We start from the raw sequence: 144,179 nt of genomic DNA, 5'->3' as shown, positions 1-144,179 counted from the left end.
CAAAACGCGGGGATGAGAAAACTCACGCCGACGAGACGAGCCAATTGGTCGAAAAGGGTTTGGTTGTGGGCCCGGATAAGGAACCGACCGTGACCATAATATCAATTAATGCATTCCAACAAAGACCTCATTCGAGTCTCACCATCTAGGGATCATAAAGACGTAAGTGTCCTAGTTTTCCCCAGCGGAGTCGCCAATCCGTGGACATCGGCCCACCTGCGAGCCCACTTCGATCCGTGGACATGCAGCGGTCTCTTGAAAGCCACGCTCGGCGGCGTAAAAATACTTTCGACCAGATCGTTTTAGATCGGTTGGTTTCGTCTCGGTAAGGGTCTCGAAACGATTTAGAGATGCTCGGAGTCGCCACCAAGCATTTATGGGATGCGTGGAACCCTTTCGAATCCACTTTATACCTCGGTCAAACGAAGCACAAAGCAGGGTTTGACATAGGTACTAAAGATAAGGAATCGTCCCTCTTTAGCATCCTATCTCTAGAATGACTCTCGTACGCCCTGGATAAGGTCGTCCACTATCCAAAGTTTCTGAGTAAGAGGTGAAGGTACGTATTGGGAAGCCCTTTAATCAGACACCCAATCCCGCCCGCGGTAGCGGCCTCTACTGATCGATCTTGTTTGGTTGAATGCAAAAGTTGATTAAACGGTTTAAATGCATGAATACACATCCAATAATTTAAACCTAACATGTGAGAGCTTTCTAAGTCAGTTGATTTAATCCAAGTATCAAGTATAAGATGTCGAGTTGGATTAATGGTTGATTTGTATGCAAGACGGAAATTAAACATCCATTTACCGTATTAGGTTTATGGTGTATAACGTGATCCATTTGTCTTAGTAAAGCATTTTGCAAATGTGATGTTGAATGAGCAAATAGTCATCTGATCCGTCCTATATCCGGGCTAACCGGAGTCGGGATCGTCCTAGACTAATGCTGGAAAGGGAACAGGCCCTGCACCAGGCGGCCACATGAGGCGCGAGCCTGTTGGCAGTGCAAGGGGGTCTCCCTTTGTCTTGAAAATAAGAAAGGAGGGGCCTATTTAGGCGCGGGTCAACCAACGGTTGTATGCCGTGTTCTGTTCTTTTGAAAAACGTATTGAAAAATGGGTATTTGACCCGAGTTGGTTTGAAAGGGTCGTTTAGACCGTATTTGTTGATTTGAAGAACGGGACTTGAATAATCATCATTATTTTGATGAGATTCGGTGTCGGGTTCGACTTGACATGAATAGTTTTGAAAATGATTATGAACTAATTGTTTTAAGTTCATTTGAATATAATTAGTCGATACTCATCATCGTACCCGGGTTAAAATCCGGCATGGTTTGTAGGACCAAGGATGACTTTGTGTTGATGACTAATATGTTTATTTCGAAAATGTAAAGATATGATGAAAGGCTTTAAAATACCTCCCAAAATGTAAAGAAATAAATAAAAAGGCTTTAAACACATTTTAAATGTCATTAACCAAATATTATCACCGAAACACAGATTTAACCATCATGGTATGCGGAACCAAGGGTGAAAAATGTTTTATGGTTAAAACAAATAAAATAAAATAAAAAAGGGTTTGAAAATATTTGAAATGGTAAAAACCGATTACAAATATGAAAATGGATTAAAGGGGAAAGACGAGAACAAATACGGTTGGGTTCTGACTTGGGCACCCCATTGAGGCGCGAGCCTATGTGCACAATAAGGGGCTTCTGCCTCAGGCCAAAACTTAGTTTTGGCTCGTCTATCCCATGTTTTGGATCGTATTATGCATGTTTTAGCATGTTATAGTCACGAAACAAATAAAAACATGATAAAAGAAGGAGTTTTACACCCTCATACTTACATGTTTGGTTATGGCGAGTGACCGACGTAAGTGTAACAACTCGTTTGGTCGGAAAAAACTCGGTTTAAAACCGTTTTGGTAAGTAAAAAGAGTGTTTTAAGATTAGTGACGGTGTAGTGGTCGAAGTGGTCGGTCAAGTGATTTAATGCACGATGACGGTACCAAACAACGTGTAAGGCTTGTATTTACGATCGGTAGGTCGTAAATACGCGTCGGATTGTGACTTAAGAAGTCGACTCGAGAATTTTAAGGGAGAAAAGAGGGGGCAGACACTCGCGTAAGTTCTCAAATGGGGTCATTTGAGGGGTATTTATAGGAGAATGAGTGGTTGTGTGAGTTTTGAGCGACGTGGCCACCTGGGCTGCTCAAAGAGGCGCGAGCCACGTCGCGCTTCTTCGAGTTGTCCTGTCACTTTCACACAAGAGCAATCATGATTTGTTCTATCCTAGAATTTGTAGTCACATGTTTAGTACTTGACCATTCATGAATCCGGGAAATCTTAGTATAGAAGGCTTTGAATGTTCGTTTTTGGTGGTTGACTCGGTTTGACTCGTTGTTGGAGTCGGGATTTGAATTTTTGAGTTGGTTTTTGGTCAGGTGTCGGTTTTGACTCTAGTTAGTGTCATTGCGACCCCGTCGTCGTGCATTAAACACTCCAGGTACTTTTGAAAAGTTTTGAAATGTTTTATTTTCTAAATCGTTTTAAGTTTTCCGACGTAATGTTGTACACAAACTGTCGATCAAACGGCGCGATTCCAAAGCATGTTATAGTCCGATAATCATCGGGTGTTTGTTGGAGTCTCAGCAGATACTGGGTATCTACAGGAGGTGATTATTATGTTTGGTTGTGAGGGAGTATAAGGTGTGGATATATGAGGTGTTCGCTGGAAGTTGGGTACTGATGTTATGGCTACATTTGCCGGAGGGGTGATAATTATGTGTATGAGAGGATATGTTATGAAAGGCACCAGAGTTAAGTCCGGATGAGAGGTATTCATTGTCAAGTGGTAACTTACGAGATCATGATTGGCTAGTTAGATTCAATTATGGGTCCATGAGATGTGTAAAACTTTATGTGAGGTCCTGGCCTCATGAGTAATGTTGGCGTGATAGTTACGAGTCGTTATATGGGTGTTCCGCGTCATATGTTATACTTATATGTGTATGTATGATATCTGTAAGTAATGGTGTGAGGTTCCGGCCTCAAGAGTCATGGTATGGATAATTTTAATAAGGTTGGTATTTGTGATCCCGTATAATATGTTGCGTCGTGATCTGGTAGAGTAGTTTTAAGAAAGTCTTGTGGTCAAGGAAGTTGTGCTGAGTCAGTGTTATGAGATTGTAAAAGTTGTGATGGCTATCGATGTGGTTGTTGTGTACTGTGCACGGTAATTCGTGTTGTGGTACGAGTATTTTCGTGTTGTTATAGATCGTTGTTTGTTTACTGCTATTTCTTGTCAGTGTGGGTCGGGGCATATAGACCGTTGTGTTGTTTCCTGATGTTTCTTACCAGTGTCGGTATGGGTATGTTCCTATTGGTTTGTATAGAGGATGATATGAAAGAGAGTTGGGTATGGTTCTATTGTTGTCATGGTAAAGTAATATTCTGTTAATGGGACAACGTTGTGAGAGGTTGTTGGAGTACTTTTGATCTTGTTTTAGATGAGGCATTGGTGGACATAGTTGTGGCAAGAGAATTATAGAGCATATGTGATATTGAACTGGAACTACATGTGGTTTAACACCTTTTCTTGGGACAGTGAGTATGGAGTTTTGGGACTTAGCATCATGTCAAGTTAAGAGTGAGTTTTATGGTAATAAAGGAGATGAACTTGAGAATCTAATGTAAGTATGTGTAACACTTGAGGATTGTGAGATAAGATTGTGGAGATGAGTGTATATGTATATAGAAGTATGTCGTGTTGTGGTAATGTAGAAGAGATGGAGTAGTGGTTATACTAAGGATTCTTTGATATATGTTATGGGAGTACAGATTAATTGGAGGCACGAGAACTGTTAGAGAAAGAGAGTCCTAGACATAGAAATGGTTGTAGGTGTTGAGGTTATAGTGGGTTATCGTTGTCATGCGGTAGTAATGAGGATTATGGGAGGCATAGCAAAGGACCTAGTATTAGTGAGTTACGATGACGTAACAAGAGAGTTTGATGTTCATACAGGTTGGTGTAGTTAGTGTTAGGTGTCCATGTTTTATAGGTTGAGTTGGAACTTCGGGGACGAAGTTCTTTTTAAGGGGGGAAGACTGTAATACTACGGATTTTATAGGCTGGTACTCGACCGAGTATGGCCTACTCGGTCGAGTAGTGTGTGTCGTGTAGTCTGTTTGGCTACTGCCGAGGAACACTCGGCCGAGTAAAATGAATACTCGACCGAGTAGAAGAGACTCGGCCGAGTATACTTTATACTCGACCGAGTATCCGGTCTGGCGTGTAATATTTCAGCGGTTTGATGCGGGAGTGTTTAGGGATTATTTAATTGGCAAAGCACTTTATAAACATCATTTTCACAACCCTAACCACTTTTACAATATCCTAATCACTCCCAAATCTTCCACTGTGTGTGTAATCATCGTAGATTTTGCATTCAATCGCTCATTCCACCGTCGGAGAAGACTTCGTAGAGGAGCCATTCTAGTTGCCTGATTCTCCATATTGCTGTTGTTGCTAAGGTAGGGTTTCCCTACTCAGTTACTGTTAATTGATTTAAGATTGTGTTCGTGTTGTAATTGTTATTATCTGCAGATCATCGGAGTATGGGTGTGTGGTGACGGTGGTGATGTGGTTGTGTTGTGACGGTGGTGGTGATGTGACAGCTGTGATGCTGTGGTACTGTGATGTGTGTGTTGTTTGTGGTGGAGTCACTTGCGGGAGTGGCTTCACACCCTAGTTCGCCCTCCGTGGAACCCGTCATGGGAGGGGATGTGCACATTAAGGGACATGGATTATCGCTCGTTGATGAGCTAGACTTGGTGGGGATGGGCAGCGGTGCCCCACCGGCGGAGTGGATTACCTGTTGCGATGGGTAATCCGGCAGGGCTACACACTTCGGTGTGTAGTCAGTTACTGTGGAGGATGATCAGCCGGTTACATTATTTGTTTGTCTTATCTTGATTGAACGGTACTGACCCCGTTGTTGTTTTGTAAAACCTGCGGTGATCCATTCGGGGATGGTGAGCAAATTGTGACAGGTAATGCAGATGTTTAGCTATGGGACAGTCATGGGGAGTCATCACTCGAGTCTAGCTTCCGCCGTCAAGAGACTTAGCTTGCATTCTTTGTAGTTGTTAGACCTTTCACAGTTATACTTTGGTTTGGTTTTGGAAACATGTAATCACTAACTCTTTATACTTTAACAAAGGTTGTTTGGAATTGGTAACTTTGATATACTAACCTCGGGAAACCAAGATGGTAACAGTCTTTCATGCTAGGGTGGTACTTGGTAAGGTACCTTGGTATGAGGGGGTGTTACAAGTAAAGGCCGTTACCGCGGGCGAGATTGGGTGTCTGATTAAAGGGCTTCCCAATACGTATCTTCACCTCTTACTCAGAAACTTTGGATAGTGGACGACCTTATCCTGGGCGTACGATAGTCATTCTAGAGATATGATGCTAAAGAGGGACGATTCCTTATCTTTAGTACCTATGTCAAACCCTGCTTTGTGCTTCGTTTGACCAAGGTATAAAGTGGATTCGAACGGGTTCCAAGCATCTCACTAATGCTTGGTGGCGACTCAGAACATCTCTAATCGTTTCGAGACCCTTGCCGAGGCGAAACTAACCGATCTAAAACGATCTGGTCGAAAGCATTTTTTCGCCGCCGAGCGTGTCTTTCAAAAGACCGCTATACATCCGACAGATCGGCTCGGCGTGTAGGTGGCCATGTCCACACTAACCACTTTTTGACAGAAGCAAGCATATCTACATCATTCCCAATGAGTAATATGTCGTCCACATATAAAAGTAAGAAAACAACTTTACTCCCATTAAACTTCATATATAAACATGGTTCCTCAACACTTCGAGAAAAACCATTCTGTTTAATAACATGATCAAATCGGTGATTCCAACTCCTTGACGCTTGCTTAAGACCATAAATGGATCTCTTTGGTTTGCATACTTTGTTAGGATTTTTAGGATCCACAAAACCTTCAGGTTGTGTCATATACACTTCCTCTTCCAGAAACCCGTTCATGAAGGCGGTCTTGACATCCATTTGCCATATCTCATAATCATGAAATGCAGCAATCGCTAACATTATCCGAACAGATCTAAGCATAGCAGCTGGTGCAAAAGTTTCATCATAGTGTAAACCATGAACTTGGGTAAAACCTTTTGCCACCAATCTAGCTTTGTAGACATCCTTATGTCCATCCATGCCGATTTTAATCTTAAATATCCACTTACATTGAAGAGGTCGAACATCTTTAGGTAAGTCAACCAGGTCCCATACCTGATTATCGTACATGGAATCTATTTCAGTTTGCATGGCCTCGAGCCATAGCTCAGAGTCAGAACTAGTAATAGCTGCTTTGTAGGTTTTAGGTTCATCACTTTCTAAAAGTAAAACCTCATAGTCACCATCTTCCTCGATAATACCAAGGTATCTATCAGGTTGGCGACTAACCCTATCTGACCTCCTAGGTTCATAAGGAACAATAACTGAGTTAGACGTAGAAGGAACATCTTCATGTACTGTCACATCAGTTTGTGGCTCTTAAACTTCAGCAAGTTCAAATTTTCTCCCACTCTGTCTTCTAGAAATGAACACCTTTTCTAGAAAGACAGCTTCACGAACCACAAACACTTTATTCTTATTACTATTTTACAAGTAATATCAACAAGTTTTCTTAGGGTAGCCTACAAAAATACATTTGTCAGAACGAGGTGCATGCTTATCGTCAGACTTGCTCTTGACATAAGCATCACAACCCCATACTTTCATGTATCGCAAATTCGGGACCTTCCCTTTCCATATCTCATATGGAGTTTTGTCAGTTGCTTTAGTGGGACTTTGATTAAGTGAGTGTATAACAGATAAAATGGCAAACCCCCAAAATGACTTAGGTAACTCAGTTTGACTCATCATTAATCGGACCATATCTAATAAAGTTCGATTCCTCCTTTCTGCCACACCATTCAACTGTGGTGTGCCAGGAGGAGTTAACTGAGATACAATACCACAGTCTTTAAGGTGATCTCTAAAGTCATTGCTTAAATATTCCCCACCATGATCTGATCATAATGTTTTAATCTTCTTATTTAATTTGTTTTCTACTTCATTCTGAAACTCTTTGAAATTGTCAAAAGCTTCACTTTTATACCTCATTAAGTAGACATACCCATATCAACTCATGTCATCGGTGAAAGTAATAAAATAGTCATAATTGCCTCTAGCAGTGATAGTCATTGGACCACATACATCGGTGTGTATTGAACCCAACAACTCACTAGCTCGAGATCCTTTTCCTAGAAAAGGTGCATAAATCATCTTGCCAAGAAGACAAGATTCGCATATGCCAAATGATTCGAAATCAAAAGGTTTAATTATACCAGTCGACACTAGTCTTTTAATGTGTTTCTCGTTGATATGTCCTAATCGATAATGCCATAAATAAGATTGATCGAGATCACCTGTTTTGAGTCTTTTATTATCTAAATGATAAACATCATTGCAAGTGTCCAGAATATAAATACCATTGATTGATATAGCTTGGCTATATATAATCCCATTAAGGGAAAAAGTATAACACTTGTCTTTGATTACAAAAGTAAAACCTTCCGTGTCTAACACAGATAATGATATTATATTCCGAGACAACGTTGGTACAAAATAACAATTATTTAGAAACAACTGCAATCCCGAAGCTAAATTAAGTACATAAGTTCCTACTTAAACGATGGCTACTTTAGATCTGTTACCCATTCGGAGATCAACATAACCCTTGTTTAGGTTCTTTAAGCTTTTTAGGCCCTGCAAGTGATTACACAAGTGACGACCACAACCATTATCTAATACCCAAGTTGTATTTGAAGCGTAATTTATGTTTATCATAAAGATTCGGTTGAGAAATTACATGTTGGCATTACAATGCCAGCTTTGATGTCATCCAAGTATTTGGAGCAATTACGCCTCCAATGTCCCTTGTTATTACAATAATTACAAGTATCTTTAAGAGGATTACCCTTCTTAGGCTTAGGCTTGGTAGAGTTATTCGCAAAAGCCTTACCCTTGCCCTCTACCTGTACGGGCTTCTTACCTGCATTCCTCTTAAACATCTTCTTTCCCTTCACAAAATTTGATCAATCAACTCCATTAATCATGACTGATAGAGGTATGCATCACATTCTTGCTTTTAATTCTTGTTTTTGATCAATTTAGAACCGAAAAATTAGGGTTTCCCCACCCCTTTATGTCGAAAATTTAAGGGTTTTGCCCTTAATGAATTTGCTTGATAAAATTGAGATTAGAAATGGATAATTGGCAATTTTAGGAACATAACCATGTATTCTTTTTGAATTTTCGTCAAGTATTGAGCATTTGAGCGAAATTGAGACGGTTTCTCAGCTGTTTCGAAAATTGCTTCGAAAATGCCTTTAGAATTGTCCATTTTTTTATGAAATTTGGTTTTATGGAACCCTTGTGTAATGGGTGAACTTCTTACCATGTCATATTTTTGATTTGTGACAACTTTTTCAAGGCACGTTTCTAGGGCAAAATTGTTATTATAGCGAAATGCTGCCGAAATTTCGACTAAAACACGTGACTAGGCTTGAACTTAGACTTGACTTGACCCAATTTACCACATGAGTTGTCGGGTTTCGAAATAAATGGCCAAGGATGGCGAGAAAAGGCCACTTTTAGGGCTTGAAAATGCTTGAAACGACCTCATCAAGGCTTGCCGTAACTCGACACGGCCTAATTCGCTTTAATTTTGCCGGTGACATTCCCTCTACGTTGGGGAGGGCTACCATGGACGTGGACGTAGACTTCGACCCTTCTCTCGCTCTTGTAGGGGGGTGAGAAAGAGGAGGTGGTTGAGGAAGAGTTTGAGGAGGTCCCGAGGCGGGCCAATGTGGGACGTGGTGGTCGCCAGTTAGTAGGGGGACCCGAGTGGGCCGAGAAATGGGATGGTAGACATCTCAATTGAGCGGAAGAGAGCTACCTGTCCTACAGGACGGCGAGGAGTCTGGTAAATTTCGAGCTTGCCATTTCTTATTTACCTTCCTTACTCGTTTATCGTTTCATTTCTCACTTGCCTTCGCGCTAAAGATAGCATTGTTTCGAATTGATACAGGATGTCGGGAACATGAGGTCCTTTTCTGACTACACGATGATGATGGACGCCTTCGAGAGACTGTCCGAGGAGGAGAAGGCCATCATCGAGTTGGGAGCCTTCGGAGCTTTGGTGGGAGCGTGGAGGGCGATCAGGGAAAGGAAGATTCGGGCTAACCTTTGCCTGATTCGAGCTTTCCTTGATCGGTAATGGGACACGACCTCGACTTTCCATATGCCGGAGAGGTCGGGGTCACTCTGGAGGACTACGACATGATCTTTGGTCTGCCATGCGGAGAGGAGGCGTTGGTGTAGCCGTTGACGGCCATGAGGGTGGACTCAGCCGAGGCAAGGATGTTGATCGGCTGGAACCTGGCAGAGGGTGCTGCCAGCGTTCCCGAGTTGGTGCCGAGTTTTTACGTCAGGGACTACTTTGCGGGTAGGACCCCGGCGATGGTGATGATGGATGGGAGGAAGGTGCCTCCTCCTCCTTGTACTGCCGAGTAGAGGGCTCGTCTGTGGCTGTGGTGGTTCTTGCCTTTGATTTACCTTGGAGACAAGGGGGAGAGGCTGTCAACGAAGCTTCTTCCCTTTCTGTCTGACTTAAGTAGCTTAGGTCGGTGGGACTGGGTTACTCCTGGCTTTGCGGTCCTCACTCGCTACATGAGAGCCATGGTACGTCCTCAGCTGATGGAGAAGGGGACTTCTCCTGCTACTGTCGGTATTGGACTCTTGTTGGGGGTACGAACCTTATTTTGCATTATGAAATATCATTATTTCTTCATTTATTTCCATTTCTATTGAATTATGAAGGATCATTATTTTGGGCTTCCTTCGTTTGGGCAATTTGAATTGCCAACTCCTCACCTTGGGTAACAATGCCTTGAAGAACGTTGTCCCTTTTTTGGGTCTCCTCTAGAACTTGTTTAAAGAAGTTTTGTTGATCCCCCATCATTTTGAGGACCATACTTTGAATGTAAAATTCATGCCCAATTTCTTCTTGTGGGTGTGTGTGAAAGTGGTTGTATTGTGGCATTTGAAATTCATTGTGAAGTGGATATTAGGAGGTGGTTGTTGTGGATAATGGATGTGGGGATTTTGGTGGGAAAAGTTGGGGTAGTAGTTAGGATTTTCATTGTATGAGTTGTAAGGTAGGTTTGTGTTGACTTGCTCTTCAAACTCCCCATGCCCATAGTCATACTTAAAAGATCCACCACATACTCCATATGTGAAGTCTTGAGCCATCATAGCAAAGACAAGGAAACAACTACAACCAAGGAAACTACAGAAAAATGGTAAGAACGACCTTGAGAAACAAGTTCCTCAAGTTTAAAGCAAAATTAAAATAGACAAAGAAACAAGAACTTAATCACATAACACCGTCCCCGGCAACGACGCCATTTTGATGAGAGTGTCGTTGGGGCTCTCAATCAAACACATTTATATTATCAACAAATAACTAGTTAGTGGTTAAGTCGAGGTCGATCCACGGGATGGTGTGCTTTGGGTTCTAAGTCTATCTATCTCAATTTATGCTAGTGTCACAATTGATTTGGGTTTGTAGTTGTGTTCTAAACTAATTCAAGCAACAAAGTAAAACAAGTAAGTAAAGGTGTAGACAAATAATAAAGGATGCTAGGATGTCATGGGATCATAGGGGATTCATGGGAGTTGATCATACAAACATGTTCTCAATTAGATGCAAGGGCTTATTGTTGTGATGGGATCGAGTTTGTGTATAAGCTTACAATCCCTAAGAGGGTTTGGGTCCCGGAGCCGAATCGATTAGATTGTACAACACCTACAAGTCGACTTAGTCCTTCCTATTCAACTATATGCATGGTCTAATGAGGCTCGAGTTGGTGTATAAGCTTACAAGCCCCATTGAAAAGATAAGTGATGGGTAGAAAATACAAGGATTCATAGGCTCGCATTTCATCAAACATAACATGTGCATAAGTTAAAATCACAACAAGCAAGCAAATTAATTATGGAGACATATTAGATTAAGCATAGATCAATCCTCATGTTGGTTTCCCTTAATTTCCCATTAATCCTAGCTAAAGAACTACTCACTCATTATCATAGGAAACATGTCATTAATGGTGTCAATCATCACAACAAGTATAAACATGATAAGAAAATGAGGAAATAAACAATAAAGAGTAAAGAATAAAGAGATTATACCAAACTTAAGATGAATAAATGGAAAGGAAACAATAATAGAAGAGAACTTGATTGATTGATGAAGAGTTGTCAATTCTCCAATAATAACCTAATAATCTTCAATTACCCAATAATAATAAACTTGAACAATAATTAAGGAAAGATTAATATGGAATGGTTGAGATTTATCTATTCTAATCTACTCCTAATCTAATCTAAGAGGATTTTCTATTATGGGAACCTCCCCTCTTGATTATTACAAATGAAGTATATATAGTAGTATATCATTAGGTTAAGCAAGGGTGGATTAGTAAATAACAATGCTAAGTTTTAAATAGAGAATTGAAAGTCTCGAGGGAGATGCCGTATCACGTAGCTACTCCCACTACGATCCGCTCGGATCGTCTTGAAGCACATGATGTGACTCATATGTGACCACATTTAGTCCCCGAATTAACCTCGTTCCTATGCTTTATAGTGCATAATTGGGTCATTTACTATCTTTAGTTTCCCATTGTGCATATTCTTTTAGGTTTTGTTTCCTTGGTAGGAAAGGAGTGCAAACCTAGCATTAACATGGCGAAATGGAGCTAAATTGAACACGTATAATGACCAAGCATCAAAGAGAAGGCAATACTAGAAGGCCTATGTAGATAATAAAGTGAAATGGGCAATGACGAAAGGATCCTCGCGGATTATGAAGGAAGAAAAGAAGAAAAGCAGTCTGTCGTGGGATCCGAGCGGATCACAGACGATTCGAGCGTCTCCATCCACCACCATCCGAGCGTCCCGCAGCCAAGATGCTCGTCTTGAAGCAAGAGGATCCTAGCGTCTCACGGACAATCCGCTCGGATCACAGCCCAGAGAGCCCGTGTCAATTCTCAAGACGCACAGATCATGGCGAGACTAGCAAAACGGAGATGCTCATTTCCTTCAAGAGGAGCACTTCCTCAACTTTTCTTAAGGACTTAATAGTCATTTAAGCCCGCTCTTAGTAACCCTAATCCATGTACCTAATCTTTATTATAAATACCCCGTTGTACTACTTGGATTAGCATGCTATCTTAATACTCTCTTAATACTTTCTTAATCATTCCTTAATCTTGTAATCAACTCTTAATTTCGTCTTAATACAAATCTCAATACTTAATCTTTTCTTAATTTCTCTATTGTTCTTCATTTATTTTGGGTAATTAGAAGATTATTTGGGTTTATTTGGAGGATTGAGAACCTTCCATCAATCATCAAGTACTTCTATTATTCTTTGCTTTATTATTTGGAATCATCTTCATAGGTATAGTTCTCTCTTAACCTTGTTTAATTATTGTTAATCACATCATTTATTCATCATGTTTTGCCTTGCTAGTATGATTGACAACCTTGTTAGCATGTTAAAATTGATAATGAGTGAGTAGTTTCCTTAACTAGGGTTAATGGGGAATTAGGGGAAACCAACAAAGGGATTGATTCATGATTAATCTAATATGTTTTCATAATTAATTTGCTTGCTTGTTGTGATTTCAACTTATGTACATGTTATGTTTGATGAAATGCGAGCCTATGAATCCTTGCATTTTGTACCCATCACTTATCTTTTCAATGAGACTTGTAAGCTTATACACCAACTCGAGTCTCATTAGACCATGCATATAGTTGGATAGGAAGGACTAAGTCGACTTGTAGGTGTTGTACAATCTAATCGATATGGCTCCGGGACCCAAACCTTCTTAAGGATTGTAAGCTTATACACCAACTCGATCCCATCACAACAATAAGTGCTTGCATATAGTAGAGAACATGTTTTTATGATCAACTCCCATGAATCCCCTATGAACCCATGACACCCTAGTGCTTTTAATCAATTGTTTACATCCCATTTTAATCATCTTGCTTGTTTTATTTCCTTGCTTTTATATTGTTGATTAGTTTAGTTGACCTCTTATCTCAACCCAAATTGTGACACCCTTAGACACAACCATTTGGAATTGAAAATCCTACATCAATACCCGTCCCTTGGGATCCGACCTTTACTTGCTTCTTAACTAAGAGTAGTTTGTGAAGTTATAAATATTGTTTTGGTTAGGTAACTTTTGACGACGCGTTTATACCGCGACCAAAAATGGTGTCGTTGCCGGGGACTGTGTTAACTTGATTTGATTTTCATTAATTATTTTTAGTTCTGTCTTTCTTTACCTTGAGGGAGAGCATTTCCTCAATGTACTTCTCACCTTTTTCTCTTAGTAAATTTTGCAAGATGGATATTATAGATTGTTTAGTTGAGGACCACTTGAGTATCCCTTTCTTCAAAGACCCTTTGCAAGCATTGGAAGCCTTAGAAGCAAGTGAGGCCAAAAATAAGCATTGGAAATTAAAAGTAGATCTCCTTGAGGCCGCTCTAGCCAACAAAGAACTTACTTATAAGCAATCCGTATTGATACATGACATTATTGGGGGAGCATCCCAATCCATTGAAGAAGAACAAGCAACCGAAGATCATACCATACAAGCCAAGGAGCTAGATGAATTTGTCATGGAATTTGAGTATAATGAGGTTGATGAGCTTGAAGAACAAGTCATATATGCCATGAGAATGGAATGTCTAATGGAGATGGAGCATGTCCTTAGCGAATCCTCAATGGAAGAAAGTGAGGTACAAATTCCAACTCTAAAACCTCTTCCCCCAAATTTGAAATATGCTTACCTTGATGAATCTAAAACTAAACCCGTGATTGTTAATGACAAACTCGATGAGAATCAATTGGAAAGTTTGCTTAATGTGTTAAAACAACATGAAAAGGCTATAGGTTATAATCTAGATGATCTTAAGGGGATAAGTCCCAATTTTTGCAAGCATAGAATTCATCTAGAAGAGGACCATAGGCCTACCATCCAATCCCAAAGAATATTAAACCCCCACATGCAAGAAGTTGTAAAAGCGGAGGTTATGAAATTACTTGATGCGGGAATCGTATATCCTATATCGGATTCTTTGTGGGTTAGCCCCGTTCAAGTGGTACCTAAGAAAGGAGGTACCACGGTGGTAACAAATGATAAGAATGAGCTAATACCCACAAGGAAGATCACCGGTTGGCGTATGTGTATTGACTATCGTAAATTAAATTCCGCAACAAGAAAGGATCATTTCCCCCTACCATTCATTGACCAAATGCTTGAGAGGTTAGCCTCTAACAAAGTCTTTTGCTACCTTGACGGGTATTCGGGATTCTTCCAAATCCCAATACACCCGGATGACCAACATAAGACCACCTTCACATGCCCTTATGGTACTTTTGCATTAAGGAGAATGCCTTTTGGCTTATGTAATGCCCCGCTACTTTTCAAAGATGCATGATGAGTGTCTTCTCCGATTATCTAGAAACCATAATGGAAGTTTTTATGGATGATTTTAGCGTTTATGGGAAAGACTTTGACTCTTGCTTGCATAACCTTTCTCTTGTATTGCAAAAATGTGAAGATGTTAGTCTTGTTTTGAATTGGGAAAAGTGTCACTTTATGGTCAATGAAGGTATTGTTTTGGGTCATTTAATCTCGAAAAAGGGCATTGAAGTTGACAAAGTCAAGGTTGAGGTGATAGAGAAACTCCCACCTCCCCTGAATGTTAGAGGGGTGAGAAGCTTTCTCGGTCACACGGGTTTCTATAGCCGTTTCATAAAAGATTTCTCAAAAATCGCAAAACCCCTCACTCAACTTTTGCTTAAAGATGCCCAATTCCAATTCACTGATGAGTGTGTTGAAGCCTTTAATAGAATTAAGGAAGCACTAATCTCGGCACCAATCATCCAACCACCAAATTGGGAACCACTATTTGAGATCATGTGCGATGCGAGTAACTACGCCGTTGGAGCGGTTCTTGGCCAACGGGTAGGAAGGGTTTGCATGCTATCTATTACATAAGCAAGACTCTTGATTCCACCCAAGTAAACTATGATACTACCGAGAAGGAACTCCTTGCCATTGTCTATGCATTAGACAAATTCCGTTCCTATTTGCTTGGATCAAAAGTGATTGTTTTCTCGGATCACCGTGCTCTTCGACATCTCTTGATAAAGAAAGAGGCAAAACCAAGGTTGTTTAGATGGATTTTGCTACTCCAAGAATTTGATTTAAAAATAAGAGATAAGAGGGGGGCCGAGAATGTGGTAGCAGATCACTTGTCAAGAATTCGATTTCATGATGATGAGGGAGAGACACCAATCAATGACTCTTTCCTCGATGATATTTTGATGGCCATTCCTTCACAACTTGAGAAACACACCACACCGTGGTTCGCTGACTATGCTAATTATATTTTTGTAGGAGTTCTCCCTCCGAATTTGAACTATAACCAAAGGAAGAGATTCTTGTTTGAAGTAAAGAGATACTGTTGGGATGATCCCAATCTTTACAAGGAATGTAGTGATGGACTTTACCGAAGATGCATACCTCAATGGGAAGTTCAAGGTGTTTTAGAAGGATGTCATTCATCACCTTACGGTGGACACCATGGAGCACGAAGAACTATTGCTAAAGACCTCCAATCGGGCTTCTTTTGGCCTACCATGTTTGAAGATGTTAGAGAATTTATTCTCCATTGTGACCCTTGTCAAAGAACCGAAACATTTCTTGGAGGAATGAGATGCCACAACGAGGAATATTGGAGGTAGAAATTTTCGATGTTTGGGGAAATGACTACCAAGGGCCATTTGTGTCATCTAAGGGAAATAAGTAGATTCTTGTAGCCGTTGATTACGTGTCAAAGTGGGTAGAAGCAATTGCTACTCCAACCGATGATGCCAAGACGGTTACCAAACTCCTCAAGAAAGTTATCTTTCCAAGGTTCGGAGTCCCTAGAGCAATCATAAGTGATGAGGGGACACATTTCCATGAAAAGAAACTCACATCCCTTTTGGCAAAGTATGGTGTTCAACATAGAACCGGCTTGGGATACCATCCTCAAACAAGCGGTCAAGTTGACGTTTCAAATAGAGAGATCAAACAAATCCTTGAGAAGGTTGTCAACAAGACTCGTAAGGATTGGAGTATGAAGCTTGATGATACTCATTGGGCTTATAGGACGGCCTATAAGACTCCCATAGAAGCCTTCCCTTACAAGCTAGTCTATGGAAAAGCATGTCATTTGCCAATTAAGCTAGAATACAAAGCTTTTTGGGCAATAAAAGCTCTCAACCTTGATCTCAAGCTAGGTGGCCAAAAGAGGATAATGCAAATCCAAGAGTTGGAGGAGTTCCGACTACAATCCTATGAGAATGCCAAGATCTACAAGGAAAGGACAAAGTTGCTTCATGATAAGAGAATCAAGCAAAAGACCTTGCACAAGGGAGACAAAGTCCTTCTATTTAACTCCCGATATCGACTCTTTCTCGAGAAGTTGAATTCTAGATGAATGGGTCCCTATGTGATCACCGAGGTAGGAAAATATGGAGACTTTGAGATAAAGTCGGAAGATGGAAACAAATTCAAAGTCAATGGCCAAAGGTTAAAACCGTATTATGAAGGAGCATTTATTGGAGAAGTCGAGGTCATCCACCTCGGGCCTCCCCCTCTATGAGAAGATCATCAAAGAGAGAGTTTGGTGGAGTCCTCTCTAAACCACCATTTGTAAATATACTAACTCTTCTCACTTGTATTTGTAACTTTATTGCATTTTCATAAGAAGCATGATTCTTGACATGAGAGTAGGTGAGGGAGGGTCACTAACCCTTTTTTATGAATGAAGGATTTAGAAATTAAAGTGTGGGGAAGCACTCTCATCAATTGAGGAAGAAGAAGACCAAAAACGAAGAGATTCCCACGGGCAGACCTGAGCCCGTGAGAAAAACAGGCAACCCGAGCGTCGCAGTAAGAACCCGCTCGTCTTGGGCATGTATCCGATCGTCCTTGATACTATCTGCTCGTCTTGGGGTACCTGGAAGTTGGAGAACCTGCACTGACTATGTATCCGAGCATCTCCAGAGGAATACTCCCGTCTCTCCAGAAAGACGCTCGTCTCAATTATAATCCGCGCATCCTGGCTACTTCAAAATCTAGGATTTCACTCTGACTATGGATCCGAGTGTCCCGTGAGCGATCCGCTCGTCTTCTGAAGCTCTGATCCGAGTGTCCCGTGCTCGATCCGCTCATCTCCCTGCCATCCTGCTCTTCTATTTTCTTGACAATTAAAACTCCTCCCCACCACACATTTCATGACACCTCATCCTTCCTTCCTCTATAAAACATAAAATCCCCTCACATATAACCCACAACACATCAAAATCATCCACTTATCTCTCTAATTCAAAAACCACCAAAACCTAGGGCTTTCAAAAAGGACCCCAAATTACCAAGATTATCCTCATCTTCAAAGCCAAATTCAATATCTATTTCAAGATGAAACCAACAAGGTCCTTACCTAGAGAAAGGAGGAGAGCTAGAGTGATTGGAAGTTCCTCAACTTCCCACCTCAACACTCTAAGAAGGGAAAATGAAGAAGTTGTAGATCTCTCAAGACTCAATGAATTATCAAATATTGAATTTGTTAATGATGTCCAAAGGCTTGTCCTTCATCGTTTACTCGGTAAAAACATTCTTCCCACTAAATTTGTTTGTCATGACACCTTGAGAAAACTTGGCATCTATGATCAAACCGAGGCACTATTTGAGCTATTTGGTCTTTCTTCTATGTTCAATATGCATGATCTCACCTATAGGCCTTTGGTTCTTGAGTTTTTGAGCTTCCTAAAGATCTCCACTTTAAAAATTACAATTTGTGTGCAATTCCGTCTTGAGAATGAAACCCGGATGATGACATTAGTGGAATTTGCAAGTGTGCTAGGTCTCAATGTTTCGCCTACCCGAACATCTAGACCCTGAAACTACTCTATAGCACCTCTTTGGCGAGCTTTAACCGGTCACGATTTTACTTACATCAAAGAATGCTTGGCCTCATACATTCAAGACCCCTTCATTCGATACACCTACCGGTTTCTAACAAGCACTCTTCTAGCCCGCCGCGATCCCGCGGTCGTCAATGAACTTGATCTTGTTTTCATGGAGTCCTACCTTAGGATACAAGGGAGGAGTGATTACCACTTCAATGCACCCCTAGTACTTCTCGAGAAATGGGCCAAGTTTAGAAATGGGGACGATGATGGCATGATACATATTGCTAATGGAGGATCGATGAAATGTTACTTCTACAACAACATCATTGGATAGCCTTTGAGGGCTTTGCAAAAAGGATAAAATGGGTCATCAAGGGGAGCACCTCTATATACCTTCCCATGGAAGGATTGACAAGGATTTCACCTAGAAGAGGACCCCTCTCTCAAGTACCATCCTACCTAATCCCGACAAATGCAAACCGGGCTAACCGAAACCAACATCCTACTCCACCTCCACAACAAGAAACCCAAGCAAATGACAATGAGAAAGTTTTAATCCCACCATACCTCTTCCAATACCAACCTTACAACCACCTTAATCCCTTCATCCTCCCTAGGGATGATTTCGTAACAGGTATACTTCAAGACATGCATCTACGGCAATATGAGGCCAATGTGGATAACTACTATGCTTTGTATCCTCAATTCCACTGATTGGCCCGGCAAGGACACATTAGTGAGGAGGGAATGCTTCCCTCTTGGGCCCAAATGAATATCCTTTTTCCGGGTTCGGAAAACGCCAATGGTGGAGCGCATGGTCAAGAAGATGAAGAGGGTGAAAAATCGAGTGGTGGTGAGATGGTGGAGTTAAATAGTGAGGGGGATGAGTTCATGGACTTTCATGAGAGTGATGCATCAAGAGAACCTTGGGATAGTGACTTCGGAGGGGATGATGACAACCTTTGAGGAATACTTCATGACCTATATGGAGCGGGCACGAGGAACCATCAAGGCCAAAGTGAAGTTTTTCTTATTCCCCCTCATTTCTTTTTCATGACAAGATTTTCATGCTTTGTTAACTTGTTTCATAGTTTATTGTTCCTTTTTTGTGGTGTCCTTGTAAAAGTGAAAGACTATTATTTCACCTTGGCAACATTAAGGTGCTAAACTAATTGTTCCCAACATGAAAATCCAAAATGACAATTTTAGTTTCATGCATAACATTCTTGTGCATGAACTTTCCCATTTTTGACATTAGCAATAGTGTCTCATTTGGTTTGGGGAAGTTCAAGCATATGCATTGGGAGTTAATTCAAATTATGCTCTCCAACCAAACAAAAATTATAGGGTAGTTTTGCATCACTTGTGTATATGTCATATAGTTTGCATTTAGTGTAGAAATCATGCATTTTCATATATCTTGCATAATTTCCTATCGTATTGGTCATTGAGGACAATGCCCAAACTAGTGTGGGGATGGCAAATTCTAACATGACTTATAAAACAAAAATGATAAAAATTGAAAAGTTTTGAAAAATACAAAAACATGTCTTTTTATTTCCTAATCATAAAAACCATAAAAATTTGAAAAATGCAAAAACCCAAAAACATGTTCATTTCCTTTATAGTGTAGTCTTTTGTATATATTGTGTTTGTCTATCCTTTTTAACATTGATCGACTACGCCACATCCGAGACATGAGGATATTGAAGACTGCATGGTATGATATTTCTAATCTCCCTTTTCCTCTTTATGTTAATGACTATGTGGCTTTATTTTGATTAATGCGGTATAAACAATGTCATTATAGGATTGCATTTAGATTATTTGGCATACTAGTTGGTAGAAGCATATGCATTAGGTTGTATAAATGTTAGTTGCATCATGGTATATAGTTGCATTTAGGAAAATTTTGTGAAAACATCTATTTGGGAAGCTTGACAAGTGTATATAAAGCCCTTGTAGATACTTTTTCTTCTTAAGACTTTGTTTGTTAGAATACTTGTAAAACACCCTAGAATGTGTCATGCTAGTATCCTTTGACCCATGGATTAAGGCCTAGTCAAGAGTACCTTGTGGTGTGATAACTCCTTGACTACCGTTTAATCCAAGGTGACCCTTGAAGCCATGCAACCATCATCCATATTCTACCACATTTTGTCATCAAAGAAAATGGGCACAAAAATTGTTCAAAATTTGAGTTCATGAATTCAAATGAAAAGTCAAAAAGTTTGCAGTTGCATCAAAAGAAAAGAGGAGTAACAAAAATGAAAACTCCTATGCTTCGAAAATAAGCGCCCTCACTACAAATGGGGTAGCTTTGAAAATGTTCAAAAAGAAAAATGCAAGAAAAAGTTGAAATTGTCAAGTGTTGAAATTGCCAAACATCAAAGAAATGGCAAAGAAATGTTCTCAAAAAGTCAAATGCCACAAATTGGGGGGAAAACAACAACAAAATGCAAACTCCCATATGAAACTCAAATATTATTGATCCCTTTTCCATCGTATCCACTTTTGTGCATGGTAGAGTGGGGACGACCCTTCTTCTTGTCTAGGCAAGAAGGGGAATTACGCGATCCTCCAGTGTTTCTAATACCATAGGGAGTCTACTCTTGACGAAAGCATTTAACGATTGAGGACAAAGGTACCCTAGTTTGACACAACTTGGAAGTGATTTATTGGTATTCTTCTAGGCTTAGTAGTTTGAATAAACCATATCTATAATGGAATGTGTACCCTTAGATTGCTTCCCTTGTAGATAATTTCCGCCACTTAGATGAGGAAAGTGGCTATTTATTTTTGTAGATGCATCCATTACTTGATTTGTGTGCTTTAATGCTTGGATGTGTCGCCATTTTGGCAAGCCCCATCTTGCCTTGCAAGAAGGCATCCTACCTCATGGTTGTCTTGTTGTGAGTTGAATGGGCGGAGTGAAACCCGCTAATTGTCTCACATCGGCTATATTAGTAGCTTAGTTTGAATAAGGGTCCTAGTTTTTGTCACCTCTTTACTCGGGACGAGCAAAGGTTCTGTTTGGGGATGTTTGATGTGACTCATATTTGAGCACATTTAGCCCCTGAATTAACCTCGTTCCTATGCTTTATAGTGCATAATTGGCTCATTTACTATCTTTAGTTTCCCATTTTGCATATTCTTTGAGGTTTTGTTTCCTTGGTAGGAAAGGAGTGCAAACCTAGCATTTACATGGCGAAATGGAGCTAAATTGATCACATCTAATGACCAAGCATCAAAGAGAAGACAATACTAGAAGGCCTATGTAGATAATAAAGTGAAATGGGCAATGACGAAAGGATCCTTGCATCTCCAGAATGATCCTCGCGGATTATGAAGGAAGAAAAGAAGTCTGGCGTGGGATCCGAGCGGATCACAGACGATCCGAACATCTCCATCCACCACCATCCAAGCGTCCCGCAGCCATGACGCTCGTCTTGCAGCAAGAGGATCCGAGCATCTCACAGACAATCCGCTCGGATCACAGCCCAGAGAGCCCGTGTCAATTCCCAAGACGCACGGATCATGGCGAGACTAGCAAAACGGAGATGCTCATTTTCTTCGAGAGGAGCACTTCCTCAACTTTTCTTGAGGACTTAATAGTCATTTAAGCCCTTAGTAACCCTAATCCTTGTACCTAATCTTTAGTATAAATACCCCATTGTACTACTTGGATTAGCATGCTATCTTAATACTCTCTTAATACTTTCTTAATCATTCCTTAATCTTGTAATCAACTCTTAATCTAGTCTTAATACAAATCTCAATACTTAGTCTTTCCTTAATTTCTCTATTGTTCTTCATTTATTTTGGGTAATTAGAAGATTATTTGGGTTTATTTGGAGGATTGACAACCTTACGTCAATCATCAAGTACTTCTATTTTTCTTTGCTTTATTATTTGGAATCATCTTCATAGGTATAATTCTCTCTTAATGTTGTTTAATTATTGTTAATCACATCATTTATTCATCATGTTTTGCCTTGCTAGTATGATTGACAACCTTGTTAGCATGTTAAAATTGATAATAAGTGAGTAGTTTCCTTAACTAGGGTTAATGGGGAATTAGTGGAAACCAACATGGGGATTGATTCATGCTTAATCTAATATGTTTTCATAATTAATTTGCTTGCTTGTTGTGATTTCAACTTATGCACATGTTATGTTTGATGAAATGCGAGCCTATGAATCCTTGCATTTTTTACCCATCACTTATCTTTTCAATGAGACTTGTAAGCTTATAAACCAACTCGAGTCTCATTAAACCATACATATAGTTGGATAGGAAGGACCAAGTCGACTTGTAGGTATTGTACAACCTAATCGATTCGCCTCCGGGACCCAAACCTTCTTAGGGACTGTAAGCTTATACACCAACTCGATCCCATCACAACAATAAGTGCTTGCATCTAGTACAGACCATTAATTTTCGTGGTAATTATTTTGGAGTTTTAGTATTTATTTCGTAATATAAAGTATTGACGCAGTTTCTGCGATTATAGCGATTCTGTTCGGTTTTAATTATGTTAAAAATACTAAATAAAATTGTAAATTTACAATATTTTAGTATATGGCAGAGACATGTAGTATTAGGTTCTGTATAAATTTGTAGGTCTTCAATCATTATTTTCGATTAATGGTGTATTTTACAAGTTTGATGAAAACCATTGTTAAATCTGTCAAATATGTTCGTCTGTTTGTAAAAATCATATCACTTGTTTCTATTTCGAATTTGCAAAAGTGTAAAGCATAAACTCCTGTTATTTTAAAGTGTGGAGTCTGCATAAAAAAATTCATAATATTTAGAGTTACGGTTTGGTCAGAATAAATTATTTGTGAACAGCTCGCCTGTAAAACGCGTTTCTGACTTCTCTCAAAGATTCATTTTTAAAAGATATTTTGCTTTTGATACAGTAGCTAATCTTTTTCTCAATGAATATTTATCATGTTTAATTATGTTTAAAATTATGCCTTGCCTTAAAATGTTTTCTAAAAGTGGATTTATGAACTGAAACATTATGGGTGACGTTTTCTGACAGTTTTTAGAAATGAATTTTTAGACCCCTGATACTTTCTTAATTTAAAGTTTGTTAAAAGATGAAAGTTGTAGCCAAAAGCTACCGGAAACCTTGAAAATTGGTCTTGCATCACTTCGATTTTTCTGTAATTACTTATGAATTTTACAATACTGGTGTTCAGTTTTATAAACAAATGTAGAGCTCCGTCTCATTTAAGCCTAAGTAATAAGTCTTTACTAAAGTACCTTAAGTCAAAGGATGGTCTTTAAAGTTTAATTTCAGTAACTTAATTTATTTAACGTCCTTCAATAAATTTTATACTTTTGGTTTTAAGTTTAAGTTTTCTAATTCGAAGAAAATAAAAGTGTAGTTCACTTACGAACCATTTGAATAATATACTATATCACTTGGGATATTTTTAAGTTTGGAGTAATGAAAGTAAAGGCATTGAATAATAAACTAAGGCATACGGTTTTACTAAAACAGCTATATGGTTGGGTATCCTGCGGGCGGTACAGATCGTCGTAGAGTCATGTACATGTACTTAGACTAGGACTTCGCACTGCGTGGTAAGTCGTGTCCTATTATAGTTTGTTGTCTAGTTAGTGAGCTTGGAGTTGGTCATCTTAGCGTGACACTGGGTTCCCGAAACTAGTAAAGATGCTGCGGTGTCAAAAGTATAGCTAAAGTAGATATCTAGCCTGAACTAAATTGTTTCCATTCTATCTTTTGAATATTTTGCTTTTAAGCATGCAGCACGTTGGTTTTAACGTGATTTGGTAATCATATTTTGTTACTTATGTTTTATAACATTTCAATTTACTTTGATATATTATTTGCATCTGTAACATTTATATCATGTGATATGGCTGGGAGAACGTCGAGTTACTCCCCACTGATTGTGGCTGTTATGTTTATAACATGACAGGTATTAGCTTTGCTGGGGATTTCTGTGTGAGCTAGCGAGTAGTTTGCAGATCCTACTCTGTTTTCTGCTTTCTTTTATGGTTTTTAGTTTTAACACTTTTGAGGAATTTTATTTTCGCCCTTTTTAATAAAAGTGGCATTTGTTTAGACTTAACCATTTAATTTTATCCTTGAGAATTTTATACATTCTCAATTTATAACAGCTAGAACTTTTATCTTTGTGTATTTAATCCCATTCGACAGTGTTTCCGCCACTATTTTGCACTAGATTTTATAGGGGATTACAGTTGGTATCAGAGGACGCTCACACATTGATCTTTAGGAAAATGCCTTATAAATGATTTGACTAAATAAATGATCTAGTGAGAGATGGGTAGAAACCATAAGGACTTGAATGTTAGTTTATGTGTTCCTGCAAAATCAATGACTAGCATTGAATCTATGTTTTGTTTTTATTTTCTCCGACAAAGAAGATGAAAGAAGGTGGATGTGCACGTTGTGTTTTTCCGGACCAGAATGCGATCATTATGGTGATATTGAACTCGCTCAACAACCTAGCTAACCCTTGGAGAACTTGATGCCACAAGGAAGAGACAATGGTTGTTCCAGCCCAGATTCAGTTTTGCTCAAGCTACAGACCAGTTGGCCAAGAGAGGACTCAAGTTCCATAATGGTGCAGTACACCCAGAGTAATTACACTGTGGATCCGTCAGATGGAGCAACCCAAGACTGGTGTGTTTGTTTTCTCTACAAGGTGATGGAGTGATCCAACGAGCCATATTGCGTACTCTGGATGCCTGAAGATTCCTTCTCTGATCTCAGACTTTATTAGTCTGCGATCATCATTCTTATTCCTTCAATCTTTTTCAGTCTTAGCTGATTCCTATGTCCTTATTATAAATTTTCATCTCCTATTTTGATGAATTAATCCTTCTTTGTGATTCCTCTACATTGGTATCTATTCTCTTGAGATTCATTGGTTAAACTGACTCTTTCTTGGAGAAATGTGACGGAAGTTAAGTAGGTTTGAGGTCTAGTGAAGCATTGTTACTTATGGTTTGAGGATAGTGAGTTTTACCCTTAATGTCTATCTTGTAAGAACTGTTATTTCTTGAGGATTAACTTGAATGGTGAGTAGTGGATTATGGAGTTAGAATTTTGGCGTAGTTAATGGTTTCGGATTATAGCTAATTTGCATATTTTGGTCTAGATGTGATAAAGGTTTTTATAGTAACCATGTATCATTATTGGTTGACCTAGATTAATCTCAGTTTTGATTCTTATAGATTTAGATTGTTGAGTTCTGATGTAAGGTTGTAGCCTTGGAACTTTTGGTTGTGTGACTTAACTTTATTTGGGTTGTTTAGTGTTAACCTCGAGAGTAAGGAGTGTCTTAGCCCAACTGCAGTTTGGATTGATTATATTGATTTGAAGAATTATGAACCCGGAGTTGGGAATTATGTATACGTATCATATCTTAATGTCTTAACCCTAGTACATGTATTTCTCTGAAGAATATTTTGGTCTGTATTACCTTAAAGGAAATTGTTGTTTGATGACCTTATATGACCGAAATTGTTGTTTGGTTGAGTTCTTAACCCCTAACTGTTGTCGTGTTAGGATTGGGAATTTAATGAACTGCTAAGAGACCTTTATATTCATTTGATGGACTTCTAAGAGAGCTTTATCTTCGTTAGATTCTACTTGTGGATGTTAGAGGCATTGTTGCTTTCAGTTCAGAGGAATTCTCATCAGAGCTTTATTAGACGATGTTTTCTGTTTGGTGTTTCGAGGAGTCTTATAGATTTGATAACTTGAGGAATTTAGTTAGTCGGTTGGATGTTGAAGTACTTGATGGACTTTTACCATGATGTTTTGAGAGGATGAGCAGTCATGTAAGGATTTGAGATGAAAGTTGTGTTAATCGATAATTTTGGAGCATGTAGACTAGGAAGTTTGACAATTCTGAGCTTGACAACTTAGTTGCCTGAGTTTAATAACCTTGGTGTTGTTTTCGATGGAAATAGAAAAAGCTTGGGTTCTATAGAGGAGTCGTACCAAAAATCTTGAGATCTTTAACCTCTTCTGTAATCCTTGAGATAGCTTTGTATAGCTCTTGAATCTCTCATTCCCACTTCTTCACCTGAGCATCTGTTACTACCTTAACCTTGGCTTAAGTTTGAAAACTTTTACCTTTAGTCTTTTTCCTCGAATATTTCTTTCTATACAAGGTTTGACTCCAAAGTTTTGATTATCTTGAAAATTTATGATTTTAAAGTGTTAAACTTCTATTTTCGTTTTACTCTTAGTTAGTATCTAAATTTTGTCTTGTCTTGAAATGTTTTTAAAACTCGTTTGAAAGTATTTCGGAATTGTTTCCAAAATTTTTGTTTGGATGCTTCTAAAACTTTCAAAAGTTATGTTGTATTTACGAATTCGATTTGTAAAAAGGTTTTAAGTAAAATTTGCACTCCCTCTTTTGAATCTCGAGATGTTTATCCCCTTTCATAATCCTTGAGAGAGTTATATATGACTCTTAAATCCTTCTCTCCCTTGCTTTAGTTTAAAAACTTTTGTCTTGATTTACCGTTGACCTTTTTCCTCGGATATTTCCATTTTATACAAGAGTTTCGGCTTTTACAAAGTTTGGTTCTCGGATATTTTAATTTTGAGTTATGATTTAAAAACTTTAATTTCATATTTAGTGTTACTCTGGATTAGTGTCTAAACTTGGTTTTGTTTCAAATGTCTTAAAACACGTTTGGAAATATACCGGAATTGTTTCAAATAAAGTTATTTAATGCAAAAAAAAAAAAACACTCAAATGTTATGTTGTATATACACATTTGATTTCTCGTTAACCTTTTTCTTTGAGAAATTCCATTTTACACAAAATATTTTGACTTCTATAAAATATTTTGAATATCTTGGAAATTTTGAATTATGACTAGCTTCAAAGTTTTGAACTTCTCTTTCTCTTTTAGTTTTGGGTTATCATTTAAATTTGGTTTTGTTTCGAAATAACTTGAAATTCGATTGAAAATACTTCCGAATTTTGGTTTTCAATACTTTGGTGCCTTTATAAACTTTCAAAGTGGTGTTGTATTATCAAAATTTGATTTGTTCAAAGGTTTTAAGTAAAATTGGCACATTTACTTTTGAATTTCGACATTGGTGGATGCTAGGACTTGTCATTAAAGACGTCTAATGACCGGTTCAGTACTTGCTGATGCATGGGTGTAAGATTTGATTTTTCCAATGTTGACTTACCCTTATCTTGGACGACAGAATCCTGGTTCGCGACAGTATTCCCTCGTTCCATGAGATGAGACAAGTGATTTTTAATAGTTCAATTTTGAAAACTGGTTTAAAAATTGTAAGACCTCAACGATGATTTCTCGAATTTAAGTGTTAACTGAAATGATTTAGAAAAAAAAAAATTGTTGTTCTTTAAATTTTGTTTTCTACTTTTAAGTTTCGAGGACGAAACTCTTTTTTTTAGTGGGGGAGGTTGTAACACCCGCCTTTTTTGTATTTTATTTTCGTAACCATATTTTATTTTCGATTACGATTTGATTTGTATGACTCGGAATTTACCTGCGAGCCATTTCCTTTCTTTCTCTGAATTCTTAAGTTTTCTTATGTCTCGAATATTCCTTTGTTTCGAGAGTTATTATATTTCTAATCTTTGGAGCTTCATTATATTTATTCATTTATTCATATTTTAAGTCTACTCTGAGTTAATACATTGGACTTCGGAAATTATTTCTATTGAACCCCATTTTTAATGGGTGATTTTCTTGCATAATGTTGTGAGATAAAATAATTCCCACCATATGGTTACTTGAAAAATAATTCTCACCATATAGTTAAGGTAGGATTGGATAACCCAATGTAAAAGGATCGGAAAGAACATATACTTGGATTTTCTATAAGTATTGTCTTGCAAGAAAATTATTCCCTATATATTGCTACTTTAATTTTTATTTATTTTTTAATTTTAAGAAGACATATTTAGGTATATATTATAATTATTTGACATATAATATTATATAATAATAAATTTTAAATTATAATTATGATAGAAGAATTTAAAATATTTTATTTTATTTGAGTATATTAATATTAGTTTAAAAACAACTTTTTCATAGATTTATTTTGTGTGCCCGATATATCTTTTCATCATTTTCTTTTTGCAACCGTTAGCTTTTTTTTTTTTTTTGCAATAAGCCAAACATTTTTTATTTTTTTACAATTCACACTTGATGTATGGCTTATTGCAAAAAAAAAAGATGAATTATAACTCGGACATGTACTACCTTCGATGTTAAATTTTAATCAGACTATTTCGGACACAAAATATAAATAAAGCTATGAAAAAAGTACGAGTATTTTTTTACGTAATATTAATACACATAAATAAAAAAACATTTTTAAATTCTTTTATCATAATTGTAATTAGAAATTAAAGTAGCAATATGTAGGGAATAATTTTGTTTACAAGACAATACTTACGGAAAATTCAATTTTATTGTTTTTTCCATTCCTTAGCTTTGGATTATCCTATCCTAGCTTAACTATATGGTGAGAATTATGTTTTAAGTAGCTATATGATGAGAATTAATTTATCTCTTAGCATTATGTAAGGAAATCACCCATTTTTAATCTTATCCTACCTTTTATTTTTTATTTTTTTCAAGTCTTAAATTTTGAGAAGATAATTGTGTTTAACCATCTATTTTTAACTTGTTATTAGTGAGCTTTTTAAGGATTTAGTTGTTACATCTTTTAATTTTTCAATCCCTCTTAAACTCTTTATTTTTAGGTTATTATCATCTCTCTTTTCTTTAACAAAATAATAAGAGAAACAAATTCCTTCACGCTCGGAACCTGCCGTCACATATGAACCTCATCTCCGTGGTTTCATCTCATTTCACGCTAATAATTTACGTACGTGCTTGCCTTCTTGCTTCTTTATTTTCGCTTTACAAATTATTCTACGTACGTGCTTGCCTTCTAGCTTCTTTATTTGGATCGGCCTTCTCTCATCATCCGTTCATCCTATTCTAAGGGTAAATTGATTACTCTTATCTTTCTTATCCTAGTTTTTATCTAGATTAATGATTCATATGTTTTACACATATGTAATTTATGTTTTTAAAGGTTTGTAGAGGAGATATTGAAGGCTAGCATATGTGGATTCAGATTCGGAACAAGGTAACTACGACGTTACTCGGTATTGCATTGATTAATTGTTGTAGTTGTATGTATTATTGCTTTTTTGTGGTTTTATAAAGATTTATTGATACATATGATTTTCGAAACCTTTACTTTCTGATCTCTTGATATCCATAATTTATTTTGAATATGTATAAATTTTATTTTGTCAATAGGAATTTATTTTGGTTGATTTGCAAGTTTTATGATTAAACCGATTAATATGATATAAAGATGGTATAAATTCGTTTTTATGATTTCCAGGAGGTTTAAATTATTTTTCTGGGTTAAATGATAGATTTTAAAATACCATTAATTTTCGTGGTAATTATTTTGGAGTTTTAGTATTTATTTCGTAATTTAAAGTATTGACGCAGTTTCTGCGATTATAGCGATTCTGTTCGGTTTTAATTATGTTAAAAATACTAAATAAAATTGTAAATTTACAATATTTTAGTATATGGCAGATACATGTAGTATTAGGTTGTGTATAAATTTGTAGGTCTTCAATCATTATTTTCGATTAATGGTGTATTTTACAAGTTTAATGAAAACCATTGTTAAATCTGTCAAATATGTTCGTCTGTTTGTAAAAATCATATCACTTGTTTCTATTTCGAATTTGCAAAAGTGTAAAGAATAAACTCCTATTATTCTAAAGTGTGGAGTCTGCATAAAAAATTTCATAATATTTAGAGTTACGGTTTGGTCAGAATAAATTATTTGTGAACAGCTCGCCTGTAAAACGCGTTTCTGACTTCTCTCAAAGATTCATTTTTAAAAGATATTTTGCTTTTGATACAGTAGCTAATCTTTTTCTCAATGAATATTTATCATGTTTAATTATGTTTAAAATTATGCCTTGCCTTAAAATGTTTTCTAAAAGTGGATTTATGAACTGAAACATTATGGGTGACGTTTTCTGACAGGTTTTAGAAATGAATTTTTAGACCCCTGATACTTTCCTAATTTAAAGTTTGTTAAAAGATGAAAGTTGTAGCCAAAAGCTACTGGAAACCATGAAAATTGGCCTTGCATCACTTCGATTTTTCTGTAATTAATTATGAATTTTACAATACTGGTGTTCAGTTTTATAAACAAATGTAAAGCTCCGTCTCATTTAAGCCTAAGTAATAAGTCTTTACTAAAGTACCTTAAGTCAAAGGATGGTCTTTAAAGTTTAATTTCAGTAACTTAATTTATTTAACGTCCTTAAATAAATTTTATACTTTTAGTTTTAAGTTTAAGTTTTCTAATTCGAAGAAAATAAAAGTGTAGTTCCCTTACGAACCATTTGAATAATATACTATATCACTTGGGATATTTTTAAGTTTGGAGTAATGAAAGTAAAGGCAATGAATAATAAACTAAGGCATACGGTTTTACTAAAACAGCTATATGGTTGGGTATCCTGCGGGCGGTACAGATCGTCATAGAGTCATGTACATGTACTTAGACTAGGACTTCGCACTGCGTGGTAAGTCGTGTCCTATTATAGTTTGTTGTCTAGTTAGTGAGCTTGGAGTTGGTCATCTTAGCGTGACATTGGGTTCCCGAAACTAGTAAAGATGCTGCGGTGTCAAAAGTATAGCTAAAGTAGATATCTAGCCTGAACTAAATTATTTCCATTCTATCTTTTGAATATTTTGCTTTTAAGCATGCAGCACGTTGGTTTTAACGTGATTTGGTAATCATATTTTGTTACTTATGTTTTATAACATTTCAATTTACTTTGATATATTATTTGCATCTGTAACATTTATATCATGTGATATGGCTGGGAGAACGTCGAGTTACTCCCCATCGATTGTGGTCGTTATGTTTATAACATGACATGTATTAGCTTTCTTTGGGATTTGTGTGAGCTAGCGAGTAGTTTGCAGATCCTACTGTTTTTCTCGCTTTCTTTTATGGTTTTTAGTTTTAACACTTTTGAGGAATTTTATTTTCGCCCTTTTTAATAAAAGTGGCATTTGTTTAGACTTAACCATTTAATTTTATCCTTGAGAATTTTATACATTCTCAATTTATAACAGCTAGAACTTTTATCTTTGTGTATTTAATCCCATTCGACAGTGTTTCCGCCACTGTTTTGCACTAGATTTTATAGGGGATTACAGTAAATCATTTTGCCACTAGCCTAGCTTTGTAGACATCATCATGTCCTTCTATGCCATTCTTGACCTTGAAAATCCATTTGCATTGAAGAGGTCTTGCCCCTTATGGCAAATCCACCAAGTTCCAAACTTGGTTTTCATGCATAGAATCCATCTCGGACTTCATGGCTTCAAGCCATAAGGAGGAATTTGGACTAGAGATTGCGGCCTTGTAGGTGGCGGGCTCGTCACTTTCTAAAAGCAACACATCGAGTGTTCCATCTTCTTCTATGAGTCCCACATATCGATCGGGATGGCGAATAACTCGGCCCGTTCTTCTAAGTGGAGGAGGGACAACCGCGTTAGACGACGAAGGAACATCTTCAGGCGTCTCTGATGTGACCATAATTAGCGCATATTTAGTCCCCTAATTGAGCCTATTTTGCATACTATTATAGCATTTCATGGCCATTTTATCCGTCAAAACCTTCCTTTTTGCTTTTCTATCGAATTTCATATGTTTTGTAGAAAAGGAGATAATAAGGCGGAAATTCCCGTCTTTCGTGCATATTTGGAAGCTTATTAATGATATTAGATGGACTAGTATGAAGAGGAGGCAAGAATGATGACCAATGATGTAGGAATAAAGAGTATAAAGAAGGGTCATAAGGTTTAAAGCAAGGAGGAAAAGCAAGGAAGGCATTGCATGAAGAAATCGCTCGAAACGCAAACCAAGGGTTGCTCATTTGGCTCTGAAAATATGCTAGATGGAACGGCGTCGAAAAAACAAGCGATCTAGGCTTTTGAATCACTCCAATAGGAGTCCGGATGAGAAAATGACGTCCGTTTTACAATCCGAGCTCAAACAAAGAAGCTGTACAAGAATCCGCGCGTCCCGCGCTGAAGACGCTCGGATTGCCCAATCCGCTCGGATTGCTCTGAATCCGCTCGGATTCTCCCACTACAATCCGAGCGTCTTGCTCTTGAATCCGCTCGGATTCCACCGCAAGAATCCGGCCGTCCCGACTCCAATCCGCTCGGATTTCTTTCCAAATGATTTTCGTGTTCTTCAAGCTCCGAGAAAGACGCCCTTCCTCTGAAAAATCCCGGAGGCTCCTTGCTCAACTTAAAAAGTGTAATTACTAGTTTAGCCCTTAGTTAACCCTAATGCATCCTCCCTAATTTCCACTATAAATACCCCATTTGTAATAATCAAACAATCAAGTTTTCATGAGGTGGAATCAATCTTTCCTTAGATTAGATTAGTAGTAGATTAGAATAGATTATCATTTAATCTTTCCACAAAATATACATTAATCTTTCCTTTAATCATTGTTCAAGTTTATTATTGAGGAATTCAAGTTTATTATTGGGTAATTAGAAGATTATTGGGTTTATTGGGAGATTGACAACCTTCCATCAATCATCAAGTTCTTCTATTATTCTTGCTTTGTTATTGGAATCATTAGTAGGTATAATCTCTTAATCTCTTTTTAATTATTGCTAATTACTTTTATTTGTTCATCATGTTTCACTTTGTTAGTATGATTGACAACCTTGCTAGCATGTTCAATATGATGATAAGTGAGTAGTCTCTTAGCTAGGGTTAATGGGTGATTAGGGGAAACCAACATGGGGAATGATTCATGCTTAAATTAATATGCTTTCATGTTTTATTTGCTTGCTTGTTTTGATCTCAACTCATGCACATGTTATGTTTGATGAAATGCTAAGCCTATGAATCCTTGCATTTACTATCATCTCCTATCTTTTCAATGAGACTTGTAAGACATAACCCAACTCGAGTCTCATTAGACCATGCATGTTGTTGAGTAGGGAAGATTAAGTCGACTTGTAGGTGTTGTACAATCTAATCGATTCGGCTCCGGGACCCAAACTTTCCTAGGATTGTAAGATATAACCCAACTCAATCCATCACAACAATAATTGCCTGCTTATAATTTGAGAACATGTTTGTATGATCTTATCCCATGATTCCCCTATAATCCCACGACACCCTAGTGCTTTTTAATCAATTGTTTACATCTTTCCTTTTGTTGCTTGTTTATTGCCTTTATTAGCTTAGAATCATCAACCCATTATAATTGTGACAACCCCAAGCATAACCATAATTAGATTGAATAATTTGAGTAACCACCGTCCCATGGATCGACCTCGACTTACCACTAGCTAGTTGTTTGTTGAGTTTTATAAATGAGTTTGATTGGATGAGCGACGACATCACCCCATCAGTCTCTAACTCGGTTTGTGGCTCTTGAACTTCATCAAGTTCAAAATTTCTCCCACTTTGTCTCTTAGAAATAAATTCTCTTTCTAAGAAGACAGCCTCGCAAGACACAAACACTTTGTTTTCTTGAGGTTTGTAGAAGTAGTATCCTCGAGAGGTCGAGGGGTAACCTACAAAAATGCATTTTTCGGATCTTGGGGCAAGCTTTTTGTCGGTCTTTGCCTTGACGTAAGCATCACATCCCCAAATCTTCATATAGGATATATTGGGAACCCTTCTCGTCCACATCTCATATGGAGTCTTTTCGGTTGTCTTTGTGGGACTATTATTCAAAGATCTAATTGCGGTTTGAATCGCAAACGAGTTTGGTAGCTCGGTTTGACTCATCATTGATCGAACCATATCAAGTAGGGTTTGATTTCTCGTTTCGGCAACACCATTGAGTTGTGATGTTCCGAGTGGAGAAAGTTGTGATATAATACCACAACCTTCCAAGTGTGAATCGAATTCAAGGCTAAGATATTCTCCACCACGATCGGATCGTAGTGCTTTTATCTTTTTGTTCAATTGGTTCTCTACTTCATTTTGAAATTCCTTGAATTTCTCAAAAGCTTCACTCTTATGTTTCATTAAATAGACATACCCATGTCTACTCAAGTCGTCGGTGAAGGTTATGAAGTAGTCATAATTTCCTCGAGCGGTGATACTCATTGGTCCACACACATCGGTATGTATGAGTCCCAATAGTTCACTAGCTCGTGTTCCTTTACCGCTAAAAGGATTACGAGTCATCTTGCCAAGAAGGCAATATTCGCATGTTCCATATGATTGATAATCAAATGGTGTAATCACATTAGTTGAAATTAATCTTTTGATGCGATTCTCGTTTATGTGACCTAATCGACAATGCCAAATGAACGATTCATTTGGATCACTTGATTTGAGTTTCTCTGATTGAATGTTGTAGATGTCAATAGTCGGATTCGAGGTTTCTAAAATGTAAATGCCATTAATGGAAGGAGTTTGGCCTATAACTAAGTCGTTCCTTGAAATAGTACAACGATTGTTTTTAATGACAAAACAAAAATCGTCCATGTCCAACATAGCGATTGAAATAATGTTTTTAGAAAGTGTAGGCACATAAAAACAATTATGTAAATACAACTCAAATCCATTAGGCAAAGTTAATACATAAGTTCCTTTGGATTCGGCCGCTACTCGAGCTCCATTTCCAAGGCGTAGATCCACATCTCCTTTGCTAAGCCTCTTCACGTCTCTTAACCCCTGTAAATGATTACAAAGGTGAGAACCACAACCGGTATCCAGTACCCATGTCGTAGTGGAAGTATAATTTACATCAATAACATAAATTTCCTTAGGAATTTTACCTTTTGGAACTATGATTCCTTCCCTTATATTTCGCAAATATACGGGACAATTCCTAAGCCAATGTCCCATGCCATAGCCATAATGGCACTCATCTTCAACTTGCTTGAAGTTTTACCCTTTCTTTCCCTTCTTCTTGAACTTTTTGCCCTTGGAAGCAAGAACTTGATTGCTTGGGCTCCCACTAGTTTTGGCATCTTTCTCTTCCAAAGACAAAGATCCTATAGATTTTATGAGGCGGTCTTCCTGAGACCGGCTCACAAGAGATCTTGTAGTAGTAGGAGGTTTAGAAGAAGTGATGAAGTTTATGTTTCCATCCGAACCTATCCCAAAATGAAGTTCTTTAGTAGTGTCGAAATCATTGTTGAAGCAAACGTCGTCAAAAACATTGTGGCAAGACTCAATAGTTGTCAGTGTAGTAGCGTTTGATGGATTCATTGTAATGAACTACAAGTATGGAGGAAAAGGAAATATTAACATTTGTCTTTTTAGTCATACTTGTAAATGAAATTTAAACAAGATATGAGCATTTATATAGTGACCTCTACCCAACTATTATAAATGATTCCAAGATCCAAATTCATATTAACTTGGGCACGGTAGGGCCGATTCATCCCTTATCAATATAACTCGGTGGATTAACTCTTTAATCAATTCTACTTTTAGAACTCTTGGTCGATAAAATTACATTAATATTTATCTTTAGCCCGGAACACATGCGACTACGGTCACGAATACTTCCGTTGAGCTCAATCCAAATTTCGAATAAATGTGTTCATGATCCAAATCCACATTAACTTGGGCACGGTAGGGCCGATTCATCCCTTATCAACATGAATTCGGTGGATAGACATTTATCACTCACTTCCCCTACGTAACAAGGTTTGTACCCCGGTAGGGCCGAGCGCACTCCCTCATGAAATAGGTTTTCATGGTTTCTAATTTTTGGTAAGGCTAAATCTCAATTGTTTATTTTAGCGAGAGGTCATGTCAATTTATTATCTATCACGTTTTAAGTGAACTAAAGCGGTGAACTATGATAATTGTAATTGACACGGTCGATAAACTCGATTTAAAATGCATGTTTAGTTATGGCGATTTAGCGATGTATGCAACATATAAATGAAATGCAAAGCATAAAAATAAAATCCTAGTATGGCCTTCCTAAAATAGTAAATCTAATAAACTATTACAAATTCGGAAACCAACTCCTTTGGTCCCTTGAACTTCAGTCTTGGCATGCATTTCAAGGCAACACTTTCTTTAATGGATCGCCTTCTTGAGTGGCACCGTCTTCAAGGAACTCCGGAATAATTAAATTACAAAATGAATTACATAATTTCCTATTATACATTTGTAATTAAAATAAAATGAATCTATTAAATTACAAAACGGTGATACGAGATCATAATAATTACAACCGAATCGATATTCCCATACATTTCGGGTAATACCAATTTAAAACTAAAGCCATACAAAGTAAAATTACATAATTCAAAATTACATAAAATTAAAATATGACAATCATATATAAAATGCAGCATTATAATATGTATGAACATGCCCAATTTTATGCTAAATCGCCTTTTAGAGCCAATATCGTATATTAATCGGTTTTTACGGATTTGCGTGATTTAACTTATTAAAATCACAAAAATTACATAAATTCATATTTATGTACAAGTTAATTACCCTAACCATCTTAGGACTCAAAATTAGTCTCCACTAACATTTTGACAATAATTAACCTAGATATTTTAATATTGTTCATAAATGGACTTAAAATTAAAAGATTATGCTATAAACTTCAAATTAAATCATAAAAATTTCAAATAATTTCAAAATTTGAAATTTAAACTCATGAACATTCGGGAAAAATACCATTATACTCATAATATTCAAAACTTAGGTTAAAAATTTTGAAAATTTATCGAGAAAAACAATGTTGCGGTTTATCGGATTTAACAATTATGATCCTAAAAATATGAGAAAAATTATATTCATCAACTTTTCACTTTTAGATCTGAAATATATGATAAAATGCAACATGTGACATTTTTCCTTAGTCATGAAGTATGTTTTAGCATATTTGCTAATTCAAGTCACTCTTTATGTGATTTTTCATCAAAAATTCATAAGTCATGCATAAAGACTTCATTATAGCCAAATATTTTACACACAACTTGTAAAATTTCATGTGACAACATACTAAATTTCCATGACCAGATTCGAAATATAACTCATATTAACCTATTTACCCATTTAAATACGATTTTAACTTGAAAAATCCATAATTCGAGCAATACAACTCGTTTTATTATGAAAATTTACAGGCCATCAGCATATAATATATGTGAAAACATATCCCAAAACCACTGAAAAAATCAAAGTTTAGCTATTTTTCGTCGAAAAATGACATTTTTATCATAAAATCACATTTTAATGCCAATATTATATAAAATGAACAATAAAATCCATAAATAAACCAAAATATCCTAAAAATCACTTAGGACCACAAACTTTTAACATGCAAGGTTATTTTTAGGTTTATCTTCATAAAACCAAATTAATTAGTTTTGTATGTTAATCATATAACTCAGAAAAACTATAAACCGATTTGCATGCAAACAACCTAAGGCTCATGATACCGCTTGTTAGAAAATATTAATCTAATTAATTTAAATATTCATATATGTGACATATTAATTTAGTCATAAAATTAAAACTAGATCTTATGCATGCAAACTTGAATAAGATAAGAGAAGAAATCGTCTTTCTTACTTTGGGTTTTCGGAATAAAGGGCACAAATGAGTTCCCCTTCTCACTTGTTCTTGAGCTTCCTTATAATGGATGAACAAGGATCCAAAATAGAATCCCTCCCAAAAGTGAATACCCAAGGTGTAACTCTTAATAATTAATAATACAATGAACTAGTAATATTATTAATCTTGCTAAAAATTGACCCACAATATTATATTACTCTCTTGTTTATTCGGCCAAGAGAAGGGAAGGATTTTGGAGATTTTATTTCTCTAATATTTCATAAGATGTAGAGAGAATTAGTGATGATTTCTTACACTAGAAATTATCATATGAAGTAGTGAATAATAGAGAAAAACTCTATGTTTTTCTCTTAGAAAAACCGGTGGAGAGGAGGTGTGGTGAGCCAATGCATGGTACTCATTTTCTTCCCAAGAAAGTAGGCTTGCATGGCTACAATTAGGTAGCTAATTATTTTGTTCTCCACTTAAAATAATTAACACAATTTTAAACCTAATACTCCCCTCATTTTTCGGCACTTATAAAATGGGAGGTCCATTTTATATTTGTCATTTGTCAATTGTCACATGTTACAAGTCATGTGTAATTGTAATGTATTTTTAACATATTAAAAATCAACGTATTAATAAAAATACGTCATGTACAAAATCGACTTTTTTTTTTTGGTGAAAATGTGAATATAATATATAAATATCAAGGAATATACAAAAAATACACAACTGATCACGGTTCAAGCCCCTTCAAAGACAAAAAAAACACAAACATATAACAAACTAAGCCTGATGTCCCTGAATCAAAGCAAGCCAATCTAAATTCACATTGGCTCCTCCTAGCTTAGCTGTTACTCTTCTGCTGACTTCTTCCCCAATTCTCCTGGCTACCACTTCAGGGCGCAACAAACAAGAGTTTAATCTTGCATTGTTTCGTTGGAACCAAACATGGTAATGGTAAGCAGTTAGGCAAGCAGCTCTTGCCTTCCAAAGGACTGATTTCTGATACACCATAGCTAGCTGTATCGTATATCGAGAATGGTCCTCCAAACCATTGGCTTAGCTGAGCTTTAATTCTGCAACTGTAAACACACTCAGAGAACACATGATGTACAGTCTCAGTTTGGGACTCACACATCACACATAAATCATCATCACAGCAACCATACTTGAACAATTTTTCCTTGACATTCATCCCATTATCCATCATCAACCAAGTAACAATGGAATGCTTAGGGACATTCCAATTGTTCCAAACCACAGGTGACCAGTCTGCTATATTCTGTTCAGAGCACAACCAGTCATATACACTTCTAATAGTATATCCCTTAGGATGGTGATCCCAGCTGCCATTCACAAACCCTTCCTTTAACTTCTCTTTCACTTTGCAGATGCTCTTCCAAACCAATCTTTGTCGGCAGGAGGGGAGTAGTCCTGCCAGTTCTGATCTTTAATGTATATAGCATTGATCCATTTGATCCACAGTCTATCAGCCTTTGAGTGTATCCAGTTGACAAGTTTCCCAACAGTGGCAATGTTCCAAATGCCTGCTTTTTTTATCCCTAAACCACCTTCCTTTTTTGAAGTAGTCACTGTGTCCCAAGCTACCAAAGGAACCCTATGGAAATCAGGGCTGCCATCCCATAGGAAATTCCTACATATAGCTTCAATACGTTTAATGACACTTTGAGGAATTACAAACATTTGAGCCCAGTAGTTATATAATGTATTGAGAACAGAATTGATTAAGGTGATCCTGCCAGCATAAGATAGCTTCTTTGCTCCCAAACCTCTTATCCTAGAGACCATTTTTTCAGTAAGAGATGCAATCCTTCTTGGATATCTTACCAGGTTGTATAGGCACCCCTAAGTACCTAAACGGCATGACCCCCTCCTTAAAACCAGTCACTGATTTAATACCTTCCTTGATCTCCTCTTGCATCCCATTAAAGAAAATCTCAGATTTAGTATTGTTCATAGTGAGACCAGATGCATTAGAAAAAGAAGTATAAGCTTTCATCAGCAGCATGATAGAAGGAGGGTCTCCTTTACAAAACATCAGCAGGTCATCTGCGAACATCAGATGGGTGAGTTTGAGAGGCTTGCAGTTTGGATGATAATGGAATGGCCATCTTGTAGTGGCAAATTTGATGATCCCAGTGAGGTAATCCATACATATAGTGAACAAGAGAGGAGATATGGGGTCACCCTGTCTTAGACCCCTCTGACCCTTAAAATATCCAAAAAGATTTCCATTGAGGGACAATGTATAAGCAGGTGTACTGACACACCTCATCACCAGTTGTACAAAGTGTGCAGGAAATTGTAAACCATTCAGCATTTGTTCCACATACTCCCATTCAACAGTATCATAGGCCTTCTGAAGATCAATTTTGAACAAACATCTTGGGGAGACACTTTTCCTTGCATACATGTGAACAATATCCTGACAAATTAGAACATTCTCAATAATGGATCTACCTTTGATAAAAGCTCCTTGGTTTTCATGTATAATATCAGGAAGGACCAAGGCTAGCCTGTTGCATAGAAGTTTGGAGATGACCTTGTAAATCAGGTTACAACAAGCAATAGGTCTAAAGTGTTTAACAGTGGTTGGTCTTTCACATTTTGGAATGAGAGTTATATTTGTAGCATTTATCTGAGACAGCAACTGACCATTCCTAAAGAACTCCTTAACAGCATAGCACATATCAGGTCCAGTAGTATCCCAGGTGTCTTTAAAGAAACCACTGGTGTAGCCATCAGGTCCAGGGGCCTTGTCCTTTGGAATGGCAAAGACAACTTGTTTGATTTCCTCATCTGTCACTGGTGTCATTAAAAGAGTTGAATGAGCTTCAGTGCATAAAGGACCCTGCATTAGAACATCTTGCCTCACAGCCTCAGTAGACTTCTTGCTGCCAAGTAAATCAGTATAATAATCTATGAAAGCTTGTTGTATTGTCACTCTATCAGTACAGACTTGACCCTGCATATTTTCAATTTGGATTATTTTATTCTGCAAACATCTCTTCTTAATGGCATTGTGAAAATATGCAGAATTGGAGTCTCCTTCCTCTAACCATTTGGATTTGGCCTTTTGTTGCAGAAAACTGTCCCTGGCAGTTGTCAAAAATCTAACATTAGCAGCAATGTTTATCTCTTGAGCAATCAGATCAGAATTGGTAATATCCTCTCTGAGCTGCACCTGGATCCTTTCTAACTCATGACAAGCCTGACTAGTCTTGTTTTCAATGTCAGAATAACAGTCCTTGTTCAGGTCTTTGAGTACCCTTTTCAAATTCTTCAAACGTTTGGCTACTCTGAACATCATAGTCCCCTCTATATGCACAGGCCATTCTTGTTGAACTTTGGCCAGAAAATCAGGAGCTGAACTCCACATATTGAAGTACTTGAAACTGGCATTCTTTCTCCCTCCCATCTTTCAATTGCTGACTACACAAGGGTTATGATCAAGAAGGCCCTCTGGATGGAAATGAGATGCCATCTCAGGGAAAGTATTCATCCAATCATGATTAACCATAAACCTATCCAATCTACTGAACTTCCTATGAGCAGCATCCTGTTTATTTGTCCAAGTAAAATAAGCTCCAGTAGCATGAATGTCAGTCATGCCACAGGTGGTAATGCAGTCAATAAAATCATCCATATCCTCCTGCTTAGTATTACCCCCCATTCTTTCATCAGGAGAGATAACTGTATTGAAATCTCCTGCCATAACCCATGGACCATTTGACACAGCTGCAATTCTTTCCATTTTAGCCCAGAGATCTTTCCTATCCACACCCTCATTATAAGTATAGATCATACTCAAAAAGAAAGATTTCTGAGTACTTTTAATAATCACCTTCACATGAATAAACTGAGGGTCATACTGCAGAACCCATACATCAAAAATGCTAGGTTGCCAAAGTAACCAGACTCTACCAAAACGGTTTATCAATTATAAATCACAACGTCTTGTATTTATAATAAATTATTCATTCAGATTCAATTCTTTCGTAAACAATAATTTTATCTAAGTAATAAGACAATTTGATTACTTAGACCGTATCTTATTTAATCGAATTACAATAAGACATGTCAATTATACTCACAAAATCGTCCGTCAATTTTAAGCAATTTAATTAACCCGTATCGACATACGATCAATTAAATAATCAATTAAGAGTGTCACCCTTTAGGTATGACCTAAGGGGATCAACTGATCACCACCGTCGCATGACAGTAATGTCAAACTTTAGTCAGCCAATCATTACCGATATGTGTGGACCAGTTGACTGTAAAATATTACATCCAACATGTATTCTTAAAATGAGATTTAAACATGTGATTATCATGATAGACAGTTGGGATCGCATTATTATCGAAGGACACATATTCCAACAATAAGATGTGAGCAATCTAGAGTCGGCTAGTCATTTGATATAGCGTGAATTCCCAAAGGGTTTGTTTTGTTGTTTGGTTTTGCTGGCGAAGGTAATGGTAGCTCTCCTTTCTCAATTATGTCCTGAATGACGTGCTTCAGATTGAAGCAAGGTTCCGTGTCATGGCCTTTGCCTTGGCGATATTGGCAATAGGCGTTAGGGTTCCAAAAGCGTGTTTTCCTTGCTTGAGGCGAGTCCGGAGTGGGCCCGATGTGTTGCAGTTTTCCTTGGTCCATGAGCCTTTTCAAGGCGCTAGCATAGGTTGATCCCAAGTTGGTGAATGTCCTGTGGGGACATTCGGCTTTCTTTTTAGTTGGCTCAAGGAGGTTTATCTCGTCAATCTTTTTCGTTTGACCGTAAGGGCGAGATCGGCTCGGTGATTTTAAGTGTGTTGTACTTAGTCGTTGTCACTACCTAACCAAAACAATGTCTATATCTTCACAAACTACTCTTAGTAGAGTGGTAAGTAAAGGTCGTATCCCAAGGGATGGGTATCGATTTAAGATTTCAATTGCAAGTAGTTATGTCTTAGGGTGTCACAAATTGGGTTGAGATGAGATGTGGTCTAAACTAATCAATAAGATGAATGTAAATTAATGAAAACAAAGTAAAGCAATTAAAGGGGTTTGTAAACAATTGATTAAAGGCACAAGGGTGTCATGGGTTTATAAGGGAATCATGGAAATAGATCATACAAACATGTTCTGAATTAGAAGCAAGCGCTTATTGTTGTGATGGGATGGAGTTAGTGTATATCTTACAATCCCTAGGAAGATTTAGGTCCCGGAGCCGAGTCGATCAAAACTTTACAACACCTACAAGTCGACTTAGTCTCTTCCTATTCATCTCTATGCATGGTCTAACAAGGCTCGAGTTGGTTTATGTCTTACAAGCCTCATTGAAAAGATAGGAGATGGGTAAAAAATGCAAGGTTTCATAGTCTAGAATTTCATCAAACATAACATGTGCATAGGTTGAAATCACAACAAGCAAAAAATTAATTATGAAAACATATTAGATTAAGCATAGATCAATTCCCATGATTGTTTCCCCTAATTCCCCATTAACCCTAGCTAAAGGACTAATCACTCATGATCAATTTTAGCATGCTAATAAGGTTGTCAATCATACTCAAAGCAAAACATGATGAATAAATGATGTGATTAACAATAATTTAACAAAGGTAAAAGAGATTATACCTACTTGAGATGATCCAAATAATAAATCAAAGAATAATAGAAGTAAACTTGATGATTGATGGAAGGTTGTCAATCCTCCAATAAACCCAAATAATATTCTAATTACCCAACTAAAACTAAGAACAATTGAGAGATTAAGGAAAGATTAAGATGTGATTAATATTAAAATGTGTATTACAACTTTGATTAAGACTAAATTAAGAGATTGATTATGATAAGATGATAATCTAGGTAGTACAATAGGGTATTTATACTAAAATTAAATACAAGGATTAGGGTTACTAAGGGCTTAAATAACGATTAAGACCCTATGAGAAGCTTGATAATTTTGTTACTCCCGAGGGACATGCGCGGATCATGCATCAAATCCCAAGGGAATCTGCGCGTCCTTGTTGGGGTAAGTGTCCCCGACAATAATGCGATCACAATTGTCGATCATATTGATCACATGTTTAAATTTCATATTTAAGAATACACGAGGGAAAGTATAACTTCATTGTCAACTGGTCCACACATATCGGTAATGATTGGCTGACTAGAGTTTGACATTACTGTCGTACGACGGTGGTGATCAGTTGATCCCCTAAGTTCATACCTATAGGGTAATGCTCTTAATTGATTATTTAATTAATCGTATGCTGATACGGGTTAATTAAATTCCTTAAAATTGACGAGTGTTTTTGTGAGTAAAATTTTGTGTCTTATTGTAATTTGATTAAATAAGATTCGGTCTAAGTAATCGAATTGATTTATTGCTTAGATTAAATTATTGTTTATGAAACAATTAAAATATAGAATGAATTGCCTATTATAAATATAAGAAGTTGTGATTTATAATTCTATGACCCATTTTAAGTAATTGTAATTGTGAATTACTATTTAATTTTGTATGTGATTTATTTCATTTATATAATAATTTTTTATTTGTTAAAAATGCATTATTTAAATGACATGTCTAGGAACATGTCCAATTTGTCACGCAATACAAATTAACAAATTGACAAAGTTAAAATGGCTCCATATTATACATATGTGCCGTGTAAAATGGGAGAGGAAGGAAAATTTATGTTTTGTTATTTTAATTAGTGGGAAACATTATCATTGCCTACTAATTATAGGCTTTTAAGCCTACACTCTTGCGAAGAGCAACAAGCAAAAGCATTGGACACTCTACCCATGCTAAAACCGGTTGCCTCCCCCCTTATACACTCAAGTAGTGTATTTTTCCTTTACACACAAATTCATTCTTATTAATTTACAACTTGAGAAAGATAAATCTCTTTAGTTTTTGTTATTGAACAAAAAATAAAAATCTCACAAAACTCTTCCTCTTGACCGAAATTTTCAGGAGCAAAACACAAATTATTTTGTGTCTTTTTAAGGTAGTTTTTATTAATACTAGTCTTATATTAATTTAAACTATTAAGGGTATTATCTTGGTACAATCTTTAGGGAGAGATTCTATACTTGAATCTTGTTTATCCATAAGGAAAGCTCAAGAACTAAGTAAGGTAGGTGACCTTACTAGTGCCCAAATATCCAAAATATCAAATTTAAGGAACCGTTTTTCTTTACTCTTGTATTAGTTTTGCATGCATAAGATCTTTAACTAATTTTATGACTAAATTAGTTATTCACATATTCAATATGTAAGCAAATGAGATTAATGAATCCCAACAGTCCTCACCTGAAGCACGGTTGGTCCTGTAAGAAGATCCGCTCGGGCTGGCATCAAGACGCTCGGATCCTGGCTCTGGGACGCTCGCCCTGAGCTCAGGACGCTCGGATCCTGGGACAGGGTTATCTCTTGTTCTTTGTTTCCTAACAATCCATTGGGATTGTCTTGGGGATTCACGGATCTTTCATCATCGCCCATTTTACTTCATTTATTTGCTTAGGCTTCTAGTGTCGATCTCCTCTTCGATGCTTGGTCATTAGATGCGATCCATTTAGCTCCATTTTACTCCATAAATACAAGGCTAGCAATCCTCTCCTACCAAGGACACAAAACCTCAAATAATATGCACAATGGAAAACTAAAGATAAAAAATGACCCTAATATATGCTAGAAAGCATGGGAACGAGGTTAATTCGGGGACTAAATGTGCTCAAATATGAGTCACATCAAACATCTCCAAACCGAACCTTTGCTCGTCCCGAGTAAAGTGGTGACTAAAACTATTAACTTTATTTAAACTCGCCTACTAATATAGCCGATATGAGACAATTAGCGGGTCTCGCTCCACTCCTTCAACTCACAACAAGACATCTATGAGGTAAGACGCCTCCATGCAAGGCAAGGTGGGGCTTGCCAAAATGGCGATACATCCAAGCATTAAGCACACAAAACAAGTAATGGATGCATCTACAAAAAGGAATAGCCACTTTACTCATCTAAGTGGCGGAAATTATCTAGAAGGAAGCAATATAAGGGTACACACTCCATTGTAGATATGGTTTCTTCAAGTTACTAAGCCTAGGAGGATACCAACAAATCACTTCCAAGTTGTGTCAAGCTAGGGTACCTTTGTCCTCAATTGCTAAATGCTTTTGTTAAGAGTAGACTCCCTATGGTGTTAGAAACACTGTAGGATCGCGGAATTCCCCTTCTTGCCTAGACAAGAAGAAGGGTTGTTCCCTCTCCACCATGCACAAAAGTAGGATCAATGGAAAAAAGGATCAAAATGATTTTGAGTTTCATAATGGGAGTTTGCATTTGATTTTGTTATTCCCCCCAATTCTTTTGTGGCATTTGACATTTTTCAGAACAATTTTTTTGCCATTTTTTTGATGTTTGGCATTTTGATACTTGACAATTTTCAATTTTTGCATTTTTTTTGAACATTTTCAAAGTCATCCTAATTTGTAACGAGGGTTCTTTTATTTGAAGCATAGAGTTTATTTTTGTACTCCTCTTTTCTTTGATTCAATTTGCAAACTTCTTGTTTTTTAGTTTTGATGCTTGAACTCAAATTGATAATTTTTGTGCCCATTCCCTTTTTATTGACAAAATATGATAGAAGTGGAAGATTGTTGCATGGTTTCAAGGGTCACCTTGGAATAAACAGTAGCCAATGAGTTATCACACCACAAGGTACTCTTGACTAGGCCTTAGTCCATGGGTCAAAGGATACTAGCATGACACATCCTAGGGTGTTTTAGAGGTATTCTAATGAGCAAAGTCTCAAGAAGAAAAAGTATCTACAAGGGCTTTATATACATTTGTCAAGCTTCCCAAATAGATGTTTTCACAAAAATTTTCCTAAAATGCAACTTCATGCCATGATGCAACTAACATATATACAACCTAATGCAAATGCTTCTATTAACTAGTATGCTATATAAACTAAATGCAACTCCTAGAATCACATTGGTTTGTACTGCATCAAACAAAAAGAAGCCACATAGTCATTAACATAGAGAGGAAAAAGGAAATTTGGCAAGATCATACCATGCGGTCTTCATATTCCCCATGCCTCGGATGTGGCGTAGTCGATCCAATGTGATAAGAGTGACGAACAAACACAAATATATACAATATATATAATTTCTACACTACAAAGGAATGAACATGTTTTTGGATGTTTTTAAATTTTCAAATTTTTATGGTTTTGTTTTTATGAAATGAAAGAACATATTTTTGTATTTTTCGAAATTTTTATATTTTTGATTTTTTATGTTAATTTAGAATTTCCCATCCCCACACTAGTATGGGCATTGTCTTCAATGGCCAATACGATAGGAAATTATGCAATGCAATCTATATGAAAATGCATGATTTCTACCCTAGTATGCAAACTATATGACATATATACAAGTGATGCAATCTAATCTATCCTATATGATGCATGCTTTCGATTAATTGGAGAGCCAATTTAAATTGACTCGTATTCCTTGTGTGTGAACTTCCCCAAACCAATCAAAACACTATTTCTAGTGTCAAAAAAGGGAAGTTCATGCACAAGGCAAGGATGCAACGCATGAATTCTAATTGTCATTTTGGATTTTGCAAACGGGAAAAATATATGAGACACCTCAATGGAACCGAGGTGGGAGTCCTTTGAACAGTGCTAGGACTCCAAACTACCGAGAGCCAAGATTGACTCTACAAATGATCAAGATTAAAATTTAAAACAAGAGATAAAACCAAAGCTAAAGGAGGTGTAGGAAACTCACAATGGAATAGGTTGAAGTTGAGTAATCAACCCCGCACTTGTGGTATCCTCCAATAGGCCTTGTCAATCATCAATTGTCGCTCATTGCAACATCATCATAACCGGCCTCATCACCGCCATCATCATCGGAATCGTCACTTTCATTATCAATTTCTTCATCATCCACCTCCACTGACCCGAAGGATTCACCATTTTCATTATCATCATCGGAACTTGAACCTTGCTCTTCTTCTTCTTAGCATAAACCAATACCTTCACCGTCTTCAACAACAACAACCTCCTTTCCATTAGCCACCCGACTATCCTTTTCGGCATCTTGGGAAGCACTAGGGAAGAATACCTCCTTATCCGCCCAACCAGGCAAAGGACATGAAGGATCAAGAAGTCCTTGCCTAACTAGATGTAGTAGGGGTGGATATTGGGCACGGTAAGCATTCACCCGGTCATCATGAGCTTCTTTATTCATATGTTGCATCAATTGGGTCAAATAGTCATTGCCTACCACGACATTAGAGCCACTCGGTTTAAACTCTTGGTAGGCAAAAGGATAGGATGGAGTCACAATGGTAGAGGAGGAGGGCTTTGCAATTGGATCCCTTTGTTGCTTTATTATCAACTCGGCTTCTTTGGAGACGGGCAAGAGGTAGTTTGGTCTGCGGACGGAGATACGACAAATCTTGTTGGGCAAGACAATGGACTTGGCTTCCTTGATGAGCCACCCATATTTATGGTCAACATTGTGCAAAAGGGAAATAATTAGAGAACATAGCTATGCATAATGGTAAATAAAGCAAGAACAAAAGATAAAGAAATAATAAACAACATGATAAAAAGAAATGTGCAAAAGGGAAATAACATAAAAGAGAGAAAATAAATTACAAGAGTTCGGATCCGGAAATGGAAGAGCAACGTCGAACAAAATAAGAAACAGAGGAAAAGTTGTATGAAGGATGCTAAAACCTAATTAATTCTCTCCTATTTATAAGAGAGATATTTATTTTCCTAAGATACGATGACAAGATATTAAAATCTTGCGTCAGATAGAAAAGTACTCGATCGAGCACTTTCATATCACTCGATCGAACAAATCCAAGCTAAAACCTCTCGATCGATTACTTTTGTTGCTCGATCGAGGACCTCCAATTAAGCACCTTTCTATCGAGTAGATTGGGTGGTCGATCGAGTGGATTAACCTCTCGATCGAGCAATGATCAGCGCGTAATTCCTGCTTCACGCACTGAATTTCAAACGGATGCCATATCTTCGTTACTTAATTTTCACATCCATTTGTTTGGTACGATGCGTTTCATGAAATCATTTTTGGGTTGTTTTCACTCGGTGTACACATATGCATACATGTTATACAAGTAATGTCAAGGAGGTAATATGGTAATTGTTGGTCTCATCATATATATGTTAAATTGTTTCGTAATGTCACGATTATGTCAAGTTATCATTTCGTGTAGTGTTTATATCTCGTTTTGAAGCTGAACTTTGGGGACGAAGTTCCTTTTAAGAGGGGAAGAGTAATGTCGCATGAGAAAAATGATAAAAATATGACAAAAATATCTTGTTTTGAGTAGGTTGTTGGTAAAAGTTTACTATGTTGTACTCCATTTTGTTAACTTAAAATTAAAACTTTGGTTGCGTGAAGGTAATGTACGTAATTGTTAAGTAAAAATTTATTAAATAATTTGAATTGTTAAATTGTTGTGTAATATAAGTGTTATGTAAATAGTTTAAATGAACGTTGAATTAATTGTTGTATAATTGACTGGTAATTTACTATACATTGGATGTTAATGATTAATTGTTGGATGAGTAAGTAGAGTATTTGTGCCAGATGTGTATGTTATGTGTGGTGTATGGAGTTATGCGGTGTTAAATTTGGTTGGTATAATGGAAGTAGCAGTTGTGATAGTATGTTTTATCGTGTGTAATACGTGGTTGATGACTCGATAGGGAGTCGAATTTGATGGTCATCTTCGCATAGGTAGATGATGGTGATGAGTAGTCAGCGTAAACAGATGGGTGGTATGTGGGGAATGGTTATGATTGTTCTTGTCGGGATGAGTTGTCGACAGTTACCTTAGTTCATGTTACACCTTGAGTTGTGGGGGATGATGAGTTGAATTTCGGGGACGAAGTTCTTTTTAAAAGGGGAAGACTATAATACCCGCCCTGTTAGGGACCCGTTGACCATCGTTGACTGACCTTAGACACATGTCTAGACCTTTGGAAGCCTTACTAGTTCGATCTTGTGTCATAGTAAACTTTGAGTTTAGGAAGCCCGATCTAGCAGTGCTGCTCCATCAAGTAGCTCTGTGACTCGATCGAGTAGAGGCCACTCGATCGAGTAAGTCCCGTACTCGATCGAGTAAGTTGTGTTCAGCGGTGAAATATAAATCGTGAAGTCATGAAACCAAAATTAGTTTTATTTCATTTCTCCTAAACCTAATTGCGGACACATCTCTCTCCTTCACCAATCTTCATACTTTGGAGCCCTTTGTGAGTTGAGACACCATGAGGATGGGAAGCATGAGTGGGGTAGCGGTCTTGTCACCAGAACAACGTGTATAGGTAAGTCGTGATCATCATCATCGTTTTCCTTAGTTTTGGTTGTGGTTGTGGTAGTGGTAATAGGATTTGTCATGCTATTTGTAATAGGTGGTAATGAGGGTTGCTTGTCGTCATACGATCATATGCGGTGTTGCTACGAATTGCTAAAGGTAGGTTGTCCTACTCAGTACTGTTGATTGTTTAGTGTGTCGGTTGTGTTGTCTAATTGGATTTGGTGTTGTTGTTGGTAGTATAAATTGGTTGCAGTTGGTTGTTGTTGTTTGTCTCTGGTTCGCGAGGTGTGCCCTCGGCTGAGTGGAGTCACTTGCGGGAGTGGCTTCACGCCATTGATTCGCCCCTTGTGGAACCCGCCACAAGAGGGATGTGCACATTAAGGAAGATGGGTTTGCGCTCGGTAATGATGAGCAGGGCTTAGGTGGGAACGGCTGCGGTCCGCCCCACTGGCGGTGTGGGTTACTAGTTGCGGTCGTAATCTGACAAGACTTGACCTTCGGGTAGTCAGAGGAGTGATGGGTGTTTGGAAGTGGTGTTGGATGTATGTATGCTATAATTAGTGTTTTGTGTTATCCTTCAGTTATTGACCTTGTGTGGTGTTGGATGTATGTATGCTGTAATTAGTGTTTTGTGTTATCCTTCAGTTACTGACCTTGTGTGGTGTTGTTTGTGTTTCTTCTTTTGTTGATTGTGCCTGCCATGATTCATTATGGTGAGCATTCGGTCTTAGCAGGTATGGATTTGTGGAGCTTAGCTGGGTGCTGTGGAGGGACGAGTCTATCACGAGTCATGGCATGGATAGTATCACGTAGTTGGTAGTCGTTATCGGTTGTACCTTTTTCTTTGTTGAGTTAACTTGTAATAAATTTAATTGTTCTTTTATTGACGTTTGATATTTACTATTTCTCGGGGAATCGAGATGGTAACGCCTTTATCTGCTGGGGAAGGTCTTGTTAAGGCTCCTTGGTAGATGGGGGTGTTACATCAACAATCCCGAGAAAGACGAGTCATCTAGAAACACTGCTGGTAAAGGAGAAATCTGGTGGGAGAAACCTAAAAACGGTATTCTAAAGCTAAATTTTGACGGATAGAAAATAGGTGGTAATAAAGCTGTTTTACGATATTTTATAAGAGATCATAATGGCAAAGTCGTTCTGTTAGGAGCAAAAAAAAGTGCGGGTTTAATAGTATTCTGGTTGCGGAAGCTCTTGTTGTAAAGGAAGGCATTTTAGCAACTAAATACATATGAATCTCAAAGTTAATTTTAAAAGGTGATAATTTATGTGTTATTAACTCAATTCGTACACTTGGAAAATTCATTCCTTGGAAAATATCTAGTATATGATCAATGATGTGAAATTAGACCTTCATTTTTTCGATGAAGTGATAATTAAATATTGCTTTTGTGAAGCCAATAAGGTTGCTGATTTTATGGCTTCTATTGAGCATTCTTATCTAACTCTTTCGAGGTGGTTTGAAACTCGGTGGCTTCAACCGACTTCACTCATTCGAAAAGATGAGATAGGTTAGTCTTACCCCAAAGGATCAATCTAATTTTCTTACCTTAACCAAAAAAAAAAATACAGACCACGCTGCCAACCTAGGTAGCACGGACACGGACACGGACACTGACACGACACGGACACGCGATACGGCATCTCATGAAATTTAGGACACAGGACACGTCATTTAAATTTAATAAAATATATATTTTATATTTATTTATGTTCGATTTTATTTTTGAAAAAGTATTTGAATAATAAATTTAAATAAATGAAGGTAAAACTTGACATTAATTATAACTCATTCTCATTTCCAAAACTAAAAACTAACTTATAATCAACTATTTCGACATCTCATTACTAGTCTAAATAACATCATTTACCGCTAATTCAACTTATTTCTCCACCAAATTCAACCATATAACAATTCACGCCATTTACCTTAAATTCAACTTGATTCCGTTTGAAGGTGTGTCCAAATATCATGGACACGGCTCAAAATACCATGGACACGTGTCGGACACGTGCCCAAATAAAAGATGAAAGTTGGACACGGCTTTACAAGTGTCCGACACATTTTGACGTGTGTCCGACGAGTGTCGTGTCCGACACGGGTGTCCGACACGGGAACGCCGATTAGGAGGAGTGTCCGTGCAACCTAGCTGCCAACTATAGATGAATAATAGCTTTAATAGTTAGACTACAAAGTTTCGCTTGCGCCCTGGCCTAGGCGTAGCTTCGCCTCTGCTCTAAGACCAAGTATCATTTCGTCAAAGATTAACAAAGAGAAGGTGAACTCAATCTAACTAACTTGCATGTCGCAATACAGCTTTCACCAGAACATTGCCGTAATAAAAATTTGAAGAACTAAGGTAGAACCTCGGAACACTAGATTTAGATATCAAGGAGTAGTGTTGAAAGCAAGAATTAATTCAAAAATAAAACTCGCATTTGATTATTACTAGTTCTTAGAGGTTTCTAATAATAGCTAAGTACAAGGTTAATAGCTGCTGCTAAGTTACGTATATAAGTAGTGTTTACTATCCATAGCATACCTTCATTAAGGAGTTCCGCATGACTTCTTAGTGCTTGACAGCAAAATGAAATCTATAACAAAAACAATAAAATTACTACTCATATAAACTCATTTCTCTCCTCTTTAGTACTTTATATTTTCTTACTAGAGATATTTTAATGGCGACTTTTTGTACTATCGAAGTGAATAAAAGGAGAGTTTGCTGTGTAGTTTCGTCTATTTTTATCGTCATTTTTCTACTTTGTCTGATTTTATACTTGAGAATGGTGGCGGTCCGTTCATGCCCATCAAACTGCAAAGAAGGCTTCTATTGTTTTGCTTGTCATCCAATACTTAAAGGAGGCAGGTGTGTTAGAAGGGCAACTACGAGTCCATTTCAAATCCTGGTACACTTCATTTCTATTTACTTGTCAAGAAGATCAGAGCAAATTAAACAATAAGAATGTTTGCATGGACGTGCATATCAATCAGCATGTTTAATTTCTTCGTCTGTTTCTCATTGATGATTAAGTTGCTGTTTATAGTGCATGTGTTGAAGGGCATACCATAAATCTTCTATAGGTACACAAAGTCTTAGTCGTTGATGAAACTACGTTACTTGAAGTAGGAAACACTTTATATAGCTAAGTAGTCAATACTATATATTAATTCCAGAAACCAAGGGACTTCAATGTAATTAAAGAAAGTTATACAAATTAATTATACTATATAGTTTTAAATTACTAGCACCATGTGATGGACCCGATTAAGGGATCTCAATGCAAATATTATATAGTTTGGGTTAAAATTAAATTATATAAAAACTTGGTAATTTTCCTAAATATGGTCAATTTTCTTAAAATAAAATAATTAGTTAAGATGGTCAATTTCAAGGAGATTAAAAGAAAGAAAATGCTTGGTAATTTTCCTAAATATTTATAAAAGACTAGAAGATAGTCAATTTTCTTAAAATAAAATAATTAATTAGTATAAACATGCATACTTATGATATTAATTATTATCATCATAAAATTATATATTAAATTTAAAATCTATGCAATTTTATTAAACTTTATAATTTATGAGATGTATATAGATGTTAATTATTTAACATACAAAAATATAATATAAGTAGGTTATAAATAATTAAAGTTAGATTCCATAATATATAATATTGCATAATTCTTTCGATATGATTTAATGCATATATGTAATATATTTATATAAATATATAATCCTCTTAAAATTGCATGCCTAAGTAGTAGAAGTAATTTTGTCAATAAAGAAAAGAATTGTAATAACATTGGATATAGTTATATGATAGTAATCACTCATTTGAATAGTAAAAGTAACAATATTATCAGCGAGATTAGTGAAAGGGGTAGAAACAACAACGGGAGTAGTGAAATAATCAATATTAATGCGGTAATAGTGAAAGTAACAATAATTACGATGGGGGTAGTGAAATTATCAATATTAATGCGGCAGTAGTGACAGTAATAATAATTACGGCGGGAGTAGTGAAAGTAACAATGATTACGGGCAAGTAGTGAAATGTTATTACTATTGTTTCAGTAATAAGAGTAAAATATTAATAGCGGGAGTAGTGAATTTCTCTCAAAATTTATTTCATCGTAATGTTAGGATATGTCATAGAAAAATATATTAATGATAAATTTATGGGTTATGCAACTTTAAGTAATTTTATTCAATGAAAAAAAAAATTAATGGTAAGTAGAGGTAGTCCGGGCGAAGCCGGGCACCAATACTAGTAAATTATAATAATAAATGCCTAAGATATAATTTCCTTAAACTATTTTCCTAAACCGCGTTGTTGTTTGCGCATGAATATCGACATCTTGAGAGTATGATATTTAAGAAAAATAATAAGCAACCCGAAGGAAGAGAGCAAAAAATGTAGGGGTGTGCATTTTTGTCATGAGATGGGTCTCAAAATTTTACTCCCTCCGTCCCTGTCATTTGTTGTCCTTTTTCATTTTGGGGTGTCTCGATCATTTGTTGTCCTTTATATTTTAGGAATGCATTTGATGAACAATTTACTCATTCACACTCAATTTAATCCACATATCATTTAGTAATTGGTTCTCTCTTTTTTTCTTGGTCTTTGTGCCAAAATAAAAGGATAACAAATTATCGGGACGGAGGAAGTATAAAAAGAAGGGACCTGATAAAATGTTACCAAGTAGTACAAAATTTGAGTATCACCCTATTTGAAAATTTTAAAATTTATGAATTTTTTTCAAGAAAATCTTTTGTTTTACGCGCCAAAACATCAAGGATATATTTTTCCTTTACTAATATATATATATATATATATATATATATATATATATATATATATATATAGAGAGAGAGAGAGAGAGAGAGATGGGTTCAGATGAGTCCCTAATTTTGATTGAGTTTATAAGTCTTATTCTTAGTCAATCATTTTTGAGTGTAACTTTACTGGTTTATGAGTGTAATTTTAGCCATTTAATGATTTATAAGTGTATCTTACCTTTTAAGGACAACTACGTGGCACGAGACGAGTGGGTAATTAATTAAGCAAAAGACCCATGTCATACATGGGGGAGTCGGGCCCTTGGACCGAAAGGAGAGAAATACGGATAGAAGACCGAAGGCGGGTACGACCCATGAAGCTACTAAACTCTACCTTGAGGAACAAGGCAACTAAGTGGGAAACCCTAATAAACCCACTAGGATTTATTCACAATAAATACGAGGAGATTAGAGGAAAGAAAAAATCATCTGACATATATCAAGAAAACACAAGACGGCGTATATCATATAAACCCACACCAACCTACGTACGGAACCAGAAAAATACCCAACGTGCACCATAAACACCATCAAACAATCCTTATGATCATCAAGTAATGATTAGCTAATCATTACTATGTCTCAACAAATATCACAATATAAATAAACCCGCGTATAACTGTGTGAACCCACGAACTACCTTTTATCGTCCGATCGGTGCTCCGTCGGTCCCGTACTTGTGCCGGACGAGCTATTCGTCATCAGATCGGAGTTCGTATATATTGTACTTGTATCCCGATTATCATATAGTGGATTATTGGCGGGATACCGACTCCTCCTGCGGTGGTTTCCCACATCGGGTTTTCCGCGTCACCCAAATCTCCTGTGTCATTATCTTTTATTTTGTCCTGTACTTTATTTAAATCGTTACTCCGTCTTAATTACGTGCATATTTCGTCGTAAGTCATATACAATTTAACCCCCGATACGAGGCTAAAAAGAGTAGGTCACTTTAACCCCTAACGAGATAGAATATCGTGTTTTGACAGTTTTTAACCAAAACAGTTTGGCGCCTACAGTGGGGCATGGTGATCGATTTCTATAGCCAAGTTGTCATCAAGTCAATCTCAGGTGCCATGTCTGCAAGCAAGCAATATGTCACCACTATTTATGGAGTTAGGAGTACATCTGCTCCCCGAAGGTTATCTGGAAGTCTCGCAGCAGATATGGTACTTGAGATCCTCCAGAAGTCAGCAGTAGATCTGCTCCCCGGAAGTTATCCGGAAGCCAACAGTAGATCAGCTTCCTGTGATCCTCCAGAAGTCTCGCAATAGATCTGCTCCCCGAAATTGCTCCAGACGCCTGAGTCCGGCAGCAGATCTGGTCCCTGGAATTCCTTCAGACGCCTGAGTCCGGCAGCAAATCTGGTCCCTGGAATTCCTTCAGACGCCTGAGTCTGGCATCAGATCTGGTCCCCGAAATTCCTTCAGATGCCTGAATTCGGCAGCAGATCTGGTCCCCGAAATTCCATCAGACGCCTGAGTCCGGCAGCAGATCTAGTCCCTGGAATTCCTTCAGACGCCCGAGTCTGGCAGCAGTTCTGGTTCTTGGAAATCTTTCAGACGTCTGAATCTGGCAGTAGATTTGGTTCCTAGAATTCCTTCAGACGCCTGAGTTCGGTAGCAGACCTGCTCCCCAGAATTCATCCAGATGCCTGCAGCAGACCTGCTCCCCATAATTCATGTAAATGCTTGTAGCAGATTGATAGTAATGTATTGTGTCGGTCTAAGAGGGTGATTTTATCACCCTCGTGTCTTTTAATATGGGTCTTTTAGTATCCTTTTCCTAGCATTCGGCAATTGGGTATGATGTGGTAACTTGTGCACTTTAACTCGGTTAGACACTCGATCTTAATGCATGGAACCCGAGCGGCAATAGAGCACATTTCAAAGGTCAAGACAAGGCACGAGAGGCTCACTTGTAACCCGAAAACCAGTTGGGAGAAGTAGGAATGAAGACTACAAGAAATGAAGACAATTGAAGAGGTCTAGCTCGTGGAAAATAGATGTCCAAAAATGCGAGCCTGTGCGCAGCCTGCGTAAACAGGGTGCGCAGGTGCGCACGATTGCGCAGGCGAGAACAGTGGTTGCGCAGCCTGCGCAGCTCTGCTTTACGGGTTTTCTAATCTTCTTTTTGGGCTTCTTAATGGGAAATCTTTCTAGGTTTTCGTGAAGCCCTATATATACCCGAGAGTTTGAAGACCTAAGGCATTCACTTACCATCCTTTCATCTCATCTAATCTCATTTTGAGGGTTCTAATCTTGTAATAATTTAGAGACTATTTCCATTCAAAGTTGTAATCTTTCCTTTGTTGTTGGGTTTATGAAGACTATGGAAGGCTAAATCCTTCCCTACTCGGTGTAATCCATTGCAAGCTTTCATCTTTATCATTGTATTGACTCCTTAATCTCTACTCTTTCATTTATTTCAATTTCTAAGTTTTAATGACATGATGAATGTTTTGTTGTGAGAAGTAATTACCCTTGCCTCTTTAATGTTCATCTATTGCATGTTTATTGCAAAGTTCCTTGCTTTTGTGATAACTTGTTGAAGTATCTCATGATTATTGATATCTTGGTTTAAAGTATCAACCTTTGTGAGTAGAAATTGATTATATCATTGGGTTTGTTGGTTTAAACATATCTTTGTGATATCCCATTTACTTTCCTCTTGGTTTTGTTCTTCATGCTCTTGGTTACAATTCCTACATGGTTTAATGTTAGAATTTGTAGTCTAAGTAGGATTATCATTGTTGGCTTAGATAGTGGTAATCACTTGCTTGAGGATTGTTGTTGGGTAAATGAAATTGGAGAGAAAAGAGTCTTGCTTTGAGAAAAGTTGGAACTTGTAGGATTGCACCAAGTTCTCACCTCTTATAATTGTTATTTGCATACCAAGTGTTTGTTGTCTTGTTTCATAAGAAAAATCACATCTCTTTCATTTTGTTACTTGTTTTCTCCATGCCAATTCTTCATATATGTCTCTCTATTGTTGTTCATTGTTAATACCCATAGTTTGTGCATAGTCTTGTGCTTTGTCCATTTCCATTAATCTAAATTCAAGCTTTTAGTCTTAAATCCCTTCTCTTGGGTTCGACCCTTACTTCCCTTTACTACTATTCTTAATTGCATAGTGTAGAGTCGAGTTTGGTTTATAAATTGTTAATTTGATAGGTTAATTCTAGCTTTTTACGACACCTAGTTTATTGCTATCACAGATCTACTCCTAGAGTTCCTCTAGAGTCCTACAACAGATCTGGTTCATAGAATTCCACCAGCCTATGTCAGAGCATGAACGATCAATCCACCAGAAATCAGCAACAGTGCACCAACAGTTAGTCTACAGATATTAGGTGGACTAGCAGGAATGTTCGGTACAGGGTCGCAAACTCAAATATATCAGGCTGACAGGCAGATCAGGACCTCAAGAATCTCTGGCCCAGATAGACAGATCCCTGAGGAGCTAGTCACCAGACTACAACCTGGGGGCCCAAGATACCTGAGGAGCTAGTCACCACCCTTCATGCTGATCAGACTGCAGGCTATATCATGTAACGCCTTATCTTTTGATTCTGTTGAAGATAAAATTCTCCTCATTGCAGGAATTTCAGCCATCGGGAATCAGAATGACAATCTGGAGCCATTGTCGCCCAACTCCAGTAATCAGTAACCCCAGAGAACATATCTCTACGGGAATGTCATCGCAGAGGTAACATCTTTGGTATTGTTCCATCTATCGTTAACCCTCTTGCAAGACTTGTATGCCTTGTGGAGTGACAACTCCAAAAGCTAAGGAACATGATCAGCAGCACCGTAAGACAAATAAATGCTGCTAGAGATTTTTCAATACGAACAGGGTAACCTCGACCACCTGCTATCACGTGGGGGCAAGGTCCAGTAAAATAGGCTCCACGAATCAGGATCTACCCTCTACACTTCCTATTTGTCCTAGAATAATATACGTGATAACAGGTGGATCAGAACTGTGCGGCCTAACATACTAAGCAGCAAAAAAAAAGGCATGACACAGAAACAAAAAAGATCTCCTAGAGTCCTCATGCAGAGTCAGCCATAAGAATCTGCCACCTGCCATATTCGACGAAGTAGATGCTCATGACACTCAGGGACACCACCATGATGCTCTCTTCATAACATCATACATAGAAACTACACCATGAGAAAAATCTAAGTGGTCACAGTAAAACTCAGTCAACATGGGTAAGCTGGACCCAGAACTAATAGTGTTGACAGGTTCAAAGTATAAACGTAATCTTCATCAACAATTGTTTGAATTTCATAAAATTAACATGGATTGTTTCGTTTGGTCCCATGATTATATGATAGGAACCAGACCAAATATAGCCAGTAGGCTAGACCCAGCCAATACAAAAATAATCAGAATGCTTACCTCGGCAACTTCAGGAAACTGTCACCCTCATAGGGCCGGTAGCCAGCAGTAATCAGTTTGTACGACGAGTCTCCTAGCCAGGCTAGAACTCGAGAAACATCACAAAGCGAAACAAAGCAAAACAGAAAGGGCAAGCACCCGAAACTGACAAACAAAAGTCCGAACAAGTTAAGGGAGAGATGTATCTAAAAGGATCCTTTCCTCAGCAGTTGTAACACCAGCTCCACCATCCAGCTCTCCTTGATCTCTTCTTTCAGGAACTAGCTCTGACTCAGAGACATCAGCAGCCTCAACAACATTTTAAGGGAGCTGACCTCATCAGCATTCAGAATCAGGTCCCCAGCACGCTAAGATCTAGCAGAATAAGGAAGTCTCGACCAGCTGCCTCCTCTCAAATTCAGGAAGCAGGAGGAGCCAGAATCGGAAATTCAGAAAGCAGGAAGCATGATGCAGGAGGGAGCAGAGTCAAAAATTGAGAAGGTGGGAAGCATTCAGCAGAAAGCAATCAGCAGACACCAGAAAGACAACCTGGATTAGTTGTCGCAGCAACCCTTTCAGCCAGCAACCCAGGCAGCCAGAATCTAGTAGCAGCTTAAACAGGGAGCATCACCTAGGAGCCAGAAGCGAAAGGAAGTAGATGCAGGTTATTTTACGGCATACTTGGGAGGTACCAAAAGCTCGATTGGGCGGAGAAGCATGAAAGACATTCACGAAACTGAAACATTATCTGAGCGCACCACCTCTGCTATCCAAACCAGAACCAGAAGAATCTTGGTCCCCATACCTATCAGTGGCTGAGACAATAGCGAATGTCATGCTGGAAGCCAGAATATTACTTCATTAAGTCTCTGCATCCTGCAGAGACCAGGTACACACCACTTGGAAAACTGGTTCTTGCACATGTTATAGCCTTCTATAAATTGTGTTCTTATTTTTAGTCTAGTAATGTCCATGTGCTAACTGATTACCCCCTAAAAGCCATTATGAGTAAACTATAGATATCAGGAGAGATGACTAATTGAACGACACATCTAAGTGCTTACAACATGAACTCCGAACCTCGGACGACCATTAAGTCATAGACCATGGTAGACTCTATACCCAACTTAGTCTAGCACCCCATACCTAGGTGCATAAAAATACCATAAACCTAAAAAGAGACATGGGAAACCAGAGTTAGATGTCGCATACTGATAGAATCTCCAACATAAAGGGATCAGGTGTAGGCCTGGTACCTACGATGGAACCAGGACAGGCACCTGATCGTCCGAGCTTGCAAGTCTGACACCTGAAAGTCTGGTGCCTGAAAGTCTGACACCTAAGAGTCTGACGCCTGAATATCTGACACCTGAAAGTCTGACGCCTGAAAGTCTGGACACTTGAATGTCTAACGCCTGAAAGACTGACGCCTGAAGTCAGACACCTGAAAGTCTGGCGCCTGACAATCTGACATCCGAAAAAGTCGGGCACCTGAAAAGATCAGCAACCAGGCAGGTCCCTGGTCGGTAACCAGAACCTTGTTGCAGACGCCCTCAAAACCCTGAGGGCAACATTCAAGCCAGGTATCTTATTAACCACACTCATCATTTTATATGCTACAATTAGGCACATGCGCTGCTCCTAAGGTAGCTCATCAACTCGTAATCTTATTACTTTATTTATATTCTATACAACTACTGCCTTGATCGTCGGAGGGTCGTTGGCTATGCCATCTGCCAGCCCTAGCAGAAATATTTTTTGCAGGACCGTCACTAGATTCCTTGCCAGCAGAAGTGGTCGCACGGGCTCCAAAACCTGCCACTCTTCCCCCAGATCAAATGGAGTTTCCTCCTGCGAAATGCAGGGCGCAAAACGCAGAGTGCAGAGTGCAGAATGCTACCTACAGCAAACTTTCTGCCTGCAGATATAGCCTTTTTGCGTGCAGACCAGGCCACCCAGCCAGCAGGACAGGACGCTCCGCCAACAGCTTGCAGATCACCTTGCTTGCAGAATACTTCGCCTCCTAATGAGTATCAGATCGCTCTGTCAGGAGAATCCCAGTGACAGGCGTCTAGTCCTCAACAGGATCTCAATTTATGGCGTCTAATCCCCAACATCTGCCCGACATCTGGCAGTATATAAAAGTTCCTAACACCCTGAATATGCAGCAGACAGGCAGCAGCCAGAATGCTGCAGAACACATTCTTACATCAGCTTCCTCAAGCGAAAAATCACAGCAATACATGCTGCCATCAGCCAGGTCCCCTGGGAACCAGAACATGAAATAATAGATGACAAGCAGAAGTGCATGTCCTCCACACCCAAGCTGTGAAAACCATGCAGGGGGCAAAGAATACATATTGGCATGGGAGCCAGAAATAAGCAGTCCAAAGGACAAGCTGACTCACTATTGAGAAACTGAAACAAAAGCTGAAAGAAACTGGGGCAGAAACTCAAAGAGCAGTTCAAACACCCTTCAGCCTGGTGTTCGGAGGAGAGGCAGTAATACCACCAGAGGTTCTAGTTCCGACCCACAGGTATGAATGTATGAAAGGGGAACAAAACCAGTTAGAGATGACCAGGCGGAACAAATCAGCGAAGGACAATACAGTTACCTTGAAGGTGTACAACCACCTAGACTAGCATACGATCCCCTTGAAGGTGTACAGCCACCTAGACAGGCATTCGATCCCCTTGAAGGTGTACAACCACCTATACAGGCATACAATCACCTTGAAAGTGTACAACCACCTAGACAGGCATACAATCCCCCAGATGGGAATCTACGTACCAGGTTGGAGGCGTTGTTGGTTGTGGTGCGTATAAGTTAATGACCGTGCAAGGTTACATAATAGACGAGCCATGGAACATACTCCACCTGAAGAGGTACCACTTTTGATAACAAGTAGAATTTAGTGTACAAAGTCTTGTATTCAAAAACCAAAAAAAAAATTAAAACAAAAACTTATAAAAAAAAGAGATAGTAGGCATACTATAAGTTTTCTACTGTACTCGTTTTTTATTCGCATTTCTTTAAAATATGAAAATACTATTGGAGCTGTATGGTCTGTAGCTTCTTGGGTCCATGGTTGTTCTGGAACCCCATGAGATAGCGTCAGGTACTTCACATTGCTTTAATAGGCTTTTAATTTTTCTATTTTGGGTTCTTTGAAATACCACTTTGTACTCTAACTTTTATGGTACGTTAAGAGTGTTGCCAGCAGGACTGTCAACTGTGAACGCGGGGTGACAAGGCATATGGCACTCCAGCATGCCTACCCTAATTCTCCAGTAGGAGCACCCTCACAAGGCGGCTTATGGAACATACGAAAAGGAGCCTGGCTGACAGCTTAAAGCTCACCCAGCTACCCTGGATACCACCCCCAAATGTAGCTCTCAACACCGAGTAATCGACGCAATCAGGGTCCTAGCATACATGCACAAAGATACGGAGCGCAGGGATCTTTGAGCTACTAGAATCCCGCAACGGTCCACTGGTTCTAGAATGACAATAAACTTGCCTAAAATTCGCCCCTATTGGCTTTAAACATGATAAACACACCTTGCGTCATGAACAAGGTTAAGTAGTCAAATGCGGCATACGTCTAAATCAGCCCCCTGGGTTGACACGACAGGTCTAAATCAGCCCTCTAGGTTGACACGGCCACCTCTAGTCTAAATCAGCCCCCTGGGTTGACACGACTAGTCTAAATCAGTTCCCAAAGCTGACACGACTACTCAGTACGCGCCCAAACTCTGTTAGTGGATAGATAGGGTAGCTAACTCTGTCAGTGGACAGATAAGGTAACAACAAACACTAACAAGGACTTGCATCTTACAAAGTCAAGTCCCCAAAACATTTCAACAGTCTTAGAACGACGTTAACTTGCCTAAGGTACGTCCTAGAATGACTTAACACTTACTCCTACCCCTTTGCCAGGGGTAGGTATATTTATCATCCTTCAAAACATGTATTGTCCCCGCAGACAAAGACAAAACATATAGGCATGATTGACATTGCATTCACAACATACTATAGCCCCTATCATACATTAGAGGGTCCTCGCATGCACATGCATTGCATTACTAACATTTTGCAGGTATCACCTATATAATAAGTGCACAGTAAACTTGTGCCAACTACCAGATTCACCCTTGGTGACCAGATAACATGATGGTAAGGGCATGTGAAAAATATTCTTCCTGAGCAGCTATCAGCAAGATTCCAGTGTCAGTCATCTGTTCCCAGCATCAGCCGTTTGGTCCCAGAGTTAGCCGTCTGGTCCGCAAAGTCCGTCGTCTAGTCCCTAGCGCCAGCTGTCTGGTTCCCAGAGCCAGCCGTCTGGTCCCCAGCGTCAGCCAGCAGGATCCCATGTCAGCCATCTGGTTCCTAGCGTGTACCATATGGAACAGTGTCCGCCTTCAGGAACCTAACGTCCGTCATCAGAATCCTGGCGTCCGCTAAGTTGAGCTGAGCATCCTTCAGTAGAAATCCGCCTAAAATCCGCTTTCTGGCAAAATATGCTAGCTGAAATCTATAGGTAGGCATCTTCAGAACGTCAGCTTGCAGATTAGCAGAATTAAGGAGTGACAGAAATCAGTCTGCCAGAACAACGGAGTATGGTTCAGCAGAAACGAGTAGATCATAGCACCAGAATTATGGGTACAGAACAGGGATGCAGAATTATCTCAGGTGTATCTACCAGGAGTCATACCTAGCAGGCTGACAGCAGCTTTCCCTATCACAGTTTCAACAGTCTGCTCCAGCAAAAGTTTTGCAATATATCCTAGTAGAGTTTCAGCAGTCTGCTCCCGCGGAAGTTCTGCAGTATATCCGACCAGAGTTCCAGCAGAGTTTTAACATCCTTCTCTAGCAGATGGTAATATGTTTATACAAGATTCCAACCACTCTTTATTTAACAAAGTATTGTGCTTTTAGAGTTAAGTGAGGACAAATAATGGGCTCAAAGTGACACATCTCATCTTATTGGGTTGTATTACGACGGTGGTGGGTTGGGTTGTTATATAATCGAATATATTTTCTAAGAATTTATTAAGTTACTAACATCAAACCTCTTATTACTTAAGCAAATGAAATAATATTTCCGGCCTTAGCTATTTCTATTCGGGCTTTTACTTTCTTTTTTCTTCTTTATATTCATTTTCTCTTTGTTAATATTCTTCCTTTTTTTTCATCTTCGGTATAATATTCAGAGATTTGAAATTATCAAATTGATTTTTTCTAATACTCCCTCCCATCCAAACCAAAGGTTACATTTGACTTTTTGGCACTATTCATGATTGTAGAGAATCTTTGGTATTATTAGTAATATATAAGAGAAAATATAGTCATGCGAGATCTTGTTTGATTCATCATCATAAATACTATAAGAATATCAAGTTTTTATAATTTTTAATAATGTGTAACTAAAGATATTCACGTTGTAAAACGCGCCTCGGCAAGCATAATAAAGTCAAATGTAACCTTTGGTTTGGATGGGAGGGAGTAGTATATACGAAGTATAATTAATGACAATGTTTTTCTTCATTAGTTTGATAACAATTAATGACAATGTCTCTTTTAGTTTGACAATAATTCTTCCATACACAAAACTATTAACTAATTAACTTAATTACTCTACGCTAAGAATCTTCACTAACTACCATGCTTAACAAGGATACAAAGATACTTTATTAATTGTTTTTCAATCTTCACTTACTTTTAATTTGATACTCTAACTTAACTTAAAGTTGTTTGTATTTCTTCATTTTTGTTTTATGTCAATGTAGAATATTTCATTGCCATTCAACAAGTATGCTTTTCTAGCAACGCATAATTCTTTTGCCGTCGAAGATGAGGCCATTGTTCCAGTCGCAATGACATGCCAAGAGGACAGTATCACCCAACAATTGCAAGTAAGAATTTAATGTTATTTTCTTTGCTATGTATCTTAGTTGCTTGCGAGAAACGATCATTTGTTTCTTCCTTGCCAATTTGTCATATCATGAAAGTGAGGAAATGCTCCAAATAATAACCAAAAAAATTTAAATAAGATGATCTTATACATAAACTAGTCCAATAACAAAAAGTCCAACTAAACTAATAAATAAACATTTAAAATAAAATAAAATTTTGGTATACAATGGAGTAATATTTTATAGGAAAATTTACAAATAAATACCCAACCTTTCATGTATACTCCCCCAATCACTACCGTATATTTTTCCCAAAAGTCGTTTATCTTATTTTCTGAGTCGTTATGTAACAATTTATGTAAAATACTCAGATTACCCTTATCAATTGCTCCTACACCAAACTAAATAAATTCATCAGAATACAACACTTAATTATTCATAATACGCATCCAAGGACTCTTAAAACCCCGACACAATTCCAACATTTCCATTACAAAATTGCAACATTTTCAGCAAGGGTTGATTTGCATATATTCATCCTCCTTAGATAGACAATTGAATTAATATTAAACATCGAATCTAACTTGAAATCCAGTTTGATAGAATAGACAAACATCATCATCATCATTATAAAAAAAAAAAAGAAGAAGAAGAAGAAGAAGAAGAAGAAGAAGAAGAAGAAGAAGAAGAAGAGAGGGGCGCAAATAGTTTCAACAACAGTTGAAAAAGAAGAAGCCGCCTGGGAGTGAAATCCCATTTGTTGGATTTGAATTTAGAAAATCCAGAATAGGTGGAAATTTTGGAACAAGAATTAGGATCAAATGAGAGGATTTTATTCTATGAACAGACATTCTCGTAATTGTGTTGTAATTGTGGGTAACCCAAACACTCCTACTAATAAGTTGGGAAATGAAAGGATTTGCATTAAAGAGCAAGAATGGTAGATAAAATGATTCTGTTCCATTACGTTTGGGGATTAATTGATTTGGGAATTTAGGAATTAACTAGGTTTGTGACCCGTGAGATTCACGAGTTTATCTGTTTTAGTTTTATTATTTTTATCGTACTGTTTATATTTGTCTGAGCAATTAGTTGATCCGTTTAAAAAATATAGTCTTGAAATACATAAAAGTTAGTTGGTTAATGCCTTATTTCTTTGACAATTTTGGTTTATTTTCAAAACTATATATTGTATTTTAGTTGTTATTTTGATTAATATACTAAAAACATGTGGTTTAAAAAAAGTTACCTTTCAATGAGTCCAGTAATTCATGACACCATGTAAAAACAATTAAATGCTTAAGGTTGCTTTTAAATTAGATTGTATAGATTTTGTACTAAATTTTCTATGTAAAAGTTTGAACATCGCTTTGTCTTCCGGCAAATAAAGTTAGTAAGTAAAGACGAAAAGGCAAATTAATTCATAATGTTGAATTATTTCTCTTTTTTTCCTTCTTTTTTGAGAATAATAAATCTCACAATGTAAGGAGCTTAAAACATATAGAATTATAAAGTTTTTTATCTTCTCAATATTTTAATTGTCATAAATCATATAGTAGCATAGTTATGAACTTTAATAAATGCAAGTCTTACTATATCATCTATACCAATTTGTCAAAAATTCTAAATTTTATATTTTTGCATAAATGATAAAATGAGTTAAATAATAGCCTACTACAAATCTCATTGTAATCTCTTATGTGTTATAAGACATATGCATTAGATAATATGACAAGTACGCATAAATATCAGATAATAATTACATTTAGCCATTATCTATGTCAATAGAATTTTTTTGTCCAACTTGTTAATAAGATTGAGGTCCTCGCAACTCGAATTTCATTCTATGAGAGCTGTTTTTCATAGGAAAAATGATGAATAAAAAAGAAATGCATACCCAAATAAAACATACATTTGAAAGTTTCTGAAATACTAAATTTTATTTATGAACCTAAAAACAATTAGTCATTCATATTCATGTAGTCAATTTTGTAGTTAGTTTATAACATAGTATTGAGTGGAATGGAGGGAATATTTGTTTAAGTACTTCTAGTATTTCTCTTCTTCAAATAGTCTTCTTTCTCCAATGAACTATCCCTAAAAAAAATTCACTGAGTGATTAATAAACAAAATGGTGGAATTTGATTTATGTAATATTAACCTTATCGTTATTAATTTAAATTTTCCTTAAAATAATGTAAGAAATAAGGTATTGAATCATAAAGATGTAAGTATATTTACCTATGAATAGCACAATTCCACAAATGTTGATAGCCCCTAAATGAGAACAAAACAACATATATGTGAAGATTAAAAATGTGAAGATTACTTCATAACTAATGGAACTTAAAAATAAATAAATAAATTATTAGTTTAAAACCTTAGTACACTTACCTTGATGTTGATACAATGATAAGAAAGATTATTGACACATATATATAGGGGGCGTTTGGTTCAATAGCATGGAATGAAATGGATTGGAATATGAATCCATAATTGTATGGGGTTCTAAATCCATTCCCTCATAAACTTGTTTGGTTCATCTTAAAATTGTAAAAGGTTGGAATGGAGTTTGATACCAAGGGTGAAAGTTGGGTATGAGATTTTAGGGGGATGGAATGGAGTTAGAATGCATTGGGTATCTAACTCCATTCCAAAAGACTCCAACCAAACATTGGAATGGAGCAAATCCATTCCAATCCATTCCAAGAGAGCCAACCAAACACCCCCATAATTCTTTTGGCGATGGGGGTAAAAAAATATTCCCTTGAATTTCGGCTCACAAATGTTGCCTTCCATCAAACATTTATAGCCAAATGAGGATGTGTTTTATGACTTTTGTTTATTTTTTATTATTACCAAATTTAATATATACATAAATATGTATAAATGTTTTATGACTTTTGACCATTCATATTCATTATTAGCAAATTTAATATAGACATAAATATAGAGTAATGAGAATTGAAATATAAAAGGTTTACTTTTTTTCTTTTTTTTTTTACAAAATCCACATTGCATGAGAATTGTTTAGGGTGTTATCTTACGAACTAAAAAATAGTAGATATTTTGTCTTCCCTTTTGTTTATAAATCATATTTATAAATTTACATATGTATTCAATTTAATGAAATTGAGCAAGTTTATTGCAATAATATTTAAGGACTTGCACATATAAATAATTTAAAATTATAGTGATGTAATTTTTTATTTTTCGTTTAACCAATTGTATTTTTAAAAATTAAAATGTCAACGCTTAATGTTAAGTATGTTATTATTTGCCTTTAATATTTAAAAATTCTTTATTATTTCATAAACGGCGTAAAATTAGAATTATGTGATATATATTTGTTACTTAAAATATTCTAAGAATAAACGTAGAAATTTAAAATTTAGTATGAATTTTTATTTTTAATTGTTTTTAAATTTATCTAGAAGTTAAAAAGGCTAAACTTTAATATTTTTTATGCTAATTTATTTTTTATGTAAATATTTTTTAATTTGTGTATCGTTTTAATAGGATCATTATACGAACATGAATTACCCTCTTAATTAAACATGTCATACTACATGGAGGATTGGTGACATGGAATTTTGGTAATTCAAGGTGGCATTTAGTAATACGAGGTGGCATTGTCTACGTGGCTTTTCAGGTTTACCCTTTTAATAATATTTATAGATTTATAGATTGGGAATAAGGGATTTGGGGATTATATGAAAGAGGGATATGTTGTGTGGCAGCAATCACTAAAGGTAATCTGGGTATTTCACATAAATTATTACTTAATGAGTCGGAAAATAAGAAAAATGAGTCCCGAGAAAAATATACAGTGGTGATTGGGAGTATATACATGAAATAGTGGGTGTTATTTGTAAAAATGCAAATACGTGGTAGTAATTTGTAAAAATATGTAAATATGTGGTGGTTATTTGTAATTTTTCCTATTTTATATTGATAATTTGCATTTTTGAATAATTAATATTTACTATAAGATATATTAACTTGTCAAAACAACATTTAAGTGTTAAATATATTTAAGTTTAAGTTTAGCCATTTTTAATTGTGCTCATCCTATGATATAAAATGGTTATAACTTGGTTTTTTTTTCTTTTTTGCAAGAAAGTAGCTTACTTTATTCACCCAAATCAAGTAAAAAAAGTAACAATCTTACAAAGAATTGCCACTAAACAAGTTAGACATTTAGACAAGCTAAAATATCCTCCTTATTTCCGGTACAATAATTACGATCTCACAAAGTTTGAAAAAAGAAGGGACTGTTGTTTTGGTAAAAATTTACCGACTATTGATTCAATTTAATTTAGTGAGTGATAGTAATTAATCTACGGCCAACGACGATCTGAATAAAACGGATTTAGTGAACGTTTGAACGACGAAATAAAAGATTGACACGCAAGGTTTTGGTGATGCGGAAAACCCGATGTGGGAACAACCGCGGGGGGAGTCGGAATCCCACCAATTTGACACTATAATCGAGAGGATATTATGCAAGTAAGGAAATATAATGATTAATTTGCTAGTGAAATATTGCTAAGTGGAGACGGGTTGTCGAGTGAGAGTGTGCTGGAGTATTGAATGATCCCCTTCAATGTGAGTTGCCTTTTCTTATATAGTTGTTGTGGCTAGGGTTGAAATCTATAACTCCTTCCTGCCTCTGCTTCTAGATTCCTGCGTCTGCTCCTGGAAAGTAGGAATTAGTTGCTTGTTATTAGGAGATGGTTAGTTGACTTTTCCACTTCTTTTGGTTCCTGATTTCTATCTTTTTTCCCAATTAATTTGGTAATAGCTTTGACTTTTTCCACTTTTGCTTTACACGAAAGATGCTCCACTTGTGTGAGATATTTTCCTTAAAAGTATGTTTGTTGCTTTTCATCCTGCGGTCCATAAGCTGCCACGTCAGTAATCCTCCCTAAGTGCTCTCCTTCAATGGATGCTTGCCACGTCATCATCTAATAAAATTGTAATATTTGCCCATAACAACCGTAAAATTTGAATGGAGGAAATATGAAATACTAAAAGTTTTGCATTTGTGACGTTTAAATGCCTTTTTAAGGGAGTATCTTAATTTGATGCGGCATTTTAGTTTTTGGGCTTACGATATAAAAAAGAAAGGGGACGAGATGAGCAATTTTGGACTTTAGATTTGATGTAGGGAGGGGTGTGGAGAACATGTAATAGCCAAATTTTTAGCTTAAGTAAAAGCCCACATTCTGGACCTTTTTATTTACCAATTGAAAATCAGAAATCATCTTATGCTAAGAGGGGTCCAATAAAAACACTCAAGACAAATACAAATTGTTGAGTAGGAGGATCTCTTAGCATACTAAAAGGCCAATATATAATTCCAAATTCTCAACGTTAAAAGTATGTGTGTCTCCTTATTAACAAATCTTTGCATGTTCCTGTCTAATTTCCCTAAATCCGAGTCTTTATATACTGCTTTTCTCTATTTTTTTCTGCACAACTACAATTACTCATCTCACAACTAATATGGCTTCTTCATCTTTACCACCAGCTCCTTCCCGGGCTGGTGTTTCTATTACACTTCCCCCTCATCTCTGTGTCGATCTCACCGGAGTTGATTTCACAAAAGTTCTTTTAGCCAAATTTATAGACCAACGCTACTTTGAAATTCCTCGTATCCTTGATCTTATTGGGAAACACTGGAAAATACATGGTTCGGTTTCCATTCGTCCAATGGAACCATACTATTTGTTTACCTTCTCCTCGAAGGAAGACCTGCTATATTTCCGGGACAGACAAACCGTTAACCTTGATGGAAGTTTGCGTGTCTTTAGACAAACTTCCTCCACTTCCTTTCCGGATAATATGTTATTCCATGTTGTGCCGATTTGGGTTCGTGTTCTACACCTCCCTTTTCATCTTATGCACACCTCAGTTGCTGCCTTTCTTTTATCTCATGTGGGGGATATCAATGAAGAGGAGGTTGTTCCAAACTTGATGCCATCTCGCAATTTTGTGCGTGTTAAGGTCTGGACTGACTTATCCAAACCTCTGATTCCGGGATGCTATCTTGCTCTAAATGACCGTGAGCATCAGTGGATTGGCTTTTCTTACAAAGGCGTCTTTCGCTTTTGTAAAACTTATGGTGAAGTTGGTCATCGTATCTCTTTTTGCCCTTCTGGTAAGGTGCTGGGAGCACGTCGTATCCATGCTCGTATGGATGAATTGAGCAACCGTGGTTTGTTGGTCCTACATGGACCACCTGGATCTCGATTTTATACTCCTGAGATTATGGGGTTACCTTCTAGGATGAAATATCTCAATTCTGAGATAGATATTGCATCCCCGGTGGAACCTGTTCGTCTTGACTCAGGTGGGACTTCCCCTGTGTTCTCATTCTCGTCTTCCCCTTCAGACGATGATGATGATGACGCATGCAATTTCTATTCTATAACACCTGAGTTTGCTATTCACGAGGATTTGTCACGTGAAGTTCTTTTGGAGACTCATCCTTTAGTGCGCCATGAATTTCCTGCTCCAGCTCTTTCAGCCGCGCTCCGGAGCGACGTTTTAGCCGTGGTTCCCCGTCATTTAGGATGTCTGCGCCTGAGATAGATTGTGATACAACTATGTCTTTGGGCCTTGCGGGACCTTCCACACCACCTCGGTCCGTTGATGTGGGCTTGCTTTTTCGTGACACATATGGTGCTAGCTCTTCTAGTAGGCCTGGGTTTGATCTGGACCCTATGGACAGGGCAGGCAAGAAAATAAAGTTCGTTTTTAAACGCAAGGTATACTTTGGTTTTAATTACTGTAGTCGGCCTAAATTCAAACGTTCTAATAGGCCCAAATTTATGGACTTGCACTTGTGCAATGATGTCTTGCAGTTGACTCAACCTGAGTCCTTGTTAGCTTTTTTGGGCCTGAATGGTTTCTCGTATACCTGGCCCAAATCACCTCACATTCCTGATCTGGAAAGGGCTTCTAAGAAAAGATCGTGTCCTTTTGAGGACCCCGGCTTGTATCAGTCTCCTTTCAAGCGCTATAAAGATATGTTTTCGTATCCTCTGTTTTCTTTTCAACAAAGCTGGCTAACGCTCTCTACTCCTTCTGTTTTCTGTTCCAGCGTTGAAGACCCTGACTTCGTTTTAGGTCTGGTGGTGGACCTTAATTCACCACCAGTGACGTCATGACTACCTTTTTGCTGGAATTGTAGGGGATTGGGAGAGACAGATGATCCTACAATTCCGTACCTTCATCACTGTGTCCGTAAATATCATCCGTCCATTTTGTTTTTGCAAGAAACACATTCCACTGTCGACATAGCAGCTATGAAGATATGTCATCTTGGCTTTCCAAACTTCTGTGGTGTAAACTCTGTAGGGTGTAGTGGTGGCCATTTTTTGGGCTGGGATGGCTGTGTAAATATTGATGTAATATGTACTGACTCTCGTTTTATCTTTTGTAATCTTACTATAGATGCTCCTCCATGTACGAATCAATCAATGTATGCCCTGTTTATCTATGGAGAACCCGCTTCAGCTTACCGAAGTGTTGTTTGGGATCGAATTTCAAGACTCATTTCGGGTTGCTCTCCTATTATAATCATAGGTGATTTTAATCAGGTCGAGTTACATGGTAATAACTTAGGAGGCTCTGCAATCATCCGTGGTCAGGAGGAATTCCTAGCTTGGAAATTTAACAACTGTCTCGTTGACGTTCCCTTTTTTAGCCCGCATTTTACTTGGACAAACTCTCAAAAGAACTCCGACTGCATCTTTTGTAACACCCCCATACTCCAAGTGCCTTACCAGGACCACCCAGGTATAAGGACGTTACCATCTCGGTTACCCGAGGCAATGATAATCAAATAAACAATGAAGAAACGACATTTAAATAGAATTGCTTAGTGAAAGGTTACAAACTCGAAACCAAAACCAAAAGTACAAATACATGTTCTCAAACTGACTGTTTACTGATCTAACTGAAATGTTATGGAAATACTAAGCTACAACGGAAGACTTCTATCATCATATCGTGGCCATCCCAAACTATCCCAAAGACTCATCTCATACACGCTCAATATCTCGCTCCCCATCCCGAATGGATCACCGCAGTTTTAAAAACATTAAACCGGGTCGTACTATTTACACAAGTGATATAATCAACGAAGAAAGAATAAACACAGCTCAAGCAATCATACACAATCGGCACTCCACTCCATCTCCGTCACCGATCGTCCACCGGACCTACCGCCGCTGGGGGACCGCATGATCGTTCCCACCTAAGCCCCGCTCATCATACCGAGCGATAACTTTGTCCCATTAATGTGCACATCCCCTTCCGTGGCGGGTTCCACGAAGGGCAAAACTAGGGCGCGAAACCACTCCCGCAAGTGACTCCACTCAGCCGAGAACGCATCTCGAGAACCACAGACAAACAATCACAATCACAATATCAACAACCGTCTGAATCAACCAATTACACTAATTACAGCACAATCACCACACATTATGTAAGTAATACTGAGTAGGGAAACCCTACCTGAAAAGCACAATAATCAGACAATCTCACAGCTGATATCAGAAAGCTTCCTCTACGAATCCTCCTCCTAATTATACAAACACATAATCACTACTATGCACATGATACAACAAAATCCCCAATTCCCAATATTAGGGTTTAACTAAATTTGGAGAAATATAATAAAAATGGTATAAAGGTCTTACCCTCGACGCAAGGATCACAACGATGTAAAGAAAGGTGAAATCCGACCTTCCAAGCTCCGGGATTTGCTAACAATGCGATTAAGGTGATGAACGTAGTTTGCTTTCTCTTCTAACAGTGATTAGGTTATGAAAAGTGATTTAGAAACAATGACGGAAGTGTTTTATACTTTAATCGCATTATTAACAAAACCCGACAAAACAGCCCCCGTAAACCGGCTACTCGATCGAGTAGCTAAGGTACTCGATCGAGTGCCCGCTTACTCGATCGAGTACCCTAGTTACTCGATCGAGTACCCAACAGGTCAGAAACTATTTTAATTCGCAAAACTCCCTTACTCGACAGAGTAAAGCCTACTCGATAGAGTACCCCAAGACTCATAAATACGGAGTATTACAGTCTTCCCTCCTTAAAAAGAACTTCGTCCCCGAAGTTCAGACCAACACCAAACAAAGACTCACACTACAACACTCCCGACTCAACAAATCAAAACAGAACTCAACATAAAACATGACTCCAACTCAAACTCAACCCGACTCAACGATATCCACCATGCCGACACAACATAAGAAAAGGTATAGGCCTCATAAAATCTCTTTGCGATCATCTCCTACCCCCCTAAAAGAAACAAGGTTACGTCCCCATAACCATACATACCTGATCAAAAAGGAAAGGGTAGCGCTCTCTCATGATATCCTCTGCCTCCCATGTAGCTTCTTCAGTCTCGTGGTTAGACCAAAGGATCTTAAGCAAAACTGTCTCACCACTCCTAGTCTTGCTAACCTTCCAGTCAAGAATCTGCTTAGGTACCTCAAGATATGATAAAGACTCATCTAGCTCTAAACTCTCTGCCTCTAACACATGTGACGGGTCACTCACATACTTTCGCAGCTGTGATACATGAAACACATTATGCACTCTCTCTAACGCAGCAGGTAAAGCCAGACGGTAAGCAACCTCCCCAACTCGCTCTAAGATCTCATAAGGACCGATGAACTTCTGACTCAGCTTGCCTTTCTTCCCAAATCTCATAACCCCACGCATAGGAGACACTTTCAGAAGACCTTATCCCCAACCTGAAACTCTATATCCCGGCGATGTAGATCTGCATAAATCTTTTGTCTATCCTGAGATGCTCTCATCCGTTCCCTGATCATCTTAATCTGTTCAACCATCTCATGTACTATCTCTGGTCCTAGAACCCTTTGCCTCAAAGACTTTGTCGTCCCAACAAATCGGACTCCTGCATCTCCTCCCATATAAAGCCTCAAACGGTGCCATGCCAATACTAGTGTGATAGCTGTTGTTGTAAAAAAACTCTATCAAATCCAACCTCGGTTCCCAGCTACCACCAAAGTCCATCACACAAGCTCGTAACATATCTTCAAGAGTTTTGATTGTTCTCTCAGTCTGACCGTCTGTCGCAGGATGAAAAGCTGTACTCATCTTCAAAGTTGTTCCCAAAGATTCCTGCAACTCTTTCCAAAACCGTGATATAAACCTCGCATCTCTGTCAGACACTATGTCCTTAGGGACTCCATGTAAGTTAAGCACATTCTTTCGATAAGCCATAGCCAATTGTGCTTTAGTCCATGTGTCTTTCATTGGAACAAAGTGAGCTGACTTGGTCAGTCGATCCACTATCACCCATATCATGTTATTACCCTGTTGACTCTTTGGTAAACCCACGATAAAATCCATAAAAATGGATTCCCACTACCACTCAGGTACCTCTAACGACTGAATCTTACCTTGTGGTCGTCGTTGTTCCCCTTTAACTCTCTGGCATGTCAAACAACGGGCCACGAACTCAGCTATTTCTTTCTTCATCCCAGGCCACCAAAACGTGTTCTTCAAGTCCCTGTATAGCTTGTCTCCGCCTGGATGTACTGAATATGGTGTACAATGTGCCTTTGTCATGATTGTCTTTTTCAGCTCCTCATCATTAGGGACACACCACCTACCATCAAACCTCAAACTACCATCTGTGTGAATAGAAAATCGGGACACTGTCCCTTTCTCTACTCCAGCTCTCCACTCAACCATCTTAGGATCTAAAGCCTGTTTACCTCGAATATCATCATAAAGATCAGGCTGCACTGTCAAATCTTCCACAACATCTCCTCTCTGAATCATATGTATCACAAACTTCCCCACCTCGTCTCTCAACCTCGTCAATGATAGAGCTGTACACAGGGAGTGTACACTCTTCCTACTCAAAGCATCTGCAACGACATTGGCTTTCCCTTCATGGTAGATAATATCCATGTCATAATCGCCAATCAGCTTCATCCACCTCCTCTGTCTCATGTTCAACTCCTTTTGAGTGAAGATGTACTTGAGACTCTTGTGATCTGAAAAATACCTTAAAGGTCGCCCCATAAAGGTAATGTCTCCAAATCTTGAGAGCAAACACCACCGCACCCAACTCTAGATCATTTATAGGGTAGTTCTCCTCATACGGCTTCAATTGCCTAGAAGCATAGGCAATCACCTTACCGTTCTGCATCAACACACATCCCAACCCATTCTTTGAGGCATCTGTATAAACCTCAAAGTTCTCAATCCCTTCAGGCAATGCTAAGATAGGAGCTGTGGTCAAACGCTCCTTTAATGTCTGGAACGCTTTCTCACAACTCTTATCCCAACGAAACCTGTTCTCTTTCCTCATCAACGCTGTCATAGGTCTAGCTATCTTGGAGAAATCTTTCACGAACCGTCTGTAGTATCCGGCTAAACCCAAGAAACTCCTAATCTCAGTGACATTCTTTGGTGCTTCCCACTTTGTCACTGCCTCAATCTTCGCCGGATCCACAGCTACTCCCTCCTTAGAGATCACATGCCCCAGAAAAGCAACTTTCTCCAACCAAAATTCACACTTGGACAGCTTAGCATACAACTCATGCTCCCTCAAAGTCTGCAACACGATCCTCAGATGCTCCTCATGCTCCTCCTTAGTCTTAGAGTAGACTAAGATGTCATCGATAAACACCACCACGAACTTGTCCAAAAACTGTCTGAAGATTCTGTTCATCAAGTCCATAAACACTGCCGGTGCGTTAGATAACCCAAACGGCATCACCACATACTCATAGTGACCATACCGCGACGTGAAAGCTGTCTTTGGTATGTCCACCTCTCTAATCTTCACATGATGGTACCTCGACCTCAAATCAATCTTGGAAAAGACTGATGCACCACTCAACTGATCAAACAGGTCATCTATCCTTGGCAAAGGATACTTGTTCTTCACCGTCACTCGGTTCAGCTCTCTGTAATCTATGCATAACCTCAAACTCCTATCCTTCTTCTTCACGAAAAGAACCGGTGCTCCCCACGACGATATACTAGGTCTAATGTATCCCTTCTCTATTAGATCATCTAACTGCTTCCTGAGTTCCTCCATCTCTTTAGGACCCATCCGGTACGGTGCCTTAGAGATTGGCCCCGTCCCCGGTTTCAACTTAACGGTGAAATCTATCTCCCTCTTCGGTGGCAACCTCGGAATCTCGTCAGGAAAAACATCGGCAAACTCTCCCACCACTGGTATGTCATCAACTGTCGGACTCTCTATCCGGTCATCTCTCACATGGCACAAGATCAAAGGACATCCCTTCCTCAGATAAGACTTCAAAGTGATAGCTGCAATCAACTTAACTTTGGGTTTGACTAAAAACCCACGATAAGACACACTAACACCCTTAGGCCCTCTCAAAGACACTTTCTTTTGATGACAGTCTATCTTAGCTTTATACTTTCCCAGCCAATCCATCCCGACTATCATCTCAAAACCGTTAAAAGGAAACTCTAGCAAGTCTACAGGTAGATCAACTTGCCCAACTAACATAGACACATCTCTAAACAACCTCCCACAAGATACAGACTCTCCCGAAGGTATAAAAAATTTCTCACTCACAGACTCATATACTCTCAAACCCAACCTTTTAACATGACTCGACGATACAAACGACTGGGAAGCCCCCGAATCAAACAAAACAAAGGTATGAATACCGTTAACAAGAAAGGTACCGGTGATAACATGTGCATCCTCCTCAGCTGCTTTTTTGTCCATCATGAACAGCTTTCCACTGGTCTTCTGTCCACCTCCCTGGACAGTACTAGCTGATGTGGCCGGCTTAGCACCCGACCCCTGATTGTTGTTGTTGTTGTTCGTAGCTGGTTTCTGATAAGAATTACCGCCGTTGCGGTTACCTCCACCCTGATAGCTCTGACTTCCCCGGTTAGACCATGACCCACTTGGTCTGTTGCTCGCATAACTCTGTGTAGGTCCCTGAGAATAGCTTCCCCGAGCTGTTCCCTGAAAAGCTCCAGGCATACTCGTACACTCATGCCTCTTGTGGCCCACACCGCCACAGCCAAAACAAGTCGTACCCCAACTACCACTGTTACCCACACGGCCACGCCCGAAGGAAGCCCCAAAGACTAAACCCGACCCAAAGAGAAAACCCCTTAGCTTGATTGTGGTTGCCTTTCTTGTGACTAGATTGGCCACCACCCTCACTCTCAACCTTTCTTTTCTCAACACCCGACCTCTCCCGAGCCATCTCTACTAACCTCTCGGCTCTCCCGGCTCTCTCTCATAAGCTTCCTTAACATCGTAAGGACTCCTACAGGTAGCTTATCCATGATCCTGGGGTCAACCCCCTCTCAAACCTCGGCGCCGGGTTCTCCTCACTCAAACCCATATCCTCAAAGATACCTAGACTTCTCATTAAAGCGCTTATAGTACTCAGCCACAGACATGTCAGATGTCATCTTAAACCCATCGAACCCCTCTCTCAGCTTACTTCTCACATGCTCTGGCACAAACTCTTTCCTCATGGCCCTACGGAACTCATCCCAAGGTATAGCAGGTAAGCCTTGGTTGGCATACATCTCTCTGGCACTCACCTTAACCTTATCCCACCACTCACCAGCTGCCTCCCTCAGATAGAACGCAGCTTGCTCCACTCTCATCTCATCAGGACAATGAACCAGGTCCAGTATATTCTCCATCTCACGATGCCAGTTGTCAAGAAGGTTTGGTTCCCCGGTCCCTTTGTACTCCTTTGGGTTGAACCTAGCTATGTAAAGGCTGATCTTAGAGTGATCAACCTCCTTATCCTTATTCACTTTCTTTAAGGCCTCAGTAAGAGCATCTTGGTGCTCCAACATCTTAACAATATCATCCGTATTCATGGCCTCAGCTCTCGCATAGTAAGCGTTTCTCTTAGGCGGCATCTTGAAGCTATATATAAGAAAGGGTAGACATAAACACGTGCACTAAACCTCAAAACACGAAAACAAACTGCCCAGGTGACACTCAATCGAGTGCCCCAACCTACTCGATCGAGTAAGAGGCTACTCGATCGAGTGCCCAACATACTCGATCGAGTACCTCGACTCCAGAACACAAACAGACCTTCTGACCTCTAGCATACTCGACCGAGTAGCCAGGCTACTCGATCGAGTGACCCCCTACTCGATCGAGTACCCTAGTTACTCGATCGAGTACCCTAAAACTCGATTCTGGTCGTAAAATCGTCAAATACCCACCCGATCAAGTCAGTCCCACTCGATCGAGTCATGCTAACTCGAATATGCTACCCGCATGCCATAACATATTCTAACATGTAAAACAACTTATAAACACGATATCATTTCATAGTTAAGCATACTATGCTACTCAACTGCTCATGCGATTAACAAACAATTATATCATGTTATCAATGCCACATAGTAATCACTCAATATGCTTCTCATTCCAACACGTTTTTTATATATATATATATATATATATATATATATATATATATATATATATTATATATATATATATATATATATATATCTCATCAATCTTTCATCCATATTCTCAACTTCTACTTCAACATCCAACATTTACAGCACACCTCATCACATCCACACACAAGCGAACAAACACCACATACGACTTAACAGATATTCCCCCCATGTGACCGGTTCAAAATTGTAGGGCGAGTTCGCGACTTTAGGACGTCTCCCAATCCTTTGCATTAGCTCCTACAACCTTTACCCCGGGTTCATTTTAATTGACTCCCTATATTCATTGGGTTCATTGGTTACAGGTTTCAGGATCGTCGCTCTGATACCATTTTGTAACACCCCCATACTCCAAGTGCCTTACCAGGACCACCTGTAACACCCCCATACTCCAAGTGCCTTACCAGGACCACTCAGGTATAAGGATACTACCATCTCGGTTGCCCGAGGTACTGAATATCATAAGACAATAAAGAAACGTACTTTTAAAGTAATTATAGATTAAGCGATTACATGTTCAACCCAAAACTAATAAAAGGAATTACAAGGTTCTCATACGGTCTACAGCTAAAACTATCAAAGCTACTAGACTTCGTCTGACACAGCGGAAGACTTCTAACTGCCACGTGATGACTCATCCCAGCTATCCCATACGCGTCATATCACACCGCTCAATAATCGCTCACCACCCCGAATGGATCACCACGAGTTTTTAAAACATTTAAACGGGGTCGAGTACTAATCACACAATTCAATACATATATCAACAATAAGATAAAAGATGCCGACTTAGCTGTCACACACACACAACCAACCAACTCCAATCATCTCAATCATTGATCGTCCTTTGGACCATTTTGCCCGCGATGGGGGACGCGGCCGTTCCCACCTAAGCCCCGCTCATCATACCGAGCGATAACCCTGTCCCATTAATGTGCACATCCCCTTCCGTGGCGGGTTCCACGAAGGGCGAAACTAGGGCTTGAAGCCACTCCCGCAAGTGACCCCACTCAGCCGAGAACGCATCTCGAGAACCATCAACAACAATCACAACCACAAACACAGCACAATCATTATATCAAACAACCAAATACAACACATCACCAATATCCCATTATGGGACTAATACTGAGTAGGAAATCCTACCTGGAAAGTAACACAATCATCAGACGGTCTAGCAGCTGTCTCAAAACCTCTCATTTACAAATCCTTCTCCTATCACATAATCACATAATCACAATCTAACCATAACAAATCATAAAAACCCCCAATCCCAAAATTAGGGTTTAACCAAATCAAAGGAAAGACAATAAAAAGGGTACATAGATCTTACCCTCGACGCAAGGAACTCAACGGTATGAACAACGACAAGAACTGACCGTCTGAACTCCGGGAATTGCTAAGGATGCGATTAGGAAGATGAACTGGTTGCTTTCTCTCTTAAACAGGGTTTTAGGTTTTGTAAAAGTGATTTAAAACAATGACGACTATGTTTAAATACCTTAATCGCATAATTAACAAAACCCGAGAAAACTCCCCGTAAAACCGGACACTCGATCGAGTACCCAAGGTACTCGATCGAGTACCCCTTACTCGATCGAGTACCCCGACTACTCGATCGAGTACCCAACAGTCGAAACTATTTTATCTCGCAACTTACCCTTACTCGACAGAGTAAGGGCTACTCGATAGAGTACCCCAAGACTTATAAATACGGAGTATTACAGTCTTCCCTCCTTAAAAGGAACTTCGTCCCCGAAGTTCAACCCATACATAAAAATAACCATACAGACTCGACCAAGACACAACAACTTAGCTAAGGACTCAAGAACTCGACCGAACATAGAACAAGAACTCTTAACACCCACTCCACCAACTATGTTTACTTCCACAACATGACTCACTATATCGTATCTACCACATATATATCTCTCACGACACCAACTCCATACATAACCAACTACCATCCTCTAATGCTGCTAGCTCCATAATATCATCAACTATCAAATCCAATACCAAGACACTCATAGACATCAAACGGGATGTTACATTCTACCACCCTTAAAAGGAACTTCGTCCTCGAAGTTTACTCACACTCGTAACTCATCATCCAACTGTCAATACTAGCGAAATATTCTCACACTCCTAAACATCACGCTACTACAAGCACGGTCATGACCTTTAATAAAATCACCCACAACACGAATCGATCTTTATTCTACATCAAGACTCAACTTCCGAATATATTACCATATGTACAACCATCAAAATCTGTTTTATTGCATCCTACTCCTCTTAAGACAAATGTTACGTCCTCGTAACTCACTAATACCAAACCATATCTATATCTCATTACCCTCTGTACCACCACATGTCAAATATAACCGTCTATAAACCAAACACTCACCATTCTTATATCCAAGGCTCCCATACATAAACATTTCCCATTCCTCAACTCATTCGGCAGCGCACCTAACCTATACCATAAACTCGTAGCAAAGCACCATACCCACTCTTCATTATTACTGCCAAACAACATACCTCTCTACGTAAGGCACTTATCTCCCAGAAGCATAACTCACGGTCCGCACTCGTTACGTACACGCACACTAGACCCTCAAGTTCTTTCTTTCATTACCTCAAAATTCATACACAACTTAACATGACACTAATTTCCCCAACACCCTACGCTCACTGTCTCAACAAAAGATTATGAACTACCTACCGCTTTCAGCTCATTACAACATATGTTCCACGAATCATTTTCCATTACCATGTCTATCGATGTCTCATCTGAAAACAAGATCAAAATTACCGTAACAACCTCTCACAACCGTGTCCCATCAACAGATTATCACTATCCCATGACAACAACGAAACATATGCAACTCTATTTCACATCATACTCTACCTCATTCCCAACTTAACCTGGTAAAGAAAACATGAATAAGCAAGACAACTGTCTATCAGCACAAACTGACACTCGCAGAGAGCAACATCAAACAAAACAACAATCTATGTATAACTGGTATGTACTTTCGAAACCCGAATCATAATCATCCCGCCTACTCCACCACAACCGGTGACGGCATCACAACACCGCCACCAACAGCCACACCGTAGTGCGAAAATACCCGCATCACAGCACTATGTACCGTGCCCGGATCACCACCCGAGGTACCACAACCACACCTATAGACATCACAACTGCATACAATTCCCATAAATACTGACTTAGCATAACTTCTCAGACAAGAAAAACTTACTCAAATCCACTTTATTAAATCACCACGCAACATATTATATGGATAAACAGATAAGCATCTCATGAACATCCTCTCTGCCATTTCCGGAATACACATGTGTTATCAATACACATAAAATTATAACTAGCCATGTCAAATCAATCAAATTATTACCTTTTTGGATATCATTAAATTAAATTACCGTGTCCAACATATATATTACCGAACATTCATAAAACAACTTTACAATTATCATACCATACCACTTCTTGTGAGGTCAGAACCTCACACAAACATTTACACAAATCACAGACCCGTAATCACAACCAACTAGTCAATCCTGACCACGTAAGTCACCACTCGAAAAAGGTTACCTGCCGCCCGAGTTTAACTCATATGCCCCTCATAACATATCCCCCCATTCGCACAACCATACTTCCTGCGAAATATAATCACACCTTCACTATTCAACTAATAACGTCCGCCTCATCTAACCACATCTTATACCCTCTCACAATCATACACAACAATCAGGTCCCTACAAAATTAACCTCTTTAGAATTGCTACCTTTCTAATATTCCATCACTCTTAGCCATTAGTGATAACACCACAATGCCACCGCTGCTCGTATATCGAATCTCTTACACTCATATCAAAATAACATGGTTTTTCTACCATTTTTGGTTAACATTGCAAATAACGAACATCAAACCCATCCACAAAATTACCTCAACATTATTCCCAATGCTATCTTATTTGTATTGTCATCCAACTCTCCACCAAATATCTCGTATCGTGCCAATACCTCACCAACTTCTTACTCCCTTAATTCCTCGAAACTCATTACCAATCATGTTGCCCTGAAACTCCTATATAACCTTTAGCTAACATCCTCGTGATACCATCACATATTTCGATGATTTCTTATCTTTATATCACATAGCTCCGGTGAACATTTTCCTCAGCTTACTTTTATCCTTCTTTTCTCTTTACACTCAATAATACCAATTAATAGTTCAACTCCTTATTCCTTCTAGCTAACTCTTTAGAAATCTGGTTACCCCTTCGTTGCTCCAAAACTTAATTCCATTATTTTCTACCGACATCATCTCACTCTTTCTTACCATGGATCTTCTCTTATTATGCTATCACTCATACTTGCCACTAATCTATCCATAGAACCAACATTTAATGTTCAAACAATTGCATCCCCCTTTTTACATCTCTAGAAATCAGAATTCATTTAATACCGTTAATTTACCCAAGGAAATCACACAGTAGTTTCATCTTTTAATAAACCAAACCTCCCAAACTCACTCACTGTCTACAAATACACCTCGCGACATGTCTCCACAAAGTTCACTATATATTACTCTTCTCAACCCCTTTAAACGAGCTTTCACTACATAAATCCCTAACCCACACGACTCCTAACCGTTTCCCTCCTTAACTCTTTACACATCTCAAGCTGCCACTATCCACATTCTTACTTTCAATCTTTTCATTCTCACGTTCATTATACTCACATCATCCCTTATCTATATTCACCTTTTTTTTTTTTTTACATTACTCAACACACAATCATATCACTCATCCCGTCTCGCAAAACGTGCGCCATGCCTCAATAAGCTATACCAATCTTCCTTTTCTTTTTCCACCATCTATCATAATCACATATAACTCATGTCCTCCCCACTGAACTCATACTCATTATAGTGCCACTCTTTACATCATAAGATTGGGTAACTTACGCTTCAGGACCAACACATACGTAAAACAATGCATAAAGAAGTAATACAACACCTTTGAATTAAACGTAATATGCAACGAATGTCAAAAGACAAACATATGACCCGAAATACGCATATGACCTGCACAGGCCCCACTCGATCGAGTACCAGAACCTACTCGATCGAGTTGAGGCTACTCGATCGAGTGCCCAACATGCTCGATCGAGTGCCCCGACTCCAGAACCCAAACAGACCTTCTGATCTCTGACTTACTCGACCGAGTAGCCCGGCTACTCGATCGAGTGACCCCATACTCGATCGAGTGCCCGAGGTACTCGATCGAGTGCCCAAAAACACGATTCTGGTCAACATAACGACAAGTACCCACTCGATCGAATCAAACCCACTCGATCGAGTCATGCAGACTCGTGAACGCTACCCGGATGTTATCTCACATATCCTAACGTACTATGCATTCATTATTATTTCAACATTATGATTACAACTACGCATTCAAATCTGCGCGACTCCTCATACAATTAACAAGATAATCTACTTCGTGTTATCAAGTGCCACGTTATAAACAACCATCATGCTTTTCATCCAATTCGTTATATAAAACACGTATCATTGAACCTCTATTCTTCATGTTACTACTTACCAAAACCCAAACATTACCATCTATCATGCTCATATAACATTCAACTTTCAGTCATGTATTACCCGCATGTTTTAAATTTTCATAACTTTTCATAACACAAACCACACCCATACACTACAAATCCTATTTCCATGTTGCTAATACAACAACATTACAAATCCACTTCATCACACATCATCATATACGAACTACTTTCTTTTTCTACCATATCATTCATCATTCTCATATACTTTTCCAACGATTCCAACCAACATGTCAACCAACTATCATGCAAACCATATACAACACAATTAACATATACGTCGCACATATACACACGGACTCCACGTTCCCATACCATGTGACTGGCTTAAGTATCATGGGGCCAAGATTTTGAAGTGAGGGCGCCTACTCACCCAAAACCTAGCATCAGCCGGGGCTCCCATTACACATACACCAGGTTCATTTTATTAGACTCCCTATGTTCATTATGTTCATTTGTTACAGGTTCCAAAATCGTCGCTCTGATACCATTTGTAACACCCCCATACTCCAAGTGCCTTACCAGGACCACTCAGGTATAAGGATACTACCATCTCGGTTGCCCGAGGTACTGAATATCATAAGACAATAAAGAAACGTACTTTTAAAGTAATTATAGATTAAGCGATTACATGTTCAACCCAAAACTAATAAAAGGAATTACAAGGTTCTCATACGGTCTACAGCTAAAACTATCAAAGCTACTAGACTTTTCTCGACACAAACGGAAGACTTCTAACCGCCACGTGATGACTCATCCCGGCTATCCCATACGCGTCATATCACACGCTCAATAATCGCTCACCACCCCGAATGGATCACCACAGTTTTTAAAACATTTAAACGGGGTCAATACTAATCACACAATTCAATACATATATCAACAATAAGATAAAATGAGATGACTTTAATCGTCATACACACACAACCGACCAACTCCAATCATCTCAATCATTGATCGTCCTTTGGACCATTAGCCCCCGATGGGGGACCGCAGCCGTTCCCACCTAAGCCCCGCTCATCATACCGAGCGATAACCCTGTCCCATTAATGTGCACATCCCCTTCCGTGGCGGGTTCCACGAAGGGCAAAACTAGGGCGTGAAGCCACTCCCGCAAGTGACCCCACTCAGCCGAGAACGCATCTCGAGAACCATCAACATCAATCACAACCACAAACACAGCACAATCATTATATCAAACAACCAAATACAACACATCACCAATATCCCATTATGGGACTAATACTGAGTAGGAAATCCTACCTGGAAAGCAACACAATCATCAGACGGTCTAGCAGCTGTCTCAAAACCTCTCCTTTACAAATCCTTCTCCTATCACATAATCACATAATCACAATCTAACCATAACAAATCATAAAAACCCCCAATCCCAAAATTAGGGTTTAACCAAATCAAAGGAAAGACAATAAAAAGGGTACATAGATCTTACCCTCGACGCAAGGAACTCAACGGTATGAACAACGACAAGAACTGACCGTCTGAACTCCGGGAATTGCTAAGGATGCGATTAGGAAGATGAACTGGTTGCTTTCTCTCTTAAACAGGGTTTTAGGTTTTGTAAAAGTGATTTAAAACAATGACGACTATGTTTAAATACCTTAATCGCATAATTAACAAAACCCGAGAAAACTCCCCGTAAAACCGGACACTCGATCGAGTACCCAAGGTACTCGATCGAGTACCCCCTTACTCGATCGAGTACCCCAGCTACTCGATCGAGTACCCAACAGGTCAGAAACTATTTTATCTCGCAACTTACCCTTACTCGACAGAGTAAGGGCTACTCGATAGAGTACCCCAAGACTTATAAATACGGAGTATTACACCACCCAGGTATAAGGACGTTACCATCTCGGTTACCCAAGGCAATGATAATCAAATAAACAATGAAGAAACGACATTTAAATAGAATTGCTTAGTGAAAGGTTACAAACTCGAAACCAAAACCAAAAGTACAAATACATGTTCTCAAACCGATCATTTCATCGATCTAATCGAAATGTTATGGAAATACTAAGCTACAAAGTGGAAGACTTCTATCATCATATCGTGGCCATCCCAGCTATCCCAGTACTCATCTCATACTACGCTCAATATCCGCTCCCCATCCTCGAATGGATCACCGCAGTTTTAAAAACATTAAACCGGGTCGATACTATTTACACAAGTGATATAATCAACAAGACAAAGAATAAACACAGCTCAAGCAATCATACACAATCGGGCACTCCATTCCATCTCCGTCACCGATCGTCCTTTGGACCGACCGCCCGGTGGGGGACCGCAGCCGTTCCCATCTAAGCCCCGCTCATCATACCGAGCGATAACCCTGTCCCATTAATGTGCACATCCCCTTCCGTGGCGGGTTCCACGAAGGGCGAAACTAGGGCGTGAAGCCACTCCCGCAAGTGACTCCACTCAGCCGAGAACGCATCTCGAGAACCACAGACAAACAATCACAATCACAATATCAACAACCGTCTGAATCAACCAATTACACTAATTACAGCACAATCACCACACATTATGTAAGTAATACTGAGTAGGGAACCCTACCTGAAAAGCACAATAATCAGACAATCTCACAGCTGATATCAGAAAGCTTCCTCTACGAATCCTCCTCCTAATTATACAAACACATAATCACTACTATGCACATGACACAACAAAATCCCCAATTCCCAATATTAGGGTTTAACTAAATTTGGAGAAATATAATAAAAATGGTATAAAGGTCTTACCCTCGACGCAAGGATCACAACGATGTAAAGAAAGGTGAAATCCGACCTTCCAAGCTCCGGGATTTGCTAACAATGCGATTAGGTGATGAACGTAGTTTGCTTTCTCTTCTCACAGTGATTAGGTTTTGAAAAGTGATTTAGAAACAATGACGGAAGTGTTTTATACTTTAATCGCATTATTAACAAAACCCGACAAAACAGCCCCCGTAAACCGGCTACTCGATCGAGTAGCTAAGGTACTCGATCGAGTGCCCCTTTACTCGATCGAGTACCCTAGTTACTCGATCGAGTACCCAACAGGTCAGAAACTATTTTAATTCGCAAAACTCCTTTACTCGACAGAGTAAGGCCTACTCGATAGAGTACCCCAAGACTCATAAATACGGAATATTACATCTTTGAACGGCTTGATCGCGCTTACGCAACACATGACTGGTTCCAAATTTTTCCAGACGCTTCAGTTCTTCATTTACCTATCCTTATTTCTGACCATGCTCCGATCATTCTCAAATTCAAAACTGCTGTAAAGCCATCCAAAAGACCATACCGAATTGATAATTGGTGCCTCTCCATACCGGAGGTGACAGAGCTGGTGCAACAAGCTTGAAACATTCCGGTCACAGGCTCTTCCATGTATACTTTATCGCAAAAACTGGCTTCAGTACGATACGCTATTCTTACTTGGGTTATTCGGCATCGCATCTCACATGGAATTGATTGGTCCTGTGTGGAAGCTGATTTAGATCAATTCTCGGATGATATTGTTGACTGTCAAATAGCTAACAAATTTCAGGAGACTCGTACTGAGAAATTGAATGCTATTAGCAGGCAGCACCAATATTGGATTCAGAGAGTAAAGATGCGCAAGGAAATCTTAGATGGCCTTCCGACTCGTTTTCTGTTTAATAGGGTGGTACAGAGGTCATCAAAACAACGTATTCTTGCCTTACGCACTGCCACATATACTTGGCTTCATGATCCGACTGAGATAGAGGCTGAAATTATAGGATATTTCAAGAATCTTTTAGCGGCTCCTCATACTAGAGTCGCGGCCTTTCCCTCTGACAACTATGATTCCTTATTAAATCCACTTGATCTTCCGATGTTAACTCCTGAAGATTGCTCTATTCTTAATGCCCATTTCACGTACCTGAATGTCTTTCGTGCTCTTCGTAGTATGGATGGCTCTAAATCACCGGGACCTGATGGTATAACTCCACGTTTTTTTCAATTCTTTTGGCCGCAAATTGGAAGCTTGGTTACCATGGCTATCTTGCGTTTCCTTAACTCGGGTGTCATGCTGAAAGAATGGAATAATACGCACATTGTCCTTCTCCCAAAGGTGGATCAACCAGAGTTGGTTTCTCAGTATCGTCCTATCAGTTTATGTAATGTGGTTTACCGACTTGCCTCAAAATGCCTTACTAACCGGATTAAAATGGTCATTCCTTCACTGATTTCGGATACTCAGCAAGCATTTGTGCCTGGGAGATTGATGTCGGACAGCTCGATAATCGCTCATGAGATCATGCACTATGTCAATAAAACTAAAAAGGGTTCAAATTGTTATGCGGTTCTCAAGCTGGACATGCATAAGGCATTCGATCGCGTTTCATGGCATTTTCTTATGGTGGTTATGCGTAAAATGGGTTTTCCTACAATTTGACGTAATCTCAAATGGGAATGTATTTCTACTGTTTCTTATCAAGTCCTTGTTGATGGGGTGCCATCTCCCTCTTTTAACCCAACATGTGGCCTTCGACAGGGAGACCCTTTATCCCCTTATTTGTTCATCATGTGTATGGAAGTTCTGTCTCGCCAACTTTCTCAAACTGAGAACACAGGTTTGATTACAGGCTTAAAGATTTCAAGATATGCTCCCACTTTAACACATCTTTTTTATGCGGATGATGCTCTCCTTTGCTACAAAGCTACACCCAGCTCCTTTGAGGTTTTACAGCACCTCTTTAGAGAATTTGAAGCTGCCTCGGGCCAGATGATTAACCTCAACAAGTCATTCATCAAATTCAGCCCCAATGCCCCCTCGGACTTCACTTCGCATCTGAAAGATATTCTTCAAATGACGAGCTCTTCTTCCTTTGGTACTTACTTGGGAGTTCCTGTTGACTTCCCTCGGCAACGTTCACAAGTTTTCCATCCTTTTCTTGACAAGCTGACATCTCGCATTACATCCTGGTCATCACTTCATCTTAGCCAACCATGTAAACTTCGAGTCATTTCTGCCGTTTTGTTTGCGTCTCTCTACCACGTGATGGCAGCCACTCCTTTCCCTATAGGCATTTGTCGGAAAATTGATGCTTTGATTGCTGCTTTCTGGTGGCGCCATGATTGGAGACGAAATTATATTCACTGGCTCAAGCGTGACACTTTGCACATACCTACGGATGGTGGAGGTTTAGGTATAAAAAATACACTTCTTTTAAGTCAAGCAATGCTGGTAAAGAATTTTTGGCGACTTCACACACATCCTATGGGTTTGTTGGCTAAAACTTTAATTCCTAAATATGGTCGTGACTTACCTGTTCCTAATGCCAAGTCGCGTGTATCGCAACCGTCTTTCCTTTGGTCTGGTATTTGTCGTGTAGTGGACTCAATTTCCTCGGGAATTTGTTGGAAAATTGGACATGGTAGAAGCATAAGTCTACTGGATGATCGTTTGGTACAGGGTATTATTCCTATTAGACGACCAAGTAATGTGACGGACTTCCCTTCTTCCTTAGTTGACTTGCTGCTTCCTTCTGGTGACTGGAACTCGGTTGTAATTTTCCGTTTTTTTGACTCTTCGACTGCCAAGTTAATCATACAGATGGAACCTCCAGCCACAGATATAGACGACTACCTCTATTGGAAATATACAGAAGATGGCGCCTATTCTGTCAAGACGGGTTATTCGCTCCTTTGGATTAACACCTCTGCATCTTCTTCCGCCTTGTTGCCTAATTTTCCATGGTCTTATATATGGAAGATACCAGGTTCACCAAAATTTTCATTACTGTTTTGGCGCCTGACACATGATATTATGCCAACAAAGACTTCTCTTGCGGAACGTCGGGTGCCCGTTGACCTATTATGTCAGTTGTGTGGCTCATCTGATGAAACTACAGAGCATTTATTCCGATCTTGTTCCATTGCCCAGCATGTATGGAAATCTTCTGCTCTTGGTATTAACACACAGGCAAATGTTGGAATTGCCTTTACTAGTTGGCTTGCTGATATGGTCACCTATTTATATCATCATGCATCAGGTTCGTTCAATTCTCTCCTTTACTTTGGTTGTGTCCTACAAGCAATCTGGACCACTCGAAACTTCGTAATTTTTAACCACTGCCCTGTGGTCCCTTCGCGAATATGCAAGCTTGCAGACTACCTTTTTTCTTCACACCAATAGTTCACAGAAAGCTGGCGTAACTTATTGGGTTCCTTTCAGCTAGTTCAGGCTCCGATGAAGACTGCCCCCCAACCGCACATCCCATCTGAAACACTATATTTTTACGTTTTGGTTGGAAAGTTTACCTTGAAGACCCCTTGTCAAGTCTCCATTTCAGACTCTTTCACTTGCGAGTCTGTTACGACCTATATTAGCGCTGAGTCCGTTCTACTAGTCTCTGCACGAGCTCTACTTTATGCAATGCGACGTGCCCACTCAGCGTGCTATATTTATGTTTCTTTTGTCATTTCCTGTCGAAAATTATCTTCTGTTCTGGCAAAATTACAGCCAGTATCAATAGGTGTGCGCAATTCCGTTTCTGAAATTCGCCACCTTTTTGTAATTCACCCTTACTGGTCTGTTAGTTTGGCTACTGGATAATGTAATGTACTACCTATGATATTTCCTAATATAATTGGTTTATTGTTGTCAAAAAAAAAAGCTTAAATAATGAGCTAAAGTTTACTAGTATTGAATTTCAATTTTAAAACCTAAAAATTTTAACATTCTCCATCTTTTATAACAACCTCGGCCCCCTACCGTCATAACACACCTCACCTAAAGATGAGATTATCACCTTTAAATTCGTTTTATCCATACTTAAGCCCAAAATTACAAGGTTTTATCTTTACGTAAGACCAATCAATTTACTAAAAGGCCAATATATAAATCCTAGTTCTCAACATTAAAAGTATGTGTATTCAAGCTTAAATAATGAGTTAAAGTTTACTAGTGTTGAATTTCAATTTTAAAACCTAAAACTTTTAACATTCTCCATCTTTTATAACAACCTCAACCCCCTACCGTCGTAACACACCCCACCTAAAGATGAGATATTCACCTTTGAGTTTGTTTTATCCTTAATTAATCCCAAAAGTACAAAGTCTTGTTACTAATTGGTGGGTGAAATCCTTGATAAATATATCAGAAGTCTCTTATTTTCCCGTTGTGGGATAATTTAATTTCATAACCTCATGGGTGTTACAAACTCCTCCACTTAAAGAACACAACGTCCTCGTTGTGCCTTAAAGTTAACTGAAGTCAAGCTCAGAATCCTACTTGATATGGTAATCGAGAAGCTGAATAAAAAGCGAGAAATATAAAATAAAATGAATTTTTTTTATATGGAAATTAGGGTGGTGAATTGTTGATTAGGTGGTTGATAATGGTAGTGTGCGAGACAGAGCTGGAGGGTTGAGATTTAATAAGCTGCTTCCGGTACGGTGAGGTGGATGATTGGTGTCGCAGGGTTGCTGTTGTGGTCTAATTTGTAGTAGATGTGAGGTTGAATGTGGTTGAAAATGGTAATGGAGGATTTTCAGATTTATATTCAAGGGGGATGATTTGTGGGGAAAAGGGGATACGGTTATGTAGTATTGTTTATGTAGATGAAGGTAATATGGGTTTTTCTAATGAATCGTTGATTAAAGAGTCTGAAAATATGAAAAACGAGTCATGAGTCAAATATACGGTGGTGATTGGGGAGTATACACGAAAGTTTGGTGGTTGGTGGTTATTTGTAATTTTTCCTTAATTTTATGTATTCGTTTTAATATGTGCGAATGTAAGAAGTAGTTAATTAAAAGATTTATAATTGGTATGATCAAATAATGAAACATATACCTGTTAAAATTTGACCCTATTTGTAATCAAATTATTTTTTAATGGTTAATCTGATGACCCGTGACCCGATATGCCAAAAACGACGAGTTAATTTAGGTTGAGACCTCATTTGTCAATGATATTTATACTAAATGTAAATATATAACATATACTATTATAATTATATTAAGGGTTAAATATAATAATTATAGTACAGTAACTTACACATTTAAAAAGTTCGAAATGAGTAAGGCATGAGATAAATGTTATTAAATTATTAATATTAAATACTATTTTAATGTTTTACAAAAAATATTTGTTCTATTTGAATATTGGTAAAATAAAAAAATGACATTATAAACTTATTTTGACTCGCATTATGACTCCAACCCGGTCTGTAACACGTATGATTTGATCGATATTTTTATGAACGATTTGAGACGATAGTTGCATACTCATAGGTAACAGATAATCATCATAATAAATTAATTAATGGACCAGTCAAACGAAGTATATATATATCCACCCATTCTAAATATAATGTGAATATGGGCTAAATTTACATGCCCTTAACATACAACGGAGTGATGGACTACAAGACAAACTCCAGTCTTTGAGAATTCGTTTTTAAAATAATGTTCAAAAATAAAGTATTTGTCGTTTTGGATCGGTTTTGAAAATATTTGTCAAAATGGTGTCCACGTAGGCTCGGTTTTTCAGAACCTGAAACACGGAAAAACACGCCATTAGTAATGGCGTGTTTATAGTAAGTAGGAATTATTTTTTTCATAAAATGGACTAAAGCAAACACGCCATTGGGAATGGCGGGTGTTGGGAAGGAAACACGCCATTCCCTTTGGCATCTCTTATGTAATTTTTTTTTTTTTAAGTTTATGTGAGTCTGCCAGTTGGAGAAAAAACTCCTGTAAAGACACGCCAATGCTAATGGCGTGTTTCCTTAGAACACGTCATTGGTAATGGCGTGTTTGTTCCGTATTTTAGGTTTTGAAAACCCGAGCCTACGTGGACACTATTTTGACAAATATTTTCAAAACCGACCTGAAACGACAAATACTTTATTTTTCAACATTATTTTAAAAATGGATTCAGTCTTTGACAGACCAGGCAAAAGCAACCCGACCCGATTGACCCGGCCCGAAAAAGCTGACCCGAGACCCGAAGTGACCCGAACTACATCACCCGAATGTGACCCGAAAACTCGAATTGACCCGACCTGACCCGAACATGACCCGAGCTTTCTTGACCCGAACTGGCCTGACCCGAAAATGACCCGATTCATAACCACCAAACCCGAAAATGACCCGACAAAATATAACTCTAACTGAACCGAAAAGACTTGAAATGACAATTTCTCTATCATTCATTGGCCCGAAAATGACCCGGCCCGAAACAACCCGACCCGCTTGACCCGGAACTGACCCGACAACAAACCCGAAACAGACCCAAAACCCGAAATGACCCGTCCTGACCCCAAATCAATGAGAAACCCGAACTGACCCGACCCGAACCCGACCCGCTTACCCATTTTGCCAGGTCTAGTAGTCTTTTACCATTATAAATCCTACGCACTCATTAACTCATTAACCCGCTTTGTATAATAACAAATCATATTCCCGTAAACCCATTATATATTTACTCTTTCCTCACGAGTCACCGCTTCACCCTCTCGTAGACCTGTCAAAACTCGACCCGACCCGAAAACCCGACCCGACTCGACCCGTTTTCTTAGGGTTACAAACCCGGTTTTTTCGACCCGCGACCCGTTTGACCCGAACCCGAAATGACCCGTTATTTTAGGGTCGAGACCCGACCCGTTGGGTCAAGGGAAAATCATGAATTTTATTAAAAATATTATTATTTATATATTATATTTAAAAATATAGTTAAAAAATTATTTTTTTATTACTTAAAATTTAAAATTCAACTAAAAGGTCAATTTTATATAACTTTTATAATATTTAATAATAAAATAATTATTAAAAAAACTTTATTTTAATAATTATATCAATATAATTATTGTATATGATGAATATGACTAAAATAATAATTTTAAACATATTTTAATTTTTAAAAATATATTTTTTAAATTAAAAAAATCGTGTAAAAAAGGCGTTAAAAATTATTTCTTGACCCGTATTCTGACCCTAACCCGACCCGTGACCCGTATGACCCGACCCGTATCTGACCCGACTCGTATTTGACCCGACCCGTATTCTGACCCGACCCGTATGACCCGACCCGGGACCCGACCCGCCCGACCCGTTTGACAGGTCTACCCTCTCGACTTATATGTTATTACTTAATTTACTTCACCGACGCCTGCCACTCCTTCCATCATGTCCATACTCCATTCCATCAGTCTCTTTACACTTAAAGTTAAGAAGTTCACTATAACAAAGTACATATTTCCATCGTATTATACAATAGTATTTAAAGTTGTTTTAACATTAATTTTAGTATTTTTGTTGTGGTTTTTAATAAATCAGCCCATGTTTAATAATATTTGTAAGCATTAAATCTACGTCATTTTTTTTCTTGTGTAGAAAATCTTTTTTTTTTTTACAACAGTTCTTTTTTAAATCAATTAAATGCACATGCAGAAAAAAAAAGTTCTTATATAAATGGATACTATTCGTTTTGTATGACAACTTTATAGAAGAATGTCGGTTTCACAAATCTTCCATTTCATATAAATTTAATGCAAACTTAAGTCAAACAATCGTGTCCACTGTTTACTAAGATGATAGGTGTGAGAAGAAATTGAAAAACTTTCAGAATAAAAATGTAAAATTGAGAAAATACTAAAATGCAAAATTACGGGTAGTTGCATATAACTGACTGTTGTAACCTTTTTTATACCTTAAGAAAAGGTATGTAAATACTGGGTAAAAAATTAAGTTTTACTTTAATTTACTGGTATCATTGGCAGAATGGAGTTCGAGCACTCATGTTGGACACGTACGACTTCAAAGGCGAGGTTTGGTTGTGTCATTCAAGAGGAGGGAAATGCCATGAATACACTGCATTTGTAAGTTTTCTGATTCAAAGTACCATTCAATAAATTCAGTTTGCTTACATTTATATATAAACCAGAAAGGAGAAACTTTAATGAATGACATAAATATAAGGATTCTTTAACAAGAATACTCTGAACTATTGACGGTCTGCTCAAAATACTCCGAACTTCAGTTTAACTCACAATATACCATCCAACTACCTTGCTCTTCTCATAATACACTCAGTGACCGTCTACCTCTTTAGCAGGTCACCTTTCTCTTATCTCTTCTCATAACCCACCTAACCCCTTATCTATAACCACATAACCAACACCACAACCTCCCCCATCCACCATAACCACCTATCCTAATTTAATAAATGACCTTCGGCGCCTCCATACCTCCGCTAACCACCATAATGGCATCCACCACCCACAAAAACCCAAATTAACATTATCCCAATTAATTTGAGAATCTAGGGTTTACCTGATTGTAGGAGGAGGGAAGGACGACGATGACGAAGGTGAAGAGGTGAGACGCACCAGGCCGGAGTTGTGGTAGTCGACGACAAAAGAAAGGGCAGGCTGTTACATTTGGGGTTTATAGACGGGAAAGAAAAGTGAGGCAATGGAGAAAAGGAGGCGACGATATGGCTCGATGTGGTGTTGGTTGTGTGAATGGTTGTGTAATGGTGGTGGAGATACGTGATGTGAATAGGTATCTAGGGTTTAATTGGAAAAAGTAGTGTTTATGGGTGACCATGGTGGTGGATAAACTTGGCGTGAATGGTGCAGTTGGTGGAGAAACATGCGGAAATGAGGCAGTTGGCCTGGTGGTTAAGTGTGGCGTGGGTGGTGCGTTAAAGCAAGGGTGTAGACGTGTAGTGATGGTAGTGGTGCATAGCTAGGAGGTGGTTTATGCGGTTGGTATTGTAATACTCCGTATTTATATGTCTTGGGGGTACTCTATCGAGTAGCCCTTACTCTGTCGAGTATGGGCAAGTTGCAGAATAAAATAGTTTCTGACCTGTTGGGTACTCGATCGAGTAGCTGGGGCACTCGATCGAGTAGGGGGGGTACTCGATCGAGTACCTTGGGTACTCGATCGAGTGTCCGGTTTTACGGGGGAGTTTTCTCGGGTTTTGTTAATTACGCGATTAAGGTATTTAAACATATTCGTAATTGGTTTAAATCACTTTTTACAAAACCTAAAACCTGTTTAAGAGAGAAAGCAACTAGTTCTTCTTCCTAATCGCGTTCTTGACAATTCCCGGAGTTCAGACGGTCGGTTCGTATCGTAGTTCGTGTCGTTGGATTCCTTGCGTCAAGGGTAAGCTTTTAATATAATTTCTATAATGTTTTGTTAAGATTGATGAAACCCTAATTTAGGAATTGGGGGTTTTTATGAGTAGTATTTGAATGGTAGCATCTATGTGTTGTATGGTAGGAGGAGAATTCGTAGAGGAGCCGTTTTGATTTGATATTTGTAGATACCGTCTGCGTGTTGTGCTTTCGGGTAGGATTTCCTACTCGGTATTAGTCCCATAATGGGATATTGGTGATGTCTTTGTAGTTAGTTGTTTGATATGATGATTGTGATTGTGATTGCGAATGTGATTGTGATTGGTTTCTATGGCTCTCGAGATGCGTTCTCGGCTGAGTGGGGTCACTTGCGGGAGTGATCTCACGCCCTAGTTTCGCCCTTCGTGGAACCCGCCACGAAAGGGGATGTGCACATTAATGGACGGGGTTATCGCTCGTACGATGAGCGGGGCTTAGGTGGGAACATTGCGGTCCCCCATGGCGTGGTGGTCCAGTGGACGTCGATATTGAGATGATGGGAGTTGGTGGTGTGTGTGTGTGTGTGTGATTCAATTGTCTGTGTATCTTGTTATTGTTATCTCGTATTGATTGTGTGATTAGTACCGACCCGGTGTTGTTTTGTAAAACCTGCGGTGATCCATTCGGGGATGGTGAGCGAGATATTGAACAGTATAGAGATGAGTCTTTGGGATAGTGGGATGGCCACGACATGACGATAGAGTCTTCCATTTGTAGTTTAGCATTTATTTACCTTTCGATTGAGAAAACGACTAGTTTGGAATAATGTATTGTACTTTCAGTTTGGTTTCGAGGATTGTACTTATTCATTAAACTACTTATAATAAATGTTGTTTCCGTTTTGTCTATTAGATTATCATACCTCGGGCAACCGAGATGGTGACGTCTTCATACCTGAGTGGTCCTGGTAAGGCACTCGGAGTATGGGGGTGTTACAAATGGTATCAGAGCGACGATCCTGAAACCTGTAACCAATGAACTTAATGAACATAGGGAGTCAATTAAAGTGAACCCGGGGTAGAAGTTGTAGGAGCTAGTGCAAAGGCTTGGGAGACGTCCTAAAGTCGCGGGGGTCGCCCTACAACTTTGAACCGGTCACATGGGGGAAATGTGTGTGTTGAGTCATGTGTGTGCTTAGTAACTTGCATAACAATGTGATGGAATTTGTTGATGGTTGGATGTTCGAATTGGAAGTTGATGAGATGAAAGAAAAGTGATGTTATATATATAAACATTGTTGATGAAATGATAGCATGATGGAATGTTTTACAACGTGGCAATTAATAGCATGATTGTTATGATATAATGTGATTTATAAAGTTAGCATGTTAGTATATGACGTAATATGCGGGTAGCTCTTACGTTTTGGTGGTACTTGATCGAGTGAGGCTGACTCGATCGGTTAGGTTTTTGGCGATTTTGAATCCAGAATCGCGTTTTGGGGCACTCGATCGAGTAACTAGGGGTACTCGATCGAGTAGAAAATCACTCGATCGAGTAGCCTAGATACTCGATCGAGTGGGTTAGAGATCCGAAGGTCTGTTTGGTTCTGGAGTTTGGGTACTCGATCGAGTACATGGGGGCACTCGATCGAGTAGCCAGTTACTCGATCGAGTGGGTTTGGATACTCGATCGAGTAGGTTTCAGGCAGCAGCGTTTTCGTGTTTTGGGGTTTAGTACGTGTGTTTATGTTTACCCTTTCTTATATAGCTTCAAGATGCCGCCCAAGAGAAATGCTTTGTATGCGAGAGCTGAGCTTATGACTACGGACGACATCGTCAAGATGTTAGAGCACCAGGATGCTCTTACTGAGACCCTGAAGAGAGTGAATGAGGACAAGGATAAGAGTAAGGAGAAGGAGGTTGACCATGATAAAGTCAGCCTCTATATTGCGAGGTTTAACCCGAAGGAGTACAAGGGAGTTGAGGAGCCTAACCTTCTTGATAGTTGGCTGAGGGAGATGGAGAACATACTAGATTTAGTTATTTGTCCCGATGAGATGAGAGTGGATCAGGCTGCATTCTATCCGAGGGAGGCGGTGGCAAGTGGTGGGATTCAGTGAAAGTGAGTGCCAAGGAGATATATACCAACCAGGGGTTACCTGCTATACCTTGGGAGGAGTTTCGTAGGGCTGTGAGGAAGGAGTTCGTACCAGAACATGTGAGGAGTAAGTTGAGAGAGGAGTTCGACAAGTTTAAGATGACTCTTGAGATGTCGTGGTGAGTACTACAGCAGTTCAATGAGAAATCTAGATATCTTTGAGGATATGGGTTTGAGTGAGGAGAATCGGCTTTGAGGTTTGAGAGAGGGCTAACCACGAAAATTATGGATAAGTTACCCGTGGGAGTCCTTGCGATGTAAAGGAAGCGTATGAGAGGGCGGGAGAGCTGAGAGACTAGTGGAGATGGCTCGGGAGAGGTCGGGTGGAGAGAAGAGGAAGTCGGAGAGCGAGGGTGGTGGCCAATCTAATTTCAAGAAAGGCAACCACAATCAATCTAAGGGGTTTTTTCCGGGTCCGGGTTTAGTTTGGGGCTTCCTTTGGGCGTGGCGTGGGAGTGCGAGCAATAGTTGGGGAGTGACCTGCTTTGGTTGTGGTGGCGTAGGCCACAAGAGACATGAGTGCACGAGTGCACCGGGATCTTTTCAGAGACCTGCACAGAGCTTTGCGAGCAACAGACCGGCGGGATCATGGCCAAACCGGGGAGGTCAGAGCTACCAGAGTGGAGGCAACCGCAACGGCGGTAATTCTTATCAGAAGACACCGACGAACAACAACAACAACAATCAAGGGTCGGGTGCTAAGCCGACCGCATCGCCAAGATCTTGTCTGGGAGGTGGGCAGAAGACCAGTGGCAAGTTGTTCATGATGGACAAGAAGGCAGCTGAGGAGGATGCGCACGTTATCACCGGTACTTTCCTTGTTAATGGTATTCCTACCTTTGTTTTGTTTGATTCGGGGGCTTCTCAGTCGTTTGTGTCTTCGAGTCATGTAAAACAGTTGGGTTTGAGAGTATATGAGCCTGTTAGTGAGCGAGTTTTCATACCCTCGGGTGAGTCTGTATCGTGTGGGAGGTTGTTTAGAGATGTATCTTTGATAGTTGGGCAAGTCGATTTCCCTGTAGACTTGCTAGAGTTTCCTTTTAATGGTTTTGAGATGATAGTTGGGATGGATTGGTTAGGAAAGTATAAAGCTAAGATAGACTGTCATCAAAAGAAGGTGTCCCTAAGAGGTCCTAAGGGTGTTAGTGTGTCTTATCGTGGGTTTCTAGTCAAACCCAAAGTTAAGTTGATTGCAGCTGTTACCTTGAAGTCGTATCTGAGGAAGGGATGTCCGTTGATTTTGTGCCATGTGAGAGATGACCGGATAGAGAGCCCGGCAGTTGACGAGATACCGGTGGTGGGAGAGTTTGCAGATGTTTTTCCAGAGGAGATTCCGGGGTTGCCACCGAAGAGGGAGATAGATTTCACCGTTGAGTTGAAGCCAGGGACGGGGCCAATCTCTAAGGCACCGTACCGTATGGGTCCTAAGGAGATGGAGGAGCTTAGGAAGCAGTTGGATGATTTGATAGAGAAGGGATACATTAGACCAAGTGTATCGCCTTGGGAGCACCAGTTCTTTTCGTGAAGAAGAAGGATGGGAGTTTGAGGTTTGTGCATAGATTAGGGGAGTGAACCGTGTGACGATAAAGAACAAGTATCCTTTGCCAAGGATAGATGACCTGTTTGATCGGTTGAGTGGTGCAACAGTCTTTTCTAAGATTGATTTGAGGTCGGGGTACCATCGGGTGAAGATTAGAGAGGTGGACATACCGAAGACAGACTTTCACGTCGAGGTATGGCCATTATGAGTATGTGGTGATGCCGTTTGGGTTGTCTAATGCGCCGGCAGTGTTTATGGATTTGATGAATAGGATCTTCAGACAGTTCTTGGATCAGTTTGTAGTAGTGTTTATCGATGACATCTTAGTCTACTCTAAGACTAAGGAGGAGCATGAGGAGCATCTGAGGATCGTGTTGCAGACTTTGAGGGATCATGAGTTGTATGCTAAGCTGTCCAAGTGTGAGTTCTGGTTGGAGAAAGTTGCCTTTCTGGGGCATGTAATCTCTAAAGATGGGGTAGCTGTGGATCCGGCGAAGATTGAGGCAGTGACAAAGTGGGAAGCACCAGAAGAATGTTCTTTGAGGTGAGAAGTTTCTTGGGTTTATTTGGATACTACGGACGGTTCGTGAAAGATTTCTCCAAGATAGCTAGACCGATGACGGCGTTGATGAGGAAAGAGAACAGGTTTCGTTGGGATGAGAGTTGTGAGACGGCGTTCCAAACATTAAAGGAGCGTTTGACCACAGCTCCTGTCCTAGCATTGCCTGAAGGGAGCGAGAATTTCGAGGTTTATACAAATGCCTCGAAGAATGGGTTGGGGTGTGTGTTGATGCAGAATGGTAAAGTGATTGCCTATGCTTCTAGGCAGTTGAAGCCTTATGAGGAGAACTACCCTACTCATGATCTGGAGTTGGGTGCAGTGGTGTTTGCTCTCAAGATTTGGAGACATTACCTTTATGGAGCAATCTTTAAGGTATTTTCTGATCACAAGAGTCTCAAGTACATCTTCACGCAGAAGGAGTTGAACATGAGACAGAGGAGGTGGATGGAGCTGATTGGTGATTATGACATGGAAATCATCTACCATGAAGGAAAAGCCAATGTTGTTGCTGATGCTTTGAGTAGGAAGAGTGTACATTCCTTGTGTACAGCTCTATCTTTGATGAGGCTGAGGGATGAGGTAGCGAGCTTTGGGATTCATATGATGCAGAAAGGAGATGCTATGGGTGATATGACGGTACATATGGAGTTTTATGATGACATTCGGGATAAGCAGGCTTTGGATCCTAAGATAGTGGAGTGGAGAGCTGGAGTAGAGAAAGGGACAGTGTCCCGGTTTTCCATTCATACAGATGGTAGCTTGAGGTTTGATGGTAGGTGGTGTGTTCCTAATGACGAGGAGTTGAAAAAGACAATCATGACGGAAGCGCATTGCACACCATATTCGGTTCATCGGGTGGAGACAAGCTTTACAAAGATTTGAAGAAAACGTTTTGGTGGCCTGGGATGAAGAAAGAGACAAATTTGAGTTTGTGTCCGTTGTTTGACATGCCGAGAGAGTTAAAGGGGAACAGAGAAGACCACAAGGTAAGGTTCGGTCTTTAGAGGTGCCTGAGTGGAAGTGGGAATCCATTTCCATGGATTTCATTGTGGGTTTGCCGAAGAGTCAACAAGGTAACAACATGATTTGGGTGATAATGGATCGTCGACCAAGTCGCTCACTTTGTTCAATGAAAGATACATGGACTAAGGCACAATTGGCTATGGCCTATCGAAAGAACGTGCTTAAGTTACATGGAGTCCTTAAGGACATAGTGTCCGACGAGAGATGCGAGGTTTATATCAAGGTTTTGGAAAGAGTTGCAGGAATCGTTGGGAACACCTTTGAAGATGAGTACGACATTTCATCCCTGCGACAGATGGGCAGACTCGAGAGAACAATCAAGACTCTTGAGGATATGTTGCGAGCTTGTGTGATGGATTTTGGTGGTAGCTGGGAGCGGAGGTTGGACTTGATAGAGTTTTCTTACAATAATGACTATCACACTAGTATTGGTATGGCACCGTTTGAGGCTTTGTATGGGAGGAGATGTAGGAGTCCAATCTGTTGGGACGATAGTGCTGAGGCAGTGGTTTTAGGACCAGAGATGGTATATGAGATGGTGGAACAGATTAAGATGATCAGAGAACGGATGAGAGCAGCCCAGGATCGACAGAAGAGTTATGCAAATCTACATCGTCGGGACATAGAGTTTCAGGTTGGGGACAAGGTTCTTCTGAAAGTGTCTCCTATGCGTGGGGTTATGAGGTTTGGGAAGAAAGGCAAGCTAAGTCAGAAGTTTATAGGGCCTTATGGGATCTTAGAGCGAGTTGGGGAAGTTGCTTATCGTTTGGCTTTACCGGCTGCGTTAGAGAGAGTGCATAATGTGTTTCATGTATCGCAGCTGCGGAAGTATGTGAGTGACCCGTCACATGTGTTGGAGGCAGAGAGCTTAGAGCTGGATGAGTCTTTATCATATCTGGAGGTGCCTAAGCAGATCCTAGACCGAAAGGTTAGAAAGACCAGGAGTGGTGAGACAGTTTTGCTTAAGATCCTTTGGTCTAACCACGAGACTGAGGAAGCTACATGGGAGGCAGAGGATATCATGAAAGAGCGTTACCCCTTCCTTTTTAATCAGGTATGTATGGTTACGGGGACGTAACCTTGTTTCTTTTAGGGGGGTAGGAGATGATCGCGAGCAGTTTTAAGAGTTTTATACACCTTTTATATGTTGTGTCGGTAGGTTGTCGGGATGAGTTGGGTAAGTAGCGTGTTTTATATTGAGTTTTGTTTTGGTTGTTAAGTCGGGAATGTTTTGGAGTACCTTTGTTTTAGTAGTGGTTTGAACTTCGGGGACGAAGTTCCTTTTAAGGAGGGAAGACTGTAATACTCCGTATTTATATGTCTTGGGGGTACTCTATCGAGTAGCCCTTACTCTGTCGAGTATGGGCAAGTTGCAGAATAAAATAGTTTCTGACCTGTTGGGTACTCGATCGAGTAGCTGGGGCACTCGATCGAGTAGGGGGGTACTCGATCGAGTACCTTGGGTACTCGATCGAGTGTCCGGTTTTACGGGGGAGTTTTCTCGGGTTTTGTTAATTACGCGATTAAGGTATTTAAACATATTCGTAATTGGTTTAAATCACTTTTTACAAAACCTAAAACCTGTTTAAGAGAGAAAGCAACTAGTTCTTCTTCCTAATCGCGTTCTTGACAATTCCCGGAGTTCAGACGATCGGTTCGTATCGTAGTTCGTGTCGTTGGATTCCTTGCGTCAAGGGTAAGCTTTTAATATAATTTCTATAATGTTTTGTTAAGATTGATGAAACCCTAATTTAGGAATTGGGGGTTTTTATGAGTAGTATTTGAATGGTAGCATCTATGTGTTGTATGGTAGGAGGAGAATTCGTAGAGGAGCCGTTTTGATACACTGTTTGTAGATACCGTCTGCGTGTTGTGCTTTCCGGTAGGATTTCTACTCGGTATTAGTCCCATAATGGGATATTGGTGATGTCTTTGTAGTTAGTTGTTTGATATGATGATTGTGATTGTGATTGCGATTGTGATTGGTTTCTATGGCTCTCGAGATGCGTTCTCGGCTGAGTGGGGTCACTTGCGGGAGTGATCTCACGCCCTAGTTTCGCCCTTCGTGGAACCCGCCACGAAAGGGGATGTGCACATTAATGGACAGGGTTATCGCTCGTACGATGAGCGGGGCTTAGGTGGGAACGGCTGCGGTCCCCCATGGTGGCTGGTCCAAAGTGGACGATCGTATTGAGATGATGGGAGTTGGTGTGTGTGTGTGTGTGTGTGTGTGATTCGGTATCTGTGTATTTTGTTATTGTTATCTCGTATTGATTGTGTGATTAGTACGACCCGGTGTTGTTTTGTAAACTGCGGTGATCCATTCGGGGATGGTGAGCAGATATTGAGCAGGTATAGAGATGAGTACGGGATAGCGGGATGGCCACGACATGACGATAGAGTCTTCCATTTGTAGTTTAGCATTTATTTACCTTTCAGTTGAGAACAGCTAGTTTGGAATAATGTATTGTACTTTCAGTTTGGTTTCGAGGATTGTACTTATTCATTAAACTACTTATAATAAATGTTGTTTCCGTTTTGTCTATTTGATTATCATACCTCGGGCAACCGAGATGGTGACGTCTTCATACCTGAGTGGTCCTGGTAAGGCACTCGGAGTATGGGGGTGTTACTGGTATGGTGTGAATGGAGAAGAAGAAGGTAATGGTTATGGTATGTAGTGATGGTAGTGGGATCCACCGCCACCCACGTGACTTTTTGACCCGATTTCACAGGTTAAAAATAAGCCAAGTGCAATACGAGAAGATGGGGGTAACTGTACGGTATATTGTGAGTTAAATTGAAATTTGGGGTATTTTGAGAACACCGCCAATAGTTCAGAGTATTCTTGTTAAATAATCCTAAATATAAAAATCTCATTATACTATGTAATATTAGATATATTAAAAATCATATATACTAAATAATATATAGTTCTAGGAAAGTAATTAAATAAAAAGACAATTAAAATTTAAAAGTGCATCATAAGTTGAAAAGTTGGAATAACGGGAAAAAAAAACTCTTTTTCTTAATTAAAATGATGATATAATTATATATAATCCTAACATGTATTAATTATTTTTAACAGTAGTAGTTGATTCCCTAAAAAAATAGTAGTAGTTGCGTGAATAGTGAAAGTAACAATAAAAGTAGCCGGAATAATGATGAAATTAACTGTGACAATAAAAGTAGCGGATGTATCTCATAATTTGATTGATAAATACTCCCTGTATCCACAATGTTTTTCCCATTTTATTTTACGTAGTCCCTAAGACGCTATTACGGCGACATTTTTTCACTTGTATTTGTAAGTCTTTTGTTGAAATATATATTTTGTGAAAGATTGTTTGACGGCGAATCTAAATATTTATGTTGTGGAGTATGTCTTAATATTTTCATTTTTTAATTTTTTCAAGGTCAAATAAAGTTTGATAACCTTAACCCTAATATGGTGGGAGTATTTATTGATCATAGTTTAAACCATTTCTTTAGAATTTGTAATAATTAAATAAAAAAATATGAGAGGATGATCAAACCTAAAACACATTCATTCAACATATACAATATCAACAAAGCAAAATATAATAGATAGAATAAGAGAGTTTAAGAGTCATACAATGCTTAAAGTTGGCAACTTCAATCAAATTACACCAAGTTTGAAGAAATTAGCCTTTCATAATTTGATTACATTCATGCAAATTAAAGAGATCTCGTAATAATTAGAGAAAGATTAACGATAGTCTCCAAGATCTCAAAATTCAAGTTGTTTATACCTAAGGCACTAAAATCTAGGTTTATACAAAATGGCCCTCAATCCTATATATTAAAGCAACAACCACAGAGCCTATGTGGCGCTCTGTGGTTAAAAGTCAATAAGTCAAAGTGCGGTTTTTATTTCTTTATTTTTAGGACCCATGATGTACATAAGAATTAATTGCATTATTTAGTAGTACTTGGTTTCTCAATTATTTAACGGAATTACTTTTTCACATACATGTTTTACTCAATCACATACATTTTTTCATAAAATTTCCATAACCTACCCTCACCCCCAAATTATGTTCTATCATTCTCAATTAGCCCTCTCAAGTCCCAACCATAGAACCACACTGCCTCCACTCTCAATCAAACACCCATCTAACCATTGTCACTCATCGAAGACAACCCATAACTCGCTGAATCGTAGGACGGAGGTGGTGGTTATAAACAACAATGAATAGATGACATTGGAGTCACCGACTCTATTGGGCTTTTCGTCTTTCAAGTTGATCTATACTATGCTTACATTGTAATTTGCTTTTTCTCTTATTTTATCTAATTCATTAGTTAATTTTTTAAAATGAGGTTGAATTATGATTAAACCCAAATAGATATTATGATTTTTTAGTAGAAATTTTTGCATTTATTTCTTAAAGTTGTACAAGTAATTTTTTATGCGTTATTATCGTTCTCGATTTTTCTGTTTTGGATTGATTGATGTGATAAAATATGATGTTGAAATATGAGGATGATAGGTTGATTCCTTTATAATTGGTTGTGTAAACGTGTTTATCTCATAAAGATGAAGACATGGTGGCTTTACGAGGGTGGTGGTGTGGAGGCGATGTTGGAGGTGGTGAGTTGTTGAGTCGTTGGGTCACCGAAGTAGAGAGGGTAGAAAAATGGGTGGCGAAAGAAGGTATGGCTAGTTGATTTTGAGTGAGGGGATGAGGAAAAATGACAAGGGTAAGATCGTAAAAAGTGTATGTAAAAGAGTAAAATGCGTATGTGAAAAAGCACAACCCTTATTTAAATGTTCAATGTATTGGACTTGATGATTCAACCATGTCCATTTAACAACAAAATTACACCCACTTGAATAATTACCTAAATTTTAGATGTACACACATTCAAGTATATGATTAAATCTCTTAAATCACTTTTTATAAAATTACAGTGTTAAACCAATGACATACTGTTTGGAAAAAAATAATGAATCTTAAAAAATTCAATCAGCTATGTTTTATAAAATGCATGTAACAAAGTTGAATATTTATAAACTCAAAAATGAATAAATTTTTTGACTTTAACATAAATCTAAAAGAAACATATTTTTACATTTAAAAAAAAATTAGATTATTTTATGCTTTGAAACATACATAAGCAAGGAAAAAATTATGTTACAATAAAAAGTTAGAGAAAATTTAGAATATTATCTAACCTTTTTTTTATTTTTCGCAATATTCTATAATATTAAAATTATTTTAGTAAAGATAAAATTGAATTTATTTCAGAAAATTATATGTGATTGAAGGAGGGAGATAAAGTTGGGTATATAAGCAATGAGAGGGACACAGTAATGCATGTGGAGTTGAGACGAAGTAGAGTCACTCAGGGAAAGATGAGGGGAGAGAGGGTACATAAATAGAGAACGAAATTGCGGATGGTTGTGGAATGTGGACACAATGTTAAAGTTAGGGTTTATAGTTCATAACTTGATTATGAACAAGTTTGATATTCTGCCAAGAACAGTGAATTAAGGTTACCATATATTTACGAGTTTATTTTTATTACAATTTAGCCCAAATTGTAACGAGTCTAAATTGTCTTAATGTTAAGAAGGGTTAAATAAAACACAAATAGGTAAGACAAAATTAAAGTTCCTAGATACTACCAAAATAATTGTACTATCTAGCCAAGTGAGGCGTATTATTTGACCTGTTTTGTTTTTGAAACTGATATATCCGTCTTAAGTGAGACCAATTATATTGGGAGTATAAATGAGGAATAGGAGTAGGAGGCTCGGGCCATACGGGTTGGATCACAATTCACAATACGAGTCGATTGAATACGGATCTGGTCAAAGTTAGAATCCAGGCCAAAATAGTTTATGTCGTCCTTTTTTTTTATCATGTTCTAAGCCGAAAAACATATTTCGTAAAATTATCATATTTAATATTTATAATATATATTAATTACTTATCAAACTTATTTTAAACCATTTATGAAAATAAAATTATTTTAATAATTTTGTTATTATTTAATGGTATAAAACTTATATAAATTTATTTTTTAATTTATTTTTCATACCTAAAATTTGAAATAATATTATTATATTTATTTTGTAAAATATAATATTCAAATATTAATGTTTTGATAATATTATTCATTTATCTTTGACCCAACGGGTCAAGCGGGTTGGGTTTCGACCCTGAAATAAGTTTTGTGTTCGGGTCAAACGGGTTAGGTTACTTTGAAATAAATTTCGTGTTCGGGTCAAACGGGTTGAGTTACTTTGAAATAAATTTTGTGTTCAAGTCAAACGGGTTGGGTTCGACCCCGAAGTAATTAAATTTCGTGTTCGGGTCAACAGGGTTAAAAGTCAACATTAACGGGTCTTTGACCCTAAAAAACAGGAGCAGGTCAAGTATTGACGGATCGGATCTAGCTGTGATACATAGACATAAATTGAAACCTGAATGTACATATACAGGAGCGGATCGCTATTATTTTGACGTTTGTGTTAAATTTCATATATATTTTTAAAATTATTTATAATAAGCATATAATAGGATTATACAGTATAGTATAACCTTTAATTGTGCAGATGATAACCCAGTGACCAATGTTGAAATATACCTAATACCATAGTTCATAGCACAACTGCACAAGTGCAACAATCGTAAATATTAATTTGTCCGATATTATTCTTAGTTACCTTAACCATATCTTAGTTCACAAATTCTCATTGAAGACGGACACTATCCATCACAAGCTGAAGACGGATAGTGTCTCTCTAAAAAAATACAAATGGATACTGCAAGTGGGGGGAAATGGATACCCTCACTTGCCCTCCCACTTACATTTTGTAAGAGGAGCACTATCCGTCTTCAGCTTGTGACGGATAGCGGTCGTCTTCAATGAGACGGACTGATCTTAGTTTACGTAATTATTCCGATTATTTCAATTATTTTGTGTTCATTTTCATCCGTATAATTTATTTATTTTTTTGGTGAAATGTGAGATATAATATATATCAAAAAAGGATAATTACATATGATTATATATGGCAATCAAACAAATAACAATATATCATTCTACTAGATGTATTATTTTGAGCCAATCTCTCTCAGCAATTGTCATGGTTGCTCTATCCCGGCCTCGAACTCGTGATCTCATCTCCTCCATGATAAATTTTGCCACATACTCAGGACGTATCAAAACATTCTCATTCTTCCTTTTGTTTCTTTGATGCCATACCTGATACAGTGTACCCAACATCTTAGCAGTTTGTACTCCCCTTTGCAACACTGTTCCCGTCCTTTGCACACACCAAGTCAGCACATCCCTCATGGGATAATCCCACCTAGTCTGCCTATTCAATTCCCTGATAACCCCTCTGCTGTATATACATTCATAGAACAAATGTTCAGTAGTTTCTGCAGCTAAACCACACAGATAACATTTGTCCTCAATGTCCCACCCAAAGTTGGCTAATCTAGCAGCAGTGTTCAGAGCTTCATGAGCAATAAGCCACCCCAGAAATTGATGCTTTGGTAAAGCACACCCATTCACTACTACAAATCCAGGCAACTACTGTAACACCCCCATACTCCGAGTGCCTTACCAGGACCACTCAGGTATGAAGACGTCACCATCTCGGTTGCCCGAGGTATGATAATCAAATAGACAAAACGGAAACAATATTTATTATAAGTAGTTTAATGAATAAGTACAATCCTCGAAACCAAACTGAAAGTACAATACATTATTCCAAACTAGCTGTTCTCAACTGAAAGGTAAATAAATGCTAAACTACAGCGGAAGACTCTATCGTCATGTCGTGGCCATCCCAGCTATCCCAGTACTCATCTCTATACCTGTTCAATATCGCTCACCATCCCCGAATGGATCACCGCAGTTTACAAAACAACACCGGGGTCAGTACTAATCACACAATCAATACGGATAACAATAACAAGATACAGCATGTACTGAATGTCACACACACACACACACCACCAACTCCCATCATCTCAATATCGACGTCCCCTTTGGACCCCCGCCGATGGGGGACCGCAGCCGTTCCCACCTAAGCCCCGCTCATCGTACGAGCGATAACCCTGTCCATTAATGTGCACATCCCCTTTCGTGGCGGGTTCCACGAAGGGCGAAACTAGGGCGTGAGATCACTCCCGCAAGTGACCCCACTCAGCCGAGAACGCATCTCGAGAGCCATAGAAACCAATCACAATCACAATCACAATCGCAATCACAATCACAATCATCATATCAAACAACTAACTACAGCACATCACCAATATCCCATTATGGGACTAATACTGAGTAGGAAATCCTACCTGGAAAGCACAACACGCAGACGGTATCTACAGCTGTATCAAAACGGCTCCTCTACGAATTCTCCTCATACCATACAACACATAGATGCTACCATTCAAATACTACTCATAAAAACCCCCAATTCCTAAATTAGGGTTTCATCAATCTTAACAAAACATTATAGAAATTATATTAAAAGCTTACCCTTGACGCAAGGAATCCAACGACACGAACTACGATACGAACCGACCGTCTGAACTCCGGGAATTGTCAAGAACGCGATTAGGAAGAAGAACTAGTTGCTTTCTCTCTTAAACAGGTTTTAGGTTTTGTAAAAAGTGATTTAAACCAATTACGAATATGTTTAAATACCTTAATCGCGTAATTAACAAAACCCGAGAAAACTCCCCCGTAAAACCGGACACTCGATCGAGTACCCAAGGTACTCGATCGAGTACCCCCTACTCGATCGAGTGCTGACTACTCGATCGAGTACCCAACAGTCGAAACTATTTTATTCTGCAACTTGCCCATACACGACAGAGTAAGGGCTACTCGATAGAGTACCCCCAAGACATATAAATACGGAGTATTACAGTCTTCCCTCCTTAAAAGGAACTTCGTCCCCGAAGTTCAAACCACTACTAAAACAAAGGTACTCCAAAACATTCCCGACTCAACAACCAAAACAAAACTCAATATAAAACACGGTACTTACCCAACTCATCCCGACAACCTACCGACACAACATATAAAAGGTGTATAAAACTCTTAAAACTGCTCGCGATCATCTCCTACCCCCCTAAAAGAAACAAGGTTACGTCCCCGTAACCATACATACCTGATCAAAAAGGAAGGGGTAACGCTCTTTCATGATATCCTTTGCCTCCCATGTAGCTTCCTCAGTCTCGTGGTTAGACCAAAGGATCTTAAGCAAAACTGTCTCACCACTCCTGGTCTTTCTAACCTTTCGGTCTAGGATCTGCTTAGGCACCTCCAGATATGATAAAGACTCATCCAGCTCTAAGCTCTCTGCCTCCAACACATGTGACGGGTCACTCACATACTTCCGCAGCTGCGATACATGAAACACATTATGCACTCTCTCTAACGCAGCCGGTAAAGCCAAACGATAAGCAACTTCCCCAACTCGCTCTAAGATCCCATAAGGCCCTATAAACTTCTGACTTAGCTTGCCTTTCTTCCCAAACCTCATAACCCCACGCATAGGAGACACTTTCAGAAGAACCTTGTCCCCAACCTGAAACTCTATGTCCCGACGATGTAGATCTGCATAACTCTTTCGTCGATCCCGGGTCGCTCTCATCCGTTCTCTCGATCATCTTAATCTGTTCCACCATCTCATGTACCATCTCTGGTCCTAAAACCACTTGCCTCAAAGACTATCGTCCCAACAGATTGGACTCCTACATCTCCTCCCATACAAAGCCTCAAACGGTGCCATACCAATACTAGTGTGATAGTTGTTATTGTAAGAAAACTCTATCAAGTCCAACCTCCGCTCCCCTACCACCAAAATCAATCACACAAGCTCGCAACATATCCTCAAGAGTCTTGATTGTTCTCTCGTCTGCCCATCGTCGCAGATGATGAAAAATGTACTCATCTTCAAAGTCGTTCCCAACGATTCCTGCAACTCTTTCCAAAACCTTGATATAAACCTCGCATCTCTGTCAGACACTATGTCCTTAGGGACTCCATGTAACTTAAGCACGTTCTTTCGATAGGCCATAGCCAGTTGTGCCTTAGTCCATGTATCTTTCATTGGAACAAAGTGAGCTGACTTGGTCAGACGATCCACTATCACCCAAATCATGTTGTTACCTTGTTGACTCTTCGGCAAACCCACAATGAAATCCATGGAAATGGATTCCCACTTCCACTCCGGCACCTCTAAAGACTGAACCTTACCTTGTGGTCTTCTCTGTTCCCCTTTAACTCTCTGGCATGTCAAATAACGGGACACAAACTCAGCTGTCTCTTTCTTCATCCCAGGCCACCAAAACGTTTTCTTCAAATCTTTGTAAAGCTTGTCTCCACCCGGATGAACTGAATATGGTGTGCAATGCGCTTCTGTCATGATTGTCTTTTTCAACTCCTCGTCATTAGGAACACACCACCTACCATCAAACCTCAAGCTACCATCTGTATGAATGGAAAACGGGACTTTGTCCCTTTCTCTACTCCACTCTCCACTCCACTATCTTAGGATCCAAAGCCTGCTTATCCCGAATGTCATCATAAAACTCCATATGTACCGTCATATCACCCATAGCATCTCCTTTCTGCATCATATGAATCCCAAAGCTCGCTACCTCATCCCTCAGCCTCATCAAAGATAGAGCTGTACACAAGGAATGTACACTCTTCCTACTCAAAGCATCAAAGAACAACATTGGCTTTTCCTTCATGGTAGATGATTTCCATGTCATAATCACCAATCAGCTCCATCCACCTCCTCTGTCTCATGTTCAACTCCTTCTGCGTGAAGATGTACTTGAGACTCTTGTGATCAGAAAATACCTTAAAGATTGCTCCATAAAGGTAATGTCTCCAAATCTTGAGAGCAAACACCACTGCACCCAACTCCAGATCATGAGTAGGGTAGTTCTCCTCATAAGGCTTCAACTGCCTAGAAGCATAGGCAATCACTTTACCATTCTCGCATCAACACACACCCCAACCCATTCTTCGAGGCATCCGTATAAACCTCGAAATTCTCGCTCCCTTCAGGCAATGCTAGGACAGAGAGCGTGGTCAAACGCTCCTTTAATGTTTGGAACGCCGTCTCACAACTCTCATCCCAACGAAACCTGTTCTCTTTCCTCATCAACGCCGTCATCGGTCTAGCTATCTTGGAGAAATCTTTCACGAACCGTCTGTAGTATCCAGCTAAACGCAAGAAACTTCTCACCTCAGCAACATTCTTCGGTGCTTCCCACTTTGTCACTGCCTCAATCTTCGCCGGATCCACAGCTACCCCATCTTTAGAGATTACATGCCCCAGAAAGGCAACTTTCTCCAACCAGAACTCACACTTGGACAGCTTAGCATACAACTCATGATCCCTCAAAGTCTGCAACACGATCCTCAGATGCTCCTCATGCTCCTCCTTAGTCTTAGAGTAGACTAAGATGTCATCGATAAACACTACTACAAACCGATCCAAGAACGTCTCAAGATCCTATTCATCAAATCCATAAACACTGCCGGCGCATTAGACAACCCAAACGGCATCACCACATACTCATAATGGCCATACCTCGACGTGAAAGCTGTCTTCGGTATGTCCACATCTCTAATCTTCACCTGATGGTACCCCGACCTCAAATCAATCTTAGAAAAGACTGTTGCACCGCTCAACTGATCAAACAGGTCATCTATCCTTGGCAAAGGATACTTGTTCTTTATCGTCACACGGTTCGGCTCCGGTAATCTATGCACACCTCAAACTCCCATCTTTCTTCTTCACGAAAAGAACTGGTGCTCCCCAAGGCGATACACTTGGTCTAATGTATCCCTTCTCTATCAAATCATCCAACTGCTTCCTAAGCTCCTCCATCTCCTTAGGACCCATACGGTACGGTGCCTTAGAGATTGGCCCCGTCCCTGGCTTCAACTCAACGGTGAAATCTATCTCCCTCTTCGGTGGCAACCCCGGAATCTCCTCTGGAAAAACATCTGCAAACTCTCCCACCACCGGTATCTCGTCAACTGCCGGGCTCTCTATCCGGTCATCTCTCACATGGCACAAAATCAACGGACATCCCTTCCTCAGATACGACTTCAAGGTAACAGCTGCAATCAACTTAACTTTGGGTTTGACTAGAAACCCACGATAAGACACACTAACACCCTTAGGACCTCTTAAGGACACCTTCTTTTGATGACAGTCTATCTTAGCTTTATACTTTCCTAACCAATCCATCCCAACTATCATCTCAAAACCATTAAAAGGAAACTCTAGCAAGTCTACAGGGAAATCGACTTGCCCAACTATCAAAGATACATCTCTAAACAACCTCCCACACGATACAGACTCACCCGAGGGTATGAAAACTCGCTCACTAACAGGCTCATATACTCTCAAACCCAACTGTTTTACATGACTCGAAGACACAAACGACTGAGAAGCCCCCGAATCAAACAAAACAAAGGTAGGAATACCATTAACAAGGAAAGTACCGGTGATAACGTGCGCATCCTCCTCAGCTGCCTTCTTGTCCATCATGAACAACTTGCCACTGGTCTTCTGCCCACCTCCCTGGACAGTACTGGCTGATGCGGTCGGCTTAGCACCCGACCCTTGATTGTTGTTGTTGTTGTTCGTCGGTGTCTTCTGATAAGAATTACCGCCGTTGCGGTTGCCTCCACTCTGGTAGCTCTGACCTCCCCGGTTTGGCCATGATCCAGCTGGTCTGTTGCTCGCAAAGCTCTGTGCAGGTCTCTGAAAAGATCCCGGTGCACTCGTGCACTCATGTCTCTTGTGGCCTACGCCACCACAACCAAAGCAGGTCACTCCCCAACTATTACTCACACTCCCACGGCCACGCCCAAAGGAAGCCCCAAAGCACTAAACCCGGACCCAGAAGAAAACCCCTTAGATTGATTGTGGTTGCCTTTCTTGAAATTAGATTGGCCACCACCCTCGCTCTCAGACTTCCTCTTCTCTCCACCTGACCTCTCCTGAGCCATCTCCACTAGTCTCTCAGCTCTCCCAGCCCTCTCATACGCTTCCTTTACATCAGTAAGGACTCCCACGGGTAACTTATCCATAATTTTCGTGGTTAGCCCTCTCTCAACCTCAAAGCCGATTCTCCTCACTCAAACCCATATCCTCAAAGATATCTAGATTTCTCATTGAACCGCCTGTAGTACTCACCACGACATCTCAAAGAGTCATCTTAAACTTGTCGAACTCCTCTCTCAACTTACTCCTCACATGTTTCGTACGAACTCCTTCCTCATGACCCTACGAAACTCCTCCCAAGGTATAGCAGGTAACCCCTGGTTGGTATATATCTCCTTGGCACTCACTTTCACCGAATCCCACCACTTGCCACCGCCTCCCTCGGATAGAATGCGGCTGATCCACTCTCATCTCATCAGACAGCGAACTAAATCTAGTATGTTCTCCATCTCCCTCAGCCAACTATCAAGAAGGTTAGGCTCCTCAACTCCCTTGTACTCCTTCGGGTTAAACCTCGCAATATAGAGGCTGACTTTATCATGGTCAACCTCCTTCTCCTTACTCTTATCCTTGTCCTCATTCACTCTCTTCAGGGTCTCAGTAAGAGCATCCTGGTGCTCTAACATCTTGACGATGTCGTCCGTAGTCATAAGCTCAGCTCTCGCATACAAAGCATTTCTCTTGGGCGGCATCTTGAAGCTATATAAGAAAGGGTAAACATAAACACACGTACTAAACCCCAAAACACGAAAAAACGCGCCCGGAACCTACTCGATCGAGTACCCAAACCCACTCGATCGAGTAACGGGCTACTCGATCGAGTGCCCCCATGTACTCGATCGAGTACCCAAACTCCCGAACCAAACAGACCTTTCGATCTCTAACCCACTCGATCGAGTATCTAGGCTACTCGATCGAGTGATTTTCTACTCGATCGAGTACCCCTAGTTACTCGATCGAGTGCCCCAAAACGCGATTCGGATTCAAAATCGCAAAAACCTAACCGATCGAGTCACCTCACTCGATCAAGTACCACCAAAACGTAAGAGCTACCCGCATATTACGTCATATACTAACATGCTAACTTTATAAATCACATTATATCATAACAATCATGCTATTAATTGCCACGTTGTAAAACATTCCATCATGCTATCATTTCATCAACAATGTCTATATATATAACATCACTTTTCTTTCATCTCATCAACTTCCAATTCGAACATCCAACCATCAACACATTCCATCACATTGTTACGCAAGTTACTAAGCACACACATGACTCAACACACACATTTCCCCCATGTGACCGGTTCAAAGTTGTAGGGCGACCCCCGCGACTTTAGGACGTCTCCCAAGCCTTTGCACTAGCTCCTACAACTTCTACCCCGGGTTCATTTTAATTGACTCCCTATGTTCATTAAGTTCATTGGTTACAGGTTTCAGGATCGTCGCTCTGATACCATTTGTAACACCCCCATACTCCGAGTGCCTTACCAGGACCACTCAGGTATGAAGACGTCACCATCTCGGTTGCCCGAGGTATGATAATCAAATAGACAAAACGAAAACAACATTTATTATAAGTAGTTTAATGAATAAGTACAATCCTCGAAACCAAACTGAAAGTACAATACATTATTCCAAACTAGCTGTTCTCAACTGAAAGGTAAATAAATGCTAAACTACAGCGGAAGACTCTATCGTCATGTCGTGGCCATCCCGGCTATCCCAAGACTCATCTCTATACTGTTCAATATCGCTCACCATCCCCGAATGGATCACCGCAGTTTACAAAACAACACCGGGTCGTAGTAATCACACAATCAATACGAGATAACAATAACAAGATACATGCATACCGAATTTGAACTGTCACACACACACACACACACCACCAACTCCCATCATCTCAATATCGATCGTCCCTTTGGACCAGCCCCGCCGATGGGGGACCGCAGCCGTTCCCACCTAAGCCCCGCTCATCGTACGAGCGATAACCCTGTCCATTAATGTGCACATCCCCTTTCGTGGCGGGTTCCACGAAGGGCGAAACTAGGGCGTGAGATCACTCCCGCAAGTGACCCCACTCAGCCGAGAACGCATCTCGAGAGCCATAGAAACCAATCACAATCACAATCGCAATCACAATCACAATCATCATATCAAACAACTAACTACAGCACATCACCAATATCCCATTATGGGACTAATACTGAGTAGGAAATCCTACCTGGAAAGCACAACACGCAGACGGTATCTACAGCTGTATCAAAACGGCTCCTCTACGAATTCTCCTCCTACCATACAACACATAGATGCTACCATTCAAATACTACTCATAAAAACCCCCAATTCCTAAATTAGGGTTTCATCAATCTTAACAAAACATTATAGAAATTATATTAAAAGCTTACCCTTGACGCAAGATATCCAACGACACGAACTACGATACGAACCGACCGTCTGAACTCCGGGAATTGTCAAGAACGCGATTAGGAAGAAGAACTAGTTGCTTTCTCTCTTAAACAGGTTTTAGGTTTTGTAAAAAGTGATTTAAACCAATTACGAATATGTTTAAATACCTTAATCGCGTAATTAACAAAACCCGAGAAAACTCCCCCGTAAAACGGGACACTCGATCGAGTACCCAAGGTACTCGATCGAGTACCCCCCTACTCGATCGAGTGCCCTAGCTACTCGATCGAGTACCCAACAGGTCAGAAACTATTTTATTCTGCAACTTGCCCATACTCGACAGAGTAAGGGCTACTCGATAGAGTACCCCCAAGACATATAAATACGGAGTATTACAACTACAACGCCCCTTTAACAACGATTATTCACAAAAATCACAATAGACGTTGTAGAATGTATGGCGCGAATTTTACTAAAATGAATTACAACGGGTATGGTTATAACAACCGTTGTTATAAGTTTTAACAACGGGTAACACATGCACAACCGTTGTTAATAATTTGGCGCAAAATTGACGCAAAGTTAGTGAAAAGTAATCACAACGGTTACTTTTGAAACCCGTTGTTAAAACTTATTTGACAACGGTTGTTGTTTTACAACCGTTGTTAAAACTTACTTGACAACGGTTGTTGTTTAATAACCGTTGTCAATACCTTCCATACTATAAACCACACAAACACAAATCTGCTACAGCCACAAAACACAAACCTTAATACACAAACACAAACACAGCAGACAAACACAAACACAAACACAAAACACACACTTTCGCATCGTCTCTTTCTCTCTTTCTCATCGTCTCTTTCTCTCTTTCTCATCGTCGCTTTATCTTCTCGCCATCACTGTTGATTTCATCGTCTCTTACTTTCTCTCACTGTTGGTTTCATCGTCTTTCATCGTCATTATTTTCTTTTTCTAATTATTTCATTTGCATGTGTATGTGTTTTTATCGACCATTATGTTATTTCTTTAAGTATTATTCGCTTAATTAGCTAGTAAAACAAATTAAATAAACTAAAACAAAGAAGAAGCAAGATGATAGAGAGGAATGCATGATAAACATAATATATATATATATATATATATATATATATATATATATATATATATATATATATATATATATATATATATATATATATATATATATATATATATATATATATATATATATATATATATAAATTTAAAAAAGAATTACATTGATAAAAATGCAATTCTTATATTTTCATAGAGAGTCTTATTCTCCTCTATGATATCCGTCCTCTCCTCCTTGGCTATTTGAGGTTCCGTTCAGTGAGCTTGCTATATCGTCATATAGCCGCAATCGTCGCCGCTCGTCAAGCCATCTTTTTGGCGTCCTTCAGTATGGATCGAGCATCCGCAAAGTAGCTCCTGAAACTTTCCTCAATGTGGAGCAACCGGCGGATGAAACTGTTGTTGTTCTCGATCATAGTAAGAGTCTTAAGGATGATATCATTCATTTTGTTGATGGAGTTTGGAGTTTGTTTGAAAGATTAAGTAGGGTTTATTTGAAGTTTGTTTTAGCAGTTAGGGTTTGGAGATGTATAGTGAGATAATGGAATGTTAGTTTAGATAATGCATGTATTTATACTAAGCAATGTGTGATTTGAGTTGTTTTTTAATTAATATATATGTTAGGAAGTTGTGCCATAATCATCATCATATCTCTCTCTGCTGCTTCAAATCTTATTACTAACCCTTCTCATTCCACAGGGATGGCAGTAATAATGCATGCATCGAAATTATAACGGGCCGTAATTATGCATGCATCTAGTAATATTTAATTTAATTTTTTTTTTATTTTTTAAGAACAAACAACAACGGTTATTTATAAACAACCCGTTTTCTTTAGTTATAACAACGGTTTTGTATATTACAACCCGTTGTTATACCGTTCCCCCCAAAATTGAGTCACATTTTCCACAACGGGTTTTTATACTTAAAACCGTTGTTAATAGTTTTAATAACGGGTTCCTTAAGAAAACCAACAGTTTTTAAAACCTTTTACAACGGACGCTTTAACAACGTCCGCTTTTTTGTATAACAACGGTTTTTAACCGTTGTTATAGCCTGTATCTGTAGTAGTGATTCCAGATTGCTTTAAACCAGTTGACTCGGGGCCTAGTTCCTTTGAACCATTCATAACAACCAGTTGGTGTAAAGCCATCTGGTTGAACATCCCATTGCCCATTGATGTATCCAGCACTCATTTCCTCCTTGACCTTACAGATTCTCCTCCAAACCCAGCTTGAATTTGTACTAGGTTTATAGTCCATCCACTCCTGACCCTTGAGATAATTATTTTGTACCTAATGCACCCAAATTGAGTCCCTTTTTGTAGCTACCCAGTCAACTAGCCTACCAACCATGGCCTTGTTCCATGCTTCCTGATCTTTGAGCCCTAGTCCTCGTTCATCTTTAGGTCTGCAGATAGTATCCCATCCCACAAGTGGTGTTCTTCTATAGTCTGCACTATTATCCCATAGGAAATTCCTACACACTGCCTCAATTCTCTTGATAATTCCCTTGGGAATGATGAACATTGAAGCCCAGTATGAGTGTAAAGAACTGAGCACACTCCTCACTATAACCAGCCTTCCTGCATAAGAAAACATTCTTGCTCCATAGCCATGTATACGAGAGCAAATTTTATCCACTAGGCATTCACAATCTTGTTTTTTAAGTCTCGTGGTCTGTATTGGCATACCAAGATATTTGAATGGAATGCTCCCTTCAGTAAATCCTGAGACCTGTAGTATTTCAATCTTAACCTGCTCAGGTACATTTCTGAAGTATGCATTAGACTTTGATGCACTTACTTTCAGCCCAGTAGCTTTAGAGAAGGTGGCAAAAGACTGCAACAAAAGCATCATTGAAGTGGCATCCCCTTTACTAAAAAGGAGGACATCATCAACAAACATTAATTTAGCTTCATCTTATAAGTCAAGTTTCTCTTTTAAGTCGCCCAAGTAAGAAAACAAAGTAGCAAGTCAAACTAAGCTAACAATATAACATATCATACTACAACGAATACTCGGCCAATTAAACTTACTGCGTCATTTACGCTACATGATATTACAATGTTCTTCATACACAAACCCGCTAATTCCAGTTAAAATTACAATACAAATTGAAAATATCAAACATAACTTTACACGAAAAATAATCATTTTTCTTTTTAATTACTTGATGATAACAAAATCTAAAATAGCAACCCGTGCAATTTGCACGGGTTTAAGACTAGTTATCGCACAAAAGAAAACCCAAAAATAACGAACCCACGAGAACCGCAAGCTGCGGTTTTGGCTTGTGGCATTTCTTCCAATTCGTGCTCCTCCCTTTTCTTCCTTGGTTTCCTCCTTGACTTTTCCTCGACCGTTGCCCTTAGCTTTTCGATCTTGACTTTTATTGACTTTGCTTGACTTTGACTTGATTTTTACTGGATTTGACTTTGATTGACCCAACTTTGATTTTCGTTGCAGTTAGTCTCACTTTAGACACATATATCCGTCTAAAGTGTACACAGGTGAAATATGTGACCACTTACATAATAAGACAAAGTGGTGACATCTCAATTATTGTTTGTTTTATTATAAAAGTGGTGTGATATTTGACCCGTCTATAACTTTAGACGGATAGTGTTCGTCTAAAGTGAGAATTTGTGTTTTCGTTGACCGTCCTTACATTGAGTTTGACTTTTGATGGCTTTGATTTCTTTGACTTGCCTTTTAGCAAATTGAATTTGTCTCACAAGTCTCTTAAGATATACAACCAAATCAAATGTAAATCAATAAAATTGAAACCAAATATATTAACCGGTATATACAACATAACATACTCAAAATATGACAATTGACAATGAAAAACACATTAAAAGCACCTGACTTGACATATTTACACACAATTAAGTACATTATATACCAACGTTTAATGATGTCTTCGTCATTGATAAAGTTGTAAACTTTTGTTTTAAGTAATATAACTAATTATATAATTAATAAATTATTTCACATAAAACTCTAAAAAATTCCATGATTGTTGATCATAGGAGCCGGCAATAAATATCATGATGGAGATCGAGGCATTTCTATCTTCAAATCCAATGGAAATCGTGACGTTAATATTGGAGGATTACGTCAAAACCCCAAATGGGTTAACCAACCTCTTCAAGGAAGCAGGGCTAAAAAAGTATTGGTTTCCAATCTCCCGGATGCCAAGGGAAGGCCAAGATTGGCCTATTGTTCGCGACATGGTGGCGAACAACCAAAGACTGATTGTCTTCACTTCTAAAAAGTCCAAACAAATAACTGAAGGTGCGTATCAATGGGACTACATGGTTGAAAATCAATGTACGTTTTATTTTTAATGTCCTGCCATTTGATTTTTCGGTGTAGTTTTAAACAACAATTTTGATGTGGACTATTCAAATTTATTTTTTTGTTTGGCAGACGGGGATAACGGAATGAAAAAGGGACAATGCATAAATAGAGGAGAATCATCGCAACTGGATGATAAATCCAAGTCTTTGGTATTGATCAACTATATTAGGTCTCTCCCGTTGAAGCAATTATCTTGTGTAGACAACTCACACAAGCTCAAGGAAATGCTTCGTACTTGTCAAGTCTATGCCGGAGATCGATGGGCTAATTTTGTTGCAGTTGATTTCTACAAGGTACTACTCATTTACCCTTAGTCAACTAGCTTAATTATAAAGTCATAAGAAGTGGTGCTTATAACCAGAGTATAAATACCGTTTGTTGCCCTTGTGACTCCCTTTACACCAAAAAAACAACATAGGCATTTATCGACTGAAAAACTCGATCCGCAAAATATAAATTTGGTTAGTAAAGTTATTTAATGTCTGAAATTGAAACTTTGCTGTCTAATTAAGTGGGCAAAAAAGCTACCGATTGATAGCTTCTCAGTCGGTAATTTACCGACTGATAGCTTTAGTCAGTGATTGTCCAGTACTTATAATTTAAACTGTATGAATGTCATAAATGAAACCTTTTTTTGGGTTTGGCAGAGTTGAGATAAAAATGAAACCTTTTTCGAGGTTTGGAGTAGTTGAGATAAAATCACCAATTGTTCACTCATCTGCTATTGATTTATTAAATACACTTCCCTTAATCGAGCTTCCTCCCTATATTTCCTATGTTCATGGGCTTCTTTTTGAAGTGTTTCCGTTATTTACGTTTGCATTCGCAACCCATAAATATGGCCCCTTCTTGTAACAACCAACCGCGTTAAACAATGCTTGTTCCGGTGATACTTCTCCTTTTTCTTTGTAGTCATTTTGCAATTCTCATATTGTTTCTACGTTACGTAAAGAAAACGATAACTGGTCAATAACATTTATCGTAACAATAAACAAAGTACCTTATAGTAGTAATAGTAACATAATTTTTTTTCTTTTGAACTGATCAACTCTCTTTTGCCATCAATCTCTTTGCTATGACTATCATAGAAGAGCTCTTGTGCTTTAGGCTCTTCGCTTGCATTTTCTCTAACTTTGAAAACACGAAACAGAAAATTATTTCCATACGGTGACATTTAGGGTGTGTTTGGATAGCAAAAGTGGAGAGAAAGGAAGGGGAGGGAGAAGGAGGGAAGAGAAAAGGGATGGAAGGGAAGGGGAGGGAGAATGGAGGAGATCATTTTCCCTCCAAATCTTGCCTTTGTTGGAGAGGAAATAATTTGGCTTAGAGAAGGGAAATTGAGGGATCCAATTTCCCTCCCCTCAAAATCCCTTCACCTCCATTTTGCTAACCAAACAAAATATCATCCCTCCCTTTCCCTCCCCTTCCTTTCCCTCCAAATCCTCCTATCCAAACACACCCTTAGCCTATTTACCATCTTAAACAAAAATTATATATAAATATAAATGTTTAGACGCTTTACCATTTTTGCCGTATTTTATATTGCCTTAATTGACCAATAAAGGTCTTTCTTCGGCGCATTTATTGTTCAATAAAGCTTGTTTCGATTTCTTGCGAAATTACATGCCGTTGAGTCTGTAATAAAAAAAGCCTTGTAGACAATCAGACGCATCCAACCTGGGCAAGGTTTATCTTTTTCATTTATCTTCGATCCGACATCATTCACATTATTTTTAAGACCCAAATGCGCAGACTTGTCATAGTCTCCTCTAATGGCATTCTCATGGGTGGGACTCCAAGTACAAAATCCCTAGAAAGATTACAAAAATGACAACAAATAATTTGTTGCTACAAAATAACCAGAATAGTTACAAACTCATAATATTTGACCCTCTAGTTCGGATAAGGGCAGTGGTATGTAGTAGGTTTTGATCGATCATGTAACTCTACAAACCACTTTTGTGTTGTCAAATTTTTAAAAAAATAATAAAGAAATTAATTACCATTTGATGAAGGCTCTGTTTGGTAATTCGCAGATTGATATTAGCAGAAGCAGATTGATCAAGCAGATTATAAATGACAGATTGGATTAACAGGTTTGACTAGTATATTTCAATTAGCAGATTTTGGTTAATAGATTGTTGTATCTATGTGTAGATTGTTGACGGATTCATATTTCACAATCTACTAATGTGAATATCTTTGGGTAGAAGAAAGATATTGGAAAACAGTAGATTGAGCTCCAATATACTCTTTCAATATGCCATTTACCAAACACTCAAATTAGTAGATTGGTGAGTCAAACATGCTAAAAGCCTTGAATATGCTGAAAATTTCTCAATCCGCCGTTTACCAAACACCCCCGAAGTCATATTTTTATTCCACTTATTTATATATATAAGTAAAATAAAATAATATACCACATATTTCGGGTTCTAAACTACGCATAGAATCGAAATAACGAAATTTGCCTGAAATCTCGTTGGTTTGAGCATTCTCCATTCCAGGCCCGAGTCATCTCCTGATCCCTCTTCCAGATCCCTCTTCTTAGCTTCTGATATGTATTCCTTATCATCATCCTCGTTTATGTCCTCCTGCCATCTAAAACAATCTAAATGTATACTAAAACACATTCACAATATACTGACAAATATAATTAAATGGACATGATAATGATCTTAATCTTAACACGACTTCTTCTAATCGTTGTCAAAAAAAAAAAAAAACACGACTTCTTCCTCTACAATGTCATCGTCATCTTCATATCGGTCCTTCTTTCCTCTTCGTACTCTATAAATCTCCTCTTCATCCTCTCCCCTTCTCCATGCTGCCTTATCCCCTTCACTCAAATGTTGTATGATATATCATCTTCAATAATCATATACAAATTTGTTAACATGTTTCAACTTTCAGCACACTTTACTCCTCCACAAGGATTCCTTATTTTATGTGACATAAGAAGTACAAAATTTAGTTTCATTCATCTAATAATCAACATATTTTAACCCAAGAAAGCACTTTTCATTTCAAAACATCCAAATGCAAGTAGAAGATGATTAGGCTACAAATACATCATCTAACTCAACTATTATTGGCTAAAGAAGATTATCTATAAGAAAATGATATCAACATTTAATTTGGGAGATCAAGAATGTGTGTCTTTGTTGTAGAATTGCAAATCCATGGTAAAACTGAAGCAAGTTCATGAGAATGTACTAATGCTATGATTAAGTATCATTTAATTAACAAAGTTGCCGAATCAAAGATTCAATACCACGAACATCGACAAATCCAGAGGCGGATCCAGGAATTAAAAGTATGTAGGGCTAGGTCGAAGTCGGTTCTCAGTTGTCATGTGAAGTTATATGGTTGTATACTTGTATGTATGTAAACTCCACGTAGTTTATTGTCGTAGCCTTGACCAATGGCAAAACCACTTTAATTAGAATTATACGATACTAATTTTTTCTTATAAAAATATCCGAGCAAGTTTTTAAAAAGTATTTACTCGTATAAAAATATTTTTCAATGCTACCCACAATTTTGTTAATAATTGCTTAGTAAATTAAATTAACAAACCATCTTATCTTACTATCCCGTCTACCTTTTTGAAATACGGAGTATTCGTGTTTTTTTAATTGTTAAAATGACTAATACTAACCTTTTTGGAATTCAACTTAATGGTGAAAGTATTTAGCAGTAACTTTCTTGACAAACAAAGACCATATTGTTACGATTTAATTAATGTGGCAACAAAAAATAGGAAAAAACACAAGTTATAATACAAAGAGTATTGAAAGGACCATATTGTTACGATTTAATTAATGCGGCAACAAAAAATAGGAAAAAACACAAGTTATAATACAAAGAGTATTGAAAGGACAAAAATAAGCTAAAATTGAGAGCAGTAGGTATCGAACCAGCGCATAGCATCATATCCCACAACCTTATGATTGTCCCTTTTACCAACTACACCACTCTATTTTGCTGAATATCTAATGAACTATAAGATTTTAACTCGAATCGGGTTGGCATGTAGCATACAAATACAAGAGTTTGCTGGATCCCCCTGGACAAATCAAAGTTCAAGACCAACAAAACAACCCCAATTCCACCTAACCTTCAACTAATAAATGGTGGTGGGTAGGCGGTGATGGTTGGTTTGACGCGGTGGTGGATCCGTCGAGTTTAATTAGGGAGAAAGCAATTTTTTTTCCAGTTGCAAACCAAATAACTAGCTTGGAAAGTTTGTTCTGTTTTTGTTTAATTTATACATCGTATCAACCGATTAAAAATCAATTGGTAATTTGTGAGCTTGGTCGGTAATATGTAACTTTACCGACTGATTTATTTATTTTAGCGACCGAGTTGCTTTTATATCGAAATTTACGACCGTTAATTCTGGACCATTGTTTTTGTTTGGCGATTAACATTATCAACCGAGTTTTACTGTAGTCGGTATTTCTTAGCCGGAAAATCACTTATTTCTTATATTGTGCCATTACTCCTAAAGATACCCGAAACTTTTAGTGTGTGTTCATGTTAATCTAGTTCATGTCACAAACTCCTAGTTCATAGGCATTTATTTTTCCATCCACAAAAAAAAAAGTTTCCTCTCCCATAGCTTAATCATAGTAACAAAACCAATTTGTAATAACTCGACTAACTTAATTCATATGAGTCGAGTTTAATTTTCTTTCACTGAACCGAGGATGATTTTGCTCATTTAAGGAAAATTAGTCTATTATATTAGTATCCTATCGTGGAGTATGTTTGTCATGAAACTCAAACTACTTACAAGTTCGTTTCAATTATGCAGAGAAGCGAAGGAGGAGGTGTAATACTCCGTATTTATGGTCTTGGGGGTACTCTATCGAGTAGCCCTTACTCTGTCGAGTAAGGGTATGTTGCAGAATAAAATAGTTTCTGACCTGTTGGGCACTCGATCGAGTAGCTGGGGCACTCGATCGAGTAGGGGGGTACTCGATCGAGTACCTTGGGTACTCGATCGAGTGTCCGGTTTATCGGGGGAATTTTCTCGGGTTTTGTTAATTACGCGATTAAGGTATTTAAATCAATTCGTCTTTATTCTAAATCACTTTTACCAAAACCTAAAACCTGTTTAAGAGAGAAAGCAGTCAGTCATCTTCCTAATCGCGTCCTTAACAATTCCCGGAGATCAGGCGGTCGGATTGCATCGTAGTTTGTGTCGTTGGATTCGTTGCGTCGAGGGTAAGCTTCTAGCATAATTTTTATAACGTTTTGATAAGATTAGTGAAACCCTAATTTTAGTAATTGGGGGTTTTTGTGAATAAGTGATTGAATAGTAGTATTCGTATGTTTATGTTAGGAGGAGAGTTCATAGAAGAGGCGTTTTGAGGCATTTGTAGATACCGTGCGCTTGTGTGCTTTCCGGGTAGGATTTCTACTCGGTATTAGTCCCATAATGGGATATTGGTGATGTGTTGTAGTTAGTTAATTGATTTGTTGATTGTAATTGTGATTGTGATTGTGGTTGTGTTTGTGATGGTTCTCGAGATGCGTTCTCGGCTGAGTGGGGTCACTTGCGGGAGTGATCTCACGCCCTAGTTTCGCCTTCGTGGAACCCGCCACGAAGGGATGTGCACATTAATGATACGGGGTTATCGCTCGTACGATGAGCGGGGCTTAGGTGGGAACGGCTGCGGTCCCCCATGGCGTGGTGGGTCCGGTGGACGGTCGGTGATTGAGACGGTGTTGGATGTGGTTGTGTGTGTGTGTGATTCATTTGTCTATTTGTCTTATGGTTGTTATTTATTTTGATTGTGTGATTTATGACCCGGTGTTGTTTTGAAAACTGCGGTGATCCATTCGGGGATGGTGAGCAGATATTGAGCAGGTATAGAGATGATACGGGATAGTTGGGATGGCCACGACGTGACATTAGAGTCTTCCATTTGTAGTTTAGCTTTATTTACATTTCAGTTTGAGTAGACAGTTTGGAATAATGTATTTTACTATCAGTTTGGGTTTCAAGGATTGTATTCATTCATTAAACGATTAATAATAAATGTTGTTTCTTTATCGCTGTTGTTTGATTATCATACCTCGGGCAACCGAGATGGTGATGTCTCCATACCTGAGTGGTCCTGGTAAGGCACTCGGAGTATGGGGGTGTTACAAATGGTATCAGAGTACCCTGCGACCGTGTGGTGAGCCCGTGGTCGGGAGTACCCGGGTCACACACCTAGCGGGGGAGGATTCTGGGCTTGGCTGCGGTCAAGTTGGAGGCACAACGAGGACGTTGTGTTCTTTAAGTGGGGGGATTGTAATACCCCAAGTTATTGAGAGTAAGGTTGTCCCACATCAGGGAATTGAGGAGGTTGTGATATGTTTATAAGGGATTCCACCCACCACTTAGTAACAAGGCCTTGTACTTTTGGGCTTAAGTGAGGACAAGTAATGGGTCCAAAGGTACATATCCCATCTTATTGGGTTGTGTTACGACCGTGGTGGGTCGGGTTGTTATAAATGGTATCAGAGCGACGATCCTGAAACCTGTAACCAATGAACTTAATGAACGTAGAGAGTCAATTAAAATGAACCCGGGGTAAAAGTTGTAGGAGCTAGTGCAAAGGCTTGGGAGACGTCCTAAAGTCGCAAGGGGTCGCCCTACAACTTTGAACCGGTCACGTGGGGGAAAATGTGTTTGAGTCATGTATGTGCTTAGTGACTTGTGCAATAAAGTGATGAAGTGTGATGAATGTTTGGTGTTGAAATAGGAAGTTGAGCGTGTGAAAGAAAATAATGATATGTGGAACATGTTAATGAAATGATAACATGTTGGATGTTTATAATGTGGCTTTAATAGCATGATGAATTGATTTCGTTGATTAGTAGAATAGATGCGTAGCCTATTTGTTAGAATATAATGAGGTTTGATAAAGTTGGCATGTTAGTATACGAATAACATGCGGGTAGCTTGTACGTATTGGGGGTACTTGATCGAGTGAGACTAACTCGATCGGGTAGGTTTTTGGCGATTTTGAGTCCAGAAACGAGTTTTGGGGCACTCGATCGAGTAACTAGGGGTACTCGATCGAGTAGGGGGTCACTCGATCGAGTAGCCTAGATACTCGATCGAGTGGGTTAGAGATCAGAAGGTCTGTTTGGTTCTGGAGTTTGGGTACTCGATCGAGTACATGGGGGCACTCGATCGAGTAGCCCGTTACTCGATCGAGTGGGTTTGGATACTCGATCGAGTGGGTTCTGGGCAACGCGTGTTCGTGTTTTGAGGTTTAGTACGCGTGTTTATGTTTATCCCTTTCTTCTATAGCTTCAAGATGCCGCCCAAGAGAAACGCTTTGTACGCGAGAGCTGAGGTTATGACTACGGATGACATCGTTAAGTTGTTGGAACATCAAGACGCTCTTACAGAGACCCTGAAAAGAGTGAATGAGGACAAGGACAAGAGTAAGGAGAAGGAGGTTGACCATGCTAAAGTCAGCCTCTATATCGCGAGGTTTAACCCGAAGGAGTACAAGGGAGTTGAGGAGCCTAACCACCTTGATAGTTGGCTGAGGGAGATGGAGAACATACTGGATTTAGTTCGCTGTCCGGATGAGATGAGAGTGGATCAGCCGCATTCTATCCGAGGGAGGCGGTGGCAAGTGGTGGGATTCCGTGAAAGTGAGTGCCAAGGAGATGTATACCAACCAGGGGTTACCTGCTATACCTTGGGAGGAGTTTCGTAGAGTTTGTGAGGAAGGAGTTTGTGCGAGCATGTAAGGAGTAAGTTGAGGGAGGAGTTCGACAAGTTCAAGATGACTATTTGAGATGTCCGTGGTCGAGTACTACAGCGGTTTAATGAGAAATCTAGATATCCGAGGACATGGGTTTGAGTGATGAGAATTTGGCTTTGAGGTTTGAGAGTGGACTAACCACGAAGATTATGGATAAGTTACCCGTGGGAGTCCTCACTGATGTGAAGGAAGCATATGAGAGGGTGGGGAGAGCCGAGAGACTAGTGGAGATGGCTCGGGAGAGGTCGGGTGGAGAGAAGAGGAAGTCGGAGAGCGAGGGTGGTGGCCAATCTAATTACAAGAAAGGCAACCACAATCAATCTAAGGGATTTTCTTCTGGTTCTGGGTTTAGTGCTGGAACTTCCTTTGGGCGAGGTCGTGGGAGTGTGAGCAACAGCTGGGGAGTGACCTGCTTTGGTTGTGGTGGCGTAGGCCACAAGAGACATGAGTGCACGAGCGCACCGAGATCTTTTCGAGAGACTCGCACGAGCTTTGCGAGCAATGACCGGTGGATCATGGCCAAACAGGGGAGGTCGAGCTATCGAGTGGAGGCAACCGCAACGGCGGTAATTCTTATCGAAGACACCGATGAACAACAACAACAATCAAGGGTCGGGTGCTAAGCCGACCGCATCGCCTAATCTTGTCCAGGGAGGTGGACGGAAGACCGATGGCAAGTTGTTCATGATGGACAAGAAGGCGGTGAGGAGGATGCGCACGTTATCAGGTACATTCCTTGTTAATGGTATTCCTACGTTTGTTTTGTTTGATTCGGGGGCTTCTCAGTCGTTTGTGTCTTCGAGTCATGTAAAACAGTTGGGTTTGAGAGTATATGAGTCTGTTAGGGAGCAAGTTTTCATACCTTCAGGGGAGTCTGTATCGTGTGGGAGGTTGTTTAGAGATGTATCTTTGATAGTTGGGCAAGTCGATTTCCCTGTAGACTTGCTAGAGTTTCCTTTTAATGGCTTTGAGATGATAGTTGGGATGGATTGGTTAGGGAAGTATAAGGCTAAGATAGACTGTCATCAAAAGAGAGTGTCGCTAAGAGGTCCTAAAGGTGTAAGTGTGTCTTATCGTGGGTTTCTAGTCAAACCCAAAGTTAAGTTGATTGCAGCTGTCACTTTGAAGTCGTATCTGAGGAAGGGATGTCCTCTGATTTTGTGCCACGTGAGAGACGACCGGATAGAGAGCCCGGCAGTTGAGGAGATACCAGTGGTGGGAGAGTATGCAGATGTCTTTCCAGAAGAGATTCCGGGGTTGCCACCGAAGAGGGAGATAGATTTCACCGTTGAGTTGAAGCCAGGGACGGGGCCAATCTCTAAGGCACCGTACCGCATGGGTCCTAAGGAGATGGAGGAACTTAGGAAGCAGTTGGATGATTTGATAGAGAAGGGATACATTAGGCCAAGTGTATCGCCTTGGGGAGCACCGATTGTTCGTGAAAAAGAAAGATGGGAGTTTGAGGTCGTGCATAGATTACCGGAGCCGAACCGTGTGACGATAAAGAACAAGTATCCTTTGCCAAGGATAGATGACTTGTTTGATCAGTTGAGTGGTGCAACGGTCTTTTCTAAGATCGATTTGAGATCGGGATACCATCAGGTGAAGATTAGAGATGTGGACATACCGAAGACAACCTTCACGTCGAGGTATGGCCATTATGAGTATGTGGTGATGCCATTTGGGTTGTCAATGCGCGGCGGTGTTTATGGATTTGATGAATAGGATCTTCTTACAGTTCTTGGATCAGTTCGTAGTAGTGTTTATCGATGATATCTTAGTCTACTCTAAGACTAAGGAGGAGCATGAGGAGCACCTGAGGATCGTGTTGCAAACTTTGCGAGATCATGAGCTGTATGCTAAGTTGTCTAAGTGTGAGTTTTGGTTGGAGAAAGTTGCTTTTCTGGGGCATGTAATCTCTAAAGATGGGGTAGCTGTGGATCCGGCGAAGATTGAGGCAGTGACAAAGTGGGAAGCAGAAGAATGTCGCCGAGGTAAGGAGTTTCTTGGGTTTATTTGGGTACTACGGGCGGTTTGTGAAGGATTTCTCCAAGATAGCTAGACCGATGACAGCGTTGATGAGGAAAGAGAACAGGTTTCGTTGGGATGAGAGTTGTGAGAAGGCGTTCCAAACCTTAAAGGAGCGTTTAACCACGCTCTCCCTGTCTTGGCATTACTGAAGGGAGCGAGAATTTTGAGGTTTATACCGATGCTTCGAAGAATGGGTTGGGATGTGTGTTGATGCAGAATGGTAAGGTGATCGCCTATGCTTCTAGGCAGTTGAAGCCTTATGAGGAGAACTACCCTACTCATGACCTGGAGTTGGGTGCAGTGGTGTTTGCTCTCAAGATTTGGAGGCACTACCTTTATGGAGCAATCTTTAAGGTATTTTCGGATCACAAGAGTCTCAAGTACATCTACACACGAGAAGGAGTTGAACATGAGGCGAGAGGAGGTGGATGGAGCGATTGGCGACTACGACATGGAAATCATCTACCATGAAGGAAAGGCCAATGTTGTTGCCGATGCTTTGAGTAGGAAGAGTGTACATTCCTTGTGTACAGCTCTATCCTTGATGAGGTTGGAGAGAGGAGGTAGCGAGCTTTGGGATTCATATGATGCGAAAGGAGATACCATGAGCGATATGACAAGACGGCTTGAGTTTTATGATGACATTCGGGATAAGCGAGGCTTTGGATCCTAAGATAGTGGAGTGGAGAGCTGGAGTAGAGAAAGGGACAAAGTGTCCGGTTTTCCATTCATACGAGATGGTAGCTTGAGGTTTGATGGTAGGTGGTGTGTTCCTAATGATGAGGAGTTGAAAAAGACAATCATGATAGAGGCGCATTGCACACCATATTCGGTTCATCCGGTGGAGACAAGCTTTACAAAGATCCGAAGAAAACGTTTTGGTGGCCTGGAATGAAGAAAGAGACAGTTGAGTTTGTGTCCCGTTGTTTGACATGCCAGAGAGTTAAAGGGGAACAGAGAAGACCACAAGGTAAGGTTCGGTCCTTGGAGGTGCACGAGTGGAAGTGGGAATCCATTTCCATGGATTTCATTGTGGGTTTACCTAAGAGTCAACAAGGTAACAATATGATTTGGGTGATAGTGGATCGGTTGACCAAGTCAGCTCACTTTGTTCCAATGAAAGATACATGGACTAAGGCACAATTGGCTATGGCCTATCGAAAGAACGTGCTTAAGTTACATGGAGTCCCTAAGGACATAGTGTCTGACAGAGATGCGAGGTTTATATCAAGGTTTTGGAAGGAGTTGCAGGAATCGTTGGGAACAGCCTTTGAAGATGAGTACGACATTTCATCCTGCGACGGATGGGCAGACTGAGAGAACAATCAAGACTCTTGAGGATATGTTGCGAGCTTGTGTGATGGATTTTGGTGGTAGCTGGGAGCAGAGGTTGGACTTGATAGAGTTTTCTTACAACAACAGCTATCACACTAGTATTGGTATGGCACCGTTTGAGGCTTTGTATGGGAGGAGATGTAGGAGTCCAATCTGTTGGGACGATAGTGCAGAGGCAGTGGTTTTAGGACCAGAGATGGTACATGAGATGGTGGAACAGATTAAGATGATCAGGGAACGGATGAGAGCAGCTCAGGATCGACAAAAGAGTTATGCTGATCTACATCGTCGGGACATAGAGTTTCAGGTTGGGGACAAGGTTCTTCTGAAAGTGTCTCCTATGCGTGGAGTTATGAGATTTGGGAAGAAAGGCAAGCTAAGTCAGAAGTTTATAGGGCCTTATGAGATCTTAGAGCGAGTTGGGGAAGTGGCTTATCGTTTGGCTTTACCGGCTGCTTTGGAGAGAGTGCATAATGTGTTTCATGTATCGCAGCTGCGGAAGTATGTGAGTGACCCGTCGCATGTGTTGGAGGCAGAGAGCTTAGAGCTGGATGAGTCTTTATCGTACCTTGAGGTGCCTAAGCAGATCCTAGACCGAAAAGTTAGAAAGACCAGGAGTGGTGAGACAGTGTTGCTTAAGATCCTTTGGTCTAACCATGAGACTGAGGAAGCTACATGGGAGGCGGAGGATATCATGAAAGAGCGTTACCCTTTCCTTTTTGATCAGGTATGTATGGTTACGAGGACGTAACCTTGTTTCTTTTAGGGGGGTAGGAGGTGATCGCGAGAGTTTTTAAGAGTTTTTACACCCTCTTGTTTATGTTGTGTCGGTATGTTGTGTCGGTATGTTTGTCGGGATAAGTGGGTTAGTAGCATGTTTTACGTTGTATTTATTTTGGACCTTCGAGTCGGGAAGCTTATGGGGGTACCTTTGTTTGGTAGTGGTTTGAACTTCGGGGACGAAGTTCCTTTTAAGGAGGGAAGACTGTAATACTCCGTATTTATGGTCTTGGGGGTACTCTATCGAGTAGCCCTTACTCTGTCGAGTAAGGGTATGTTGCAGAATAAAATAGTTTCTGACCTGTTGGGCACTCGATCGAGTAGTGGGGCACTCGATCGAGTAGGGTACTCGATCGAGTACCTTGGGTACTCGATCGAGTGTCCCGGTTTATCGGGGAATTTTCTCGGGTTTTGTTAATTACGCGATTAAGGTATTTAAATCAATTCGTCTTTATTCTAAATCACTTTTACCAAAACCTAAAACCTGTTTAAGAGAGAAAGCGATCAGTCATCTTCCTAATCGCGTCCTTAACAATTCCGGAGATCGGGCGGTCGGATTGCATCGTAGTTTGTGTCGTTGGATTCGTTGCGTCGAGGGTAAGCTTCTAGCATAATTTTTATAACGTTTTGATAAGATTAGTGAAACCCTAATTTTAGTAATTGGGGGTTTTTGTGAATAAGTGATTGAATAGTAGTATTCGTATGTTTATGTTAGGAGGAGAGTTCATAGAAGAGGCGTTTTGAGACATTTGTAGATACAAATCCTTGTGTGCTTTCCAGGTAGGATTTCCTACTCAGTATTAGTCCCATAATGGGATATTGGTGATGTGCTGTAATTAGTTAATTGGTTTGTTGATTGTAATTGTGATTGTGATTGTGGTTGTGTTTGTGATGGTTCTCGAGATGCGTTCTCGGCTGAGTGGGGTCACTCATGGGAGTGATCTCACGCCCTAGTTTCGCCTTCTCGTGGAACCCGCCACGAAGGGATGTGCACATTAATGATACGGGGTTATCGCTCGTACGATGAGCGGGGCTTAGGTGGGAACGGCTGCGGTCCCCCCGCGGGCGGGTCCAAAGTGGACGATCGGTGATTGAGACGGTTGGTTGGATGTGGTTGTGTGTGTGTGAGTTCAATTTGTCTATTTGTCTTATGGTTGTTATTTATTTTGATTGTGTGATTAGTACGACCCGGTGTTGTTTTGAAAAAACTGCGGTGATCCATTCGGGGATGGTGAGCGAGATATTGAGCAGTATAGAGATGATACGGGATAGCTGGGATGGCCACGACGTGACATTAGAGTCTTCCGCTGTAGTTTAGCTTTATTTACATTTCAGTTTGAGTAGACAGTTTGGAATAATGTATTTTACTATCAGTTTGGGTTTCAAGGATTGTATTCATTCATTAAACGATTAATAATAAATGTTGTTTCTTTATCGCTGTTGTTTGATTATCATACCTCGGGCAACCGAGATGGTGATGTCTCCATACCTGAGTGGTCCTGGTAAGGCACTCGGAGTATGGGGGTGTTACAGGAGGCGCGTTTGAAGCATTAGATATGCTTAATGGGAGACTACTATGTGGACGGGATGATGTTCATACTTGTATGGTTCCTCCTCCAAGAAATAACACCGTAGCATAGTGAATTAATGCTCAGAGAAGTATTAGATTATGTAAATATTCTTCAATGATTGTTTGTATATCCCAGTAGTTGTTAAATATTTTGGCTTGTACTGATATCTTCTTGTTGAGTTTATCGATCCGGTACTTGATAACCATATCAAAACCAATTAATAAGATGCATAAATATGCATATAATTATGACTCATCAAACTCCCACAAACCATCTCTTTACTTTTCCTCAAGCAAAGCATCACACATTACAAAAGGCAATCATACAAATGGTGAATAAACAACTCAGAGCTAATGTTGATGTACATACAAATCCCAAGCTATCCATATCTATAACAAAGTAATGACCAAGGTGTACCAATAAAATTTATTCAAAGGTACGGTAAATAGAAACCGCAGCTCAAGTCTCAAGTCACCATAATATAGACAAATGCCAAATACCTTTCGATCTTGCAAGACAAATTAGTCGGATTTTCGCGGATTTCACTCGTGCACTCATATGTATGTAAGGGTGAGTTATATGTGAAGATAAAAAGAAGTATAAGCACTCACTCAACTTATGAAACATGCATGCAATCTAATGTGATAGAGATTTCCCTAACTAGTATGCAATCACAATGTAGACAAAAGTACATGTATCAAGAACAATAAGGGTGGCAAATGGGTTAAAGAGATATAAATGATTTGTGCCAAAGCACGTTATCGATATGAGGAGCTAAGACGGTAGTCGCAGCGCTAAACCAAAATAGAAACCAAATCTTTGATAACAAATACAAATGAACCCAACTTAGAGAAATAATCTTAACTTTACCAATCATGAGAGCATATGAAGTACTCTCCAAATATGCATTAGACTCTAACGACCATACTTTTGATCCTTGACAAAATCAAATGAAGCAATCAATTTCTTTTCTCTTCTTCTTTTTCTTTCGCTTCATATTTTTCTTTTTCCAACACAAGGATACAACTCAATTGGTAATAAGTACTTTGTTATAACCACATGACAACAATAAGTCCCAACCCAACCATAATAGCAAAATAGACATGATAAACAAGCAACTGCGATTGTCCCGATAAGGTAGGCAAATTCTGGGATAACTCATAGGATGTAATTTAAAGTTAGCTACAAGGGTTCAAACGGGCTAACAAAAGGGTAATTTGCAAGGCTTATTTGAATGGTAGGAACCGCCTATCCACATGTACTTAGTCAAATGAAAGCAATAAAAGTATCAAGAAATCAATGTCACACTTATGCACTTGGATATTACATATTCCACAAGGAGAAACCACACTGAAGCCTATTTGACAAATGAGACCAGTTTATTGATATTCCTGGCCTAGGAAGCTCTATAGACCTCACAATTTAAGTAGTTTACCAACATAATTTTGTCAAATGTAATTAGCATAAGGCATGTCAAATACGGTTAAGACTTGAATTATGAGCTTAGTTTTCATAAATAGCGGGTCAAAACAAAGTACATGGATAACTATATGAGATTCAAATGCAAAAACAATACAATTTAACATCATTATTATTTAATTCTCCAAGACTCGACTTAAAACAAAGGAAAAAATGTTTTTGTATTTGAGATTTTTAATTTTTATGGATTTTTGATATAAATGCACATATAATAAGTAAATCACACAGCATAATTAAACTCCTCCCCCAAACCTAAATGTCACAGTGTCCTCATTGTGACGCCTACTACATAGCAATCACACACAAATCCAGCAAACTAAAGGACACAGCTAATAAAAGGAATGGAAAAGAAATAGAGATCATACAATAAAAGAAGATATAAGAGAAGAGAATATCAGATAAGAGCATATGATTCCCCCAAACCAGCTGCAAAAACAGGAGAAGAAGATCAACCGCGCAATTCGTATCATCGTCTGGCACGTTTTATAACCCAAAACACTTGGGTACTCGATCGAGCTTGCCAGCACCCGATCGAGTACTCTTCATATCGAGTAGATTTATGCATTTAAAATAAATGCGCACACAAATTACAATCAATACAACTTAAAGCTCGTAACAGTAAATAAAAAAGTAGCGCATGTGCTACACACAAGCATAAGTGGCACCAATAAATAGTCCAAGAGAAAATAAATGACAAATAAAGTTCTTGCTCATCAAACTCAAAGTTTAATGTAAAATATGAGCAATGTTCATCATTCTTCAAGTCATCATCACTTGGTAGGAGATAGGGCACTTGATCCGTCATAGGAGCTTCATCAACAACTTTGACTGGCTCCTTTCTGAAAATCTCAGCTTCCAAAGCATCCAACTCGGCTTTTATGTCAACACTCTCATCAGAGTTAAAAATTGGCTTAGGAGGAAGCTCATCTCCATATAACAACTTCTCTATTTCATACACTTTCGTACTCCATGGATATGACGCAACAACAGGGGCGTCAGGTAGATTTCTCTCAAAACATGAAGCAAGGCAATTGTCAAAAGTAGGATCAAGAGCATTAATCATATAACAAGAAGCTTTTAAATCAGGAGGACGTGATGCTTTGTCAAGACCAAAAGTGATAGTATCATCTCCAATATTGAATGTAAGACTTCCATGCCTAACATCTATAACCGCCCCAGCTGTATGCAAGAATGGTCATCCTAGAATAATACGAACAAGAGAATTTTCAGCTATATCTATCACTACAAAGTCAACTGGAATGAAAAATTTCCCTATTCTCACTGGCACATCCTCTAAGATACCCATAGGGTGCTTAATAGACCTGTCAGCCAATTGAATAGTCATGTTAGTACATTTAAGCTTAATCATATTTAATTGATTGCAAATTTTATATGGCATGACACTGACGCTCGCTCCTAAATCACATAAAGCAATGTCAATAGTTAAAGGGCCTATAGTACAAGGAATAGAAAAACTCCCTAGATCCTTAAGCTTAGGTGGAGAATTGGCTTGTAATGCGGCGTAACATTCATGAGTGAACGCGATAGTCTCCACTTCATCAAAAGACCGCTTGTTTGACAAAATTTCTCTCAAAAACATAGCATAAGTCGGCACTTGAGTTACCAATTTGGTAAATTGTTGGAATATGTGTCCTCCGACAATAATGCGATCACAATTGTCGATCATATTGATCACATATTTAAATCTCATAACAAGAATACGAAAGGGATGATACATTACATATATATAGTCAACTGGTCCACACATATCGGTAATGATTGGCTGGCTAGAGTTTGACAATACTGTCGTGCGACGGTGGTGACCAGTTGATCCCTTGAGGTCACACCTAAAGGACGATTCCCTTAATTGAAAAAGGTTAATTAATTGTATGTCGATACAGATTAATTAATTCCTTAAAATTGAACAAATTATTATCATAAGAGAGAAAATGACATCTTATTATAATGTGATTAAATAAGATTTTATTTAGTAATTTAAGAAGTTATATTACTAAAATTAATCGGTGTTTTGCGAAACACGCGAGATGAGGATAATAAGTTAGTTATAATTACAAGATGTTGTGAATTATACTAACTAGTATTTAAATGACCATTTTATGAGAAAGTTGTTAGGTTCATATACCTATTATTAGACTCCACTAATAGTGAACTAATTAACTTGTTAATTATTTGTTCTTTAGATCTAGTGCATGCATAACAAAATGAAAGATTTATAAGAAAACAATGTCCCTTACATTGTAAATTTCGGTTTATGGGCACAAGTAAGGACTCCTCTAATGTGTAACAATAAGTGTCACACATTTCCCAACAAAAGTAATTTTGAATTACTAGTCAATTTATTAAATGTGATTTATTTAATTTTTAAATGATATTTAATTTGTTAAATATGCATTTTAAATTAAAACATGACATAAGACATGTCACATGTCACATGACATACAATTGTACAATTGACAAAAATAAAATGGACTCCATATTACACATATTAACCGAAATATTGGTGGGCATTTTAGAAGTTTTGTCTTATTCATTTGTCTATGACACTTGATAGTGACTTGACCATGACAAAGCCTTACACTAATTAGTCTTGTGAAGACAAAAAGGAAAAAGGAGAAGGTCCTAAAGGACCCCCTACCCACCGGTTTTGTGTAGTACAATTGAGAGAATTTTTCCTCAATTTTTCCATTCTCTCATATTTTATGAAAAACCAACATTCTCTCTCTTGTTCTTCATAAAATCAAGTTTTATGAATCAAATTTGTACAAATCAATCACTAATAATACTAGTAGTAGTATATGAGTATTAGTAACCGATTTTAAGGTAAACCACATTACAAATATCTAGTACATATTATTTTGTGGGATTTTGGGATAGTCTTGGGTGCTACTTATTGTAGGGCTTCTATTTTGAAGTCATGGATGATCATCCTAATGTATTTTCTAGCTCAAGAACAAATGAAGGTAGGTGACCTTCATTTGTGCCCATTTGGCCGAATTTATGATGGTGAGAAAACGATTTTTTCATCTCTTGTTATTTAGTTTGCGTGCATAAGATCTAAGTTTTATTTTATGACTAAATAAATCTTTTCATATATGAATATGTAAATTAATGAGATTAATAATTTCTAACAAGCGGTATCAGAGCCTTAGGTTGTTTGCATGCAAATCGGTTTATAGTTTTTCCGAGTTATATGATTAACATACAAAACTAATTAATTTGGATTTATGAAGATAAACCTTAAAATAACTTTGCATGTTAAAAGTTTCTGATCCTAAGTGATTTTTAGGACATTTTGGTTTATTTATGGATTTTGTTGTTCATTTTATAGATTATTGGCATTAAAATGTGATTTTTATGATAAAAATGTCATTTTTGAACGCAAAATAGCTAAACTTCGAATTTTTCAGTGGTTTTTGGATACGTTTTCACATATATTATCAACTGATGGCCTGTAAATTTTCATGATAAAATGAGTTGTATTGCTCGAAATATGGATTTTTCAAGTTAAAATCGTTTTTAAATGGGTAAATAGGTTAATATGAGTTATATTTCGAATCTGGTCATGAAAATTTAGTATGTTGTCGCATGCAATTTTACAAGATGTGTATAAAATATTTGGCTATAATGAAGTCTTTTTGCATGATTTATGAATTTTTGATGAAAAATCACATAAATAGTGACTTTAATTAGTAAAAATGCTAAAACAAACTTCATGACTAAGGAAAAACGTCACATATTGCATTTTATCATATATTTCAGATATAAAAGTGAAAAGGTGATGAATATAATTTTTCTCATGTTTTTAGGGTCAAAATTGGTAAATCCGATAAATCGCAACATTGTTGTTCTCGATAAATTTTCGAAATTTTAACCTATGTTTTTGAGCATTATGAGTGTCATGGTATTTTACAGAAAGTTCATGAGTTTAAATTTCAAATTTTGAAATTATTTGAAATTTTTATGATTTAATTTGAAGTTTATGGCAAAATTTTGTATTTTGAGTCCATTTATGAACAATATTAAGAAATATAAGTTAATTATTGTCAATATGTTAGTGGAGACTAATTTTGAGTCCTAAGATGGTTAGGGTAATTAACTTGTACATAAATATGATTTTATGTAATTATTGTGATTTTAAAAGGTTAAATCACGCAAATCCGTAAAAACCGATTAATATACGATATTGGCTTCTTAAAGGTGATTTAGCATAAAATTGGGCATGTTCATACATATTATAATGCTGCATTTTATTTATGATTGTCATATTTTATTTTTATGTAATTTTGAATTATGTAATTTTACTTAGTATGGCCTTAGTTTTAATTGATATTACCCGAAATGTATGGTAATATCGATTCGGTTGTAATTTATTGTGATCGCGTATCACCATTTTGTAATTTAATAGATTTATTTTATTTTAATTACAAATGTTTAATAGGAAATTATGTAATTCGTTTACAATTTTATTTATTACTTTGTAATTTCACGGAGTTTCCATGAAGACGGTGTTACCTCGAGATGCGTGCCAAGACCGAAGTTCAAGGGACCAATGGAGTTGGTTTCCGAATTTATAATAGTTTATTAGATTTACTATTCTAGGAAGGCCATACTAGAATTTTATTTATGCTTTGCATTTTATTTATATGTTGCATGCATCGCTAAATCGCCATAACTAAAACATGCATTATCATTTTAAATCGAGTTTATCGACCGTGTCAATTACAATTATCGTAATTCACCGCTTTAGTTCACTTAAAACGTGATAGATAATAAACTGACATGACCTCTCGCTAAAAATAAACAATTGAGACTTAGCCTTACCAAAAAGTAGAAACCATGAAAACCTATTTCGTGAGGGAGTGCACTCAGCCACACCGGCATACAAACCTTGTTACGTAGGGGAAGTGGGTGATAAATGTCTATCCACCGAATTCATGTTTATGAGGGATGAATAGGCTATACCGTGCCCAAGTTAATTTGAGTTTGGAACATGGACACATTTATTCGAAATTTGGATTGAGCTCAACGGAAGTATTCGTGACCGTAGTTGCATGTGTTCCGGGCTAAAGATAAATGTTAATGTAATTTTATCGACCAAGAGTTCTAAAAGTAGAATCGATTAAAGAGTTAATCCACTGCGTTATATTGATAAGGGATTTATCGGCCACACCGTGCCCAAGTTAATATGAATTTGGATCTTGGAATCATTTATCATAATTGGGTAGAGATCACTATGTAAATGCTTTACTTGTTTTTTACAAGTATTAATATAACGATAAATGTTTTGTTTCCATTATTTCGTTAATCATATTGTTCTATTTCTTTACCACAATTCATATACGATATCATTTCGATTTTTGATTCAAATCTCCATTAAAACATCGTAACTAAAGACAAATATGAATTTTCTTTTAAAACCTTGTGTTATCCATTGGAAGGATCTCTTGTGAAGAGTATAGATAAAAGTTATTCGTGATCAAAACGGTTTTTGATTCTTGACTAACATATCTACTTACAATGAATTGTTTCTCATATGCTTAATTGAATTAAGTACTTTGAAACATTAAATCATTTTGGTAACTAGATTTGTAGGAAATCAAAATTGACCAAAATACCGAAACCATTTCAATGAAAGTTTTAAGACTAAACGAATGAATTGAAGAGTAGTCTTCATGAAATTCAATTTTGCTTCTCTAAGCAAATACTCATTGAAATAAGTGGGAGCATTCTCTTAAACCGTTAAGAAAAAGGATAAGATTTAAAGAAGTAAAATTAAAATGGAATTGATACAAGGTAATGGTATAAGTTAAGTTATTGAGAATAACGATACTAAACCTATCAATCCCGACCGATAAAGTTTCCATTGTCTTAAGTGTTAAACGCTAGAAAGGAAACTACCCCAATTTATTGAAGAATCAACAAGTTAGTTGTGGGACATCTAATGAGACCTTCTTCTTTAAATGTTTATTTGATTAACATAAATTTTGCTAGTACTACTTCGTCAATATTAGAAACCGGTGGTGGTTTTCATCATTGTATTTGATACATATGATGATTAGAATATGACGACTAGCAACAATTATGTTGAGAGATAGAGTCATTGTGTACTCAATCTAGTTTTTGGGTTTAGAGTTGTACTTAATTGTGACTATTAAAGTGAATAAACTCTAAATAAGAATATAAACTTGTTAAGATACAAAATGGTTTCACTTTTGTGACCCTATACACTATGATTTGATGTATGGCTAGCCCATTATCAAGGTGATTATATTCTAAACCAAACTAGAA

The 144,179-nt window shown here is 38.7% G+C and overlaps 1 protein-coding gene across 1 annotated transcript; it reads left to right on the top strand.

The window, feature by feature from the left end:
* The first annotated feature begins 62,045 nt into the window (after positions 1–62,045).
* LOC141658260 (PI-PLC X domain-containing protein At5g67130-like) lies at positions 62,046–136,604 on the top strand. The gene is made up of 7 exons (XM_074465379.1): positions 62,046–62,318; positions 65,293–65,418; positions 96,351–96,449; positions 122,563–122,863; positions 122,963–123,186; positions 127,713–127,728; positions 136,357–136,604. Exons 1-7 carry the CDS (start codon positions 62,046–62,048, stop codon positions 136,458–136,460), a joined length of 1,143 nt encoding a protein of 380 aa, XP_074321480.1. The 3' UTR covers positions 136,461–136,604.
* Positions 136,605–144,179: the final 7,575 nt, after the last annotated feature.

This window comes from Silene latifolia, chromosome 1 (assembly GCF_048544455.1).
Source record: "Silene latifolia isolate original U9 population chromosome 1, ASM4854445v1, whole genome shotgun sequence".
Classification (NCBI taxonomy): domain Eukaryota; kingdom Viridiplantae; phylum Streptophyta; class Magnoliopsida; order Caryophyllales; family Caryophyllaceae; genus Silene; species Silene latifolia.
The sequence above is the reverse complement of the archived record's forward strand: the minus strand, read 5'-3'. Positions and strand labels throughout refer to the sequence as shown.

What these genes read in the sequence shown, in the direction of transcription:
- LOC141658260 (XM_074465379.1), top strand. Translation starts at nt 62,046, where the DNA reads ATGTATGAAAGGGGAACAAAACCAGTTAGAGATGACCAGGCGGAACAA. An exon ending in GCCATGAATACACTGCATTT is followed by an intron (nt 96,450 to 122,562) that starts GTAAGTTTTCTG and finishes TGTTGATCATAG; the next exon opens with GAGCCGGCAATAAATATCAT. An exon ending in CTACATGGTTGAAAATCAAT is followed by an intron (nt 122,864 to 122,962) that starts GTACGTTTTATT and finishes TTTGTTTGGCAG; the next exon opens with ACGGGGATAACGGAATGAAA.